This window comes from Podarcis melisellensis (assembly GCF_964234715.1).
Source record: "Podarcis melisellensis genome assembly, chromosome: 4".
Taxonomy (NCBI): Eukaryota; Metazoa; Chordata; class Lepidosauria; order Squamata; family Lacertidae; genus Podarcis; species Podarcis melisellensis.
In genome coordinates this window covers 42305751-42449929 of record NC_138531.1, presented here as the reverse complement: position 1 = coordinate 42449929, position 144179 = coordinate 42305751, and the positions used below count along the sequence as shown (strand labels likewise).

The 144179-nt window shown below is 40.6% G+C and overlaps 5 protein-coding genes and 3 long non-coding RNA genes across 17 annotated transcripts in view; 4 read left to right on the top strand and 4 right to left on the bottom strand.

The window, feature by feature from the left end:
- Window positions 1-2761, bottom strand: part of POLA1 (DNA polymerase alpha 1, catalytic subunit) — a 179730-nt gene extending 176969 nt beyond the window's left edge. The window contains exon 1 of the mRNA XM_081909016.1: window positions 2593-2761. Within this exon, the coding sequence (XP_081765142.1) occupies window positions 2593-2644 (52 nt within the window). The 5' untranslated portion in view covers window positions 2645-2761. The remainder of the gene's footprint in view (window positions 1-2592) is intronic.
- A 112-nt stretch (window positions 2762-2873) lies between these two features.
- PCYT1B (phosphate cytidylyltransferase 1B, choline) lies at window positions 2874-28650 on the top strand. 3 transcript variants are annotated; one of them, XM_081909028.1, is made up of 9 exons: window positions 2874-3034; window positions 5728-5945; window positions 19317-19416; window positions 20397-20513; window positions 21810-21961; window positions 23304-23382; window positions 24051-24193; window positions 25317-25505; window positions 27057-28650. In XM_081909028.1, exons 2-9 carry the CDS (start codon window positions 5877-5879, stop codon window positions 27267-27269), a joined length of 1062 nt encoding a protein of 353 aa, XP_081765154.1. In that variant the 5' UTR covers window positions 2874-3034; window positions 5728-5876; the 3' UTR covers window positions 27270-28650. The 3 variants fall into 3 exon arrangements, with proteins under 3 accessions (XP_081765154.1, XP_081765153.1, XP_081765152.1); XM_081909027.1 differs by having other exon boundaries at window positions 2874-3097; XM_081909026.1 differs by lacking the exons at window positions 2874-3034; window positions 5728-5945 and adding an exon at window positions 7824-11224.
- Window positions 28651-37134: 8484 nt separating this feature from the next.
- Window positions 37135-75333, bottom strand: PDK3 (pyruvate dehydrogenase kinase 3). The gene is made up of 11 exons (XM_081909023.1): window positions 75070-75333; window positions 60603-60744; window positions 59103-59174; window positions 53843-54027; window positions 51141-51230; window positions 49677-49754; window positions 48764-48840; window positions 47487-47588; window positions 45955-46065; window positions 43054-43167; window positions 37135-42118 (listed from the first exon to the last, which is right to left on the bottom strand). The coding sequence occupies exons 1-11, from the start codon at window positions 75173-75175 to the stop codon at window positions 41975-41977; spliced, it is 1221 nt and encodes a 406-aa protein (XP_081765149.1). The 5' UTR covers window positions 75176-75333; the 3' UTR covers window positions 37135-41974.
- Window positions 75334-75645: 312 nt separating this feature from the next.
- Window positions 75646-87733, top strand: LOC309368739. 2 transcript variants are annotated; one of them, XR_014167915.1, is made up of 3 exons: window positions 75646-77918; window positions 80006-80350; window positions 87653-87733. It is a non-coding gene; the product is annotated as an uncharacterized lncRNA (long non-coding RNA). The 2 variants fall into 2 exon arrangements; XR_014167916.1 differs by lacking the exon at window positions 87653-87733 and having other exon boundaries at window positions 80006-80671.
- Window positions 87734-88960: 1227 nt separating this feature from the next.
- On the top strand, window positions 88961-101495 carry LOC309368917. Of its 2 annotated transcripts, XR_014167968.1 has the most exons (4): window positions 88961-89328; window positions 90748-90854; window positions 95728-95900; window positions 101363-101495. It is a non-coding gene; the product is annotated as an uncharacterized lncRNA (long non-coding RNA). The 2 variants fall into 2 exon arrangements; XR_014167969.1 differs by lacking the exon at window positions 88961-89328 and having other exon boundaries at window positions 90243-90854.
- On the bottom strand, window positions 91905-109754 carry LOC309368916 (organic solute transporter subunit alpha-like). 6 transcript variants are annotated; one of them, XM_081909268.1, is made up of 9 exons: window positions 108114-108962; window positions 104679-104830; window positions 103415-103488; window positions 101769-101927; window positions 99618-99729; window positions 98556-98702; window positions 96123-96228; window positions 95673-95841; window positions 91905-93011 (listed from the first exon to the last, which is right to left on the bottom strand). In XM_081909268.1, exons 1-8 carry the CDS (start codon window positions 108193-108195, stop codon window positions 95675-95677), a joined length of 999 nt encoding a protein of 332 aa, XP_081765394.1. In that variant the 5' UTR covers window positions 108196-108962; the 3' UTR covers window positions 91905-93011; window positions 95673-95674. The 6 variants fall into 6 exon arrangements, with proteins under 6 accessions (XP_081765394.1, XP_081765395.1, XP_081765397.1 ...); XM_081909269.1 differs by having other exon boundaries at window positions 91905-93007; XM_081909271.1 differs by having other exon boundaries at window positions 91906-92897.
- An 88-nt stretch (window positions 109755-109842) lies between these two features.
- LOC309368918 lies at window positions 109843-121399 on the top strand. Its single transcript, XR_014167970.1, has 3 exons — window positions 109843-110044; window positions 110907-110969; window positions 120813-121399. It is a non-coding gene; the product is annotated as an uncharacterized lncRNA (long non-coding RNA).
- Window positions 121400-127450: 6051 nt separating this feature from the next.
- ZFX (zinc finger protein X-linked) lies at window positions 127451-142650 on the bottom strand. Its single transcript, XM_081908840.1, is given in 9 exon segments — window positions 127451-130179; window positions 130181-131352; window positions 133755-133895; window positions 134311-134445; window positions 134529-134672; window positions 135076-135225; window positions 137541-138110; window positions 138812-138901; window positions 141860-142650. Coding segments are annotated over 8 exon segments (2412 nt in total). The 5' UTR covers window positions 138873-138901; window positions 141860-142650; the 3' UTR covers window positions 127451-130140.
- Between the last annotated feature and the right edge of the window lie 1529 nt (window positions 142651-144179).

The window sequence follows — 144179 nt, the reverse complement described above, 5'->3', positions numbered from 1 at the left end:
GGAAGGCAACCTTATCTTGGTGCCTTGTCCCGCAGGTGACAGTCCCCCCATACAAAAATCTCCTCACATTCCCAACTGTTCAGGTAATATTTTCAGCCTTTGGCTCAAATTGCTTTTTAACAATAGCCCTATTCAGGCACAGGGGAAGGGCAGAAGGGCTAATCTCTGTTGCCATTTCAGTCACCTTCTGACTTACCTAACTGTCAGAAGCAGGACACCTTTTTACTCATGAAAGCTTCCCACATATTTTAGAACCCTAATTATGTAAAGCTTTAAAATGCACAGGGAAGGCAGCTGAAACAGCAACAGAAGAAGATATTGCTAGCACATTTATCTCTGCTGCTTGCATGCACACACCCCCCCCCCAGAGTTAATTCACACTTTACACTCAGAGAAGGTTACCATCTGCTGTTCAAGCAAGTAGGTTTGACACCCATCTAATCCAAGTTAAGTAACTAGTTAAGTAACTGTACTAGTTTAAGCATCAATGATTACTATCAATATATCCTTGCTGTCATTTATCAAAACAGAAATCTAAATGAAATTCATTTCTGTTTTGCTAATTTTATGGACCAAATTGCACATAAAAGTCTACATAAATGGGAGAATGTTATATTGAACTCTATGAGGCTTCTAAACAGAAAAGCTTAGGATTGTGCAGAAAAACCCCTAAAGATTTGTAGGCATTAAAAGCAGGGTTTTGTTTGGTTTTTTTTTTTTAAAGTGAAGCCATTAAGACAGATGAATACATAAGTATTCATAAGCATAAAAATGAAGGGAAAGCTTTTTTTGCTGTTTGCAGACACAGCAATATCTGCCATCACTAAACAATTACAGTTATAGAACAGTACTAATTAGAAGTAAGAGGAAAGTGTAAAACCTTAACATTAATCTTCTCTCCATGACAGATTACAACTGAAACGTATTTCCATGTATCACCATCATGTTCTCCATAAATGATTCCTTCTAAAAGCATTCAAAAGATCTTTGGGGAGAAAATCAAGGCTCATCTAAGTATTGCTGTCAGCTTTAAAACACAAAAAAGCATTTTCATTTTGAGCAATTATTACACACACTGCTGCAGGCTTGAAAATAGCCTCTTGCTTGATTGCCTGGAGGTGATTCGTGCCACAGACAATCAGGCTAGAAAGCAGTTGTCAACTAAGGGTAGCTGGCCCTCCCACCCCACCCACTTCCAGACCATCAATATGCTTTCCCAATCTGGTGCCCTCCAGATGTTTTGAACTGCAATTCCTATCAGCCAGGACAGATGGTAAGTGTAGTCCAAAACATCTGACGGGCACCAGGCCGGGAAATGTGTGGGCAGCCAGGCAAGTAATATTTGTGAACTACAGTGCAATACTTTGCATGCTGACCTTGACAGAAGCCCCTCTTTGTTTGTGGAGCTCGCTCTCTCTTTCTCTCTCTCTGATGTGAAGGTTACAAGATTACATCCTTTGTAACTTTTATGAGCCCACATTTCAACAAACCAGATACTTTTTCAGGAGAGAAAAGGAATTTTCTACTGCATTTGCTCCATGCCTTATTGGACAGCAATGTTGCCAAGTCACTCCCCTCTCATTTCACCAAACCTTTGTGCTCTTCCCCATGTCCCCCCAATTTACACATATCTCACAAACCTGAATTTAAGACACTACACTTCTTACCCAACTCCTCAGCAAAATAAAAACTCTTTCAAGTCACCAATTCTCTTTTTTTAACTTTAGAGAGGAGAACCTATGTCACCCTGAAGAGAACAGGGAAGCAGCAACAACATTTTTGTTCCATGCTTCCCTCACAACTCCCTTGTGAGGTAGCTAAACCAACTCTTAGATCAGCCTCTGCCTCTGTTCGTTTGCCTTTCACAATTACCCTAACTCTATCCAGCCTGCCAGGTAGCTAGCTGCATCTTAAAAGAGCAATGCTACAGGGGTGCTGTCTCCAGTCACTGGCCATTTGGGGAAACAGCCCAAACTTAACAATACTTTATTATATTATATTATTATTATTATATTATATTTTATATTATATTATATTAGTATAATCTCTCTCACACACACAGACACACAAACACACAATTTCTAGTCCAATGCAAATAAAGACTCAGATAAGAATCTCCAATTCAAAGGTTTGTTAAGAGGAAGTCATCCAATGGGCTCCTGCAAAGGTGTGTTTCTTTTAGATTCCTATTGAACCATGTACACCATTCAAATGAAAAATGTCAAGGTTTGTAAGTGGCGTTTTGGTGGCAAATGAAAGCAAAGGTGTCACAGGAGGACGAAACACTATCCCCACATACATCCCCGAGAGCAAGCACCATAGAAACCAGTGTGACTTACTTCCAGGTAAACATACCAGTTGTCCCGCCTTTCTCTCTCCATGCAGGACGCATGCCCCCAAATCCACCTTCCCCGTTTGCAGTGGTTTAGCCTCAAGTCAAAAGACAAACAACCACGCGCGGCTGCAGCTTCTGCCGCCCGGGACTCCATACTTACCTGGCCCTGCGCTGCCTCCCTCCTTCGCCCCCTCGCTCCCTTCCACCCCCGCCCCGCCGCCCGCCCGCCCGCCCCGACGGCGGCGTCTCCCTCTCACCTCCATGGCAGCCGTCGCCAGCCCCGTCGCGCGGGCTCTCGCTCAAATCCATGGCGGAGAGGGAGCAGACTGCCGCCCGCAGCGCCTCCAAGCCCGGCCCGCAACTCCACGCTCTCGCGCCAAAGCGCCTGAAAGTGGCGCGAGAAAAGAGACCCAAGTGCCCCGGCCAGGCGAGCAGCCAATCAGAAGCCGCGGTGACGACATCCGTCCTTCCTATTCCGCTTCAGGGTCGAAGGGAAAGAGCCATAAGAGTGGCTGAGCGGCACCTCGGCTGGCTGCTTCGGGGAGGCGGCGGGTTGGGGAGGAGGGAAGGGAGGAGGGTGTGAATGCGCGCGCACGGCGACGGTGATGGAAAGCTGTGCATCGTTTCCTTCTTTGTACTTTCGTGCATTCCGAATGTGGTGGGATAAAAAGATACGGACAGGGGCGAATTATGGCTGCAGTATGTTTGCAAACCCTAGGTTACCTTTCTTCATGCCTAAAACAGGCAACTAGATTTGTAAATGTAATTAATGTCATTTCTTGCGCATCTTTGGACTTTTACTTCCCTTGCTTGGAACGGGTTTGAATTCTTAGCTTTAAAGACTAAAATTTTGACTCTTATTTGGTTTATTTTTTTACCTGCCGATGCGTTGCTTGAATTGTGGTGATTTTATTATTTGTTTGTGGCAAGGGTGCCCATGTTTCCTTTAAATAATGTTTGGGTGCTTGCATTACATAATGTAAATAATAAGTATGGTAGAGCCTATTGCAGGGGGGTTATCTATAACTTCTGTTATATGTAGTTGCATAGCAATTCTTGCTGCTAATTATTTCTAGCATAACTTAATGTGAAAATGGTTTTACAGTACAGTATATGGTACTAGTCCAGCTCTACATGCACACGATACCTTTAAAGCACATTCAAAGCACATTCCTTCCCTCAAAGAATAATAGGCACTGTGGTTTATCCCTCACCAGTACAATTCCCAGTAACTCTGAACAAACTACAATACCCATAATTATTTGGGTCTGGGGAATGTGTTTTTAAAATATAGTCAGTGTGTATGCAACCTTATTAGGTCACTGTAAACAAGAAAATGGCTTTCTTTCTAAAGAAAAGTGGCAGGTGCAACAAGGTTATTTCCGACTAAATGGGGTAAACCTCCATTCCTGTGTGACACAGTCTCAATTCTCCCCACACTCCTAAGTGTTTGTATTTTTAATAATAATAATAGACTAAACAAGCACATACATGCACCTGCACATTTAACATTTTGGCTACTTTTTCCTGGTGCTTTCACATTTGCCACCATGGACTCCTTTGGGAGGAAGGGCAGGGTAGAAATTTAATTTTAAAAATACTTATGGAACTGTATCATACTGAGTTGGACAATGGCCAGTGTTGCCTGCTCTTGACTGCAGTGGTCAGAGGTCTTTCCCATCACCTGCTATTTGATCTTTTTAACCAGAGCTGCTAGGAGTTGAACCTCAGACACAGAAACCTGCCATATGAGTCAGATCATTGGTTATCCAGCTCAATACTCCCTACCCTGCCTGGCAGTGGCTCTCCAGGGTCTGACTCAACCCTACCTAGAGATGCTGAGAACTGAACCTGTGACCTTCTGTATGAAAAGCAGGTGCTCTGCCACTGAGCTACAGGCTTCCTTTCTGAAAGCTTCTACATGTACACTTCCACTGTGCTATAGACATTGCCTACTGTAAATAAGGGACATGGGGGCACTGTGGGTTAAACCACTGAGCCTAGGACTTGCCGATCAGAAGGTCGGAGGTTTGAATCCCCGCGAAAGGGTGAGCTCCCGTCGCTTGGTCCCTGTTCCTGCCCACCTAGCAGTTCGAAAACACGTCAAAGTGCAAGTAGATAAATAGGTACCACTCCCGCGGGAAGGTAAACGGTGTTTCCGTGCGCTGCTCTGGTTCGTCAGAAGCGGCTTAGTCATGCTGGCCACATGACCCGGAAGCTGGACGCCGGCTCCCTCGGCCAATAAAACAAGATGAGTGCCGCAACCCCAGAGTCGGTCATGACTGGACCTAATGGTCAGGGGTCCTTACTGTAAATAAGGACATCCATCTCAATTCTGTGCTTGTTGGGGAAGTTGACAGGAAAGCCTTAGACCTCTTGATAATTATTTAGTGCATTTAGATCTGGACATGAATTGCTTTGTCTTTGCTGTTTTAAGGTTGTTTTTTATATACAGTATTATGCTTGTCTGTTTTTAGATGGTTTGGGTGAGGTTTTACACTGGCTCTATGATTTTATGTTATTTGTATTGAGGTTGTCTTATGGATTGCATTGTATTTGCATAATTTATAGATTTCTGTAAACTCCCTTGGGAACTTTGATCAGTGGGTTTTTCTAGAAATGGCACAAATACATAAATGTTCACTCAGAAGCAACTTATGCAACTTATGCCCAAGTAACTGTGCTTAAGCTTGCAGCTTTTGTCACAAATAATACAGTATTAGCTAGACTGGGGGCGCTGTCATGAAGACCCATAACACATATCAATGAAGTAGGCCATTCTTTAATAGAATTCATGACCTCATTTTAATACTGGGGGACTGAGGCAGAGAGACAGTACATTCAAGGCCATGTGATCGCTGCCCACATTTTGCAGGTCAAAGTTTGTTGTTAACAAGCTTAGTAAAAGTCTCATTTAGATCTTGCTCCATAGCCACTCAACCTCCTATGCAAACCTTTTAATTATTTTTGTGTATAAAATATGACATTGGAGTATTGAACCACACTCCTCTGCTCTTGCCAACTAAACTGTTTTTCTCATTCAATCAACACCAGAATGTTAACCAATGACACAGTTAATTTTACAAACTGAAACTGTTGCTATAGCTCCAGTTCAGCTTAAAAGAATAGCCTTTTTATCCTGGTTCTAAAGTTGTTTGTGCAACATACTTAATTATTTCTTTCTTACAACTTTAATTCAAAATAACCATGCTAGTTCCTCTCACTGTATAACTCCAGTTGAATCTCAATGGATTTTGCTTGGGTTTAAGTGCATATAAATGTTCAAAGGCTTGAGAAGGAGAAAAACTGCATGCAGACTTGGGTCGTCATATTGTAAATAGTCTTATCACCAGCAGCTTATGCTGACATGATCTTTAATCCTCATCATACAGAACAGCTTGGCATAACCTTTGTCCACTTCTTTGAGGAGGGGGAAAAACACCCTGACGTTTTATCAGGTGACTCAGAACAACTTTAAACATGCTCAGTTTGTAAGTGAAAACCTCAGAAAGCAAAGTGAAAGAGAAGCACATTAGTAAGAATGGTGGGCCATCAAAAACGCAAAATAGAAGGAGCTGCAGCAATTCATTCCTACAAATGTCAGCGAAAGGTGAGTGATGCTTTTATTTCTCTCTGCTAAAAATAAATCAATCATACATGTAATTATAAAATCAGATAATTACTCATGAACAAGATTTTATTTATTTTAACATTTATAATCTGTACGTTTTGCCAAAAATGACTTGTGAAGTAGCAATGTAAAGATGCACATCTTTATTGATATATATTACAGCAAATACAGCTTTAGGGTCTTAGACCACAATGATTTCCACCACCACCTCTCAAAAGGGTGTACACATTATTTGAGGCTATAGTATATTGCAAGCTAAGGCACTAAAGTAAATAGTGAGACAGTAGTTTAAATGTACAAAACTTAGTAGAAAGGTTATGATTGCATTGTGGTAAACAGTCTGCAGTGGGTGATGTGACATCCCTCATTTCTTCAATATTCTTGTATGCCATTATGACTTAGTAAGCAAATTTTAGCACTTGCATTAAAAATTGGCATGGCTGCCAGGTGCCCAGTGTGTCATGGGCCCCATGGAGACTTCTTGTTAGGGCTGGGCAGAGGGGGAGGAATAATGGGATCAAAGTGTGAAGCTGGATCCTGGGAAGGGACCCAGCTGTCTGGAAGGTTCTGAACTGGGTACTGAAGAGGCGCAGAGTGGATTGTCAGGGAAGATCTCTACTTTGGTCATCAGACATCCAGAGTACAGTGACAGAGCGACTTGACTTGATGCAGCACTGCCTCCTGCCTGCAAACTGCTTCCCACTCCTAGAGGGGCACCTGAGGCTAGACAATGAGCCAATCTTGTCATTTCCACCTCCATTTGCAAGGATGCAGCAAAGGCAGTCCCAGCAAACCCATCCTGTATTCATAACAGTGTCTGCTTGCTTGCCCAGTCCTATGGCTTGGGATGGCAACTGCAGGAATGAATGTGCCCACCCTGCTCTTCAGAAAAGGCATATATGGATGGGGTATCAAGTTTTTGGACACTGCCTTAGCTTATGCCTAACTCCGCTCTGAACTTCTGAACCATGTAGCCTGATACACAGTTAAGCATCGAAGTGAATTTTGCAATAAAGCCTTTGGCAGCGACCAAGCTATGACCATGTGTGGGAGCCAGAACACAATCAAATACTTTTTTTCAGGGGAGAAGCACCTGTTTGTTGTTTTATTGTGGTCATTCCTAGCTAAATACACGATGCTGCTGACTTCCTCACAAGGCTGTTGTTGTAAAGGATACTTAATACGATTTCTGTTTACTTAATGTAAATAGGTTTCCATCTCCTTTTGCTATGCAACTATATTCAAAGTGGCTAGCAATGACTCCAAAAACTAAAACTATAAAATCACAATCTAAAACCACAAGAATGCACGTTCTAAAAATACCATATCAGAGTCACAAAAAAGAAAACACTTGGAAAACAGCACCAGAATAGCCCAGTGAAAAATATGTCATTTCAGCAGTATCTATTAAAACCCAAAAATCTGCATTTCAGCAGGATCTATTAAAACCCCAAAGTCTGCATAAGCTGGTGAGTCTTAAGACCTGAAGGTGGGAAGAGAGAATATGATGGATCTCCCCAAGAATGGCATACCACAATTGTATATAAACTTAAATAAGGTGCTTTGACCATTCCGAAGTATTATATAATTGCTAAATATCATCACCACCAATAATGCATTAGCTACAAGAATATGTTGCAGTTTGTCATATTTTTCCAACAACAAATTTTTGAGTACTGGGGCAGTTTGATTCCCCTGCAACAGAAATGCTTTATATTCATGCAGTGACTGAAAACTCTTGAGTAAAAAGGCTTTTATACAACAGAAAATCATTGAGAATTATTCGTCTTTAGTTTTCAGAAGATTTCAGCCTTAATGATAAGACAAAAATAAGTAAAATATTGGTCCTGATTCCCTCCCCCCCCCCAATATAGTGAATTTTGGTGAAGTTTTGTTACACTGTTTTGATTTGTTTTGTTACTCCTACATCTCACAAACTCTGAACTTCCTCCATAGTCCATTTTATATGCCCTTTTTTGCTTTCTCTTTTGACTTTCCCCCCTTCTCCTCTGCATAAAGCCATCCTCTTTGTCTGAAGTGACATTTAAATAATACAGCTTATCTGTAAAGCTTTAGCTATGAGTCATTCTGCTACAGCTGGTTTAGCTTCCATTTCACTAAGGATGTTGTTTTTAATTATGTTGCTAGAGTCAAAGCAACTTCCACAAGTAAAAGTGCTTTCAGAGATCTGCTTCCACTGGTACCCAGAGCTCCAGACAGGAAGCAAAAGTTCCCCCTAGGAAAATGCCATCTAGTACTGTATATTGACTGTGCCAGCAGTGGTTCATGCAGATCCTGCCAGTACATTTGCACTAGCAACAATAAGCATAATCAGCCCCATATGGATTGTGGGTGTTAGTCACTGCCTGGAAGTGCTTTGAGTTGCCTTTTTACTCTGTTGCAAAAGCTTAACATTTATCATGGCCTGGTATTAAGACTGAAATATCAGCTGCTCAGAGAAGTCAGACCAACTCACCGCGCTTTCCTAAGTAGAGCCCTCCATCTTGGATCCTGCACAACATACACTAAAACCTGGTGAAATACCACTGCCCTCTAAGGAGTGGACCTCAGGCTCTTCCAGTGAACAGAAGAAACCTTTCCCAACTTGGGAAGTGTTATTCAACCAAATCACTACTATTCTAGCCTTCGCCTCCTGGAAGGAGCTAGTGTCTGAAGAGCAGGACACGGGTCCTTAAAGATGTAGACACTTAAGGTCACTTAAGGGGATGGAGCTCCCAGAAAGACACTGCTGGCTAGGCCATAAAACCCCGACCGTTGCTCCAGGCTAGAGCTGAGGTCATTTCTGTAGCCTTAGTTAGGAAATTGCTGGCCATGGTCCTGAACTCACACCAAGAATCTCTGGGCCTATACCTGCAGTTATGTCTAGAGTGCTGGACCTGCCCTGTTTCAGATCAGTGCCAGCTTTGTGTCCTCTTGCTTGTGCTGTTGGATCTCTGGGATGATAGAATATTTCATGGATCAGGAGAATTCCATAGGTGGCTTTGTATTATATCTTGTAAAAAATAAATAAATATGGGTCTTTGAAGGGTATGAGTCCTGTAAGTCATGTGATGTGAAATGGGCACAAAAGATGGTCAAAACAACCATCTACTAGATTGTCCACTTATCAGACACATACCTGGAGCTCTACAAGTGCTACATGAACTGTCATAGATATCTAAGTAGATGTGTGGAAAGAAGGCAAAACCCCAAATACACTTCAGGTGTCTCTTATTTTTGTGATATATCAGTTATCCAGAATGCAGCTTCTATACCTATAAGCTCCATCTGTTAGGACTGGATACCATGACAGAGTTCTTCAGGCCCTAGTTGGTTTAATGTCTGTACTTCACTTGTTGTTCACCAGTTGCAGCCTGATTGGGATTAGCAAGCCTCCAGGAAATGCTAGCTCAGTTTTGCATCCAAAGTTTAGGTAGGCTGCTGGTTTAGATACACAGGCTGCTCTCTTTTTTTGTTTGGCTCTCTCTCTCCATAAAACACACTCTTTCTCTCTGGCCTACCTCAAATTTTCCGCTTGCCTGCCTATCTGTGCTTGAGAACAGGAACTACATCCAACTGACTGTTGACTGGAGTATATAATTACATGAAAGCTTTGGGATTTGCTTGGGACTACCTATGGACATGCCTTAGTTTGATTTCTTGGGCTATCTAGGGCTCATGGTTCTGGATGGATTCTTGCAAACACACCACAATTTCAAACATCTAAAGCAGTCATAATTTATTCAGTGGTATTTGTGAGCATGACAGATTTTAAAAATAAGTGGCACACAGCTACTGTATATTGTTTAGTAAACAATTCAGCTACCGAAATGTGGATGATATTAGGAGTATGAACTGAGGACTGGCTACACAAAACCCTGCCTTATACTGAATCAGATCACTAGTCCATGTAGCTCAATATTGTTCATACAATCTCCAAGGTTACAGATGAGATCTTTTCCAGCTCCTTTACCTGGATATGCTGGAAATTAAGCCTGTGACCTTCTGAATGCAAAACATTTATTGTATTAGTGTAGGCCTTCTATGGAGTTCAGGCTACATGTAAAAATAAAAATAATCATACATAATAATAATCACATGAATACTTTTTATCTGAGGAGCTGTCCTTTCAGTACCTCAACACTGCTGATATTTGTACACACAAATGTAAATTTACCGTGTCAAGACTGCATTATTTTGCCAAGTTTGATCTGGACTGTTGAGTGATCTAGCTCATAATTTTCCAAACACTAAAAGGTCTTTGGGGAGGAAATCATATTAGAATATTGTGCTTGGACATGAAATCATTCATCAGATTAGTTTAACATGTCAGCATTCAAAGGAAAAGTCCACCCATGTTGATTTAACTATGTAAAAATGTGTGAGAGTTGGCCTGATAAGAGGGTTAGCTTACTTACCGAGAGGTGGTTATAAGTAATCTGTTTTACCTCACCATGCTGATTGTTAGTACTGGCCTGGAATGTGCAAAATCCTAAATTAGATGTATGTATATACTGGGCATTTTTGCATCCAAATGTGTATGAGCAATTAGCACATTTAATTCAGGAAAAATAAAGCAGGTCATGCATCCAAACACATACTGAAATAGAATATTAAGTCTTAAACCAATATTCTTCAGATAAATAAAGACTGCTTTTTGTTTTTGCAAAATCAGAAAAGATATAGCCATGTAGATATATATTTTGCAATAAAGCTTTGAAGAAGATTTGTATAATGCATAAATACATCTGTGTTTGTACCAAAAACTACAAAAGCACCATATAAAAAGGGGTGAGGGAGAGAGATGTTCTGCTGGCGTTCATATCAGCCCGCCTCCCAGTATATATCACATAACTCAGTTAAAGTGGTACTATGATGACAGGAACCAACCAGAAAGCACCATGCAAATCAGAATACTGTATCCTGTACCAGCTGCTCTGTTGCTAGCTGGTTGTTATAGTGATAAACTGAGGCCTTGCCTCTTGGCTTCTCCTTGAAAGAAAAACCTTTAATTTCTCAAGGGAAGGAAAAGAAGCGAAGGGGGAGAAGGCGGGGGAGAGAATTACATGAGAAAGGAAAACATTATCTGACTGAGAAGAGAATAGCAGAGAGGGCATCACCGCAAGCAGCATTCACTGGCCATGCCAGTGCTTGCAACTAATGCTGAGTCAGAAACAGGTATCCCAACATCCCTTTCTAATGAGCTTCCTTCAGAAACCATGGAGGAGATAGAACACACATGTCCTCAGCCTCGGCTGGTAAGTAAGAGACAAAAGGATACATTTATTTGTCACCCTTTGAGCTCTTTGTCTTATTAGGATGTAATGAAGGCAGTACTTTATAGCCTGAATAGAAATTAGAAAACAGCTTCATCCATTTTAGCTCTTTGTGTTTATTGTCTATATTGTGAAAATGTGTATTACAAAGTATTAATTATATCTACTGCATTAAGAAAGACAATTTAGGGATTGTTGCATGTTTCTCTCTTTCAACTGAGTGTCTCGAGCTATGCAAAAATAAAATTAAAAAATGGTGCTTTCCCCATCCCTTTGTTAGGTTCAGATTGCAACAGAACTCTTCCTTTACTCCTTGCCTGTTCTTTGCCTTTCTGCTGATTTAAAAAATGAAAGGGCAGGGAAGAAGGGATTTAATCATCAAAAAAGCAAAAACTGCCTTTTAGAGAAACACTGGAAAAGAATGTAACAGATATCACTTTTTGTTTTGGTTTTCAGGGATTCCAGTGTGCACAAAATGGATGATATTACTTTCAAGCAGTTGAGAGCATATGAGTTGGGACAGTAGCATTAGGAAAAAATCTGCATTTCTTCAGTAATTAATCTATAGAAACTGTTTGTAAGGAAGCTAGCTGCATATAGAATTAAGCATCCCTTCCTCACTGCATGGAGGCTGTTCTGAATTAGACCAGCACCCACTTTGAATATTTTCATTACCATTGTTTCACATATACATTTTGTATCAATCAAAATTTTTCTCAGATTTTTTATAGGGGGGGAATAAAGAGTTCAGCTTGGTGATTCTCTGAAGTTGTTCGTTGCATAAGTTATGCTTGTAATACTATAAGAGCTACTATGAAGGGTTTGCATTGTAAGAGATGAGTGCACTAGCAGATTATAATTAGGAAGGGTAAAGAAATGGCCTCTGATGTGTGTGAATAGGATTGGGTTTACTTCCAAAAGTAAGTAAGCTACACTACTAGGCCAACTTACCTGGGAGTCAGTGATGGGTATTCTGTGATGGGTACATGAAAAGGATATCTAGCTTAATCCTAACCATGCCGCAGCAATCTAATACGAAGTACCCTGGGGGCTGCATACTGTTTTCCATAGCGATAAATACTTTTCCCATTTTCGTTTCCTAAAAAGTAATTTAATCACTCCCATCACTGCCTCCTGAGAAAGCAAAACTCAGGCAACCAATTTGCCAAGCTGTCACTGTGACGTAGGCAGTAGTTTAATACTTTCGCATGGAGACTATTTAACACTGAGATGGAATAATAACTTTGATTTTTACCAGTGTTTAAACAATCATTTAATGCTTACATTCAACTTTCTATTTTAGACGCTATTAAAATTCCATAATAATTGATGAACGTGACTTAAATTAACTTTTTAATAGGGATGAGTTGGGTTTTTTAAAAAAAATGTTTTGTTTAAAGCATGGAGATGGTTACAGACATTTTGCATTGAATCGTGCTTATGATAACTGTTAAAGAGTTTCCTGTTGAAACCTCATGCACAACAAAAATATCCTGGAATATATTAGAATCCCATTATCAGACAAGAAGAATGAAAATAATTTATTTATTTATTTGTTTGTTTGTTTATTGTTTCTTTATATCCTGCCTTTCCTGCAAGGAGCTCAAGGTGGCATACATAGTTCTCCCTGTTCCCATTTTATCCTCACAGCAACTCTATGATGTAGATTAGGCCAAGAGAAGTTGACTGGTCCAAAATTACCAAGTGAGCTTCATGGCTGAGTGTGGATTTGAACCGGGTCTAGTGTGAACTTGGTACTTGCATATGCATTTTGCCTATTGTTGTAGCATTCATCTGGGAATATTTATTGCTTCAAGAACTATATTAATATTACCAGAGTTTGTTTTCAATTTCCACAGCGTTTTGAATGAAAGACAGGAGTGACACTGTGTGAATCAAGATTTATGGAACACTTAAACTTCTAAAATAAGCATATGGTGGGACTGTACGTATTCCTATCCATAATCTAAGTCCTGCATGAAATAAATGTGCTGTTAGCAAGGGTCAAGAAAATACAGCTTTCATTTGGTCAGGATTCAGCATAAAACATTTATTGAAGTGGTAGAGAATAAATAGGACAATGCAGGAATTGACTTTGTACATATATTGGAGTTGATTGATTGAAATTACCCCACATGAAAATTGCGGTCTGTGTTTGAAACCTCAAAATATAGACAACATAGAGAACTAGTAGGATTCTGGAAGAGTTCCCATGCCAACTGATTCTGGGCCCCTAAACTCAAAAGGATCAGAAAATTACAAGGCTCCCTCCCTGCTCACTGAAGCAAGGTCTACAGGAGCAGATGGCCTACAATAACCCTAACAGATAAAAAAAGAATTAGAAAACAAATAAGGAATACAGAATTGTATATACTCTTTCCGTCTAATGTTAGATTCAGTTTAAAAACTGCAATCCCCACCATCTATTACAATTGGCCATTCTTCCTGGGGCTTTCACTTCCTGGGAAGTGAAATCTGGCATTTAGTCTTCACACCAGCTCTAGTGGTCCTGGGGATATGTATATAAGAATATTTAGATGGTTGCCAGAGAAACACTAAAGTTGTGAGCTTTATTCAATTATGTTGGTTTTACATGGAAGTGCTTTCACACAAGCAGTTTGCCACACAAAATCTGAGGGGGCATAGTCACAAGAGAAAGCCACACCCCATGACAGAGGTAGCTAATGTGGTGGACAGCAGCTCCCATACAGCCCAACAACATCTGGAGGACACAATGATAGCTATTCCTGCCCTATGAATTTCAGAACATTTGAACTGGCCTCTGGGAGCTTGGAAGTTTATAGGCAATGCCCTAACAAAGTACTTCCTTATCACTCGTGTAGTTAGTTATTTAACAAAATGTATATACCACTTACAAAAGACCAGATCCAGGCACTTTTGGAAGAAACTGATTTTCTGGATCCATTTCAGTCGGGGTTTAGGCCTGGTTTTGGCAGAGAAACTGCTTTGGTCAACCTGTGTGATGACCTCTGTTGAGAAAGATACAAGGGAACATGTCCTTGTTAATTCTTCTCAACCTCTCAGCAGCTTTCGATACCATTGACCATGGTATCCTTCTGGAGTGACTGTCTGAACTAGGGGTGGGCAGCATCGCTTTGTGGTGGTCCCAGTCCTACTGGGATGGTCGTTCCCAGAGGGTGTTGCTTGGGGAGTGTTTTTCAGCCTCATGGAACCTTTACTGTGGTGTTCTGCAGGGCTCAGTCCTACACATTGTTTAACATCTACATGAAACCGCTGGGTGGGGTTATCCTTCATGTGCCTCCTCCTTGAGAGGTCTGGAGGGTGGCAACATGAGAACAGGCCTTCTCTGCAGTGGCTCCCCGTCTGTGGAATGCTCTCCCCAGGGAAATTTGTCTGGTGCCTTCATGATACGCCTTTAGGCGCCAGGCAAAAAACATTCCTTTTTAACCTGACCTTTGGTTGATTTGATTGTCATCCTATGCCCTTTTAAAATGTGTGTTTTGTCGGGGGGGGTGTTATTGGGTAGTTGGTTTTATTTTGATTATATATTTTGTGGTTTTATATTTTGATTTTATTCTGTGAACCGCCCTGAGATCTCCAGGTATAGGGCAGTATATAAATTTAATAATAATAATAATAATAATAATAATAATAATAATAATAATAATAATAATTTATTTGTACCCTGCCCACCCTATACAGAGCTGCCTTCAGATGTCTCCTAAAATATATATAATTACTCATCTCCTTGACAACTGACAGGAGGATATTCCACAGGGTGGGGACAGCTACCAAGAAGGCCCTCTGCCTGGTTCCCTGTAGCTTCACTTATCGCAGTGTGGGAACCGCCAGAAGGCCCTTGGTGCTGGATGACAGTTTCTAATCAGGTGTAGTAGAGCCACACATTCAACCCAAAATGGAAGCAAGAATAAGGTAGATACCAAAAGGGCAGAATATAAGCATGTGTGTGTGTGTGTGTGTGTGTGTGTAGAACATTGTTTTCCATTTTTATTCCTTGAGATAATTCATATACCCTATGTACACCCAGAGATTTTGTGAGTGGAACTCGCGTGTTTTAAGCTTCAATCTATGCAAAGCTACATATGTGGGAGTAAGTCCACTTGAATTCAGTGGGACTTAAATCTGAGTAGACAGGTATAGACTTGCAGTGTTGCTCACTGGAGTGATAAGAGAATGTGTGTCCTGTTACAGACCAGCAGAGGGAGCTTATGGAGCAAGGCAACAGAAATAGCTTAGATCAGAATTGGAAATGAACGAAGGCTTTTGAGCCTCTGCCTCCAGTCCACCTACCTTTGGTGTCATCCCCTTTTGGGGAACTAAAGTCCCTTAAAATGTGAACCCTCTGGCTGAAAATGGGTCCCTTCTGCATTCCATGACCTCCTACTTGGTGCACTCCCAGTGCCACTGAACCTGCAAGGGCAGACCCTCCAAGTGTCCCTATTTAGAAGCCGTCCCGGTTTCTGATTTGATTCCGGAATGTCCCACTTTTCCTTAGGATGTCCCTATCTTCATTAGAGAAATGTTGGAGGGTATGGAGTTATTGGAACCCCAAGCTGTCTGAAGGCAATTCTACATAGTGAAGTTTTTTTTTTAAAAAAATAATGTTTATTTTTTATGTTTTTATATATGTTGGAAGCTGCCTGGAGTGGCTGGGGCAACCCAGTAAAATGTGTGGGATGCGGGTGGCGCTGTGGTCTAAACCACAGAGCCTAGGGCTTGCCAATCATAAGATTGGCGGTTCAAATCCCCGCAACGGGGTGAGCTCCCGTTGTTCAGTTTCAGCTCCTGCCCACCTAGCAGTTCGAAAGGACATCAAGAGCAAGTAGATAAATAAGACCACTCCGCCGGGAAGATAAACGGCATTTCCATGCACTGCTCTGGTTCGCCAGAAGCGGCTTAGTCATGCTGGCCACAGGACCCGGAAGAAAACTTTGAAGCTAAAGGCTTGAAGACTATTCCCTCTGATAAGCTGTAATGCTAGCATAAACTGTTCAGTGTGTGGCAAAGGAAGGCCTTTCAGAACTCTCAAGCATCCATAATCAAAAAGCTTTCCTTATTCTACCAAGCAAGGAGAGAGATGCAAGAGTAGGGGGTGGAGGGGCAGAGAAACGACTAAAAAAAGGTCTATTTTCTTTAGGTTATCTCCCAGGAAACAGCCTTTTACTAGCTAAGTCAAGATTATAATCTTCTAGGCATGGGACCATAGCCATTATTGTTTTAACATCTCTACCTTCCTCTTTATCCCAGCGTGAACCACATTGGACTGGATGTTGTGTAACTTGACCTTACTTAGAAATAAAAAGGCAGTTTAGCACTCAACTATTACAAAGACACAAGGGGGAAAGACAGTGATTAGAAAATATAGGAAAGAGCCCAGACTGTATGATCATGTATAATAAAAAGGAAACACTGTACTACGTGGTCAGTCAGTTTCCACAAAACCCAACCCTTAAAGTTTGCTTTAAGTGTACATTGCACATCAGAAGTAGGAGTACTAGGTATATGTAACAGATTTTACATGCTTAAAAATCCCTTTAATGTTACTTTCCCCACATGTTTATGTAACAGATAGCAGTGGTAATGAACAAGATGTTTTCTTTGCCCTAATTATTCAATTCTCTTTTATGGCTCTCAAGACTTTTAAAGAGCAGTTAAAGGATATGATATGACACCAGTGCTCCGGAATAGACAGAAATATTTTAGTGCACGGAAAGACAGCACTAGCTCTTCTTATCTGGGCCATAGATTTTATTGAGATTAAAAGCTAAACAACACATTTGAGGAAAATCACATAGTACAGTTCTCCTGGTTCGCGTCATCTAAAAATTCAGAATGTCTAGAATGACCCGCCTCATTTTTTATTAGAAAATGATATCCCTTCTTTAGCAGCTATTCAGGCCCAATGGAATGGCTCCCAGAAGTCAATGTAGAGTTGAAATATCAAGTCTAAAATGGGATGTATCTGGTTCTTGTTAAGAAAGCTTTCTGTTCCTAAAGGACTGCTTTGAAAACATAAGCAAGAAAAATTGTGACTTTCTATAGTAAATCACACCCCAAACAGGAAGGATCAAGGGCTATTGTAATCCTTCTCTTGTCTGAAAGGACAGGAGCAATTATTTTCATTTGTGTTGCTGTGAACAGCTCATGGAGGAGAAATATGCCACAAAGTTGGTTACCTTGTCTGGAGCAATCTAGGACAAAATCATATTGAGGAAAAGGGTGTGGACTCTTGAAGAGGATGTGTGTATGGGCAAGCCCAGTTTATTCCCAGTTGGGCAGAACTGTTGGTTTTTCTGGGCAGCAAATTCACCCATCAAAGCATATCTCCAAATTAACAAGAAATAGGGGGAAACATTGATGGTTAAGACACATCCTCTGCTGTTAACCCCCCTGCCTTCTGGTATGGTTTTTTGGTGTTACAAGAAACTCCAGGCACAAGAAGGGGAATAGAAAATATTGGTTGTGCAAGCTGCCTTCTGTTGACACTGCCATTGGACACAACCAGCAGCAGAGCATATGCTCACACTGCCCAGGGCGGGTGCGCTCCTGAGGGGGGCGTGGTGCAGAGGGTGCCCTCCCAGGCGCGGGAAAGTACGTTTCCGAGCACAGTTCAAAGTGTTGGTACTGACCTTTAAAGCCCTAAACAGCCTTGGTCGAGTATACCTGAAGGAGCGTCTCCACCCTCATTGTTCTGCCCAGACACTGAGTTCCAGTGCCGAGGGACTTCTGGCGGTTCCCTCATTGCGAGAAGTGAGGTTACAGGGAACCAGACAGAGGGCCTTCTCAGTAGTGGCACCCGCCCTGTGGAATGCCCTCCCACCAGATGTCAAAGAGAAAAAAAACCACCAGACTTTTAGAAGACATCTGAAGGCAGCCCTGTTTAGGGAAGCTTTTAATGTTTAACAGACTATTGTATTTTAATATTTTGTTGGAAGCCGCCCAGAGTGGCTGGGGAAACCCAGCCAGATGGACGGGGCATAAATAATACATTATCATTATTATCATTATTATCATTATTATTGCCACTCAGGGGCCCGGAGCAGTGTGCTCACCCTGAAGCTGGGGGCGGAGCGAGCTGCCCATGGCGGACATTCGGCGTGCCGCCTGCCCATGACTCCCAAGCCTCCCCCAAGCTGTCAAAACAAAGGGGGAAGGGGGGAATGCCGTCGGCAAAACGACACAGCTCCCCTCCTTACCCCGACGGCTCTGGGTAGTCTTGGGAGTCGAGGACGGGCGGCGAGTCAAATGTCACCCCCCTCATTGAGGGCACTCAAGGCAGTCCTCCCCCACCTCCTCCCTTCCTACGCCCCTGGACACAACCCTTAATATTTGTCTCTAACAAGACCTTAAATTAGAGCTTTCCAAACTGTGTATCACAACACATGATTAGGGTGTCAGCTGCAGTGTGTAGGTGTGTCACATAACCCTGGTTTGCTAGTAAAACTGAATTATTGTACCGCAAAATAATGCATGTCTAAAAAGTGTGTAACTAACATGAAAAGTTTAAAAGCCTCTGCCTTAAATGGTGCCCTCCAGATGCTGTTGGATTACAACTCCCATCCTTCTTGTTCATTGGCCATGCTCTCTGGGGCTGATGGGAATTGTAGTCCAGCAACATCTGAAGGCTACCACCTTGGTTACCCATGCCTTAAAATCTTTGGCTGTTAGTTTTGTTTTGTTCTTTAAAGCTATGTTCAGAAATACTCTGCTGTGTAACTCTGAAAGATGCCAGTCGTACTATATTGACAGCTGTACAGAAGAAGCAAACATGGGAAAAATATCTATTGTAACCAGCATCCTAAGAATGAAGCCTCTCTTGCTCACAGCCTGAAGTCAGTGAGAGAGTGACTTGAAAGCGGCATGCATACTTCCAAAAGCTGGACTAAAAACGAACTCCTTCTAGGATGTTAAAAAATATATATGCAATTCTCTTCACGACTGAAACAACATACTTTGTTCCTATATCAAGTGCTTCTGTGTGATGACAATGAGCAAAAAGGTCATGCACAGAGCAATAATTAACAATATGTTTTGGTCCACCCTACCCCGATCTGCCCTTCCCTGTCTCTAGACTTTGTCTGCACCTGCTCCGTTTGCAGGTGATACAAGCTGCCAGTGCAAAGCTCCCCATGAGAAGCTAACTATTGCTCAGGCCCGCCTTGGAACACCAGGTGAGTCTTCTGGATTTATGAAATATAAATCAATTTCATGGAATACAGCTTCGATACTTGCCCTTGCAGGTTGATTAGGAGTTTTACAGGAAAAACGTAAAATATGTTTATTTAATTGCTTAGTTGTTTATTTAATTGTTTAGTCAATTGCTGCACATGCTTTTTATTGTACCTGTGTTAAAGTAAAAAAAAAAGTGAAAGGAGAGATATCTGTAAGTGCTGACAACCTCAGCTGAATTTTGTGACTGTCTTTAGGTAGAAAAAGAGGTTTGGATCCAATATTTTTCAGTCCATTATATTGTATTTTCAGGAGAGTTAAGTTTAGGGAATGAATCTTCCTGTAAGCACAGTTTTCTTTTCATGGACAAGGAAGAAAGTTTGCTACTTGTAGATCACATATATTAGATGTATTTCCCATGCTTCCAACTTGTACCAGTGAAAACTGACAGTTGCAATATTGGTCTGGAATTGTCAGTGTGTGAATGCTGACATTAATCTAATATGAGATAGTCATTATAATGTATGCATTTGTCTGTTCGTAGATTACAGAGAGTACATTTGTATAGACAGAGCGTATGGACAGTGGGGAATAAAATTTGATCCTATCATAAAATGTTTGGGTGAAAGGGAGCAACTTCTATCTTAGCTAGAAACTCACTAAGCAGCAGTGGCATGCTGATATTAAAGCAAACCACCAAATATCTGAAATCTTCTACAATGAAGTATTATTGTTAGGTGTTTTTTGGTCCAATGATGTACACATAACTTACGTAAATTCTTCAGACTGGTAGCTTATTTCTACATTGCTGCTGTTCTTCTGTCCTAATCTGGACTAATTCACCAAATCTGGGAGTAGGGGTGCTTGAATGTACCCATTTTTTATTTTGAATATATGTAGCCAACAATACCTCACAGTAGTCTGACACAGATTTGAGGTACAGTTCTGCTTTGACCTGGACATTGTTTCCTTGCTCCCACAGTGGACAGACCTGTCAGAGTCTATGCAGATGGAATATTCGACCTCTTCCATGCTGGCCATGCTAGAGCTCTTATGCAAGCCAAAACTCTGTTTCCTAATAGCTACTTGTTGGTAGGAGGTAAGGCTAGCATTTGAACAAATATTATCATTGGGTTGATCATATCTGTGGTGCAGTCTTTACGAGCATGCTCAGGAGGTTGCTAGTTTGAACCCACCCAGAGGCAAAACACTGTGAAACAGCAGGAGGAGGAAGCTACTGCCCACATGTTGCACTTTTGAGCTTCCCTTAGGCATCTGTTTAGCCACTGTGAGAAATGGGATCTTGAACCTTATACCTTTGATCTGATCTCCATATAATGTGTATTTAATTCCACCCCAATGCAAGTACATTATTGGCTGTGGATGTACGGTAGTTAATCTCAGATCTGATGGGAACAAAATCAGGAAGAATTTTAAATTAAGATTTAATCAAGAATCAGTTTCTGATTCTTCTTTCTTAAATCCCATAGAACTATCATGATATAGCATGAGGTGCACTGAAAAGCATCTTATCCAAGCTTCTGTGCTGGGGCAAAATACTACTTTGTTCACCAGTTGCTGGCATTGAAGGATGGCAGTACTTGTAGTGGAAAGGAAGCTAAGAGATCCATAAATATATCTCAAACTGAGCCTCAGATGGCTAAGTGAGTTTTAGAAAAGTCTAATTATGGCAGAAAAGACACATGGAGCTATTGCTGATAGCAAATTACAAGAGACACGCTATTTAAGCAGGGATTACATTCCTGGGAAACCAAAATTGAATATAGTCAAAACACACTTAGTGCAATGGTGGGTGGGTGGGATTGCCAAAGCCCCCCCCCAGATGCCGCCCCCCCTTCTGCCCAAGTTTTTATTTATTTTGCGAAGTGCATAAAGCTCAATGAGCACAAGTTAATTGCAAATAAAATTATTATTATTATTATTATTATTATTATTATTATTATTATTATTACCCCAGCCACTCTGGGCGGCTTCCAACAGAACACTAAAATACAATAACCTATTAAACATTAAAAGCTTCCCTAAACAGGGCTGCCTTCAGATGTCTTATGCCTTAAGCATGCTGGCCTACTATACATGGTGCATGTAATCAGAGAATCTGATTCTTTTCCATTTGTGCTGCCAGATAATTTGAACTGCAGCCCAATCGCCTTTGATTAGCCTGTATCAAGGCACAGAGTTGATGCAACCATTTCTCGTTACAGCTTGTTTGTAACATCTTTTTGTTTTAATTTCACAGTCATGAACAAGTATGATTTAGTTTGACAATTTAACTGAGAAAAGATAGCTTTGAAGAATTTCTAACCAAACAGGTGTACTACGTTTTACAGAGCCTGTGTTGTTCTGTTCTGATTTTTTCATGTGCGTATGTCAGTTTGCAGTGATGATCTAACCCACGAGTTTAAAGGCTTCACTGTAATGAATGAAGCAGAGAGGTATGAGGCCCTCAGACACTGCCGCTACGTTGATGAAGTAATCAGAGATGCTCCGTGGACACTAACACCGGAGTTTCTGGAAAAACATAAGGTGCCTTTCTCTCCTTGTTCAACAGATGAGGAAGGGGGGGGGAAGCTTAATGAGGTTGCTGACTTTTGTTTAGAATATGAATCTGGCATGCATATAAAACATGCCACTCTTCTGAACTGGGCCATTTCCTTCTTTCTCTTAGTTCCTTTCTGGTTCAAACTGTAATCCAAGCTAGAAATTAACTCCCACTCCTCTTTGACCTCCCATACTTGGCTGTGGCAATGGCAGCAGCAGCAAGGGATGTCTTTCCTCCCCTCTACTTTCCTTGAGATGCTACTATGGTGCTGATGCAGGTGCTAAGGTTGGGAGGAATCCTCATTTTCCCAGGGGGCATTTCAAATGCATGTGAAGGGAGCAGGAAATGAGACCTCACTCTCTTTCTGTCACCACCAAACAAAGAAATAAAAAAATGACGAAAGAGAAAGAAGCAGAAGCAGATAGATAAGTGGATTGAGGGCTCATTGGGGGCTGGAAAAGCAACTGAGACCCCATCACACTCCCTTGTTTTACAAGGAGCAGTGTTTGGCACAAATTTAAACATGCATAAGTTAAAACGTCTGATCTATTTAAAGTCATGGGATTATTAAAATTGATTTGCTGTAGGTATTGTAGTACCTAAATTTGGGGTTGCTTCAAACAGTGTAGTCTAATGACTCAAGAGCTTGATGTGCAAAGTTACTCGTGTACACCAAGTGCACCGGCTTAAATGTTTCTCCTACTGTAGCACATCCAAGAAAATTTGGAAAATTTCCAGTACTCAGTTGAATGACAAGACTAACTACCTGGCCTTAACTAATACAGAATGCTTTTGCACTAAAAACACTGCTCAACAATAACAATAGATTGTTATTCGCCGTTCTCTTCGCCTTTTTAAAAGGTTACCTGACGGTGAGGCGAGCCGCGTCCAGTCTCTGCTGGGCCCCTGTACCTCCGGACACCCTCCGGACGTGTATCTGGGGTGCTTGCGCCCCTCTGCACCCCCTTTTGCCTCCCTTGTAGGACAGGGTTCGCGCTCTCAGCCGAATCCCTTCTCGCTCCGAAGACGCGCTCCACCGGAAGTCCCCAGCTTCAGGTTCCTTATTGGTATCACTTACACAAATATAAAGCATTTCTCTAAAAGAAAGGTTCATAATTAAACCATAATCTCATGTGCTACATATTAATCGCAACCACCAATTAACAATAGCCTAAAATGTCTTAGGTTATTACTGCAATGCATATTTCTTTAAGTTCATAGGAAAGCTGGTAAAAGCAAGTAAATAAGTTATGCTTTAAAATTAACAACCAAGCCTTTATCAAGGGTCAACCTAATTTCATTTCTTCATTTTTCCATGTATTCCAGATTGATTTTGTAGCCCATGATGACATTCCATATTCTTCTGCTGGTTCAGATGATGTTTACAAGCATATAAAGGAAGCAGGTGGGTGCCAGTTTATGCTTTCACTACGTGTTTTTAAAGTGGGCAACCTTTTTTAGACTGAGGGCCACATTCCCTTCTGGGCCACATTCCAGGGGCCACAGAGGCTAGAGGATAAAGTGGGCAGAGCAACAAGTGTAAATTTTGCCCTTGAACAGTAGGCTAGTTTCTACACACAATCTTCTGAATTTTATGTGAGACAGTGAACTCACACTACATCCTCTTAAGGAGAATTGGAATCTTTCCACCATCTTTACTGGGGTCAATATTGATCTCAAGAGAACAAATTAAGTTCCTGTGTGATGACAGAAATCTCTTTAATTTAAGTTGTTATCAGCACGATTAACAGTGCCAAAGAGCAAAGTATTTAAAGTTCCATCCCTGAGCTTTGTAGAGGACACTGCTCAGGTTGTTGTACTTACTGGAGAACAGAAGATTAGAAATAAGCAAATTATTACTTGTCCTTTTGATTGCTCAAGAATTCAAGGAAATTCAGTAAACAAACAAATAAATAAATAAATACATGATGTCCTGAATTGGTTAGATAGTTTGGCAAGTATTTAAATAAAATAAAAAATCAAGGGCCAGAATGAGGCCATTCTCAAACAAATGATTCTTATATGAAAGTTGGAGGTTAATCATTGCTCTTTTCCTTTTTCCTTTCTAATCAGGAATGTTTGTACCAACTCAGAGAACTGAGGGCATATCAACTTCAGATATTATTACAAGAATTGTACGTGATTATGATGTTTATGCCCGTCGCAACCTCCAGAGGGGATACACCGCTAAGGAGTTGAATGTCAGCTTTATTAATGTAAGTACATTGGTCTCTTAAGTCATGTTCAATGTCGAAATTGGATTATAACCCACCTTCTGCCCAGAAGAGGGACATGCCAGAACAGGGACAAGGTCTAGGAAGCGCAATGTCAGTCCAATTAGCCCAATGTCTACATTCATTCTAGACTGAGAAAACTGAATGCAAGTACCAAATTCTATCCACTAAACTAAGACACAACACCTTCCATTGGTTCCACCTACCCAAAGCTCCTCACACAGTTCTGCCTTTCCTATCAGCCAAGATAGCTAAATGGAACCTCCATGTTCAGAATCAGTATGCCTCTGAATACCTGATTCTGGCGGGAAACAGCATGCTGTTGCCCTCATGCCCATCATGCAAGCTTCTCAGGCATATTTGCCTGGCCAATGTTGCTTAATAAAAGATGAAATTATTTATAGTGTTTCCAAACAGCTTTGCTATTAAAATACTCAGAAGTATCAAAAAAAACTAAAGCCATGTGTGTTTAATAAGCACAAAGGATTAAAAAGAGCACAGCAGCAGTGAACAGAATGAAAGACCTGACCAGTATCAATGATAAACAGTAGCCTGGTTCACGCATAAAGTTAAGCAATGGTTTGTGTAGCCACAAGTTGTCCCACAAATTAATAAATAAATTGGAGGTTGTTTTTCCAAAGTTCAGTTTGCTTCTCAGCTTCTCTTGCCTTATGCCTTTGGGTGAGCATCTGGAGGAGCAAAAGATGGTAGTCCTCCATTCCATGTAGAGACACCCAACAGACATGCAATTGGAGTGTAGTTCAATACTGCCCATGACAGCATCCTCCACTACACCTAAAGCCAGCAGGTTGGCTCAGGTTGAGATTCTTACTTAAAGTACTAAGTTGCACTAGTCACCCCATCATGCCTCTGCTATACTAGCCATCTACCCAACAGCTGCAGTGCTGGACTCATAAAGAGGACAAAGAGGCCACAATTTCAAAACAGGCTGCATGTAATAAATGGATGCCTACTGGAGACAGATAACAGTTATTCCCTTCTCCACCAATGTGATGGTTTCTGTCTGTACCCTCTATAATCTGGAGCAATATAGTCTTGAACTAGCAGGACCTGGAACAAAATTATTTATTTTCATGTTTACCAGGAGAAGAAATACCGCTTTCAGAACCAGGTGGACAAAATGAAAGAAAAAGTGAAGAATGTGGAAGAAAAGTCGAAAGAGTTTGTGAACCGAGTGGAAGAAAGAAGTCATGATCTCATTCAGAAATGGGAAGAGAAGTCTAGAGAATTTATTGGGAACTTTTTAGAGCTGTTTGGGCCAGACGGAGCTTGGGTACATACTCTAAACTGTGCTTTATATTTACTTCCATCTCTGTTAATATCAGTGGAGGCTACAGCAAGTTGCAGCAGGATTTACAACAGACTGGTTTTGCAAATTCTGTGCACTGTAAATATTAATATTAGGAAAACATACCTGATACACATTAGGAAACGTTTATAGTCTTTTTTCAGAGGCAGTGTGTAGTTAATTTGGACTTGGAAGATTTGAATAATATAGCCATAGATAAGCCACAGTGTTTTAGCCACAGCTTGTAAATCAGTAAAGTGGGACCCATTAAATCGTATGACCATTTGAAGCTATTTTGTGTTGCCAGACCATTGATCAATCTAGTCTGGCTAGGTTGACCAAGTTTCTGACTTTATCAAGGAAAGTCCTCTGCTTGAAGGGGTGCCCACTCCAAGTCCAGTGTAATGATATTGAAACCATAAGAACAGCGGCACTAAAAATGCCCATCATCAGTTAGCACCTGGACAGCAGACCGAGAAGGGGCACAGCTCGCCCAATCAGTCTTCCTCACTATGAAGAGATATATTTAAATTAAGCAATTTATTGTCAATTTGCATTATATAGGCTTTGTGTTGTGCCTTCTTTTTTGGTGTTGTGCAAGAAACCACAAAGTCCAGCATCTATTCTGCTTAGCTATGACTTTTTAAAGTCTTGGGTCTTTTACCCAATATCCTTTTAATGGGATACAAGGAATTAAACCTGGAATCCCACTTTTGCAAAGCATGCCCTTTGCCATCAATTTTTATTTTTTTTTACCACAAGTTAGGATTTAAAAAGCACTATGCACACTAAAAGCTGCTATGTAAAGCACTAAGACTGGTCCTAAGGAGGTGCAGTTGTAGTGTATGACTGCACACTGACTTATAGACGGAAAGTTCAAAGAGGAAACAATTTTTGTTTCTTGTGTGATTGAGAGTGGCAGCAATGACAGAGTAAGGAACTAGAAGCAATTTTACATGAAGGCCTTTGTAGTGCCAAGCCACATAAAATTATCCACTGAAGAGTGAAATCAGAGGTGGCATTGTTCTAAAGAAAAGCTTAATGACAGTAAAGCCCATGTGTCCTGGGGGAGGGGGGAAATTAAGTCCATGTCAGCAACTGCAAAAGGTGAGCTTTTTCATGATAACTTGCTATTACTGTCAAAATTGTTATTAACATTAATTTTCCATATCAGACATTGCTTTCAGTGTTGACATTGCACGTACAGGAATAGTTCCAAGCATGCCAACTTCTCAGACCAGCAATGTGCATCCATTAATATGCTATTATTATAATAACTATTTGCGAAATAATACATTCTGTGCCCACATACAATTTCTAGAAGTTAGGCAAGGAGCGCACAGTCCACTTAAAATAAAAACGCCTGTAAATTGTTCCAGTTCTGTTTTGCTTCTATTTCCCCAAATTAGTTCGTAGTAGTCTCTATAGCAGTAATTCCCAAGCTTTGTGCAAGAACACACCAATCTGCTGCTGAGACTGCTAGTGTGCTGAAAGAAAGAAAGAAAATACTTATTTTCCTCTCTGTTTGCTTTCCAGAAGCAGATGTTTCAAGAGCGGAGTGGGCGCATGCTTCAAGCCTTGTCTCCAAGGCAAAGCCCCACAAGCAGCCCAACACGAGGGCGTTCCCCATCACGGTCTCCATCTCCCCCTTCCCCCTGGCTCTTCAGAAAGGCTTCACCTCCTTCCTCCCCAAAAGCCGCCTCAGCATCCATTAGCAGCATGAGTGAAGGAGATGAAGATGAAAAGTAAAAAAGGAAAGAGCAAGGTAATGAGTAGAAAGAGGAGGGAGGAACCACAATTGGTCCCACTAATTCAGAAGTCAAGTGGAAAGAATAAAGAGGGTAAATGAGGTATGAGATGTTTCTTGAAAAGTATGCAGCACCACACAGATAATGGAGCACAGAAGATCTCAGCTACAGCACAGATATTTGCTGAAGAGGGAACTGCCAGACCAACAGCACACAATGAAAGGATATGCAAACATTTGACTCATTTCTTAACAATTATCAATACTTCATTGTGCGGTTGCAGTTGTTGTTGCTTGAGCACCTTGAAGAGTTGTGGGAAATCCCTGCACTGAAGGCGAACCATGCGTCGTTTCAGACAAACAAAGCTGGTATATGGTATTAAGAGGCATTCCCTTTGGCTACACAAGATGCATCTACATTTGAACTCCACTGCGCATTTGCTAAAAGCTGAACTTTTGAAAATGAAGTACTGTCTGGAAACTGCAAAAGCTCCCACAATGCAAACAAGGGAGAACAATAACCTTCCCAATCAAACCATGTTTATAGAACTTAACCTGTCTTTCACAATGGACATACTTTGAATCTTTTAAGTTTGTTGAATGTTGCTTGTTGAGCAGGCTTTTCTGTAGGGCCAGTTTATTTTAATGTGAACACAAATTGTTTGGTCACCTCTTACTATGTTTTACTAATGCACCCAAAACTAATTTTCTTTTCTTTTTTTGTAAGAGTTTCCTCCCTGATGTTGTTGAGAAAGCTATTTCATATCTGGGGAATTTTATTTATTTTTGATTAATCTATAAAAAGGCCAATGTCCAGGCTAGCCCCCAGTCATCTTGTATCCACAGGGTTAATTTTAAAATTATTTTCTCAACTAAGAATGTGACTAGAAACTGAACAAGTTAACTGTTAAGAGGTCAGCCTCACGGGATTGACTGAAATGCTTTTTCATTCTGGTTAAATGTTTTAATGTGTAAATACCCAAGGGAATCCTATAGGAAAAAAAGATTACATTAGAACTGCCTCTTCATTACAGACCTTTGTAAAATTGGAAGGTTTTAACAGTTCCACAGTGAATTATGCATACAACTACATTTTATTCTATCCAATGCATGAATCTGTTTTTAAAAGAAAATAAAACATGCCCCCTATTTTATGCCCAAGATTTATTCAGCAAATAGGTATTCAGAAGAACATATATATATTCCCTATATAAAGTCAGCCCATACCTTTATAACCTCCCTACAATAACTTCTGAAACATCTGCCACCAGCCTTTCTGAGTTCCTCCCTTGTTAAAAAGTGATATTACAAAGAGAATGACGTTGTTTGTGATCCTACAGCAGGCCTACATAATCTGTGACCCATTAAACTGAATGTAGTCTACCGACCATGTATCAGACCTTCTGTAAACCTCCTGGGTTTGCTTCCTGTCCCTGGAATGCAGGGGAATTGTTAGGCAGTTGACAAATAACAATATGTACCTGGTTACGTTTAAGTTGAGCCCTACAGATAAATGAACTGGCTCACCTTTCCAAGGAAGTTGCTACACATTAACCCTCTCCCTTTTCATTGCTATCTGTCAAACATCCAGATAATGATTATATTAGGTATCAAGCTTTCTAGACTTGAATATATATATATATATATATATATATATATATATATATATATATATATTTTCACACTCTATTGCAAGTTTAAGCTTTCAGTAACTAGAATGAAGAACAACACATTACCAGCTGGTCCAACCCATCATTCTCTCAGGATTTATCTACAGAATAGATCTATAGGACAAGAAGAATAAAATAACAATGCTGCACCAAGGAAAAATATATGTCAGAAAATACACATCAGTTGTGAATAGTTGTAAACTTTCTGTGTAACTATATGCCTGAATATCACATGCTACTGTTGAATCCCATTTCATTTACATTCAGATATTAGTTTGATGTCTCTCTCCCATACAAGATAATGTAGATGTTCAACCACAGACAATGGCATGTATGACAAATAGTTGCAGTTTTTATCTGACTATATGCAACTGTCAACACTGAACATATGAGCTGTGTATGTGCAGTTCACTACAGTGCCCCCCAGTACAACTAGAGCCACAGCTCTTCAGTATACTTGCACTAAGGCCTTATAGCTGTTCCTCAGCCTAGAGTCTCCAGATCTTGTTGGACTACAAATCCTATCATCCCAAAATAGCTTAACCAATGATAGTTGTAATCCAACAACATCCAAGGTTGAAGAACACCTCCAATAGCTATTTGAAGTCATGTAATGAAAAGCCATACTTGTTTGTTGAACTCTCTAAAGCAAAGAATTTCCAGTGTGGATCCAGGACAGAATATAGAAACTAAAAAAGGTCATGATATCAATTTGTTACAAAAGCAACCCATTTGACGCTGGAATGGCTCTTGTAAATCTACTCCCATCATGCCTTTCAACACTTAGCAAAGAGGTGTTTTCACATAGCATAAAACTAGCTTGGAGTACTTTGATATTTAACTAGGGCTGAATTTGTGATCTCTGTCCATCTCTGAAGACCTGCTCCCCACACCTCCAAATTAGCAACCTAGGCATGCCTTTGTGGCTAGCAGGGCTTGTCTCTCTCAGTGTTCGACTCAGAGTTCTGTATAAGAACTCTCCAGGCACCATGAGCTGTTTCTAGATGGTGAGGCTAAAAAACTCAAACACTAAAGCAACTGTAGGTGGTTCGCTTTCTGCCAAAAGAACACAAGGGAAGATTTTTCTGTATATTTATCTTCTAGAGACAAATACAGTCTTCTTCTATTAACAACAAACTAGTTACACAAGTCACCACATGCATTACATTTTCATTATTAGCAATGCCAAAGCCTGTGGGGTAACAGACATCAATGCATGAGAGGGTGGTCTGATAAAAAACCATCATCAGGCTTCCAAGGTGCTTACTCTCATGCCTTGTGGGGGCACTTGTTTCTATTTCATATCTATACAAATTCGAGTTTTTCTATCAGAAATAAATCAAGCTGCAGTCAGTTAGATCCTCACTGGTGTCACTCACCAAGAGCTCTGCTTACGTGAGAAAGGAAAAGTTGAAATGTAAGGATATTTACTTTAGCAGGATGGGGGGTTAGTGGAAGAGATGTGGGAAGAATGTACAGTTGTGGGTCTTAATTCTCAAAGGGAAAAGCTAACCAGAACCACCATTTAATTTATGCTGTACAGTACCTTACAAATGCAATTGATTTGCCCAGCAGCAAAGCCTTATATATGTATATATGTACATAATGTCTTCAGTTGGTAGATGAGCAGGAGTTTCTGTTTCCATGACAAAAACTTCAGTAAGCAATTCCCAGGTACGACAGAGTATACAATCTTATCTTCAGCCACCAAGAAGGGTTTAAAAACTTTTGTGGGGAGCGGCATCATTGGCTTTTTAATTTTTTTAATTTTAACTAATATTGACTTGAATGTGTTCCAGGCTGTTTATGTGCCGAAAGATCCACGTGAAAGTAAATGAAGTACAATGAGAAGTGTATTTACTTTCTTTGTTTTGCTGTTGCTCTGGCTGATCCTTAACTCATGTGCATGCACACACACCAGAATTGGACCAATATGCCAATGGCTAAAGAGGGAGCTGCAAGATCATTAATCTGGAGTCAGCCCATTTTATGCTTGGCAAGCTGTAGCTTCAGTTGACAGAGCCCAAGCACCTGTGTTGCCTAATGTCTTTAGTATCTTTCACTTTTTACCATTTAGGCTGCTTACACACATACATTTAAAGCACATGACTTTCTCCAAATTATCCTGGTAACCATAGTTTAACACACAGAGACCCCATCATATACTGAGCTGCAGGAAAGCTGTCTGCAGACAAGTACCAGCTCCTTTGGCCAGAAAGAGGAGATGAGTGCCGCACCCCAAAGTCTAATTCGGCTAGATGTAACCACCCAGGGGTCCTTTACCTTTGACAGAGCTGCAGTTCCCAGCACCCTTAAACTATAGTTTCCAGGATTTTTTTTTGGGGGGGGAGTCATGTGCTTCACGTGTGCTTTTAATGCATAGTGTATATGGTAAAAAACTGGGGGTGCTAATGGTGTTATATAAAGATGTGCTTTGGCTGCATACACACCATACATTTAAAGGAATTATTTTCCCAGTTCCTTTCATTTCTGTTGGCATTGGAGAGCTGTTTCTTAAAACATGGAGAGTCCAAACTTGTTTATTGGATTACAGCTACAGACAAGGAACACCAAGTATGGTCATGTCCAACAAATCTTTACATTTTATCCTGAAGCTGCTATCTCTTCTAAATCAGAGCGCACATAGTGTTCTCTTCAGCCAGGAAGTTTCCAGAAGGATGGGAATATTTTACTTAGCTGTCAACTCATTTTGCAAGGCTACCGACAACAATCCATCACAAGTAGGTCTTCTCACCCCACACAATTTTCAGTGAAGTAATGGGCTGCAGAGGCTAAATTGCAGCATTATTATTATTATTATTATTATTATTATTATTATTATTATTATTATCATTATTATTTATTTAAACAAAGTTGCATAGTGAGTGATAAATAAAAAGGTAAAGGTACCCCTGACCATTAGGTCCAGTCGTGAATAACTCTGGGGTTGCACGCTCATCGACAGACAGTTTTTCTGGGTCATGTGGCCAGTATGACTAAGCCACTTTTGGTGAACCAGAGCAGCACACGGAAATGCCGTTTACCTTCCCGCCGAGGTAGTACCTATTTATCTACTTGCACTTGATGTGCTTTTGAACTGCTAGGTGGGCAGGAGCTGGGACCAAACAACGGGAGCTCACCCTGTCACCGGGATTCGAATTGGCAAGCCCTAGGCTCTGTGGGTTAGACACCAAAGAATAAGAGAAGAATGGGTGAGCTGGGAAATCTAGCTGCTATTAGCCAACATGGCTGCAGGAATTATTGGGAATCTGATACAAGACAGCAACTACACTACCTAATTAGAGGAGTGTACTTGTCATCACCATGTTCTGTATGTGTATTTATAAATAAAGCAAATTTTACCAAGATCCCTTAAGTCTCCAGACACTTTTTCACTGAAATGGAGACTTGTTATGGAATTGCCCTGGAATACCTCACTGCATGGTAAAGTGAGGAATATGTTTTATTTCACATAAAAGATACCAACAACCACATGATAGAAGAGAGAATATATAGAATCAAAATAATCTAAGAAGCATGTAAAAGGTAGCATGGAGCCAATGTGTCTACCTACCCTTTTTCAAAGCCGAACTATCAAGCAATGTCTCACAGAAACACTCTTAGGCTTCTGGAACCTGTGAATTTCCCAGAGCCAAAGCTCAAGGTGGATGTGAGCTTGACTTTTATACATTGATTCCTAATGTATTAGCCTAGTCTACCTCACTATTTCCTCTTCAAGTGCAAATACAGTTTTCCGAAGAGAAAGACAACCAGATATTTAATTTATAAACGTTGCAAAATGCCGTAGAGCAATTTACAGGGGGAAAACTTTTATCACTGCTATATAAATCTCTGATCACGTTTCTCAAATTCTTTCATTAAAAAGTCAATGTAACAAATTAAATGCTAGTGATAAAAGCTATCATCCACTTATGAAAAGTAGATTCATTATCACATGCTTCCGATCACTAAAATGCTGATGGGCTGGAACACCAACAAGAGAATTTAGTTGAAGAACCTACCGGTATATTGCGTCCTAAGGGGCTTTTTCTCAAATCCCACAGTATGGAAGAAGACAAAGGAGAGGATACCTTTTTAATAATATTCCAGGACTGTAAGAATGTTTGCTGTCCACAAATTTACAAGTCAAGGAGTTTCAGTTTTTGCAGACATTCCAGAAATCGGAGCACTGCAATTTACGATTAAGTAAGTCAAGTGTCAACAAAATCCTATTTATGCAAATCGGCAACAAATGTGATCTGATACTTATTTTAAGATGTAAAGCTATTCATCATTACGGAGGTGATTTATGCTGAGTTGACTTTTCTGATTTGGCTGTCTGAAGGGCCTCAGGTGTGCATAATGTTATTCAGAATAGAACCAATAAGGGGAGGTTTTTTTTAATATTCATACTGTACCACAGATATGAATAAAGAACTGCAAAAAATATTTCTTGCATAAGGATGATCATTAGCTTAATCAGGCTCTTTGTAAGTCAAGCGAATGCTAATCACAGTACAATCTTTGCCCAAGTAGTTAATACGTAGAAATAGTAGCTAGGATTCAAAAGGGACCACTTGTAATAGGAGAGGTCGCAGGACAAGGCACACTTCGTAGCTTACTTACCGTACCTTGGTCTGGCTTCCATGCTGCCCATGACTACCTGAACCAAGAACAGGCTAGCAAAGAAGCAAACAAGAAACCAATTTCATGTGCATTGCTTTCCATGTTATCTAGCTTAAATGTCTAACTATGGTCCATTTGAATACTACTCCTATAAGGAATTGGTAATGAATGCAGCTGAACTATGTTTAAAGTTTGAAAGATTCTTCAGTAGCAGAAATCATCGGCATATATTATAAAATGTTATTAATTCTAGATAAACTGGTGCTAAGGAAATCAAGCCTCAAGTAAGCCATTTTGATAAAAGTCCACAACATGATATTAGGCAGCTTTGTTTGCATCTGTGCTTATAACTAACAGTAATTCCACAAGCACAATCCTATAGATGCTGTCGTTTGACAGTCATGCAGCCACATTTCTCATAGTACGCAGAGTGGCAGCAAATGCACCAGCTTGGGGGAAATTAAAAAACTTGTTTGTTTCTCCAGTTACCATGCATTCCTGTTATGGGTGCTAGGAAAATGGGATATCCCAAGAAACAGAAGTGCTACCTTGAGGAAAGCTGTGAAGATTCACAGCAATAAAAAGGTCTCTACCATTGAGGTGTTGCATTTTAATGGCTTTGATTCCATAGGACCAGCATAGCTAGAAACTTCCTATGGTTTTTATTTATTACTTAGGGCCCCATGGCAAGCAATAAAAGGTAAAACCAATCAGCTAGACTATTTGTAATGGTTTTTCTAAAAAAAATTCAAACTATACATCAATTTCATATGCATTGCAGCTCCTCACCTCAATAAAAACAGAAAACTCCAGGAAGACAAACTGCATCTCTATTCAAATCCAATTATCAAAACAAAAATAATTTAGACATGAAAAACAATCCACTAAACACTCATAGCAATTAAGCTTCCTGAGGTTGAATTATAATTATTTCTTAACAGAATTGCTTAATAAACATTCCATCAGAATATATTACTCTCTGTGAAGTTAAATCTTATTCTGATTTACAGTATCTGGCAAAAGTCTAACTATGTCTAATTAAGGTTGATTAACCTCTTGGAAAATGAATTGCGCATGAAAAGCTTTTTCTAGTTTAGTTTTGCCTCCATAGTCATTGGAACATCCTTGGATGTTTTAAAAAAAATAAACTTACAGTGTAATCCAAGCCATGTCTGCTCAGAAGCATGGCTTATTGAGTTCAACAGGGTTTATTCCCAGATAAGTAGGTATAGGATTGCAGCCTTAAATTCTCCAGGCGTTACATAAATTAAAAACAAACCTAAAAAGATAGATTTATGGCACATATACCGGTAGTTTTTCACTGCAGGTTTTCTACTACTAGAGAAGTGCACTTTTAATGGATTTACTTAGAAGAAAGCCCTATTGAGTTAAATGGGGCTCATCCCAGGTAAGTGGGCTTGGATTGCTGCCTTAGACACACAAGGAAACATTTTCTTTAGATCACAGCTTTGACACTGCTAAGGTGGTGATAATGGCCAATAAACTAACACAAAGACCAAGTTAGACAAGCCAAGGGGCGTGTGTCTATGTGTCTACCCACCCATGAACTAGTATTGGTCTAAACTATCCTAACCAGGGCTGGCTCAAGACATTTGCTGCCTGAGGGAAAGGACATGATGGCACCATTGCCCAAGGCACATACAGAAGTCATTTGGATTGGCAGTTGAATCTTACTCCAATACTGGTGAAAGGAAATATTTCACCGCACTTGAGGACAGCCAGCTAGTATAGGGGATATAGGGCAGGCCACATGGCACTCACAGCTCTGTGCCCTCCCAGTCTCTCAGCACTTGCTGCCTGAGGCAGCTGCCTCACTCTGCCTCATCAGAGGGCCGGCCCTGGTGTTGCACAGGAATTGTGTTCATTTTTAAAAAAACAGAAATGCTATGGGCTCCGGTGCCAGAAAGGAGCACACAACTATCAAATTTCAATAGGAAAAGGGAATTAAACTGTGGGGGTTGCCGGAAAGAGTGTAGATCATTATAGCATGGACCCCAGAAGTTAAGTTTACATGAACATACTTAATGGACTAGATGGTGCTTGTCCCCAGGAGCAATAATAATAATAATAATGAATCCTGCAAAACAGAAAGCCTCAGAATGATGTAGGCCTTTTCAAGATGGGATGAAGAAGTACAGCATCTGTCTCCAGTAATGTCACACACACTTGTGACTCTAGGACTCTCATAGTAAACAACACTGCTTCAGAAAGACACAGGCAGGGCAAACGAGAACAGAAGGAAATAATATTTTAATCCAGCAACAAAATAGTAAAAGTATGGTATAATTATTTGGAAAGGTAAGCTTTCCACAGCCACAGTGCCAATCCAAAACAGTGAATTCTCCATTAACTGTTCTCATATTATTTTATCCAGTCACAGCTGCTGAGTCATACCTTCTGTACAGAAATATTAGCAAGCACTTTATGCTGCCTGCTGCCTAGAGATTGACATCCCTTGTGAGGTAGTGATTCAAAGGACGCCAAACTGTCGGCTACTCTTACAGTCAGCCAGATGTCTTAGTCTGGTATATGGTTCAACCCATGTAGTTAGGAGAACTCTCAGACAATCTCATAATACTTTAAAAAAAAATATCTGAGGCAATTAGCTGAGAAAGTGTTCTTTGAAGAGAGCAGGTATACCTAGCCAGGTTGCAACTCTCTCATTTAAGGATACTGTTTTCGCTCACCTGTGATCGATTGTATGTTGGCTTTTTGTCTGATCTGCCCGCTTCTTCTTCCTGTTTGTGGAACAAAGGAAATTTCTTCGGGAGTTGTCCAGATGGCAGCTCCTTTGCTGCCCGTTAACAAAATGGCTGACAGGAACTGAGGGAGCAGAACACCTAAATTTGCAGCTTCTTTTTGGCATGTATTGAGATAAGGGGCTTTCAAATGTTTTCACAAAAAACCTACTCTTTTAAATATGTGCAGGATTCCAATGTTTGCAGGTCTGAGGGGGGGAAACAACTTAGCAGTACTCTGACTTTGCCTTAGCATCAGAGCACCTTTCATAACAAAGTTCGTTCGCATTGTAACAAACTTACTTCAGGACTGTTTCCAACAACCAAGGTGTTTTATTGTTCTGGGGGTAGATACTGAAGCAGAAAATACTTACAGATTTCATCAGTTATAAAGGATGAAGACATTTATAAATTGCAGCTTTTCAAAGGGTAGCAAGGGACTAGACCCCATTTGTGTTTGAAAGAAGCCAGAATTTATACCCACATGTACCTTTCATAATGTAAGAAGAGTCTGCTCTCATTGTGGTCAATCAGATGCCTATGGGAAGGTTTCAAGTATTTTGTATTTCAGTATTGGTATTTGACTACATGTCTCATTTTATTTAACCAAAATCCCGGGGATCTTGACAGAAAACTCAGATATATAGGGAAAATTTATATAATATGAATAATTTTATATATAGCCAATTTAGTTGTCAATAAGTGTGAGCCATCTCGATCTTAAAATGTTTACTTGGAAGTCCAGTTTTCAGTTGGTTAACTTCAAAGCAAATTTGCTTCCTGTTGCAGCCAAAAAAAGCTATGCATAAAACTGACAAAGAATCTCATTTTATTTTTTTATTGCACAGTGAAAAACAAGGAAGCAACATTTACAATTAAATGATGCATACTGCAGATCTGGAATTCTAACATTAGCTACAGGAAGCATTTCAGAAATCCATCTGCTTAGAACACCTCAAAAAGTGACTTTTTGAGAATTCCCTTCTTTTATACTGTAACCCAATCAAGTTCAAATGAACTTCCGTTACATAGAGTCAGAGCATTGGTCCATTTCAGTTCAGTTTTCTGGCAGTAAATTTCTTAAGGAGAGGTCATTCACATCACTTTTTTCCTGTGACCTTTGTAACTGGAGATTCCAGTGACTGAACCCAGGAAGTTCAGCATGCAGTGCATACATGTTGAGCCATGCTCCTCTTTCTTCCTGTTCAACCATTGCTACGAACTTTTCAACCCATTCTACCTGAATAAATATGCAGCAAATTGTTTTTCTTCTCCAAGTCTGGTTCTAATAAAACTAAAATACCATATAAATGGCTTTTGTAAGCAATCATCCTCAACCAACTTCACTACAAGGTAATTGCATTAAAACAAACGTATCTTTATTTCAGCAGGCCTACTCCAGAGTTAAAGTGGTTTATAAAGCAGATGTAAACTCTGGGTTCTACGGGATAACCTACAAATTGTGCACTTGGGAGACCAGTTTCAGCTGGGAAGGCAATGATGGAAGGAACTTTGTGATACTTCTAAATCCTAGGCTCTCAGACTATTGTGAGGAGGGTTCCAAGACAGGTAACCTCTCCTCCCATACTTGCCAAGGTTTGGCACTGCTATTGCTGCTGCCCATAAGGAAGAAACGTCATAACTCTTGATAAACAGACCATAGATGGGCATGATAATCCTGCAGTATCCTGTTTCTTTGGCAGCTGAAGCTTAGTGTTCCAACCACTGCCAGCTCCATTTCCTATAAAACCTTTCCTATATGGAAAATATTTTCTGCCTCAGACATTCTTCCAGATGTCTTTGCTCCCAACACCCAGTGAGCAGCAGATAACTTTCTCCAATTCTGTTTGGATAGAAAATGCCAGAGTTCAAGGAGATGAGCTATATGGTGCACCCACATCCACCATAAAACTTCCCACAAAAACACATGTAAGGAGGGAAGAGAAGAACAGTAAGAGATTATGATTTATGTGCTGCTTTTTGAGGACTGGGTGAGTTGAACACCCCCAGAGGACCCCAGATTTGGACGGGGTGCAGCTTCACTGACACATTGTCTTAGCCCAATATAGGGAAAATGAAATTCAAGAGGAACTGCTTCCAACATGTCTGTAGTTTTAGAACAGGATTGAAAAGGCTCTGCTATATTCCACTTCTAATGCCAGTAATAAATTAGTGGCCCAATACAGTCTTGCATTTAGAAGCAGGCTGCATACACACAATTTGCTGGATCGTCTTAGCATGTTCACACAAGAGTGAACTAGTGTTGGGTTATAGTGCAGAAGGTATAAAAAAATTAGGGCACGAGTTTGGGGATATTACCCAAAGTAACCTCTACTACCAACTTTTTGTATAATCTGTGAAAATGTATCATCCATCCAGCACCTTTCAGGGCCTTGTATCCAAATGCTTTTAAATAAATTAACAGCAAAAGGCAAACAGTAAAAAAAAAAGGTATCAAAATTTGAGTATTACTAAAAATGCATACTGTATTCTACAAAGAAGCTGGATGAGAGAACCAGTTTTATTGCTTACCTCACTGGTATATTTTGAAGTTTAAGGCAGCCTTATTTATTTGTTAGCAATAAAATGGGCACAATATTTATCTCTCATTTTTTAAAAGTTATTTTGTAGTTTGTAAGCCATTTGCAACTACTGTATATGTTTCAGTGAGTGTCTTTTACACAGCTGTGGCAAAGCTCAATTTTGACATGGCTGCTGGATTAATCTAAATCCTTCAATTAACTGTTCAGTAGAAAAACACACTTGTGTGTTTAAATCTCTTCGAGACAATAGCTCCCTTTTATTCCTCCCCAGAAACCGCTCTGTAAGGTTTCTTTACAGTCAATATATTCCAATATACTTCACAGTGTAGTGAAGTCAGGGAAGAGCAGAAGGTGCCTACTTAAAACTGCTAAAGCCATCAGTATTTCTGTGGCTTCCTAAGGGAATATATATGATAAAGAGTCAAGGGATACATTTCCTGCTTTAAAAGCTTTCAGTGTTAGTGATCTTCTCTGTTTATTTCACTCTAAAGTGACTTTCAAATCGTAATTAGAAAAAAGAAAAAGTTATCAGCAGACTCCATTCTTCAATCCCTTTGAATTCAATGTGGGTTGATTCATTTGTAAGTTTCTACCCCCCCCCTTATTTTCCCCCAAGCATACTTACTTGTAACATTCATGGAATTTGCCCCCCTCTTCTAATCAATGTGCTAGCTTATTATGCAAAGTCAATGTGATTTACAGACCTACTTTATTAGCTGCTGCATCAGCACACAAGAGAATAGAATTAGACACTAGTGTTCACTGCTGGGGGCAACATAGAGTGTCTACAACTGAGCAGTGATAGAGAAGAAAGTCTCCTTAGTCACCAAGGGCCCCAGGCATCATCTCTGATGCACCATTTTGCAAATAAGTATGTAACATTGGGAGGAAGAAGCTGATCTCATTATCTGGGATCCAATAGGTCTTTTTGATCCTGTAATCAAGAAACAGATAATGCACCACTGGATTAGTCACAGGTTTGGTAAGAATGGTCTAGCCAGGGCTTTCAAATAGGCTTGTCTCACTTACCAAGGGTAAGACACAGTGGTAATAAGGACGGTACAACTACTGCTTGAGTTACTAAACTACATGGCCACATTTTACTGAAATCAAGAATGCAAAGCATTGTGAACACTCAAAATGTGCTTAAGTATTATTATTATTGTTGTTGTTGTTGTTGTTGTTGCTTGGTGTTTTGGATTTTTTTGCAATAATTGATTCTAACCTAATTGTACTCATTACTGAATTGACCCCCCCCCCCGAATATACCTTCTAATGACTACACCATTCCTATCTTGCCCAAGTTAAAAGCTAAGAAATAACAAACATCTTATTGATGGCAAATCCTACCCATCTCATTGATAGATTAAGGTAACATGATATGACTTCCAAATAAGAGTGGCAGTCTTTACACACTAATAAACTGGGAGATCTATATGCTGGTCATATTTGTATGCAGTTATTATATTTTGTAATTTTATCAGTTTGACAATCATACTAAAGGTGATTTCCCCTTAATTGAATTTTGAGCCACTGAAAATGTACATAGATCTCATGTATGAGGATATTTTTCAGAGTTTAAAGATTGAACATATTGCTCAGAAAGACATATAAGTGCAAACACTGCAAACAGTCATAAACATGGTTAAAATTCATGCATATAATAGCCACTGATGCAAAGGTATGCAAACCCAGTAAGTTTAAAAGTAATGCTTTTCAGATGTCTCAGTTGGAATTGGGGTACTCAGATTTAATTGCCAATTAAGCATTCTACTGTGTTTGAATAAAGAATAGTATAGAAGCTTTTACAAGCTACTTGAAAATTTAAGTCAACATAACTTTCTCTTTGTCTTCCTTACAGACCAAACTGCATTTAATTAGAAATTCTGTTTCATATTCTGTCAAAACAATTCACATACAAATACAATACACAGACACCGAGGAATGTATGTTGGTGTTCTGATACCCTCACTCCTCACTCTAGGTTTGCTCCTGTGAAAAGGTGTTGCCAGAACCCATGCTTCTCTCTTTAGAGCCTTAGTATCAGATGCAGTAGTTGGGACAATGACTTGTTCAAGCAGGTCGTCAGCTTTCAGCATAATACCCTTTCTTGGAAGAAACATTTTTTTTTTAAAGACAGTTATTTCAGTGTTTCAAATGTTTAGTCTACTAAGGTTTCACGTCATTTTTTAAATCCTTTTACGAATTATTTTAGTTTTACTATTAAATGGGTTTGAAACGACCAATATCTTAAAGCCAACCTCCTTTTAGTATCTAGCTGGATCCCCAAATGTTTACTGGCTTGATTCTTTATGTGCTTCCCTACAACAAAGTATATTTGTTGTGCTGAATCTCACATTCCAAATTAATTCTCTCTTCCTGGTCAGTAGGAATTGTTTCAGGTACCCAAAACTGATGAGCATGCTACTGTTCTTTATGGTATTTAAAAAAGAAAGCACCTCAGGACAGCTATTGCAAAGTTTCAGTGCTTTACAAGAAAGTTTGGTGAACACTAAAGAAATGAACTTTTAGAATTGTGGAAAGAATCACTTTGAAGTACAATAACTTTTGAAAGAACTAAGCATGTATACTGGTTTTGGTGACAAGACCAGAAGAGCTCCCATAGTTGTTTTCTAAATGTAGGATTACACAGTACCATATAAAAATGCAGCAATGTGAGTTTAAGCACACATTCAACTACAGTAGAATATGCGTGTTACATTATATTGCTGTGTAAGACACTACTGTCAAATAGGGAGTCAAAACAATTTTGCCAATTCTTACAAAGGACTAGAAACCGACCTTTAAAAAATAGTACCCTTTTAACTATACAATTGTATAATCTAACTGCAATCACAGTGCAATCTATTTTGTCACTTGTGACTCAACTAACCAAGCATGTTTTGGCAAAGTATTTATAATAATTCACACCAAAAATGCATGATGTCAGTCTTTGAAAATCTCCTCTGTTCTTGCTATTTCAGTCCCATAACAGGTCTTTCTAGGGAAATATTGACTACTGTGGATTAGAGGATTTTGGGATTTGGAACAAAGCAGAGACTCATTTCCGAACGTAAGTGTTGCCATCCAGGTAGAAAACACTGGTGAGTTATCGATTCGCTTTATATTTGGAAGCATCCCTGGGTTCACTGCTAGGGTTGCTCCAGTCATCAGCTTCTGGGGTGGTCTTGTAATGTCGCCAGGCTGACTTATTGAAAACTGGAAGTCTTTCAAATGATTCACTGGAAAGAGCCTAAAGAAAGGGTAAAAAGTAACACGATCAAGTTTCGGGAACAGACTTATAAGGAGGACAAACCTGGAGTTTACATCCAGGATATAATATCCCAATATGTGTTAATTGGTGATGCTGTTTCATTTGGAAACATTTTGCTACCTGCCTTGGAGTTACTGTAAAGAAGAGTTTAATTAAATAAAGGATGAGTGAACTTTGATATGAAAAGGATATTGCATATCTAGTTTCAAGGGTCAAGAATTGTGAAGAAATGTTTAGTTTTATGACATCAAAGGCAACATACAGCTTTACCTACAGCAGCTGAGTTCCTAGTTAGCCAGGGGCAGACTTTGGTAACATGGCACCCTGAGCGAAGACTAATTTTGCCCCAACACCAAATATTTCTTATTTTCACAATAATTCCTTTTGGACAGTTGTTACTGATTACTGAATACTGCTTTCTGAATTGCGACTTGCAACACACTGTCCCAAGACTCGCCTATCAAAGCACCATCTACAATCAGCTGGTGGCAGAATCACAAACTACTTCCTCACAAGAGCTTGCTGATCACCTCTCCTCTCCTTCCCTTCCCTTAACTTTTCATAAAGTTAGTGCACTTGAGAGCAGGTACAGAACAGAAGGCAGGGAGGGGGGCTCTCACTTTCTGTGCATGCTCTGAAGTGTACTATGGCATAGTTGATGCAACTCAATTGCCCTCCTGACTGGGGCCTAACTTTGAGTAAGTACCCATATATAGGGTTGGCTTTATTGATGATGATGATGATGATGATGATGATGAAGATGATTAGTGCCCCCTTGGCTCAGCACCCTGTATTGGAGAACCACCCACACCGTCCTAAATCCGGCACTGTGTTAGCCATGAAGCTTTTATGGTCAGCAGAAGAAAATACAGCTTTGCCAATAACACTCCCTTTAATGGAGTCATTGTATTTACCTTCAAATAAATTACAGCATCAGTACCCACACCTTCCATTGAGTAAAGTTTGAGATCTCCTTGAAAGTATCTAGCATAAAGACGAGAGATTGGTAGACCATAACCATAGCCAGCCTAAAGAAAAAATGGATTATGTAAGATTTAAAAATGAAACAATTATACTTACAGAATGCCTTTGCTAAAATACTTCTCTCTGGTCTCTAATAACTGAGAATGACACCCCGCTCTGAATGCTGTCAACAAAGTAGCACAAGGGACAAAAGATTTGCCTCCTGTTCTACAGAATAGCATTTAAAGGGCAGCTTTCTTTGTCATTCATTATGTTTCACTGGAGGGTGAAGACTTTTCTTCGATTTCTGAACACATTTCCAGGTTGTTATACTTTTAATGTGTATTGGCTTTAAATATGAGTATTTTACTGCATGTTTGATTTCTCATTTTCTTTAGATTCTATTCTACAGAAAGTGAACCAAAAATATAGTAAATAAATATATACTATAATGCCATTTTTTTCCTTTCAAAGTTTAGATTGCTTGAACATCAGTAAGCTTTCAGGTCATAGAAAAAATTTTTGAATTTGAGAAACAGTGAAAAATCACAATAGTACAAAGCCATTTTGACAACATGCACTAATGAACAGCAAATCTGACTGCAGAGACTTTAGGAGGATGTGAATTTTGTCTTGCTCCCAAGGATGCAGTTACATTAGCGGAACTGACAGTGATCTATAAGCCACCCAGGCAAGTTGATAGTCTTTCATGAATCTCTACAGTGGCGGTTAGTGCTGCAATATCCCAGTCACTGCTCAGTGGTACTGAGATTCTGATGGTAGTTTATTACTTGAGATTGTTATTCACAGCAGTCTCTACACATAGGAGATGCGAAAAAAGCGAGAGTTGGAACCGCATTCTTTGGTCAGTCTACTCTACTAGATCAATTATTGTTGATAGCATGAAGCAATGAAAGAAAGAAGAAAGTTGTAGAGAAAATAAGACTTGCAATTTTGTCAACAGAAAAAGTATTTCTAGATATATAACATCCTAACTGTGCTCCAAGTATGTTTGATAGAACACAATGCCTTTCAAATCAACAAAAAATAGCTACCATATAGACTACTTGCAAAGGAACTGAAGCAATTATTTTCAAAGGATTCTTTTCTCATAGTATGGTCCACAAGGCAACTGGGACATGGCCACCTCATGACCTAAAAGTGTGCAGTATATCACAGAGATTCTCCCTCACACCCTCAGCTCATTCATTATAGCCATCTTCCATCTCTATGCTTCAAGTCAGAGCTGATGAATAAAACTTTTTTGATATGACCCCCAATCCATGCCATGTAATTGCACACAAAACTGACCGGCATCAATCCTTTAATATGGCTCTGTCTTCATTCCAGTACCCAAGAGTGAAACCCTATCAATTTAGGTTTCCAACATAATACTACAATTGTTTAAATATTGTAATTTAAAAAGCTTCATTTTATTTACCTTTATTACATTGTATTAGTATTCAACTAAATTTAGTTACAGATAGGTAGCCGTGTTGGTCTGCCATAGTCAAAACAAAAAAAATTCCTTCCAGTAGCACCTTAAAGACCAACTAAGTTAGTTCTTGGTATGAGCTTTCGTGTGCATGCACACGAAAGCTCATACCAAGAACTAACTTAGTTGGTCTTTAAGGTGCTACTGGAAGGAATTTTTTTTTGTTTCAACTAAATTTAACTCAGTATAAGTATAAAATTTCAGTATAAAAACTGAAATTAATGAACATGACTACGTTAGGTCTACTCTGACTAAAACTTAGCTGAATACCACCTACCACCACCCTTCTGTTCTCTAAGGAGTTCAGGTGCCATGTAAGATTCTCTCTCCCTCTGCCCCCACCCATTTTATTCTTGAAACAATTCTGAGAGATTTGCTTCACTACAAAAGAGTGGCTGGCCCAAAGTCATCGTAAAGCTTCATGGGATTTTGTTTTTCTAAAAAAGTTAGGTTGCCTTTAAGGCTAGGACTTTATCAAATATGTAACTCAATAAAAGAAAGATATGAACACAACAACAAGTAATTAATAAAAGTCATTCAATCAATAAATATTAAAATACAATACAAAAATACAGCAAAAAGGCATGCCTCATCCATAAGAACTTTAATTTATTAAGCCAAATATTGAAACAAAATCCTGAGAAGTCTTTCTAACCTTTTGATATCGTAAAACAAGCAGCTAAATAAATAATCCTGAAGCATTCTGGAAAGATTTGACTCTCTTAGCTTTTCTTTTTTACCAATCCCATCATGTCTGAGAATATTTCTCTTCCAACCAGGCCACAAGAAGTAAACCACAGGACAAGCTTTGATTACAGTTCATGGTTTGTCTGGGCAGTGTCAGGACAACAAACAACAGGAGTAAAGTGGCTGTGATTTTCCTTCTGGGAGCCTGCACATTTCTTCATTTGTGCTAAGCTGTTCCACCCTAATGATGTTTCATATCAGAATTTAAACTAACAGAGGACACCAAGTTAAATATCAACTTTCTGTTGTTTAAAAATATGCAGAATCTGTAAATAACAAAGTTTGAGAGAAAGCCATCCCACTATAAATGTATTCAGCTATCATAGGAAACACCTAGTATACAGTGTACATAACCACATAATGCATCAAAAGAAATCATAAATATTCAGCACCTTATAGATGGAACTGTTTTTAGTTGACCATCATTATTATTTCATCTAGGATCTACTACAGATATACTGCATCAGTTGACAATCAAACAATAGCTTGTGTTGACTCCTATGTTTTTCAGACAAAGTTTGTGTCAGGAAAAGGCAAAAATAACATAAAGCTATGAGAAGTATTTTCTGGGAATAGTTAGCCTATCATTAGCCTACAGGACAGAACTTACCAAAGGTACAGCTCTTGATGGCTCCAAACTAGGCCTGGGGGCAGTTGAATACATATAGTTAAATAGGCGATCTATTTTTCTCAGTGGCACACCACCACCTTTATCACTTATCTATAGAAGAAAACCAAAGTTTCATTAAGACAAAATGCCCTCCAATGACACTGTTTATACTATTAATAATAGAGAGGTAGTTACTTAACACTTGCATAAATACCAAAGGAAGTACTGTATTTTTCGCTCCATAGGGTGCACCGGACAATAGGGCGCACCTAGTTTATAGGGGCGTAAATAAATAAAAAAAATTATCCCCCCCCGGCTGTCTTGGATTCCTCTTTAGCCACACACCACCTCTCCAGCCGGGAGAGGCTGCGCACGGCTTCGTTTTTAGCCCAAGCTTCCCCCGACCCCAGAACAGGTCCGGGAGCAGAGGCAAGGTTGCGCTGCCTTGCAACCTCTCCCGGAGCTTGCAGGCTGGGGGAGCGCTCCGAAGGTTTGTGGATAGCTGCCTGAAGCCCAGGAAGCGCAGTGGGAGTTGGCACTTCAGGCTGCAATCTGCAAGCCTTTGGAGCCCGGCAGGCACTCCCGCGGCACTCCGAAGGCTTGCGGATAGCTTCCTGAAACCTGGAGAGCGAGAGGGGTCGGTGCGCACACACTTTCCCCCTTCATTTTTGGAGGGGGAAAAGTGCGTCCTAAAGAGCGAAAAATACGGTATCTGTCTGTCCACAAGCAGCATTCACCATGTAAGCTATGGGCTGACATCAGATGTACAGAATAGAGCCCTAGGGCTCAAAGTGAATTCAGGATCAGCTGTTCCAAATCTAAAAGGTTAGCTCCTCCTTGCTTTAAACTACACCAAAACTAAGTTTCCTTAGATTAGTAAACATTCTCCTGACTACAGAGTTGAAAGCACAGAGTAGGAATGAATGATATGGCCCATGCAAGAGGTGCCTGCTCAATTCAAAGAGTAGCTAAGCACTATAAGGAAATGTGAAAGTTACTCTGAACTTCTAGTTCAGATCTATCTGCTATCTGAAGAAGTGTGCATGCACACGAAAGCTCATACCAAGAACTAACTTAGTTGGTCTTTAAGGTGCTACTGGAAGGAATTTTCTTTTGTCTGAACTTCTAGTCAGAAGGACTGGAGTGGAGAGGATGGATTCCTTCCCAAGAGGAAAAAAAAACCACACCACCTCTCTGTAGCCTACTTAATAATCTGCAACAAGAGTCATAATAATCTTTGAAGTTCTCTCCCTCTTTGTAAACTAGGCCTCTGACAAAGTAGTTGTCAAACAAACACACAGCTCTTATCCCATTACCACATAAAACCAGTGCTTTTTTTCCTGGGGGGACACAGGAATACACACACCCTTAAACATTTTGTGAATCTAAGTTGGGCCTCATTGAGGAGCAGTATTTCAGTATGAGTAGGAAAATGAGAGTACCCCTAAACATATTTTTTTAAGAAAAAAAGCAGTGTATAAATCTGCTTTTCCCCAAGTTGTTACAGCAAAAATTGTTTAGCAAATTTGTACCTTTATTGATAGATCTTCTTTACCCAAAGTGACTAAGGTTTTAACTGGTGGATAGCCTTCGCTTTTACCCTCATATAACTCCACTGTAGCTCGCATTGAGTTCTGAAAAAGAAAAAGAAGTGTTAACCAGGCAGAAAAAGAAGTGTTAACCAGGCAGAGGGCCTTCTCAGCAGTGGCACCCTCCCATCAGATGTCAGGGAAATAAAGAATTGCACAACTTTTAGAAAACATCTGAAGGGAACTTTTTTATGTCTGACATTTTGTTATTTTTTGTATTTTGCTGGAAGCTGCCCTGAGTGGCTGGGGAAACCCAGCCAGATGGGCAGGGTATAAACAATAGAATTATTATTAAAATTTCTGAAGCTTTTAATAAGCATTAAGCAACAATATTAGAAGATGTACAAACCTATGAGACCACTTTTAAATTTATTTATTTAAAAATATACTAAATTCACATAAAATTTACACATAGGATTAATAAAAAATAACATCTAACAAAGAAGTTGAGAAATGGTTTTATAGTAAAGCTTCTTGTGGGTAATGGATCACCAGCATACAAAGCAAGCTGCCCCAACACTGTACAGAATGGCAAAACCTACGCTGTGTATCAGTGGACTCGCAGAGCCCTGCAATGGCTTCAAAGTGTGTTCTTTTATTGGATATGTTCATTTGAGCTCAGTTGATTAATGTAAAATATAGATAGTAACAATCTGTATTAAGTGGCAGTAACGACAATGTTTGCTAGTATCAGTAACTGTTAAAACAGCCTCATCCCAGCAGACCCTTCCTAAAATCACACATGGTAACAGTGTACAATAACGACTATCCTTCCCTATGAACAGATATGCAGTAGGTTTCATATGTAGCCACAGTTGCCACATAAAAATCGACTACTTGGGAGAATAAAACACTTGCCACCAAAGAACTGTGTCAGTCTTCTATCACTAATTTTACCTGTTTACACCTTCACTTTCTAAAACTTCACCTTCTTTATGAAAGGAGAAGAGACCCATAATGTATTACACAAATTTCCTTTTTTCAATTACAGATTTCGCCTAACACATGAACACTCTGTGGAAGAATACAAGGAAGAATGACATGTTATTCTTCTAAATCAAGGCCATTTGTGCACACAAGGATCACAGGTAACATTTTACACAAAAATGGGCAGATGCATCAATCTTTAAGACTATGCTTAGTCTCAGTATTTTTTCCAGTTCACTCAAAAGAGGAAGCAAGCAAAATTAGCCTCCTTCCCATGAGACAATTCTACTTACCTTGAACAATTCAAAAAGCATGTGAAACAGATGTGAGGGTACATAGACTACTTGAATAGGCTTGCCCGGTGCTTTAGCTAGAAAACAGAAACCATTTATATAACTGAAAATTCAATTTATGATGTCTTTAAATTGCCATTTTCTAGCATAAGATATCATACTTTTTAATTTTTCTGATTTTTTCTTTTTTTACCTTTCTGATTCCTAGAAATATGAAACACCAAATATGTCAAGCCAGTGCAGAGTTGGTAGTCAAGACAGAGCACCTGTATGAACAAACCGAGAATGCTGCCCTATGCAATAACCTTCACTCGCACACTTAGCTCAGATTTTCCATGTTTAAAATAACTGTGGTGTCATCATATTTAGTTAATTACATTTTGTGATTTAAGAAGATCATGTGTCTCCATGACTGTAGACTCAATTACCAGAATATAAAGCGAAATCCACAAATGCAAGAGAGCTTTACACTTGTGTTTCCTGAACTGAAGCTTCCATGTGGCATGGTAAACCATATTTTAATAGGAGGGAAAGCTTGAAAAGCAGTTTGTAATATGGTAGAGGGATTTGTCACCAAAAAGCAAAACATTCATTTGGGCATGTTCAATCCTCTAACTGTCTAAAACCTCTTTGGATCTTAAACTCTAAGATGTATTTTTAAAAATCCACCTGCTGCAGTCTTACTAGCTACTTAAAAAAAAAAATGTGGCCAAAAAAAAGTTGGAAAACAGAATGCAGTGTTTCATTCCAACTTTCCCTTGCTTTGGCTATACCCATAACTTTGGCACAGCTCTTAAGTCAAAATGAATGTTGTGATTAAATTTTATAAAATAAAATAAAATAAAAGATCCTTAGAACACGCAAAGCCCAGATAGTTATAAGAATGCTAAAAAGCAATGAACTTCAGTGTTACCATTGAATTCTTCAATTTCCAACTCGGGTGATACCAGATAATACTGTTCACACAACATCTTAGCTGTTGCAAAGGCATCTGTGAGTGAAGAAAACAAAAACTTATAGAATTATGCAGTAATGGCAATATACGTATATTCTGTACCTCAAGAGGCTATAATTTTTTCTTATTTTTTTTTAGATTTCTTATTTTGGTCCTGTGAGGACCAAACTACATATAAGTAATCAGATCCTCTGAGGTAAAAACAGGCTTCTAACTTAAATGGAGAAGCAGGAATGAAGAATGGGGAGTTATGCATCCTCCCTCTGTGTTATTTCTCAGATCAAAATTCTGCCCCCAAAGCTACTATTGGCTTCATGAGAGGAAAAATACATGCCCCATTCACCTTAACCACACATTTTTTAAAAAACACATTCATTCCATTTTATTTACCCAAGGATAAATGAACAGCAACATAACTAATCCCTGCCAGAAGTGAGGCTCTACTTTTGCTCTGTAGCTTTAAGTCTTTGTTTTAAAACTACAATAAATTTTATTTTCATGTTTTGCCAGTTCTACATAGAAGGCATGTACAAAGCAAAGCATGTAATGTATTCCCTAGATTTAAGGAAGTATTTTCAAATTCAGTTCTTTCACCCATTCCCAAAAAGTAATTGTTAACCATGCCATCTATTTTTTTAAAAACCTACTCCAGCAATTATTAACAATTTTAGAGACTGTGCACAAAAATGTAATTGGCATCTTTCACTATCTGGAAGTAGAATTTAGGGAGATGATTCGAGAAAGAGAGTTGTATGATATTAAGCATTTAAAGTACAGCTTCATAGTTGACAAACCTATTTGAGCAAGCAAATGCATACCCAGCTTGTTTCCAGCGCACAGTGAATGATAATAATAAAACTGCAAATAATTGGGTTTCTTGGCTCCCATAAATATATCACATTGGAACAAAATATAAATAGAAAATTGAAGTAACTTCAGAAATGTCTTGAAGATATATTTTCTGTAACTTAACTATGCTATACCTCCATCTAGTGACAAGAAATATCAATACACTACAGAGCAAGCTCTCTTCAATACCAATGGGTCTGTGCTATTTATTTGATTTATGTTTTTTAACATAAATAAATAACACGTCTCCTTCTGGAATTTCATGCTCCCTCCCTTTCTGGAACCAATTCTTTCCCTTCGCTTGTTAGTTTTAACCATGATTTAGTGTTACACCTGCATCACCACTGAATGGGACCCCCAAATTAACCAGAATTTTAAGTGAGTTTGCATATCCTGCTTTGGGAGAAGCCGACTACCTTTAACCATGGGTGGCATCAGTGCATATATAAAGCTTACAAGGAAAAGGAGAGGCTACTGACTGTTAGATGAGGGATTTACCATGAGAAATGGTTCAAGGCATTACACATACACCTTGCAATCAAAGTTCCAAAAACAACTTGTGTTTACTCTTACCATCCACTACGTCAGCTACATTACACGTAGGATCAATACTTCCAATATGTTTGGGATGAGCAGGATTAGTGACCCCACCAAAAAGTAGTGCTAAAATGAGAGGAAAGGCAGATATTAATTGAAATAACATTTTGTCAACAATTAAAGGGTAATGGAATCTAATGGTGAGTAACACATCTTAAAGCTTTTAAAAGGCAAAAAATACTACTGCTGTGCTGCATTTTGATCACAAAACTTTGCTTTTGATGGGTGTGAGATGGATATAAAAAACCCATCACCACCTAACATAGATAGGCAAGATGTGCATATGGCCATGTTTCCTGGTTTCTTTTTCTTTCATACTGATAAGCAGTAATTACCGTATTTTTCGCCCCATAGGGTGCACCGGCCCATAGGACGCACCTAGTTTTTTGGGGGTGAGATAAAGAAAAAATATTATTTCCCCCCCATGGCTAGCGGAGAGCTGCGCGAAGCCGGAAGCCTGGGACGTGCTGAGCTCAGCGTGGCCCAAGCTTCTGGGTGCAGGCAAGCTCTCCGCTAGCCGTGGGAGAGCTGTGCGACTTCGCGCAGCTCTCCCACGGTTAGCAGATAGCTTCCTGAAGCCTGGAGAGCGAGAGGGGTCGGTGCGCACCGACCCCCCTCACTCTCCAGGCTTCAGCGAAAGCCTGCATTCGCCCCATAGGACGCACACACATTTCCCCTTCATTTTTGGAGGGGGGAAAGTGCATCCTATAGGGCGAAAAATACGGTATATTTAATTATTTAATTATATTTAACTTAATTTAAAATAAATGTGTAACTTACTTATTTTATTTTATTACTGCCACACAGTGTAGCATAACATAACAAATTGAACTGGTTTCTGGGTCAACAGAGATTATCACCTTGTCCCCACTGCATGAACAAAAAGGGAAGAAGGGTGTAAAAGCATTCACTTGGCTCAACTCTAGAAAATATTGACTGACAGCTGCTGCAATCCCAGTCTGGGAAGCGGAGAAAGTACTAGCAATAATTATTTGGGAACATCTTGCTCAACATTGCTAGCAGCCAATGGCTGCAGTCCTATATCCACTTATCTGAGAATAACCCCCACGGGACTCATGTATAGCCTTGTGCTATAAGCTATACATAGCCAAAGAGAGACAAAGGGTAAAGGAATTATCTGAACATTATTCAGTAAACTGAATGTGAACTGCAGTGTATTCAAGAATACAACAAAATATACAATCTGGAATGACAACATGTGCTTTAAAGTTTTCTTGTATATTATTACAAGAAAATTACCACTCTCTATGTGATGGTCTGCCTCCATCAGACTCATAGTTATTTTGGTATTTGGAAGCAGGGTTAGCTTTGCGCAATTCAGCATTTATGGAAGGTTGTAAAAATTATTAATCTAGCCCCCAAATGCACAACTGTTACCAGGCCTGCTGCAATAGGACCTGTCACTCTTCACTAGCCCTATGTCTCACTAATTTCTGGCTGCCATTTGCTGCCACATGGCTCTAGGGCCTGTTCTAGCTAGCTATATTGTATTTCAGATTAAGGCTAGTCATAATTTTCTGTGAGTCCTTCCTCTGCATTTAACCTTCTTGCTTTCCACTTGAAAGCAAAGGAACAGGCTCAGCACTAAGTGGGATAGTGCTGGCTGGTGCTGATGGGAGCTGCAGTCCAAAACAGCAGGAGGGTGCCAGGTTGGCGAAAGCAGGGTCAATTGATTGGAAACATTTACAGCTGTTCAAACATCAGCAAACAAAAGCTATTTGCAATCACCGCAGCAATACTGATAAGGGGAATGATTTGCACAGAATAACTTCAGCAGTTGAGGTCAAGTCCATAATGCATTTGAACAGACTGATATTAAGCAAATGCTACTTTTATAGCTGCAAAAAAATTGTTCCTTCTGTGCATTTGCTAACTAGACTGTGGGTGGGAGTTAGCATAGTCACACTGACAAAACAATGAAGGCTAGATTTCCTTAACTGATAGGCGGTCAGATGCAACTCATAGTTTGTTTTTTTCACAGCCTGCTGAGAACTGACTTGGCACTCAGCTCTTGGAGACACCCTGCATGGCACTGCTCTCTGACTGATGCACAGGCTACAATACTATTTCATGCCAAAGCAAGCACAGACATCCATTTAGTGTCCCTTTCTGACTTCGCCAGATAACAGATGCAGAAACCTGCCTTGTATCATTTTTTTTTAATCCATAACCTCAGTTATTTTCTGAGGAAACCGTTTTCCAGACTCCCTCACCCCACCCCAGTGTCAAGAAGCTAATAACAAAATATTCAGGAAAAGCCTGCTTGAGACAGGATGTTTCTTTTTCCCTTGCTCCAACACTGTCTAAACGACTAAACAACAACAACAACGTTTGCCTTACAGTAGACAGAGTGGCGTAGTAGTTAGAGAAAGAGGAACTAACATTGGCCCTCCAGATGTTGTTGGTCTCCCATTAGCTTTAACCAGAATATCCAATGGTTAAGGGTGATGGGAGTTAGCTGCCCTTGAGTTAAGAGAGATGAGCTCGGACCTCGGAGATCTAGGTTCAAATCCTCACAGTCACAAAGCTCATTGGTTGGGTTGAGTTTGCCCCAGTCCCATTCTCTCAACCTAAACTACTTCACAGAACTATTGTGAGGATAAAGGAAGGGGTGAGAGGAAGACCATCTTTTGATTAAATGGACAGCAGATACTTACTGTGCTGGTTAATCAGCATGCGGAACGAGATGCGGTTGGTGTAGAACCTATCTAGGAAATACTGGATGTTACTGCTGACAAAAGGGTCAAAGCCATATTTTTCTTTGTATTCAATCACTCCTTGGGCCATGGTAGGAACAACGTCATTGTGTCTGTTCCTGACTTTAATTAAGACATCTAAAAAGCTGGAGAGAGAGAGAAATCAGAAACAAGATGTGACAGTTAACTACAAAATCTGCATCTCAGATGACACCATTAAAATTCATTCAGAATACAAAACTTTCAGTACCATCACATTGTACTAAAATATTTGGCTGCAGGTGAATATTAGATTGGGTATTTCATATCATCATTTGAACATCTGCCTTCCTCACCTCTGCAACTCATGGCCTCAATCTCCTGTCCACTTTCCTTCCAATCTGCCCTGTTTAAAGATCACTTCTTGCATTCATATTCTTTTGAACTATTCCCTGTTCCAATCTGCATTAGGCCCCTATGCTTTTCTGGGTTTTAAGGCCTTTTCATTCCCCTTTACCTACTTCTTTTTTAAGCCCTTCTGCAGACTGACTTTTCATCTGCCCCGCCCCTCTATAGCATTAGAACAGTTCATCCAATCACTACCCAGAGCCTTTACCACAATTTACCTTAGTACATCACATTGCATATAGCATGCCAGAAAGTTTTATGTATTCCAAGAAAGCCAATCCTGTTCATCAAGACCTGTTTAGAGCCACATGTGCATATTTTAAATTGTGCCGCTGCTAAATGTTTTGCTCATGCAAGTCAAAACAAAATAAAATAGCTATTCATGCCTCATAGTTGCACCACCAACATTCTTCACTTTGTGTAAGGAGCTGGAAAAATGGGAGAGAGATGCTTCAAAACATATAATCTGATTAAACCTCCCAGATCCAGAAGGACTCCAAAAGAGCAGCTGCTGAAGTTTGACTGTTTCCAAATTTGGCAGCATCAATTACAATAAAGTTATGATGGTTATGTTTAAGACCAAGGGACAAATGAAGCACAAATTTCTCTTAATATCATTATAGTTGGGGGGCCCTCTTCATTTTCTTGAAACTATTGGAGGCCATCAAGTTTGGGTTTGTTGCAGAAGTAATTCTGCCTGATCTTCTATACCAACTAATCTTACACTAGTAGGCTGGGCCCCACAAGTGCATCACACTCTGCAGTGCTGTGCAGTGGGTATGGAACTAGAGTGATCCAGGTCAGGGTGGATTCAAATCCCTGGTTGGTCATAAATGCTACTTAGTGGCTTGGAATAGTCATACACTCTCAGTCTACTTACATTGCTGATCTCTCACACCTCATAAATCTACCTTTCATTTTCAGAGCTAACCATGGCTAGCAATCTTTCTGCCCCAGTAATGCTTGCAAATCACCATTAGCTCAAACCATCTACTTCTAAACACGACAACAAACTGTGGTTTGGCTTTAACCATGACTAGCGAAAATACTAGTGCAGACATTATAGTTAGCTTTGAAAATCGAAGGCGGTATACAAATAACATGTAAAAATGAGAGGCCTGCAGTAAGGGATACTGTCAAATAAATAATACTTATTTGTGCCATAAAAGCGAACGAAAGACTAAATATACTGGATAAACATTAACTACTGTTTATCTACAAGCAATTGTTTGAGCTGTAACTAACTGAGCATAAACAGCTGAAAACAAAACACCAGTTGATATTTGAAGTATCAGAAATTCACGTTTTCTTCCACTTTTATAATTTACAACACAACTATTTACTTAACATGATAAATGCATGAGAAAAAAAGAATAACAAAAGGAGAGAGTTGTGTTCAATTCCATCTATAATACTAAGCCAACCTTTTTATGGGTAACATAAAGAACAGAAGGACACTATTTTACATATTAAATTGATCACAGTAGAACACACATAGCTCATTTAGGGAGGAAATACATAGAACATTAGGCCATCTATATAAAGATAGCAGGTGATCAATTAGTAAAAACTAGCATGGAACTCTTTCAAGAAGAAGAGATCTGAAAACAGAAACATGCTGTTTCCAAGTACCATAAAAATGTTCAATTTTTTTTACGTTAAAGTGCATACAAGCATATTTAACTGCTATTACTACTTAGGGTTCCATACAAATATACCTGTAAACAGCAGCAGGTGCAAGTTTTATTTATTTCTTCCTCCCACCAGCACCTTAAAGGTCAAACACATAGCTTGTGAATCCAGTGCTGATTGCCTTTTCGACTTCATAACCCCCCATCCCCCCCCCCCGTTGAATCAGGTGGCCTGTCTGCTTTAGTTTCTTTCTTAAGTGCTTTCCATGTTTATGGAGTCAAAACTTTTGTTTCCCACTTTTTGCAATTATAAAGTGTAAAATTCACACTGTTCAAACAGCTGTTTTACATTGCAAAATAATACTCAGGTGACAAGGGTTGGATCCATGAGCCAGCCAACCAGCACTGTGCATAGCCCTGCTCCAAGAACATTGGAAAATGTCTTCTCGCCTGAAAGAAGTGTTAATTAGCATTGCACAAATCCAACTTCTGTTACAAACTAGAAAACAAGTTTCATCCAAAACTGATCCAGGGGAGAAGACTAAACATCTAGCCAACATGTGGTACACACACTACCAGAGTGGACTCACATCTAAAATTATCTATGGCTGTACACACCCCAACATTCATTTAGTACTGGTACTGTTAAAAGTTGTACGACACAGATTATAAAACTACTGAAGGTTTGGCTGTTCATCTAATCCATAATTATGGTGAGGGGGACAAGAGGGATTAATGAGTACATAATGATAAAAAAGTAGGGAGTATTAAATAGGAACCACATTTTACTATACTCTCAAATACCCAAGACAGTAATAATAAACACAAGATTCATTGCTTGTGCCACACAATCCAGTCCTTGGCTAAGCAATCAGCATTAGAATCTCAGCCTTTTTCTTTTCAACAGGAACCACACTTGAAAGTGGGGCAGATTGTGTGCTATGTATTTCTTTCCTCTTCCTGTTACCAAGGAAAAACAGGAAGATGCAAAAAATCGAAATCTGTACAAATCTGCTTAAATTCATAGGTCTTCTCAGCAAGAATAGCTGAAATCTAGCCTCCCAAGTGAAGCAGCATGGTTTCCTTTTGCAGGTCCAACTTGGCAGTGCTACCCTCATTTCCAGTAATTACAAGTTTGAATATTCTAGTGACAATACTAAATATTTGCAAGGGGAGTTGGAATATGCTTGAGTCTATTATCTAAGTTACTTCCATTAACTATGCAAATTCCCACCCACATTTTTACCGGTTTTTCCATTTTTCTTGTATCGGGAAGTTTTGCTAGTCTAGAGAGCTGCCATGATGTAAATATAACCTTTCCTATCAAGTAATAAAATCATGTCCATTTTCCTTGCAGGTACTTTTCTAACATACATTTCTGATTGTGAAAGAGTGCTCCTTTTTAAAAGGTATCTTACTTGCCATTTTCGTGTCTAATCAGCAATGCTTAAGTACCTCCGCAAATTCCTCATGCAGTTTTCAAATGATCCATTACTCTAAAAATAATAACTGAGAAATCTGAACAGTAACAACCTAATCCCAAACCTCAAAACCTTCAAATTGCACAAGGAGGGTTTTAACCTACTCACCTGGCTTGCTGATTGGACAAGCACTCCTTCTTGAAAATTATTTAATGCTTAAAAGCTTCAGCTAGATTAGATCCTGCTGATTCTATGAGGATCTGAGAGTTAAGGCCAGGAGAAGTCCATTTCTCTACTTCGCTGCTTCAAATGAAAAAAGAATTCCCTTTTTTTGTTCATGAGATCTAAGTATTAAAGGGCATCCTACTCCTCTAACATAGAGAAGTGGCAAATAAAGATACAATATAAAGAAATAAAGTTTGCTTTCCTGATTTTTGCTCTGTATTATATAGACTACCTTCTAAGAAAGGCTATGAAAAACACTCTCTTTTAGTAGAGGAAAAAATGGATTTATTTACAGGACTCCATTTCAACTTCAAGTATCATCAATGTGAATTTGTGCCATTTTATACCTACATGTCCGCATATGATCTGCCTGGGTGTCACACTGTCTCTAAACATAACCTTATTGTTTACCTTGACCTTTTGGTTATTTTGTGAACCATACCTGTCCAAATAAATGACAGGGCATGGCTTTGAAGTTCATCATATCTGATGTTAGATGACACAGAAGTAAAATATTATAAATAAATAAAATATTATTTGTGAACTATATATACTCCAGATTTATGTATAAGCTAAACAACCTATAGCCTAGTGCCCCACTCTCTTGGGGGGCCCCAAAAAATTTAAAGAAAAAAAATCTGGATGTACATTTCCAAAATGTAAGATAAAAAACAAATAAAATAAAACCTACATACAGCAACAGTGGTTTTGTGTTGTGTAGTCTCCTATGATGTAAGCAATGGGCCCCGTCTGCTAGCCTGCTTCCTGAAATATCACTGGTTTGCTCATTTCTATATAAAGTGTGCCTATATTCTGCATGGACTGGTTGCATGGCAACATGTGCAAATGGCTTTAGGTACCTATTAGGTCCATAAATCACCATATAGCATATATTCAACACAAAAAACAGTGACAAATTATTGTAGACAAAGGACAGCTGGACATATAAAGGGCCCCATTACCTTCAGTAGCTTAGGGCCTCATCAAACCTAAATCCAGCCCAGATTCTGCACTTGTTCAGAGCCCCAAAGCTAATACTCTCATCATCTCCACAAAATAAAACCAGTATTTTCCACTGCTTTTCAAAGACACAAATCCATTTCTTATGGGACTCCTGGTGTAATCTCATTTATCACAGGAAATACGCACTCTCTCTTAAAGTTACTTTGCCAATTTAGCTGTACAAGCAATTGCAGAAGATGACTTCCACGATGCATCCAGCTGAGTATACAGTGCATTTCCTTTAGAAACAATGGCAGCATTTTTCTCTTTTTTTTATTAAGGGGAGGTTACAACTTAACATTTTGCCTTCACCTTAAACTACAGCAGGCTGGAAATAACAAACAGATACATGATCAGTTCATTAGTATATACAATACAGCATTATTAAGAAACTAAAAGTCTTTTTCAATATAGTTATTTGTTCTAATAAAAAAAAAGTTTTCATGAAACAACAGCAAACTTTGTGAACTAAAATTCTGATTTCATCTACATTACGGCAGAAGTTCATTATACTGCTTCCACAGAGTTGATTTGTTTGAAACAGCAGTCACTTACTTATCTAAAACATGTGGATCTTCAGGACTTTTATTTTCATATTCTAAAAGTTCAAGAAAGCTCTGCATATACCTGAAACACATAGGAAGAGCAAAATTAATGTAAAACCACCTAGTGAAAAAGCAAGAGATAAGCTAGAATCTTAACTAATAATGACTTGAAACACTGGAAGGCATTAGAACCTACAAAAATTGTCAAGTAAAGAATGTTAGGTTAAAATATCTTTGAAATATGATGCAGATATTGTAAATTTTGTCCAGCAAAAATTAAGTACCGGTAAATTAAAGGATTACTATTTAAATACTTGAACCAACTGATTCAGATTTCAATTTATTCACTTTTACTTAAAAGTATTTTAGACATAGACCTGACACCAGAAACCATTTGAAAGTGGAAAGCTGTAGAGTTATTTATAACATATGCACTGTGTAGAAAACAATGTAGATATTGTTTCATATAACAGGAAATTCTACAGTTAATGCAAATCTTCTAAACCTGGAACGGTCCTCCAAGTCCCATCTCTCCTCTTTTATCAGAGCTTTGAAACTTACTGTTCTGCAGGACTTTTTATAATTGACTTTTGCTGTTTTTATCCTAGATTCTTTGGGTTTCCAAGACATATTTTATCTTATTTTTAAGATTTGATTTTGTAAGCCACTATTGCTACAAAACAAAAAATCTATTAAAGCAATAAAAATAAGCTTATAATTTCCCACTCTTCTCAGTACAGTAAAGGGAAAACATTTTACATATTTTTATAGCATCTCTGCAAGAGAACATATCCCATTTAAGAAACAGACCAGGTCTAGCATCAAACTAGCCTCAAACGCACTAGGTTTTCAGCGCATGACTTTTAATACCATCTCTAACCAAAAAGAAGCATTGGTATAATCCTATCTATACATGTCTAATTAGAAGAAAGTTCCATCAAGTTTAGTGAAACTTACTTTCAGTTAAATGTGCATAAGACTGGTGCCTAAGTAGGTGAAACCACACTTGTTCATATAATCCCCATTAACGTCTCACCCATTTCTCCCTTCTCTCCCTAGAGTCTTTAAGATGTAGCTTATTAACAACACTTCCCCCTGCCACCATAGGTCTTCTTCATGGCCCAAAGAACTTCATGTACTGCAAAAACAACTTACTCAAAAATATTCTTATACACGCACACACCAAATTTAAATTTATTCTTAATGATGTCATTTTTGCTATCCCAGAACTCGTGAAAGCGGAGGTGGAACATGTGAATTGAGAGAAAGGAAGAGAATTTGGAGAATGCAGATGGAGGGAAGAGAAATTAGAGCTTGTGGGTAAGGATGAAGTGGAATGTACAAGGTAGAGGAAGAGCCCAGGTATGTAGAATATGGAGCAGAAACCCAACCATTGAATTCTTATATGTAAGCTTGCTACAGTTGCTTGAGCTGGACAGCTAGATTATTTTGCTTGTAAAATTCACCATGTTTGGTTCATATAGCTTTGTTGCCTGTTATTTATACCTACCAGCTTTGGACTAGCTTAACTGAAGGTCTATTCAGCAAGTTGTCCGGCAGCAAGTTGACTTCTCTCATAGTGTTAGCAAGCCGCACAGGAAGTTCTTTCCGCAGGAACATATATGATGTTTTCTCACATGCATTATCACGTCCTATGGTTGAAAAGACAAACAGAATTTAGTTCCCCCACTCCCTCATTCTTCAAACATTCTTAGAAAATGTAAACATGATGTAAAGAAAAAAAATCCTCTATTTAGCCAGACGTTAGGTTTTTTTTTTATAATATTTTTATTAATTTTCCAACACATATTAAGCACAATACAGTGCACTATACGAAGACAAACATACACATAAACACACACAGATATAATTTCACAACCTTCTTTTCATAAATATTACTTCTCCGACTTCCCCATACCTCTCCTTTCTGCATCCCTATTTCCAAATTTCTTTCAGCAAATCCTCACTTAATTTATCATTTACAGCTGTAATCCTCTTTTTTTTCTTAACCTCGACATTTTAGCACTCATTAATTTTATAATCATTCTTAAGATAAACTTTAAACTTCTTCCAATCTTCCTCCACCGTCTCTTTTCCTTGGTCACGGATTCTGCCAGTCATCTCAGCCAGTCCCATGTAGTCAATCACCTTCGTCTGCCATTCTTCCAGAGTGGGCAGTTCTTGTGTCTTCCAGTACTTTGCTGTAAGTACCCTTGCTGCTGTAGTAGCATACATAAAAAAAGTCCTATCTCTCTTTGACACCAATTGGCCGACCATGCCCAGGAGAAAAGCCTCTGGTTTCTTATGAAAGGTACATTTAAGTACCTTCTTCATTTCATTATAGATCATTTCCCAGAAGGCCTTAATCCTCGGGCATGTCCACCAGAGGTGATAGAAAGTACCTTCAGTTTCATTACATTTCCAACATTTGTTATTTTTGCAAGCTTAACTGGGGTCATGATATTCTTAAGGCATTACATGCCGTAAACTTTATACCGGTGGTCCATAACTGTTCCCAGTCAGCAAACATAATATTATGACCAATGTCTTGTGCCCACTTGATCATAGCTGATTTAACTGTTTCATCTAGCCAGACGTTAGGTTTTGAGTGCAAGTTTCCTTCATGTTTATTAAATCTGAATTCAATACACAAACTACTTAACACCCACAGTAACCGCCAACACCAGCCTGATTGCACTAATCGAAGTGCATACTTGTATCTATCTGCTTATTATTTACCTAACTGTAAGCTAAACCGTGTCAAAAGACCTAAAGATGGAAGCACATTTGGCAATCATATATACATCTTTTCAAAATACTTTTGCATATAGCACATAAGTAAACTGAGTAACGAGATTGAATCCAATACTTTGGATTAATGTTCTTTTTTAAAAAATGGGGGGGGGGTTTGGTGGTTCTAAATGATGCATTAGTATTTTTATTATTCTTAAACATTTATTTGATTCAATTCTCTTTGGTATTTGGAGCATTTTAGGAAGAGGCAGACCTATCTTTTTCCACTCAACTTTCTAACACAGTGGTGGGCTAGTGTCACAACATATGTGTTTGTATATGTATCTCTGCATGCTCTGCTAGAGAATAGATGTTTTGTGCTGAGTTCGAGGGTGAACATGGCAGAGAAAAGAAACACTGGGCACTGTCCTGGTATGCTTAGGCATATTGGTCCAATTAAAATGTATGAAACTAATGGGCTTAACTGTGACCTTCATGCTCAGTGTTTTTAATGGGACTTTGGTGTGCTTGGCTTTGACCTCATTGCACCCTTACAGTACACTCCTATACAGACCTACGGTACTCATAAGTGGGGCTTATGCGCCGATAGGTGAGTCAGGATTGCAACCTTCAATCTATACACATTCAAATTAGCAGAAAGTTGGTAAAGGTTTATTCGTTGTTACTTAGTAGAGCAACTTGGATGTTCTAGACAGTAGCCAACAGCCAGACATCAAGGCTTCAGACTAGAGACTATACATATTTTCATTCCTCTCACCCCCTCCCTAAGAGTAGACAACTCCACAGTAATATTCAAAAAGGCCAGGTAAACTCACAGACCTGTGTTTTACCTGTAATGAGCTGTCAGTATTCCACTTTAGGCAAGAGAAAGATTGCAAATGTGTTAGTCATGGTCACAAAAGACAACCGCCTGCAAAATGAACAAGTGCTGCAAGGTACTGATTAAGTTATGTTCATGCAGCCCAGGAAATAATGTTAAAAGCATTGCTATGCATATAATAACTAAGATTTGCAATTTGAAAAATCCTTAAGTGTAGTGCAACTGGCACAATCAAGGTCATACTTTTTAAGGCAGTCCCATTATAATCAGTTCAACAGCACATCATTCAGCATCTATTCGCAGATAATGTACATTGGCAGGATACAGCCCAATCAGATTCCACCCCCCTTTAAGTACTTAGTTTTTCTCACTCCTTTAAGGCACGCCTGACAATGGCTTGTTATAGCTTAGTAATTTTTTGTTTTAGATATGATCCTGCAAGTATTTATCGATGTATGTCTTTGCCTGTTCATTTGCATGCATGTACTTCTTTTTGGTAGATGTATTTTTGTCAAGAATTGGAAAATGACAGCCATTATCTGTCACATAATTAATCTGTAAAAACTGTTTAGGACCACTAGAACAATCTGCAATCATTTATTTTTGCTTTACTAGCACAACTGACTTGGGACTCAACCAGCTATTCATCTGGTTAGACTGACCATTTCTGGCTACCACAAAGTGTCAAATTTTCATTCTATTTATTATTACAAGGCATAGGTCAGAAGATGCTGATTCTTCTCTACCAGAATTTCAAGTTTTCCAAACTTCAAGAAGTAATCTACCACCACCAAGGCAAAATCACTGTTGAGGACACAAGAGACATTGGCACTGAATCATCAAGGTTGGCTCAGACTGTGTGCGCATCACAAACAGTATCCATTAATATCTGCTGGCAACCACTACTCTCTATAATAGTCAGGAAAGGTCTCATGGAATCACTTGCAAAAGTGAATCTCCCCTTGCTTCCTTAACTGTCTAAAAGCATCACACCAGTACCAATGTTAAGGGCAGTTAATGCTAACCTGCCTTCCCTCTTAACAAGGATTCGAACGCATGGATTAAAACTGGTTACCAAACCCTTGTTAAGAGGGAACTAGCTAATACTAATGTAATGCTCTGCTGTTGTTAGGATCCATGGGGAAATATAGGGAGACTTTGCTCCTGAAGGAGCTATATGACCCCTTCCACTTCTACTTAATTTCACCATGGTTAAGGGATCCAAGCTGATAAGCCTGCACTAGTCCAAAGTGATTAAGACAACACTAAAAAATTGGTATAAAAAAGGAAGATTGTTGAGCAAATTATTCTAGTTACAGTTGTAGTTACATAAGCCTTACTTTTATTTATTTTGTTCACCTTTTCTATTTAGTCTGTGCTATAGAGTTCTGCACAACTTTAAATGGAACTGCTCTCAAGAACATATGAGAACATAACAGTGAGTGACTTATAGGTAGACTCCTAACTGAAATAAACAGAGTCAAAAATAGCCCCTAGCTGAACTCTATTAAACAGCCAGTTTACACCCTTCAATGTGAGAACTTATGCCCTGTAGTTACAGATTCAGTTAACCAGTTGCAGGTGGTTCGTTTTTTTAAGCTGTTCAAAAAGAAACCAAGTAAAAATATAACCTAAAGTAACCTGGAGCAAGAAGTGAGATGGCACAACATTTCTGTCCCATCTGCCTTCTCACTAAGCAGTACACAACTGGATGGAAAGTTATCTACCATCCTGCATGTACTTGAGGCTTAACTACATGTTATCAATGAGATCATGACTGGATCTTCCAATACAGGTACTGTTATTTTTACTCTGAAGGAGCCATGGAGGGAAGCCTTGATGAGGGACATAGCAACTTCAGAGGAGGGAGCAACATTTTAAATCAGGAAAACTGTGTATGGGAAAGAAAAAAATCACCCCCTTACCTCTCTGATCGAACTCTGCCCCAGATAAAAGTAAAAATAAAGAAGTTCAGCGATCCAGTCACAGAGATCCTTCTTAATGTGTAATTTTATTCCTAACAATAAATTGTCTCACATGCTTCTTTATGAAGAGTCTGCATAATTTTTCCACCTTTGGCCCTCCAGATGTTGCTGGCCTACAACTTCCATCATGCTTGCTGTGGCTGAGGGGAGTTGTGGTTCAGAAACATCTAGGGCCAAAGGCTCTCCATACCTGCTTTGTAGGTCACCCTATGTGCCCCTCTTGCCCAGTAATGCTGTCTGCTCCAGCGATGGCTGTCCTCCAGATGTTTTAGAACTGCATGCAACTGTACTAGCAGGGGCTGAGATGGTAAACCATGGTTTGTTCATATTAACTTTTGCTTGTTTTCATATCTAGTTCAAACCTGCCCCAGCCAACTAAGCATGGTTTCTTTAAGGCCAACACAGTTACTTATAAAGATGTAAAATTCTGCCATACAACGAATGTGTGCATATGTAAAACACACATTCTTTACTCTGTAGCCAACGCTAATGTCATCAGAAATAAATAAAAAGGAAGGAAAGCATTTTTACTCACACATACATGTTTATTGCTTGACAACTAAACGCAAAACATGCCTACAATCGTGAATATTTTTCACAAAGAATTCATTCATGTGACAAGGTTTCCAAGAGATTACTGTCATATAAAACAAGCAAGTCACAGTAACAGGACAATATAAACTGTCAGTTTTATACTTAAATCCATTTTATAATTTTTGATTAAAAAACATATGTAAAGCAATTTGATGTTCTTGTGAGAACTGATCTTCCATAATTAATGTGTTTAATTCAAAGCTACTAACCACATCAAGACAAGTATAGACAGTGCATTCTTCAACGTCTCTTAGATAAAATGTTCACATTTTCAGTTTCACTTATGGTTTATCTGTTTTTCAAACTCACAGTAGATCCACTAAAATCAATGGATTTGCTCTAATTAATATTGGTTATCTCACCATACATTTTAAGTAAAGCTAAACAGGCCAATTAAAAATATTATAAATCAAGCAGCCAATTATGTTTGTTAATTTGCAAAGCTTTCTTAATTTATGATCCATAATAAATAATATTGTTAGGAGAACAGTTATGAGCATTGGACAAAGATTGTTCAGTTACGATACTTGTCAAGGACACATGAAAATATCAATAAAAATACTTCTATTATCTTTCAAAAGTACATGTGAAACTATACAACAGTAGTTATGTGGAGTGTTTGCTTTTGATCAGTCAGGGTAGTTTCATTTGAGTAGTACTGTATGCCAAACATTACAATACTGCACGTGCGTGACAAGACAAATGAAACATGTTAATTCCTTTATCTTAACACATCTTGAAGAAGGTAAATAGCAAAGAGGATTAAGACACCAATAAAATGATCCAGCCCAGTTTTAAGCGTGCTAAAGCCCATTGATTTAAATGGACTAAGACTGACCTATCTCTGGACTGTTTGTTTTCAGCATCAATAGGTGAAAAAGTAGCATATGCATTTAAAGACTTTTCTGCTTCTATGTATCCAGTGATCTGCTGCATTAACCAGCCAGTGAATAAAAACCACTTCACAAACATTACATTTTAAAGAGATAGTTAAAACACTGAATGTATGCACATAACTAATGTATCTTTAAAAATTCATTAATTATATAGAATGTTTGCCTATTCAAGTTCTCATGACAGCACTTAATGATTGAATGACCCACTAGCTGAGGGAGAGAAATCCTTGCACTGATGGAACAATCTGCTTATCACTACACTGAAAACAACTCAATGATATCATTAGCAATGAAGTATTCACATATGTTGTTAAACGTGCAAGCAAAATATTTTTTTCAGTTTTTTCAGATGTCCTGCACAAATTGGTTATCTCAGGAGAACTCTGGACTGATTTTCTCCCATAGCTTTAGAAGAAAACTAACAGAACTAAAATCATCTAAGACTAGTTTGAGGGTAACAGCTGAAATTGACAGAACAGAACAAGTCGCAGTATAGGGTGAAGGTATATGTGATGATAAATGTGTCTTGGCATTTAACATGCACTTTACCAAAAGTGCAAATATAAGTTCCAGGGGGGAGTGGCTTATAATTATTGGAACCTCAGAGGGTGGGGGGATATAACCCTTCTCCTGCTGTGATGATGACAAAAAAACCTCTCCTCTGAAACTGCAATTTGCATAGGGCTGTGGTTTTCAACCAGTGTGCCATAGTACCCTGGGATGCCTTGAATGATGGTCAGCGGTGACATGGGCAACACTGGCCTCTTTCCTTTCCTCCCTCCTCTGATGTTCTCTCACATCTCTGCCTCCCAAAGGCTTCACAGCTGTTTATTGCAGTAGCCCTGACTACAAACTCTGTAGGCAAATGATGCCTCTGGGGCTGGCCAGGGGGTGCTGGTTGCCAGGAGTTGAGGTGGCCTTGGAGTAAGCAAGCAAGTGAGTGAGGGGCCCCAGCCAGCCAGTCCACTAGACCTTGCTTCTGGGAATGGACGGACAAGTCCCATGCCCCTGTGGGGCAGTGTGAGGAGTCACCTCTTTTTTGGGGGGCAACTCCTCTGAGGGATGGCAGCAGCGGCTGTCCAGAGGATTCCCAAGGTGAAGGGAGAGGAGAGGAGGCTGAGGGAACACTCCACAAGGGAGGGTGTCCAAAAAGGGTGCGAGGCTGCCAGCTCTACAGGCAATGGGCAACATAAATGAGATCCTGAGCCCCACAGTGGTGCTACAGAAAGAATGTACAGTGGTACCTCAGATTAAGTACTGAATTCGTTCCAGAGGTCCGTACTTAACCTGAAACTGTTCTTAACCTGAAGCACCACTTTAGCTAATGGGGCCTCCTGCTGCCGCTGTGTCACCGCTGCACGATTTCTGTTCTCATTCTAAAGCAAAGTTCTTAACCTGAAGCACTATTTCTGGGTTAGCGGAGTCTGTAACCTGAAGCATATGTAACCCAAGGTACCATTGTAGTTGGTCAAGGGAGCCGTGGATTCAAAAAGGTTGAAAACCTCTGGCACAGGAAGAAAATTGCTACTGGCTTCTGCAGTCTAACAGGTAGTATTTTGGTGTCTCACTTAATCATTTAATCTGAATTTGTGAGAGGAAATGTATGCGAGCCCTACTGAAATTAACGTATACTATATTGTGAAGTAGGTAAATTATACCAAATGCAATTCATTAACACTGTCATGCTGAAATCCCATTGACTTCCAAGGGGGAAGTGATTACTGTCAAAGCATTCTGAAAACTACTGGGCATCATCTCATGAGACTATTACTAAGGCAGAAAACAGATTGGCACAGTTGCTGGCAAAATCCAAAGAAAAATGGTTACATAAGAGACCTCTACTCTGGCTGCCAATTTGTTACAAAGCAGATTTTAAAGGGAAGGAAAACAACTACTTAGCTCAGTTTATCTCTGCTGAAAACAAGAAACTGCATGAGAGCATGCACCTAATCTTACATGTATAACCTCTGCTCAGTGATCTTGAAAAAGGACAAATCCCAGGCAATAATCCAGGGAAGAAATTCCTTCCAATACTCAAGAGGGGACTAAATCTAACTGCATCAATAATAATCGCCTGATACAAAAATTGCTATTATCCAATAAACCTTTTTAAAATATTAAGTTATGTGAATATATAATTAAGCCTGCTAAAAATTGTGAATGAGCATTAATATATTTTGAAACAAATAAACAAGATACAATGTATCTTCTTCATCCACACCCCATTTGCTAGAAATAGGCCTTCCAGTGCAATGTTTATCTGTGCTATTTTTCAGTCTTAGGCTGGGATCCAAAGACCCACGTGGGAAGCTTCCAGTTGTGCTACAAGGTCACCAAGTACTACCTTTCTAAGCAATGCCTTTCTATCCCAGAAGCTTGGGCAAACTTCAAGAGTGAATTTCAGTGCAGTTTGAGGAGCAGCAAGTAAGAAAATCCAAACAGGGAAGCCTTGACAATACATCTATCTAAGAGGCTCCTTGAATTCTAAACCTTTCATTTAAAATTCCAACTTCCCTGTTAATATGGCATTAATAATTAAAATGAGTTAAAATAGTAACAGCAAAGCCCTGCAATGAGAAGCAGCAAGATATATTTAGAAAATGTTTTTGCAGTCACCTTTCTTATCTCTAATAAATGTTTAACTGAACACTTAATAAAACTGGAGAAGGAAGTCCAAGCCCTAAGTGACATGACTTCAATATTTTCCCAGAAGTTTAAAAAAATAATTTGGAAAAGTTGGCTTGCTGATTTTTTATGGCAACTTAGATGATGTAATATTATTTAACATAATTTTCAACTTAGTATGCTCTTGTGACATTTTATGAGTGTTTTAAACGTAATCTGCCCAAAGGATGAAATATTCAAGTTCTTTGTTTTGGTTTGGAAAAAATATAGTGCGTATATTTTCTCTTTTTTGTATTTTAATCTGAGTGGGGAGCATTTTTCCAGTCCAAGGGCTGCCATTTCCCCTTGGACAATGATTCAGGGACCATATGCCAACAGCAAGTGTGGCCAAAGTGGACAAACACACTTGCTGTCACACACACCAATAGAAGCTTTTGTTTTGTTTGCAAGTGTGGAGGTGATACTGAGGGCTAGGCAGGAAGGTCCAACCAGCTGCATCTGGCCCATTAGCAACCAGTCTGCCACATCTAATTTAATGGTTAATTAAGTAAACAGAAGCTCAGTGGTTAAATTCTGCAGAACTACAGGCCACAGGTGTCGCTGCATCAATGTTAAACCATTAATTTTATCTCAATTTTTTAATCAAAAATTTTCAGTATACAAGGGGCTTAAGTGCTACTGACACTGATTTGAGGAATTATTTAAAATTACATTACAGAATGATCCTGAATAACAATTTTTTCTAGTTACTAACTTGCCTCCTTCCCATGCTTTCAGAGTTTAGGAACTCAAAAAGGGCATATGACAAGTTAATGTTCAAATAACCTAATCTAATCTTTAAACTGTGTTAGCACTAGAATGTTAGAACTTGAAGCCTTTACAAACAGTTTTCACTATCTTTTTGCCATAATTGCACCCAATTTAGATAATGAAAACAGACCACACTTGGATTTCAAATTTTAAAGGATTTCAAAGGAACGGACCACTATGACGATCAACATTAATGTAATGTTTTAGGTCATAAAATATGTATTTTAGATGGTTTTGTCCTTTACTTAAATGCATTTACACTAAACATAAAATTAAAATATACTTGATGTCCCCACCATTTATTATTTTCATCAACACGCACATAAAAATGCCTAATAAATACAGACACAATTCAGCATTCCTTATAGACCATACAAATCTAAGTCATTGCAAACTATATGAATACAGATAAGCATCTTGTTTCATATGTGATTAATAAATTTCTTAGTGAGAATTGCACACTGCTTTCATCGCAAACATTTTAAAAAGCAATTATCATTCCATGAATTGATTCTCAACTGCAGTTCCTGATCAAAAACATACAGAATACCTAAGTCGGGTTCTAGATCATATGAAATCACTGTGTCAATATGCCTACAAGTGGCCCCATTTTCCTCCAAAAATCAAAACCAGAACAAGACATCTTTGCTAACTCCAAATATTCTATGCACATGACTCAAAACTGATTACCCAGAATTTGGTATCCTGTTATTTATTTATCTTCAAATTACATTCTGCACTGGGAAATATGCATGTAACCCACATGGAGGGATATATAACACCAACAGTAAGTTTTTAAGTGATAAATATATGTTTCTTTTTTAGATATAATGACATTAGTCTTAGACATTTGTAGGGAAGTATTCCACATTGAACAAAATGCATCTTCAGGGATTAATATTTCCAAATCTCTTTTCCTCACACCATTACTTCTCTGGACCTGAAGTATTAGTTTTTTCAATTTTGTGATGTCTGTCTTGGCCACAAACCATCACTATTGATTGATTACATGACTAATTTCAATAATAATAATAATAATTTTGCACCCCGCCCATCTGACTGGGTTGCCCAGCCATTCTGGGCAACAAAAACCAATTTTTTGTCTTGGTTTATTATTCTTGTTACCTGATCATATAAAATTTCTGAGCCATTTAATGCCCTCTAAATTCAGAGAGGACCTTTTGCCCCTAAATGAACAATATACATAAATAGCTGGTATTGATCTATTAATCACAATAGAATTACATAAATGGAGGGGGGGATCCTGAACATAGGAATGCTTTGTCGTCGTCGTCCCCCAAACTCTGAAAAATGGCTTTTACTCAGTGGTTATAGCAAAACTCTCGTTTCAATCAATCATTTCAATACAGCTTCCCGCAATGCTTTCTATTTCATTTTATTAAGATTCAAATCCTTATACCATTCTTTAAACATTTATAATTTAGCTCTGTGCTAATATTTAACACTCCTGAGAACTTCATGTCTCCTGCATTCAGTGGTTTACATAATGTGGAAAGCACTATTCTAGCATTATCTCCTATTCCAAACAAACTTACCACAAAGCTTTTATCAAACTTGCCAAGTCAGCTTTTTCACTTATAAAGGAACACTTAGAAGTAGAAATAAGATTTCTTTTGGCTGAATGTTCCATTTATCAGCTGCTGTTGTGCTTCAGTTTAATTTACATCAGTGTTCTCTAGACTAAATTTCACTGACCAAAACATTATTACGATTAATACTTTTTCAAGGGAGAAAGGGAGAGATAAAGAAAGAAAAAGAAATCCATGTCCCTAAATATCTCACATATGGTAGATTTTCAAAAGTATTTTACAAATCTAGGGGAGCCAGTGCCTTGAAGTTTGATCCTAACCATACTGAATCATTTACAAAAATCTGATGCAGGTATATAATGAAAATGTTGTAGAGTATCAGACACTTAAAGTTATATCTAGTTGTCTGCAAAAACTTTAAATGTAAAGGTAAAGGGACCACTGACCATTAAGTCCACGTCCCGCAAAAACTTTATACTTTATATAAAAAGGCAACACAACATATGAAACAATTTAACGCATTAAAGATAAAACAGGACCACAGGAATTCATAAGAAAACTACCTCTCTTAGGGAAAAAAAGCAATGACAAGAAAATCAACATCTCATTCAGCCTACAAAAGCAAGTCCAAACAAAACCTTACTATATCCCCTCAAAAAAAATCTAGTCAGGCAAGGGCTCAAGGTGGCTTCCCATAGTAGAGAGGATATAGAAAACAACAATGCTTGGCACAAATCATAGGTGTGGAACCTGTGGCCCTCCAGATGTTGCTCAACGACAACTCCCATCGCTCCTGACCACTGGCCATGCTGGTTGGGGTTTATAGGAATTTGTCTACATCACCTGCAGAGTCACAGGTTCCCCACCTCTGATGATATGCTGTCCAGTTGCTATGGCCAGCCTTCAACAGTTCCACTCACCATAGCTGATACAGGTCTGCACTCTAGCAAGCATGACAAATGGCTAGTATCGTCCACAACTTTGAAGATGCAGAGGGAGGCACAGATTGCCTCAGTAGTTGAGCAGCAACATATTTGCAGCTGTGCAGTAGGTTGGGGTCTGTTTGGCAACTTCATGGACAAGACATCTGGACAATTTTTGCCATGCTAAACTGACAACCCCAAATAAGACTTTCTTTCTCCGGGAAAGGCTGTGAGGCTGGGTCTTAGGTGCTGCTCCTTGCAGTTGATCAAGCAGCAGCACATATCCACTTCCCTCTGCCTGAGTAGATTAAGGTAAAGGACCCCTAGATGGTTAAGTCCAGACAAAGGCGACTATGGGATGTGGCGCTCATCTCGCTTCAGGCTGAGGGAACCAGTGTTTGTCCACAGACAGCTTTCTGGGTCATGTGACCAGCATGACTCAATTGCTTCTGGCAGAACAGAACACTGTGACGGAAACCAGAGTGCACGGAAACGCTTTTTACCTTCCTGCCACAGTGGTACCTATTTACCCTCTTGCACTGGTGTGCTTTCGAACTGCGAGGTTGGCAGGAGCTGGGACAGAGCAATGGGAGTTCACCACCGCTGAGCAGATTGGAACCACCGACCTTCCAATCAGCAAGCCCAAGAGGCTCTGTGGTTTAGACCTCAGCAGCACCCACATCTGCCACCCATGCCTGAGTACCTACCTACTAAGTAGTAGGAAAAAGCTGTACTGTAATTGTTTTAACATGCTAAGGTGAAGTGTTTGGAGTTCCACACCAGGAAGTGAAAACCATTTAGTTGCAAGCCCTTGCTTTTCAAAAAAGCTCAGTATTCCCAAGACACAAACCACAGCAATACAAAAACACAAAGTGCACACATGGCCAAGAAGAGGGATATAAGATCCCAGAGTTTTCACATTACTATTGCTTTCTGGGAAGAATTTGCTTAACCTTCAAAACCCTTAGTGACTGACGCCTGCTGCGTGTCTCCCTGAGATGCTGATCTGTCAGCCAAGCATAATGTTTTGGTGAGGCTCTGAACAAAAGAGTGAATAATAAAATGAGAAAACAAAAAAAAAATGAACTAGGCAAGGACACAAAATGCATTTGGAATTAGATTTGGGGAAAGGTTTAACAAAAAATGCCTTTGCCCACACTGGATAGTGCCTTGCAAAACGCAGGCTCACATTTTGCATACTAAGACAAAGTCACACAGAACTTGCTGTTGATGGGACTGCCCACTATTATCACTGCAGCAAGAACTAAAAAACAACAAACCTGCCCCACTGTAGTTTTCTGTGGAGCCCAATAGAACACTTCCTTCCTCTCAGAATATATTCCCTTTCAGAATACTCCCAATAAGGCACTGGTGGGGAACGTCCAGCTCATGGGCCTAATTATGACTGCTAGGCTGTTCAGGGCAAAGCATGCACATGTTTCATCATATACAATGTCAGACATGAGGAAGTTCAAGCTGCAGCTAATAAGAAGAAGTATTAGATTTGTAAGTGTACTGCAACAGAGAAATGTGCCAAACTAAAGATGTGCCAACTTTTTTTAAAATAAAAATTAATAACTGCAAGAACACTTAAGAGTGTGCTCTTAATTTTTCCTTTGCAGCCACATCCTGAATTCAAGCCATGCCTGCAAAGAAGCATTTTTCATATTCTTTTGCAGGTGTGATTTAAGTTCAGGCTGCATCAACAAAAGAATTCAAGCCACAGCTACCAAGGAAAAAAGTTCATTTGCAGGCCTAGCCTGGATGTAAACCACACCAGCAAAGGAAGAATAGGAAATGCACTTAGAATACACTTCCAGTTCTTCCTTTTTTAAGAGAATCATGGTGACATCAGGTGACTGACACCTGTCAGTCTTACCGACATGCCAAAGTGACCCACTACCAGTGTAGAATTACAGAACTGCAGAGTTGGAAGGGACCACAAGAGTCACCACCTCACTGAAGTTAAGGAGGTCTGGGTTCAGTCAGTGCCTGAACAGATGACAGCCCTCAAAACATTATACCTCGCCTTTGGGTCCATGATAGAAAAAAGGCAGGATATACAGGTAAGCATATAGATAAATAAATTGCTAATCATGAAACCTTGTTTTGAAGTGAGCATTATTGTTCCAAAGTTAGCATTAAGTTGTCTAGATAGGATGGCACGGCAAATTGTGATTAGACAAAACCTGGAAATTTCAGTGGGCTTGAGCATGAGCCTTTGGGCCTGCTCCCAATAAGCCATGGTTTGGCAAATCAATTCAGAAGATCTGAATTGGCCCAAGGAATGTTCTGAAGACAGGCGATGCGGTTGCTGTTCAGTACCTGGGCAGGAAATCATCCACATACTTTATGTATGCCACCTTGAGCTGCTGGGAGAATATAATGAATGCTTAAATAGACTGAGGCACTGACACTGGTCAACTTTTCCCTGGATCCTCCTCTTGTTTTCCTGGTAGAGAACTTGCTTGCAACAGCTGCACCACACACAGAAATGAAGAGGTGGTGTTTCCTCCTCACATCCCTGTGTGTGGAGCTCCATCTGTTGAGCTTCTGCCTGCCCAGCAGCTGAACACTAACTTTCCTAACCATATTTACCAACTCAATACACCCCTAAAACACACACACACCCCTCCTACTGAAATGCAGTCGACTAATAAGTTTTATATACCAATCCTTCTTCATTGACACTTGACCCTATGGGAAAGCTCCTCAGAAGCCCCTCTACACCCCGGCCACTCTCAGGTCCTCAGTTACCCGGATTCTTCCGCTTGTCCACAACAACCCCCCCCCCGCCCCACCTCCGGCCTTGCGAAAGGCAATTCAGTGACGTCACACAAACACACCGGGGCGGCGCAGCGGGCTTCCTTCTCCTGCCCCCCCAGCCCCCCTCCCACCCCGCGTTCCTCACGGCTAGGAGCGAAAGAGCAGCAGCGGGAGGAGGAGGAAGCGGGGCCCGCCCTCCCGCGCTTGTTGTTTGGTTTGGCGCGGCGTGCAGGTGCCTCTCCGTCGTCACTCACCGAAGTCCAGGAACTGCTTGATGGAGAGCGGCGACGGGGAGAAGCGGGAGTAGTACTCGATCTGTTTGGGGATGGGGCTCTTCAGGAGCGCCCCGCACAGCCGCATGGCGCTGCTGGGTCGGTCGGCCGGCCGGCGGGTGAGGGAGACGGAGAGGAGCAGGAAGGAGAGGGGAAGGCGCGTGCGCGCGCACAGCAGCAGCGCCTGCGGGGCCCCTGGACGAACCGGCCGAGCAACTGCCTGGCGGCGCGTGCGGAGACTCACGCACGCAAAAGACCGCGGGCGCGCGGGAGGGGGCGGGGAGGCGAAGGCGCTCGCAACTGTCACTGCGGCCCAGCGGCCCCTCGCTGCCGGCCTAGCGGGAGGCGGCGGTATCGGCGTCCTTGCCCTCCACACGGACGCCCCCTCGTGTATCAAGGGGCCGGGCGCACCGCGCCTTCTTCCCGCTGCAGCCCGACCCGGCCGGTGTCTGCCGGCCGCTTAGTATCCCCCGGCCTTCTGACTGGGCGACGAACAGCCAGCATTGCCGCTGCCGCCTTCCTTTGCCTTTCTCGGTCGCCCGAGTAAGCGCCGCCTGCCATCACCATGACGCCCAAAGGCATGCGCACGCGCCGATGGGCGCCGGTTGGTTTCCGGGCCTACAGCTCGATTTGAAAGTGAGGAGACCGGGGCACGTGTGGTTTCAGACACATAACACGGATCGCTGCCTGAGGGCAAGATGCCCTTCTGCTTTTCTTTATTCTCCAAGAGCTTGTCCTGCTTCTTCACCCCCTTACCCCCCCACACACAATGCTTAAGAGCAGGGATGAAGGATTTGTTGCCTTCCAGATCAGTTTTTCTCAACCTGGTGATGGGGTGTCCCACATGTTGTTGAACTACAACTCCCATCATCCATTGCCAGCAGGGGCAGCAGTCAGGGATGATGGTAGTCCAAACCTATGACCAGAACTGAAATCATCATGTACCCTACGGAAACCATGATCTACGTCATATCACACACCTTCAGCTATCTTAAATATTACTGTCCATTTCTGGACTGTCTTAAAATTTCCTTCCCTTGAGCCAAAGTTTCGTAACAACCAACCCCTGATACGATTTTTTAAAAAGGAACAATTTCCCCTCTAGGGATACACTAGCCTGTGCTTTCTACAAGGATACTGACTGGCCCAAGATAAAATAACAAACATTATAGGCATGGAAACAGGCAGAGAAGGAAAGCAAAAGGAATCTAGCTAAGTCACAAGATGATTCCACTCTTGTACACATCCACCTGGTGTAAAGCAGGCTTAAAGAAGAGAGGTGATGCATGGAACAATCTTGTGGGAGAAAGACTTAACAATTTGGGCATCTACAAGATGCACAGTTATAAGAAAGGAGCTTCCTAGATCCATCCACCTTAAGGACGGCATGGACAGAAGGGACATGAAGTGCAAATTAACTCAAGTTCTGTAGGAAGGTGTATCAATAAAACTTTCCCTCCTCAGAATGGCAGGGTGGTCATGATGGGTCCCTGGCCAGTGAAAACTGACAACCTGCTGACTAAGGTATCCATTGTGGAGAAAGGCAGTGGCACTTTCCTAGCAAACTCAGTCTAATTACTGATGAAAGATGCTTGCTGGAGGAAACCTTCAGGGGAAATTAATGGCTGAATAAGGATATACACCAAGGTTCTGGGGACTAATTGGGTATCTGCCTATTCACCTTGCTCTTGCTGCTGCTGTGGGAGGTCATTCAGCTGAAAACAAGGTTGCCTCCTCTGTTGTTTCCAAGTACACAGTGAAGAATCGTTAAAAGGTTCTGAGGCATGTGTAGAATTCCAGTGAAAATGAGCTTCTTGGTAATACATGAAATCCATAGCTCATACAATCCCCAGAAGAAGCATTTGAGTCCTGCTGTGGGACCAATTACCCCACTCAGCACACAGCTTGAGTCATATGTTTTCTTGCAGAAAGTTAGGCAGATAAATGGACAAGATCCATTTCCAAATCTTTCAGTTCAGAAGAGTGATAAATACAAGCTTCGGATCTCCATGGTGGGACTGATTGGGCTGCTGTTGCTGAGGACTTGATCTGTAACAATGGATCTGACCTTGGATGAAGCTTGGAGCCAATCTACATTCTAAAGAATACTCCCCAGAGGAAGAGGAACACCGGAGAATTGTGTGGGAGAACAACTGGGAAATGGTTGAGCAACACAACCGTAAGACTGCGCAAGGGAAACACACCTACACAATGGGAATGAACCAATTTGCCGATTTGATTGATGAAGAGTTTAATAAAAAGATAGTTAATAATAATAATTAATAAAGTTATTACTTATACCCCACCCATCCGACTGGGTTTCCCAAGCCACTTTGGGCTTAGGTTCAGTCCTGAGTCATATTCAGTAATCAATGAATAATGTTTCTGGCAAACTCGAGGTCACTGGATGAAGTATGTTTTTAAGTGTATTTTTTTTAAGAATGCTTTGATCTGTTTCTACTTTGTTTTTGTTTTTAAATTGTATATCCGTTTGCTGCCCTGGGCTCCTTGAGGAGGAAGGGTAGGATATAAATTCAATTAATAATAATAATATGATGATGATGATGGACAAAGAAGACTATAAACTCCAACAGCAATCTCACAAGACCGCACACAGTGAGATGCCTGGTAGTTCTAGGAGAGCCCAGTGTGCAGTAGGAAGCAGGTAATTTGAATGCAAATCCCACAACTGGGAGATGGTGAGATTACCTCCACAAGCAGAGCACAGCTTCTGGATGTCATGCCACCAATGATAAATTTGAGTGGAAAAATAAGAATTGGCAGGACAAGAACCTACGTCTCCTTCTTCAAAGAACTACACCCTGAACAATGTGGTAATGGATGAGATACCAATAGAGAAAGGTACACGACAGGGATGCCCTATATCCCCTTTACTGTTTATATCGGTCCTGGAGGTTTTATTAAACATGATTAGGAAGGACCAGCTGGTAAAAGGAATACAGGTCGGATCCAAACAATATAAGTTAAGGGCATTTGCAGATGATTTAGTGCTAACTTTGCAACAGCCAGAAGCTAGTACCAAAAGAGTTTTAGAATTAATGGAGATATTCGGCCAGGTCGCAGGATTTAAATTGAACAAACAGAAAACAAAGGTGCTGGAAAAAAATCTAACAAAAGAGGAGAAAGATAGGTTTCAAAGTGAAACTGGGTTGGAAATAGAAAAAAAGGTTAAGTACCTGGGGGTAAATCTGACATCAAAAAATGTGAACCTATTTAAAGACAATTATGAAAAATGTTGGACAGAAGTTAAGAAAGATTTAGACATATGGTCTAGGCTGAAACTTTCCTTGTTAGGCCGAATTGCTGTTATCAAGATGAATGTATTGCCAAGAATGTTGTTTTTATTTCAGACGCTACAGATTCTAGACAAAATGGACTGTTTCAAGAGGTGGCAGAAAGATATATCTAAATTTGTCTGGCAGGGCAAAAAGCCCAGAATAAAATTTAAGATCTTAACCGATGCAAAAGATAGAGGGGGCTTTGCCCTGCCAGACTTAAGACTTTATTATGAATCAGCAGCCTTTTGCTGGTTGAAGCAATGGCTACTTCTTGAAGATACAGACATTCTTGATCTGGAAGGATATGACAATAATTTTGGTTGGCATGCATATTTGTGGTATGACAAGGCAAAGGTGTATAAAAGTTTTAAGAACCATATTGTCAGGAAAGCATTGTATAATGTTTGGAATAGATATAAGGATTTACTGGAAAGTAAAACCCCTAGGTGGTTGTCACCAATGGAAGCGAAAGCAGTGAAAAAAATTAACATGGACTCTAATTGGCCTAAGTATTGTGAAATTCTAGAATATGATGGCGAAAGATTGAAGCTACAAAGTTTTGAGAAGCTAAAGCATAAAGTTCGAGATTGGTTACACTACCGTCAGATAAATGAGACGTTTAAGCAGGACAGGAAACTTGGTTTTCAGAAGGAGAGGTCAAAGTTAGAAACAGAACTGTTAGAATCCAATACTAAAAACTTATCTAAAATGTATAATTTGCTGCTGAAATGGAATACACAGGATGAAACAGTGAAATCAGCTATGATTAAATGGGCACAGGATATTGGTCATGACATTATGTTTGACGACTGGGAACAGTTATGGACCACCGGTGTTAAATTTACGGCATGTAATGCCCTGAAAGAGAATATAATGAAAATGATCTATAGGTGGTACATGACCCCAGTCAAACTTGCAAAGATTTACCATCTGCCCAATAACAAATGTTGGAAATGTAATGAGGCTGAAGGTACCTTTTACCATCTTTGGTGGACCTGCCCAAAGATTAAGGCCTACTGGGAAATGATCTATAATGAAATTAAGAAAGTCCTTAAGTGGACATTTGTAAAGAAACCGGAGGCTTTTCTCTTGGGCATGGTTGGCCAATTGGTATCAAAGAAGGATAAGACATTCTTTATGTATGCAACCACGGCAGCAAGAATCCTGTTGGCAAAGTATTGGGAGATGCAAGAATTACCTACTCTGGAAGAATGGCAATCGAAGGTGATGGAATATATGGGACTGGCAGAGATGACCGGCAGAATCCGTGACCAGAGGAAAGAGACAGTGGAAGAGGACTGGGGGAAATTTAAAACATATCTAAAAAATTACTGTAAAATTGTGGACTGATAAGATGTTAAGGGGTAGGAAACAAAGAACTACAGCTGTAAATCTTAAAATTCAAGGAAATTTAAAAGGGACTTAACTAAAGACTGATTGTTGAGTTGCTCGAAAAATGGTAAAACAAGGATGTGGCGAAGGGAAGGCACGGGGAAGTCAATTTTTGTTGTTTGTTTTTGATGTTTGTGTTTGTCTTGTATTGTCATTAATATGTGTAAAAACTAATAAAAATATTTAAAAAACAACAACAAAGAACTACACCCTCATCCTGCCAACAGATGGGAGGGAGACACATAATGGAGCCCATCTAGTCTTCCTAGACCCAGCCTATGATATGCTTCACCTTAAAAATCTGAAGAGGCTCTCTGCAGAGCTATCGCTCACTGATGCTTCTGTGGGTCTTGTTGAACTGTTGCTAAGAACATGCTTAAACTACACTGGTATTTACTCTTGCACAAGAGCACTCTGGCATAATGGAATCACAGAATGGATTTATTTAAAAAGAAAAATTAGAAGAAAAATCCAGTTTCAAATGGTTACTCATAAGTGCATCTCACTGATTTCAGTGAGGGTTATTTTCAAGTCAGTTTTCATAGGATTGCAGTCCCTAGTTCATGTTATTGGTGAGTTAAAATTATTGTGTGATACAGATTTTCCAGCATATATTTATTCTTGTGCTATTCCTGCCCCCAAACATAGCATTTCATAACTATGATAATTTATATACAAATGTATGCTAGGTAGGCACAAAGTTTCTTGACATGCTTTTTTTGTAGTTAAATAATCAGGATTATTTAATTATTTTCTGAACCAAACATTCAGGATGTCAGCTTGCCATCTATAAGCTCTTAAGAAAACATTTTCTTCTTTCTAATAAAGCACTTGGTGGCCTTGCAAGCCGACAGTGGGCATTTGATGTAATAAACTTTGAGTAATAAATTTTAGGGTGATGTCAAAGCGGTTGAATTGTAGGTTAGATCAGAAAACAAGGAGCAAGTGCTGAACATTTTACTCCAGCTCTTGTCAAAACATTTAGTTCATAACATCTTGACAAAAAGGTTGTTCTTAGAATTATTGTCATTCCCCTTGAGAATCATCAAGTTCAGACTCTCAAATATTGAGAACAGAAAATACATTTGAAAAGTTAACAATACTGACCAGTAACCTGGGGGTGGGGGTGGAGCGTGTAAGGAGTAGAGTCAGAGCAAGAAGAAAGAATTACAGTCTGAAACTGCATTTTACAAAATTACAGAAAAAGAGATAGAGAAACAAGATACCAGGGAATTATACAGTTGCCCATCTGGAGCATCTGTCTCTTACAAATTATATTTTCACAGTGTTCATTTTTCTCAACAATATTCTAAGAAAAACTGCTAGGAAAAGTACAGTTCTTTTCAGCTGGATTATAGCAATAGATGGTCAAAAGGTATAAGAGCCACCAGGAGATCACTTCTTGCCCATTTTCTGAAGAGAGGAGACAATGCCAACATTCACGCTCCCCCAACTTAAAAACCCATCACTGTTTTCAATCACTTATCCTTTTGCCTATGGTGCTTGAAAGATAGGAAGGATGCTGCTGAGAAGAAACTTCAGCTAAAATAATAATAAATACACAGGAAAAAACCTTTCTCATTTCAGGCCTACCTGTAAGTCTGTACTTTATACATAAACTAACACACCTCATCCCAGGTTATGTGTTGAATTTTGTTTTGTTGATTTTGGACCAATTTTCCATTTTATCAACATCATTTCAAAGTTTATTCTCATCCCTCCCTCTTTTTGTGTCATCTGCAAAGTTGACAAGGATCTCCTCTAGCCCTTCGTGTAAATTACAAAAATTAAGATAAATTACATCCACATCATTCCCACAGAAAGAGATATGATTAGTCTGGCAGGTTTTATTATTGAGTGCTGCTCTGGTTTCGCCAGAAGCGGCTTAGTCATGCTGGCCACATGACCCGGAAAAACTGTCTGCAGAAGCGGACAAACACCAGCTCCCTCAGCATTTAAAGCAAAATGAACGCCACAACCCCAGAGTTGTTCACAACTGGACTTAATTGTCAGGGGTCCCTCTACCTTTACTTTTATGCTGGCTTCTACTAATCACTGCATTGTTATCAATATGCTTACAAACTGAAGCCTTGCTCTAGTATCTCCCCTGGTATTGAAGTCAGACTGAGTGATCTGTTGTTTCCTGGATCTTTCTGTGCCTCTTTTGTAACTGAAATCTTCACTGGAAGACTTCCTCTACTCTCTGATGTGAGGCAAGTACCTATGAGAAGCTATTAGAAAGCCTTTTGGGTAGTGGCGTCCCAGTTACAGAACACTTTCCCCAAAAAGATCGGACCCAATACAGTTTGCTGACTCAGGAAAGATTCTACATAGAAAAGATGATTGGCAATGGAATCTTATTTAAACACTGGTGACAGGACAGTAGCCTTCATCATCACAGAGAGAGCTGACCTCTAACATCCCACCACCGCTTTCCACCCTCCACCCAATGCCCTAAGTGTTCACTCTGTTCTAATGGTAGGATCCTATTGATCTTTTGGTGCCAGACCTATCTATATTTCTGGCCTTTTTAGATGCAATTGTAATCTTATGACCTATTTTATGCTGTTTGTGTGACTTCATGGCTTTAGCTTATGTAATGAGCAGACACTCTTGCCTTCCTTGCAAGGTGTAGGACTGCTGAGAGGTACAGGTTGTGCAATTTATGGACAAGTAACACTGCCACCATCCTCACTGTGTTACTAAAGACTGTGTACACAGTGCAGTTTAGTGTGCATTCAGTGCACTCCATATGCTGGTTGTTTCTGTGTTGTACAAATAACCACAACCCCAATCTAAATGTGTGCTATTTCTTTCTATGATTTAATGCCTTTTATCCCAAACCAATTTTTATGCTAAAGGAGATTTTCAAAGTGAATGAATTTTCACTTCAGTCCACTCGTGCATGAACAAGAGAGCATGCAAACAGTAATTTTCTTGTGTGGGAGGGAGGGAGTTTAGTTACCCACAAGTGAGGTGATGTGAATATCCAATCAGATATGATCCTGGGATTTTCCAGATCCAGCACGTATGAAGGATGACCTTTCTTAATAGGGAAATAGCTCTTAAGATGAGTAAACACGATGATAAATCTCTCTTCACTTCCTGACAACTCCTTCTGTGTATTCAGCATGGTTTCAGCTTATTTACTTTTCTGGCTTCTCTCTGATGGAGAGGTGATTCTTAAAGGGCAGGGGTGTATCCAAGAGTTGACCAGGTTGACCCCCACAAAGGGCACAGGCCCAAGAGGGTGCAAAAAAGCATGTCTCTCCACTCTGGCTCGGGGAGTCCTGTCTGCCTGGCTCTTGCTCCCCAGGGCAGGCTGCTCCTCTGCTGCTCTGGGTGGCTAGACATGCCATTCTGCCTACTGTGGGCGCCTTTGCAGAGGAGCACAAGAAACACGGGAAAGGGGCACCTATACAGCTCCTTGCTAAGGGCACAAGGGAGCCTAGATTCACCTCTGTGAAAGACACAGAGAGTTAGCTTTGCTTTGCACAGAAATATATAGATATAAAATTTACATTTCAACTGTTCTGTTCTTTTTTGCAAACTACCTCGGGAATGTAATTGAAGGGTGATATAAAATATTTACAATGCATGAATGATTAAGGAGGGGAGGAAGTTGGAATACCATTCTCTGATGGAGCTTCTCGAGCTACTAAATCCATATTTAGGTATGACTTTCACTCATTTGGCTTGCTTAACACCCAGTGACCTTTCCCCTCCAAATGCTTGCATCTAAAATCTGTTTTATCGCCAACTAAATATCTATCCAGTTACCCAATCGGGGTGGATTTTTATTCTTGTCTAATTTCTACATTCTGTATTACAAAACACATTGAAACATACAGAAACTTGCAATGTAAAGCAGATTAGCATGTTATCTTTAACCTTTTTTCTGATAGCTGTGACCTTTAAAAACACACACTATTTGCTGATACTCTGCCATGGATCTGGGGCTTCCTGCCAAACTAGTAAAGTCAGGAGCATGTAGCTCCTCGGGGACATGCAACAAAATGCAAATATTTATTAAAAGTGTGTGAGGTTCCTTAATTTTGCTCTTTTCTGGACAGACACACACACAGTGCAAATACTAGTACATTTATTCGTCTTGAAGCAGGAGGAGTACAGAGTACCAAAGGTGAAAGTTCACATCCAGTTTCCTTTTTCTTGCTCTGAACGAGTTTGATATAATTGAGACCATCACACTGTGTCTGCCCTAAATGAAAACGATGAATATTTTTGTTCTTTATCTAACTATCCTGTGGAAGCTCAATCCCCCAAAGTCCCCTTTATTTAAGTCATATATGCCCTACTATTTGCCGGAAGTTCTGCTGGCTGTGTGCCACCTGTAGATTTCACCCTCAGTTGCTGAAGACAGCTTCACTGTTCAGTCTGCCACATTAAAGCATCCTCTGTCCACTCCCTTTTGTTTCCTATTTCACTTTCTTAACTAAAAAGCATAATTTGTCTAAGTGATTTGCATTATTTCTATCTAAGAACTGAATTGCTAGAAAAGGGAAAAGTCATCAGGAATATAAATATTAGCATTGTGGAGAGGCAGAAGAGCCGCAGAGCCTTTAAGCAGTATAATTTAAATGCACCTCCTGCCATCTTTTCAATGGCTACACAACATGGAAGTGTTTTTTAATCACCGTGCTCCAGACTCCGAGCTGAAACATCCAGCTGACATACAACTTCAAACCGTTTTGCCTCTTCGGCTAAGGAAAGCTTAGAAGTCTCTTTATTCCAAACAAAACAGGATTAAAGGTGGGAAGATGTGGTGTTTGCTTTGAAAATGAGCAAATCTAAAGTAGCGCAAATGGCTGATAGCCTGTGTTTATTTATAGCTTTTCCACTGTCACAGTAAAGACCAAATTTAGTACAACACTAAGGAGAGGGAAAATGATGCTCACAACCATGTTGATGTACTCCTTGCAAGGAAACATGAAAAATATAGTGAAAATACAGTAAACTTCTCCTTATTCTGCATGTGTGCTAGGAGGAGGGTGGCCACTGCCAGACACCTCTCATTTTCTGCCTACTGTTTTTGTGTCTGGATAAGTGGTACTCAAAGTCTGGAAAGATGAAGGACTAGAATATAGCTATACCTTTTCCCACACCAGCAAGGATGCAAACGGTGCTTCCAGACTATTCCTGTTTTCAGGTGGGGCTCAGTCCAATACTGGCACATTCAGGTTGTACAATTAAAGTTGATTTGACACTCTTGTGCAGCAAACCCACTTCATTTTTGTGATAAGAAAAGTGTTAAGAAAATGTGCTGGGAAGTGTGACACAACGATGGCCTGACACATCGTCATATACTTCCCTGCAAATAAATCGGAATGAATGCTCACTAAACAGGTGATGTCTGAAGTGACCATATACATCTGACTTTGTACCTGGTGGAGGCTGCTTCATTAGGGCAAATGGGGCACTACCCCCACCAACCTCTTTGTGCTCTCAGCCAACCCCACTTTCTTTCAGTCGGGGGCGCGGGTCACTGTATGTCAGCATACTCCTAATTCCTCATATGATTCTATGATTCTATTGTGGTGGAGTCTCCTTCTTTGGAGGTCTTTAAGCAGAGGCTTGACAACCATATGTCAGGAGTGCTCTGATGGTGTTTCCTGCTTGGCAGGGGGTTGGACTCGATGGCCCTTGTGGTCTCTTCCAACTCTATGATTCCTTGGTCTCAGTGTTGCCTCTGGTAAAACTCAACAGGGAGAATGATAAGGACAAAATTAGAAATAGCTGGCTCTACCTGTCATTGACTCTGCCTACATCCATTGTTGATCTCCCTGCCTTCCAACCTACCAGTCCCAATGGCACCAGCCACCACTGATGTTACCCATGTCTCTCTCACTGGCATTGACATTGCCTCTTTTTCTGTCTCATGAGAGATACCAATTTCTTTGTAAAATTGGTCATTTCTTGTCTACAAGTGGAGCCAAGCTGATGCAGGATGCTAACTTGGGGTTCCACCAAAGATTATACTAGCGCACAGACTTGAAGAAGCTGTGGCAGTGCTGGGCAAGCTGACTTCCAGCTTTTTTTAATTACTGAGGAACCCCTTAAAGGTTACAGGTTCTTCTACAATCAGTAGGAAGATTAACATCCCTGATAATTGGCCATGATGACAGTAACAGAAGGGAATTGGAGTCCAACATCTGGAGGGCCACAGATGAGCCACCCTTTATTAAATAGTCCCATTATATTATTGCCAAAATAAGCCTCTCCCTCACCAAGCTATTTGCTTTTGAATGGTCAGCCATTTTGAATTGCTTGGAGGAAGGCAGAGGCAAGTCTGGGGATAAAAACTAAAGGGACAGGAGACAGACATGGTAAAAAGAGACATCGAGTGGAAATTCTGTTAAGGACAACTGGTCAAGAAGTCCAGAGGCAACCCAGAACTTCTAAAAATAGAAAGAGCTATGCCGAAAGTTCTATGATGAAACAGACATTTAGTTATTTGTGTATATGAGAGGCTAGAGGTCCACCAGATGAAATTGAGATGGAAAAACCTTACTGGGTCTCCGAGAACCTCATTTAGGAAACTGATAAGAAGAAGGAAAGTTTGGATTTGATATCCTGCTTTATCACTATCCAAAGGAGTCTCAAAGTGGCTAACGTTCTCCTTTCCCTTTCTTCCCCACAACAAACACTCTGTGAGGTGAGTGGGGCTGAGAGACTTCAAAGAAGTGTGACTGGCCCAAGGTCACCCAGCAGCTACATGTGGAGGAGCGGAGACGCGAACCCGGTTCCCCAGATTACGAGACTATTGCTCTTAACCACTACACCACACTGGCTCATAAATAAAACACTGTGTTTTATTTCCCTTAAGGGAGAATGTAGATATATTTTCCTGTTATCTATTTTGTGGAAAGGTGAGTGCATTGCCAGTATTTCTTCAATGAAATGGGTATTTTGCGGTTCCCACAACACTTTCTTAGATTTCCAAGTGTGCTCCCAGTCTCAAAAGATTAGGGATCTCTGCTCTGTGTTCTGCTGTCTTCCCACATTTCCTCCAAAGGGGTGATGATTTTGTCCCGATGTGGATTTAAATGGTACATTATGTTGCTTCGGGCCACAAAACAGATGTGAAGACCATGTCCTACAAAAACATCATGCAATATTAGCATTGCAACAAATTTATTCACATACATACAGTGCTTTTTCTGGGGATACTCAAAGGTATGCAGTATTGGCACCTTAAAAAAAAAAGCACTGCATATGCCTTGTATGTTAAATATCTTACCAGAGGCAATTGCCTGCCTCAAACAAATTTAGGCTACAATCCTATACTCAGTTACCTGTAACTAAGTCAAATTTATCTTGATGGGACATTCCTTTGAGTAGACATGTGTAGGATTGCATTGTCAAGCTACATGATAGACATGCTTTCATATTTAAGTTAACTGTGAATACGTCTTTAAAGCTTGTAGCTTTACATATTTCTTTTTGTAACTGAAAAGAAGAGTTGACGGGGGAAATGTTCACAGTCATGTTGTAATAATAGCTGTCTACTGTTTTAAAATGCACATTTTGTAATATAAATTTGAAGGGGCTTTGTCACCTTAAATCTGCCAAGATTCTTTACTGTTACTATTTTTTAAGGCATAAAGAAGAAAGTTAATTAAGCAGCTGTGGGTTTGGAAGGGGGTTGTTTAATTCTTTTTATTGAGTTATAATATTATATCAGGTCCATAATACACAGAGTGCTAAAAGCGAACTGAAAAATATTAACATGATAAAAGAAAAACAATTGCAGTGCAGATTTAAAGTAAGAATTTATCTTTTGGAGATCATTTCAGATGTATGATAATTAAAATGTCTCTAACAAAATTAAATAATCTTTCTGTTTCATATTACAGTTCCAGGATGTAGAGGCACACAAGGAGGAGAAACGACCAAAGGAAAACAAGAATTTAAGAAACTCACATCAACTAGATCCACATCCAATAAATGTGTGTTTTTTCACATTGGCCTCTGAGTACTCTTAATTTAAATGCCAATTTTCCCAATAGTGTGATGTCCTATACTATTGTGTCCCAAGCATCTACGGTTTTAATATTAACATTTTTGAGGTTGACACAAATTTTTATAAGATGTTGATTATAAGTTGTATGTGCTGTATTTTCATATTTGGCATGTATTAATTTGATTTGAAATAAGTTAGTATTGTGAACTTCTGAAGTCTAAGATTATTATGTCTTCTCTGCAAAAATTTGTTATTAGATAGAAAATCATTTAATGTGACATATTTGAAACAAACTTTTTATGGGGGAAAACAACTTCACTAATATTTTTCTTCTGGAATCTTTATGAGTGTGTGCGTGTCTTTTCCTCATTCTACAAAACTTTTGTTAGATTTTGTTTTGATTTTTGCTCAAAACTTACATCCCACCCCATAAAGGGGTGGGGTTTTCATGCTATATCCTATTCTGTAATCCAAGTGAGTCAAACGGATTCTATAGTACCAAGTGGGAAGATTTGGACCTGTCACTGATTCAGAGAGTCCTTAAGCCACAGTTACAAACTGCCCTACAATATAAAAATCAACAAAGGTTGCAATCCTATACATGCTTAGTTGGGAGGGAACCCTGTTGTAAAGAATGAGGCTTTCTTCTGAGCCAGACAGCACTGAAAACGAATTGTTGAAAAATCTTAAACAGGGGTAGCAGTTTGATTTCCCACATCCAGGATTAATAAAACTGTGTATTGATCAGAAACCATCAAACGATTAGTTAAAGCAAAACGAAGTCTGTTCACTTCCTTCCCCTTTCTGCCTTTAAACCTTATTAACAGATGAAACACTGAGCAGGTAGGAAATCCATAACAGTGAATTTAGTGTGCCATCTAGTGACCATTTATTTTGTCGCAGGAACCACATACATCTCTCCTGTAGTTAAGAAAAGCTGTTGGTCTTAGACCAGAGAGCAGGGCCAGCTCACCCATGAGGCAAGGTGAGGTGACCACCTCAGGCAGCAGGGTCCACTGGGTCAGCAGATCCTGATTTCAATCTTTCTTTCCCTGCTTGTTCCTAGTGTAGACCTTAGGGTCTGCCTTAGGTACCAAAAACTATTGGAACGGGTCTGCCAGAGATACAGCACAGAAATGATTGGGCATCTAGTTGGCCACTGTGAGCATGGTTTGCAGAGCTAGACGGGCCTTTTATCTGACCCAAAGGGTTCTTCTTCTTATGTTCTTGCATCTCCAGACTAAACTTCAGAATGCCCTGCACGGTCAAGAAGAAGACCTGAAATCAACCTTCTGTCTCCATTGTCACAAACTGCAGTTCTTATCGGCTCTGAGAAGACAGAACTGCAGCGCAGACTGCTGTTACAATGACACAGCAGGACTTATTTCTGAGTAGACATCCATAGGATTGAACTGTATATTCAATATGCACCTCTACAATATGAATATGCATTCTACAGGAAATGGGCTAGGCTCATTCATCACAGAATTCTGAATTGTCTCTTGAGGATAATTGCCATTGGTTCTCCTCACCTGTTGCGCCCAAATCTTCCCCTCTGGATGAAAAGGAGTAAGAAGCCCTCCTTGCCCCCGGAATTGTATTGCAGCTCATTCGTCTGTGAAGCTTATATTTGTAATCTGTATCTATATAGCCGGTGCAGGGGGTTTGCTGAAGCTGGATTGTCCATATAAAGCCACGGAGAGAATGTTTACTCTTCTCAAAAAAATAGGAAAGGGAAAAGGTTGCAAAGAAGCACTTTAATTTATTGCTCTAAAGGACCCAGCACACAGCAAACTGCCTGTATCCAGAGCAACCAAATCACATATGAAAGATTTCTATTGTACATAGTACAGGGGTAGTGGCTGCTAGTGCCATTGACAACAGCAGGTAGGCTCATGGTAACAGGGCAATAGACAAAAGATAATGGAACTGGAATGCTGAATCCAAGGAGAAACAAACAATCCAGAGATAATGAGTGAGGAAAACTGAGGGTCGGAGGAAATTGCAAGAGAAATCTCCATGACTATATAGGCTAGCTCAGAGTTGCTGCTCGTACAGCACTATTGCTGCTTGACAGGCCTGCATGTGTACGATTGGTAATTGTGTTCCCTATGATATTGATATTCCATTTACAATCAGCACGACAAAATTATCAAGGCTCAGCTTCACAGGCGTCTCATCTCTTTGTTTGGTACAAAGCATAGCTGTGATCGGCCGCGTTCTATAGAACAAAGATCGCCCATTGGTCTGGAGCCAAAGGTTCCTTTCCTTTGAGAGAAGGAATCTTCCTCCATCCAACGAAGGAGAACTTCCACGGAAGGAAGCTGCTTCTATCAGAAGATCTTTGGATCCAAACTACTGTATTTTATAATGTGGTTAAAAAACAAACAAGCCTAACTTCATTTGGTTTATAGGATTTATTACAAATCACAAAAAAGGAGATAGTAAACATCAGATATTATCTTTAACACCTCAGCCCACCTGTGTATCATGTCTTATTTTAAAATAACAGATTGATAATTAATTTAAATATAATAAAAATATTACATCTGATGTTTTCCTATATACCAAGTAATTGTCTGCCACTTACGATAAGGGGCAAGACTAGAGAAGGAGATGAACTTTTAGGAAATGTGTTCCTTTTTCTGAAGTTCAAACACTGGGCACACCGGTAGGTTTGCAAAAATACGTCCCGGCTTTTCTGTGGCAATTGCACAATCACAGTGCCATGTTGAGTAGAACAAACTCTTTTAATGAAACCACAACACTTTTTCTGTCAGCCTGACTTGTGTTGTCCATCTGGTACAACACAAATTTGCTAGGTTTTAAATTCCCTGAAAATTCTGATATGAGGTCAGTAATGATAATGCTCCCAACCCTGTTAAAGGCTGTTTTTTTCATATGCCATGGTATAAATAATAATAATACTGCCAGCTTTTAGTTATGCCAAAATTAATTTACTGCTCCCCTGCCCTCTTTTATCTCTAGATGAATCCTTGGGCATGGTACCATCAGGAGGAGAACTTTGGGATCAACATCCTGGGCCACACTCAGCAGAATGAGCAAGAGGACCTCCAAACACAGCATATTTTGAAGTAAGTGAGTCAAAATACATTATCGAAACAGCCCCCCACCCCAGGTAATTAAGTCGAGAGTAATTATCTAACTGCACTGCTGATGTTTGGATCTTGGTATGACATCGGGAGACAGATTGCTGGTGTTGGTCTTCATTCAGTGGGTACTAGCTTTGCAACAGGAAAGAAACTGCCCAAGCCTAGCTTCTGTTTTAGAAAGGAGTTTCAGGAAATGGTAGCTTTTCCCCTCAGCAATAAGTTTGTTACCTTGAATCGCTGTATAACGGTCACAATGTTTCACTGCATTTATTTATGTTACACTCTGTGAACTCAAGAAGAGTCTTGAAGCTGGACCAGACCAAAGGTCCACCCAGTCCAGCAGCCTCTTTGTCCACAGTGACACAGCCACGTGTTTCCCGGAAGTCGATAAGCTGGGGGCAAGCTTATGAGCCCTTCCCACACCAGCTCAGCAGTACATCACTATGCCGTGGTGGAGAATTTGGGCGGCTGGGGGTGTGGGGAGCCAAACCTGCACCTTGGGGGGGGGGCGTTTCTCTACACAGCTCCTTGGAAGACTGAAAATTACCAGTAATGCTATTAAGCAGGGTTGTCAACGTGAATAAAATGGGGTGGGGGGGCAGCTAAGCTCGACCCCACATAATCACATGATGTGGCATTTGCACACCATTTGAATGGCAGTGCCCATCAACTTTGGGGAGAGCCTTGCAGGGAGCCTGAGAGGCAACTAAGTGAAGTAATACACATCGCCATGTAAGAGTGACCTCCCCCTACGACACCATAAAGTCCAGAGTCTAAAATTACCTAAAAGGTAAAGGTAAAGGGACCCCTGACCATTAGGTCCAGTCGTGGCCGACTCTGGGGTTGCGGCGCTCATCTCGCTTTATTGGCCGAGGGAGCCGGTGTACAGCTTCTGCGTCATGTGGCCAGCATGACTAAGCCGCTTCTGGTAAACCAGAGCAGCGCTCCGGAAATGCCGTTTACCTCCCCGCCGGAGCGGTACCTATTTATCTACTTGCACTTGCTTTTGAACGGCTAGGTTGGCAGGAGCAGGGAGGGAATTACGGGAGCTCACCCTGTCACGGGGATTCAAACCGCCGACCTTCTGATCGGCAAGTCCTAGGCCCTGTGGTTTAACCCACAGTGCCAGCAGCACTGGTACCATCAACCTATTACCATGCTGTGGCTTGGGTTTCATATATACAGTGCCCTGGTTTGCACTCATAAAAATCTGTGATTGAAACTAAGAGCATAACAAATGTTTGTTTCCTGTAAAGGAAGTGCATGCAGTCTCATTTGCATTATAGGTATAATACAAATGAGCATCTGCATATTTGGAATCACAATGACGCAAACCAGATAGAGCATCTAAAACAGGCCTGAACATCTTGAATGCTTTTTAACATTTTAGCACCTTCTTGAAATCAGTCGTTTTAGTATGGGAACAGAGCTAAATACAGAATCACGGTAAGTTGAAGCAATCACTGGGACAGTCTCTGAAAGTTCTTGAGCATACGAGAGGCTCACATGTGTATTTCATGAAAGAAGCTATACAGCAACCTAAATCACTTCAGCTCTTTTTCTAATCCCAAAGAAATGAATCCCTCTCTCATTAGGCTCCACATAGGTTCAGATGTTATACATTGTGGTAATTATTTCCAAATCACAAGTGCAAACACTCACCCTGATTGGAAAATTAGCAGATTTCAAACTCGGGTAATTTGTTCTTAATGAGGAACTTGTTGAACTGAATTTAACAATTAGCTCACTCCCTTTGCTGGCTGAATGTGATAGGGTTATGTGGAAGAGATCAAATATTCATCTAAGTGATTTCAGCCAAAAAGCGAGGGGAAGCGATCAAGGTTGTAATCTTACGAACACTTACTTGGGAGTAAGTGCCACTGAATTTAATGGGACCTGTTTCTGAGTATACATACTTAGGATCCGGCTGCAGAAAAACTCAATACTTCTATTCCTCCAGTGCTATTATGAAGCAGCTGAGACTGTGATTCTAAAAGGAGGTGTATAGTTGATCATTCTTCAGACCTGAAGATGATAGAACAGAATAAGGATGGATGGATCTGCCAGTCTCACTTTTTCTCTCTTTCTTATTTTCACAGTCTGAAATTCAGTTCACCACATTTTTGTATCAGTTTCTGTCTTAAAAATATTAAAAAGTCATCACCAAAAATTACCAGCATTTTAAGGTGTATTTCCCTTAATATACACATTTGGATGCAATTTTCCCAACTAGAAGCACTTTCAATGCTTTCCCCCCCCCACTAATACATACATTGTTATGCACACCTTCCCCTAATATACACATTTTTTGGCTGGAGATCTGCATTGCGTAATTTGGAAAGTATGGATTTTGAAAACTAACTGTGTGTAGGTAGATTTGCATTAAAATGCAAACTGACCCAAGTTTCTCTCCCTTCCCTGTAATAGAAGTACAGTTGACTGTGGGTGCAGATATTCTTTTTGGGGGGAGAAGTGAGTCCCACTAACAGTAGCTGGTCACACAGGCTTTACAGCCATTTCAAGTACTACCAAAAAAAAAAGAGAAGAAAAAGCTTGTGTGGGACAAAAAAAAATGTGTTTCAACCCACCAGTCAACATGTTCTGTCCTAACACCAATATCTCCAGAAAACTATAGTGTGTACCTAGCAAGAGGAAAAAAAGGAAGGGACTCCTGCACTTTGAAGAGTTGTGTGAAGAAGTGAATTTCAGGAAGTGTAACTTGCATGGCAAACTAAACCTGCTGGCATTCGGATTTCTACACAACCGTTAAATCTGTAGGATATGTTTTCTCTCACACATCTGGCCCCCCTACGTGATTTTTTAACAGTTCGATTTTATGCATGTTTATGCAGAAGAAAGTCCCAAAAGGGCCCGCTACCAAATAAATGTGCATAGGATTTCTTTGTAAGTCTAATTTAAGAGAGCAGCCAGTGCTGTGTGTAAGATTCTTGAAAATAAGTAGCAAGCTTCGGCCTAGTGTGGGCACAGTCCAATAAACCATATTTGTTAGATGAAGAATAGGGATGGTTCTACTTCGTCTTTATTCATTCTCCCTCATCAGGAGTGGGAACCTTGTGCACCTCCCACCCAGGTGTTGCTAGAATACAACTTCCATCTGTTCTAACCAGCATGACCAATGGTTAGGGATTAAAGGAGCAGGATGTAAAAGTCTTTTCTACTTGTTTTATGAATGACATTTTATGCTGTTCACTGCCATGACATGTTGGAGGTATATAGAAATTTGCCAATAAATAAAATAGAATAATCTCATAAACCAATGAATCTAATGAAGCATTTATAGGGTTTATTAAGACACAGTTTAATCACAGTTCTTGGTTTCGACCCATGAGATTAAACCTGGATCAGATATAATGGGAAACTATGATTTAACAAGGTCTGGAAGGCTTGCCAGAACGATGCAATGACCTTTTTCACACAGGTCCCTTGCATGAGAGGTTGCATTTTCAAGTAGCTACCTGGTCAGTGATTGTATGTATAAATCAGATCTTGCCTCTTGAGCCCAGGAGTTAAATTACAAGTAGGCATTCAGAATAGCACTTAAAGCAACATGTGTGGGGTGGTGCGGCTGCATAAGCACACGGGCTCTGCCCTCCATCATCAGCACCTGTCTCCAGCAGGAAAACCACCTCTATATGTGGAAGAAAACCAGGATTTCATAACCCTGATTTCCCAGGGTGTTAAAATGCACAGAAACCACCCCAGCACAGTCAGTCACCCTGGATGATACAGAGTACAACATGGAAATGGGGGAACCAGAACTAGCACACTCATGCACACTCTCTGCTCCTTGCATGTTCCTTGAAGCCATAGGATCTGTGAGACCTTTGGTTTTCCCATGTTATTGGCTGGCAAAACGGAACCAGGAGCAAAGGAACTTAAACTATGGTGCATGTGTTTTTCTTTTACTGTATTGTTATACACTCAAGGATATAGATACTAAGCACAGTTCAATAAACTTATATTTGTCCTAGGGCAACTCTGCCTGTTCTCAGCTCTTTGGCTTACTCTCCTGCTTCTTCTCGTAGCATTGGTGGCACCTCAGAAGGGGATGCTGACCTCCTGGTCCCTTCTTTTTTCTTGCCTATTCTCTGCCACATCCTAGTGCTGCTTCGGCATCCAATATTAGTCACATGCCATTCTGTGCGCCACCACAGCAATGCACAACTACAGGATCAGTGTGTAGTAAAACTTGGATGACAGTTGTTGAGATAGTCTGAATCATTACTTCTACCCATCATAAAGGCAACAGAAAATACGTTTTTGTTTTTTCTAATGCAACAGCTTGGAATTTGGAACAAGGCTCCATAAAATGCACAATTTTCCAGCAGATTAAGCTACATTGTTCTATGACACCTGTGTAAAAATTAAACCATGCTACTGGGAGATAAGTTGTTCTCCAGTCCAATTTTTGTTTTACTTTTCTACATTTAAGGCTCAGTTAGCTTTAACCATCATGAGTAATAGCTACACTTATCACAACTTTTTTTTTTTTACAATATCAGATGATTATGAGAAAGTTAGCTAAAGTTGGCACTTGTGAGCTTTCCTTATAATAGTCCTCATTATGTCAAAGCATAACATGGCATCACTGGATGATTCCTTTAGCTAATGTGCAATGCACCAGTTTAGTTCTGGACACCCACTTCCCAGCCCTGAATGCCCAGCTCATGTGGATTTATTCCACTAGTGCCAATATTACATTGCCATGGAAAATATATTGGTCAGAATCTTGGATGTCCCAGTTAGTATCTGATCAGTCCTTAAATTACTGGTGCTTACTTTTAAAAAATGTTGCCCTCCACACTGATCCTGCTGTTCTGTTTGTTTCCCTTAGTTTCCTGCTCTGAAACCACTGGAAGCTCCAGGTCATCGTTTCCTTTCCTGTAGACAACTCGTGAGATCAGAGTGATGAGAAACATTTCCATAATGAGTAGCTGTTGGTCCATATCTGGCAAATCGAAAGGGAACAACAGAGCAAGAGGTTTAAGGACCAGGAATGAAAATAAGGTGGGCTCAAACTTGCTTTCATTAAACTCTTGCAGTGGACAACTGTTGGAATGGGTAATGCTACTTGGAGCATCAGATGTCATGATCTCAATAACAGTTGGACTTTTACAGTGGCCCTGCAGAGGTGGAATACATAATTTACAGAGGTGGAATACATTATAAGTGAATGTAGAAATGAACCCACTTTAGCCTGTCATAGAAACTGAAATCCAAGCAACTTACATGCTCCTCTTGCTGAAGAAGAAAGTGGAGGCACACAAGCAATTACCCCTTCCATAGCCAATATGTTGATGATGGTTGCCTGGAGCTGACTCAAAATGAGGGCAAACTACATAAACACAGAGAAAAAGAAAATTGTCATGCTAAAAAAAATCCCATTTTAGTGCAGAGTGAACGTGATTCAGTGAAAACTATATACATTTTCCATCTTAAATTAAAATAAAGAGGTAAATCCCCAAGAGGGGGATGACACTACAGAAGGTTCTCTGTTTGGAAGTACCATGAGGGGGAGGGTGCCATGCATTTAGGCTGATATTGAAAGATGAATACTCATAGTGCATGTTTTCTCTTGGTGAAAGATCATGGTGCCCATGGAGAAGAATCCTGAAGGGTGAACTAGAGAATAGATGGCCCAAGAGAGGGGCAAGTTGCACATTCCTATATGTCATGTTTTGTTGTTTCTCCAGCCTTCCCCAATAGGGTGTCTTCCAGATGTGTTAGACCAAAACATCTGGAGGCTACGTAGTTGTAGAAAGCTGCATTGTGCCCTCAGCGTAGACTTCTTCCACCTTGGTGGGAAGAACGTACTTGCACTTATCAAATTTTATGGACTTGATTCAAACTGTGAAGATTTGTCTTGAGAGACAGAAAGGCAGCCCAGAAACTGCCATCTCCTGTGTCCACCATGTTATTGGGTGGGGCACTGGAGGAGGAGGCATGGCTGATTGCCATGGCTACACCTTGCAGTGGAACAGGGTAGGCTAGAAGGAAAACTAAAGTCCCTTATAAGAGCACACTCAGGAATGGACTGCCCAGGCTTAAAAGCCAGCTCAAGGCAGCATGCATGGCTTTTCCACTGCTTGTTTTATCATTCCAACATTCTTAGGAAGTAAGATACTGATTGCCTTAAAACCAGGTCACCCAGAAAGTATTATTTGTTGTTTAGTAATTTAGTCGTGTCTGACTCTTCGTGACCCCATGGACCAGAGCACGCCAGGCACTCCTGTCTTCCACTGCCTCCCACAGTTTGGTCAAACTCATGCTGGTAGCTTTGAGAACACTGTCCAACCATCTCGTCCTCTGTCGTCCCTTTCTCCTTGTGCCCTCAATCTTTCCCAACATCAGGGTCTTTTCCAGGAAGTCTTCTCTTCTCATGAGGTGGCCAAAGTATTGGAGCCTCAGCTTCAGGATCTGTCCTTCCAGTGAGCACTCAGGGCTGATTTCCTTAAGAATGGATAGGTTTGTTCTTCTTGCAGTCCATGGGACTCTCAAGAGTCTCCTCCAGCACCAGAATTCAAAAGCATCAATTCTTCGGCAATCAGCCTTCTTTATGGTCCAGCTCTCACTTCCGTACATCACTCCTGGGAAAACCGGACCTTTGTTGGGAAGGTGATGTCTCTGCTTTTTAAGATGCTGTCTAGGTTTGTCATTGCTTTTCTCCCAAGAAGCAGGCGTCTTTTAATTTTGTGGCTGCTGTCACCATCTGCAGTGATCATGGAGCCCAAGAAAGTAAAATCTCTCACTGCCTCCATTTCTTCACCTTCTATTTGCTAGGAGGTGATGGGACCAGTGGCCATGATCTTAGTTTTTTTTTATGATGAGCTTCAGAGCATATTTTACGCTCTCCTCTTTCACCCTCATTAAAAGGTTCTTTAATTCCTCCTCACTTTCTGCCATCAAAGTTGTGTCATCTGCATATCTGAGGTTGTTGACATTTCTTCCAGCAATCTTAATTCCGGCTTGGGATTCATCCAGCCTAGCCTTTCGCATGATGAAAGTATTATAGTACAGTAGGAATCTGAACTCCTTCTCCCCAGTCCCCCCCTTTACACCAGCTCTCTCCTTTGCATATTGGGGCAATTAAAAATAAATTGTGGGTTGGGTCCAACTAAGTTGAATTTAGGTTCCATCAATGGGACAAATTAGCATCCCTACACACTCTGACATGGGAGTAGATCCCATATAACTCAATTGAATTTACTCTGTTTGAAGTTGACATATATAGGAGAAACAGCACAAAATAAACTGTGGTGCTCTGAAAACATTTAAACAATCACATTTTTACCAGTACTACCGTAGTCTTTAGAAGTACGCCTTGGGCTTTAGTCTTGTATCGCAGGATATGTCTTTGTTCTACACCACTTCCTTCCATGCAGGGAAAAGGAACTCAGTGTACGCTGCATTTTTACCACCCAAAACTTTAGGAAGACTGAAAACTCTAAATATTGCTCAGTTCTCCATTGTCACCCAAAAATGTTGAAAGAAACTATCAGAAAATAGGAGTTAGCTACAAAGAAGAGCTTTCATACTTCAAAGGCTTTAAGTAATAAAGTCTTTGATCTTGAATTCCTATTTTAGGTTTGCAGAGCTGACTATAGAGCTGTCTTCCAGAAGCATTTCAAATGAAGGCCTGCAATGTAGTCTTAACTATCTCACCTGATAAAGTGCAAATTTAGGGATAATCTTCTTGCAGTTAAGGAGAGCGCGGACTCGCTGGAACATGATTCCGATTGGCCACAGGGCAATGATAGTAAGGACACCTATGAAGCAGTTAATCCAAATGGCAGCTCCGTTGGGAGATAACTGAAAAGGTACATTGAACAGATACACAGATTATATTCCACAGCAGGTCCTTTTCTGCTTCCAGAACAAACTTATTTGTATAACTCATATACACACTCAGCAGCACCAAAAGCATCCACACCACCCTCAGAGCAGACCTATTGAAATCAATACATTCAAGTTGGTGGGGAAGATTAAAAAACCTCTCATTTCCACGTCTTTCCCCAACACCAATTCCCTCCTCCCTGCTGCTATTTCTGGAGTAGGGAACCTTTTCCAGCAACCTTCTGGGGCTCACATATGAGTGGTGGGTATGGCTGGGGAGCAAAGGTGCTTATGGCAACAAATACAAATTTTACCTTTGTAAAGTAGTTTTTACACATGCACCACTCTCTGTGCTCTGTTCAGACAAGCAAGAGGCTTTATCAGAGTTCAATTGCAGCCAAAACACAAACAAGGCCAGTGAGGGGTGTGGCTTGAGAGAGGGGGTGTGACTTAGGAGAGTTCCAAGGGCCAGAGAGAGAAGCTAGGAGGGCCACATTTGCCTCCCGGAGGTTTCCCCCTATTAAATGCCACCACACATGTAACATTGCCTACAGTAGTTTGGCTCTGTTCCATGCGTCTGCCAGTAACTAAGCAGGTCAGCTAAAGACATGTTTGTTTCAATTAGCTTTTCCAGTGGAATGGAAAGGTCTCTGCCCTAGGTATTTATTTTGAATTATTTAAAAACCTATATTTAGTTGGTTTTCTACTGTTATTACAGCTTTTTAGTTCTTTTTATTCTATGTTTGTATTCTGTGTCATAGCATAGCAAGACCATGGTGATTTATGCCTACATTCTGACTGGTACTTTTTAGTTCAAAACAGTTTTAGGTGTACAGATATTTCTTATCATTCTTTGTTAACTTTCAATAAATTCTTCAAACCTTTGCTTACATCAGAGGGACTGTAGTTTCCATTGGTCCAAAGTACTATTGATAGAAACATTAGCACAGGGCGGAGGAATGCAAACTGGAAAGTCCCCAGCTTCAGTAAAAATAGTGTTTGTCTGCCAAATAAAAAAAAGGGGGAAGGACAAATTCATAATCTCAAAGGAGACTGAGGTAGTAATCTTGATCCACTGACACGTATTGGGCTTTTGCCTTGGACAGTAAATATCCCTACCCGACGCCAACCCCCCCCCCCCATTACATCTTTCCTTCCTCTCTTTATTCAGATATCCAACCTCCTTCTCTTTCCACCTCAGACACTCTCATTAATGAAGGTAAGCTGCTATTTAATGTACTCTGTGCTATATTAATGAACTTTGGCTTAATATAATTGCTCAATTAATACAGCCATAATTGCATAATAATGATATAATTATAGTGGCAATTTTACTCCTGCAAATAATTACAGAATTATAAACAGTACAAACGAGTGTACAAATGAGCTGGCAGATCACCTCTTTTTGCTTTCTTGAAGAAGCGAAGGAAGTGTTTGAGAACATGCAAGCTTCAGTGACATCTCTACCCTCTGTCAATCTAAGGACCAAATAATAAATAGAATCATAGAATCATAGAATTGTAGAGTTGGAAGGGACCCCGAATCTCATCTAGTCCTATCCCTGCAATGCAGGAATCTCAACTAGATCATGCATGACAGCTGGCCACCCAACTTCTGCTTAAAAACCTCTAAGGAAGGAGAGTCCACCACCTCTTGTGGGAGTCTGTTCCATTGTCAAACAGCTCATACATTCTTACAATCAGAATGTTTAGTCTGAATCTCCTTTTTTGTAAGTTGAAGCCATTGATTCTCATCCTACCCTCTGGAGCAGGAGAAAACAAGCTTGCTCCATTTGACAGCTGTTTAGCTATTTGAAGATGGCTATCATATCTCTTCTCAGTCTCCTCTAGGCTAAACATACCCAGCTACCTCAGGGATGGTTTTAGGGTAGTGTAAGCAGTTTGGCCACCCTGGGTGCCGCACTGCAAGGAGTGCCACAACAATACTGTAGAGCGGAGCACCGAATTTTAGCGTTACACATGGTTTCTGTCATCAGATCTCCCATGGATTATTCATATTTTAATAATCCTGTGGCTCAAAGATGGTGAATCAGAGTAAGGAAGTGGTTTTAAAAGAGGGATGTGGAACCTCAGGCCTTGGGGCCTAAATGTGGTCCTCCAGTTCTTTCTACCTAGTGCTAGGAACTCTTCCCTAGCCACCCCACTCACTGGCCCCGCATCACACCCTGGGTGTTTCTGCCTCACTGAAATGTGTTCTTGAACTCTGATGGTGCCTCTCGTTGGTCTGGGTGGAGGATAGAGAGGGGTGTGTGGGTGTGTGCAGAAACTAGCCTGCTGTACAAAGGTACAATTTACATTAATTGCCATGCCCACATTTGACTCTGGCTCCACCCACCGCTGGCATGTGGCCCAGAAGGGAATGCCGCCCTTTCACTGAAGCTGACTTTCCACCTACTTCCCACATCTTTTTTCACAGTCTAGATCCTCCATTCTAGGCAAGGGTTTTGCGTGTGGCCCATATGGAGCCAATAAGTTAGCACGGTCACGTTAACTCATGCTAACTAAAAACAAGGAGAGGAAACAGAAGTAATCAGTGAGAGAAGGATAGGTTGCCTTTCTGTCTATTGCCCCCCACTGGTTCAACTAACTTATTGCAAATGTCTGTTCTTGATTTAGGACCAACAGAGTGGATCTTGCAGTCCATCTACTCCAAACCCATGCTCAGTGCAGAGAATCCAGAGCCAGAGCATCTGCAAAAGATGGCAGTCCAATCTCTGCATCCTAGAAGAATTCCAAGGCAGCACTCGGTCCAGATTCAAATATATTTGGCTTTGAGCTTCCTTTAAGTATATGATCGAAACTAAAACACTGCTCAGTGGGGTATGCTACCTTGGGTTCCAGAATGGTAGGAAGGTGGTATGTCAGTGTAAGAAAACTGAGGTGAATGTGCTGACTTTAAACCACACCCTTTCCCTTTAATAATAACAACACTCTGATTATACCAAAACCTTTCCAACTCAAATGTTTTGCAGATTTCCCTCCCTTCACCTTCAGAACTGGTTGGTTTTATAGAGAAACTCACCTATTGATGCGTATATGTGGGAGGCAGAGGCAACAGCAGCAGCAGGGGCCTGTGCTTATCTTGAAGCGGTCGTTCTCAAAGTGCCTGAGGAATAGTTTTTGACCCCCACATTCTTTAATCATCATGAGCAGGAACTTGTGGATGACAATAGCAAAAAATCTATGGGAAGGAGGGAAAGGCACCTACATGTTAATATTTACACGGCTGCTCTCCTGTCTATGCATTTGTCACACATGACTGTCATGGCCGCAGGCTTGAGCTCAGAAGAGGAAGAGCTGGCTGAGGCCAGGTCTGCTGTTCTGCTAGCTGAGGAATTGGAGAAGGCTGCTGATGCTGGTGGATTGGAGCCTGAGCCTGAGCAGGGACCCTCACAGGGGCTGTCCCCCAGTTTTTACTTGCCTGGGGAATTGAGTGCTTCTCACAGTAGCATAGCTGCTCAACAGGGCACCACTCAGGAGGTTACAAACAGAGAGAGCTGGCCCTTTAAGAGCCACAGTCTTCAGGCCTAAAAGGATGGAGCCTGGAAGAAGTGGACTCATAAGACCTCAGTTCACCTTCAGCCTTTGTTGGCGCAAGTTGTTGTTGTTCACTTGGAGCTATCCATGGTGCAGTAACTACTGGGATGCCTTGAGTTGCCATTCCCTGAAAAACCTACCGTATTTTTTGCTCTATAAGACTCACTTTTTCCCTCCTCAAAAGTAAGGGGAAATGTGTGTGTGTCTTATGGAGCGAATGCAGGCTGCGCATCTATCCCAGAAGCCAGAACAGCAAGAGGGATTGCTGCTTTCACTGCACAGCAATCCCTCTTGCTGTTCTGGCTTCTGAGATTCAGAATATATTTTTTTATTGTTTTCCTCCTCCCAAAACTAGGTGCATCTTATGCTCTGGTGCGTCTTATAGAGCGAAAAATATGGTACCTTGTATTTGAAAGAGTGAGACAACTTTGTTTTAGGAGAAATAGCGGGGGGGGGGATTTAAATATTCCCTTCCTCAGGGCCACTTCATCAGTCTAATTTGCATCACCCACAGCTGCTTTTGGGTTGTTGTTGTTTTATTTTTTAAAAAAAGAACAAAAAGCTAAAGGATGCAAACTATTTTCTCTTCCTTTACAGTATGTGTTACAGCTGACAAGCCTCATCACACAGATCTCCAACTTGGGTTATTTTCCTATATTGGTGTACTTCTTTTCAGCAGTTTTTTTGTTTTTAAAAAATAAACTGCAATGTGCCATTTAGAAAAGACTGATGAAATGCCACTCACAGGTCAGAATCTTGCTCTAAAGAATACGTTTGAGAAATCAAAGGGGCTCTGCTGTTTCAATCCAGCTGCCAATCAAAGGAGTCTGTGGACTTTTAAAGTGCACAAACTAAAGAATACATCCCCCCCCCCGCACACATTTAACATTCCATTCTTTTATCTAGTCGGTGCCATTATTAGTTTCTACACTATCATCAAAGTCTGAGTTAACAGTATATTTCCCTCACGCAAAACCCCCCCACAAAAAACTGATAAAGGATTCTATTTTAACAAAAGGGCTGTTCCTACAAATACAAGATAACTATTTGTTTCCTTAATGCTGGAAACATTTTGCCTAAAAATGGAAACAGACGGGTAAATGCATATCTAAAAAGAGAGAGAAAACATACACTGCTGCAGTGAAATCTGTAAACATTGTTGAGCGAGGAATCCACATCCCAATACATGACGTAGTGGCAATCACCTGGAAAGATAGAGGAACATTAGGGCAAAACCTATTTATTAACTAAGTAGATTTGGGGGTGGGGGAATCTATTATCTTCTAAGTGAATATCCCTTCAATATTATCTAGTCTTGAGTTAGGCATCAGATCAGAACATCAGATTAGAGCTCTTTCTAAAGAACTTTTCCTTCAGAAAACATCAGATGGAGAAGCCCTACCTGGGGAAGTTCAGTATCCAAGTGGAATCATAGGAAGTGGCATTGTAAGTTATCGTACTATTTGTCCAAGTAGGCCAATATTGTCTATTTTGATTGGCAGCAGTAATCCAGAGTCATTGGCTATTCATTATTTTAACTCAGGGGTGGGAAGCCTATTTCAGCCTGAGGGCCACCTTCCCATGTGCGCAAGCTTCTGAGTGCTGCATGCCAGTGTTGGTTGTGGTAAAAGTGGATGTGGCCAGACACACCATTCTCTGTTTTCCATCCATCCAGGCATGCAAGCAAGCAAGCAAGAGATATTAACACACTTCAAGAGCACTTTTCAGGCACATGAAATCACTGAAAGAGAGCTGAGAGCAACGCCAGCGAGAGATATTGCCTGGGTGTGTGTCACTTGGGCAGAGTCTTATCGGCTGGGTAGAGAGGGCTGGAGGGCCACATTTGGCCCCTGGGTCTGATGGTTCCCCACTCCAGTTTTAGCTGAAGATGCCAGGGATTGTACCTGAGAATTTCTGCATGCAAATAATGTATGCTACTGCCTGCCCCTAAGAGGAAGGCATTGCCAGAGACCCAGTAATAGGGTCGTCTCTGAATGCCCTTACGTGAGTACTAAGAGGGTTTTCCATGCTTAGTGTAATTTAATAATCATAATCATAATAATTTATATCCTGCCCATCTGACCGGGTTTCCCCAGCCACTCAGGGTAGCTTATAACATATATAAAAACACAACAGAACACTAAATATTAAAAAAACAAAATATCCTATACAAGCAACAAACAAACCAATAAATCAATAGAAGAAAACCACAACAACATAACAACAAACAGCTTGCTGTTATACTCAAATTAAAATAACCACCAACCCCAACTAAACATATAACCCACACCAACCCGACAAAAACAAAATAGAGGAACCAAAATTAGAACTCTAAAACATTTAAAAACATTTTAGCCAGTTGCCCCAACCCAACTAATTTATTTATTCAACTTACTGGAGCAGCTGCATTTATCCAAATAAAAATGGATCTTTTGGAGGGTGGGATTTTGCGATAAATATAGAAAACTTCCTCCACAAACACCAGGTCAGCAGTCAGTGTCATTAAAGTCAGGATAGCAAAGAGCAATATTCCTGTCAAATCAAGGCCTGAAAGGATAAAGAGTTGTGGCAAATTTAAACAACAAGCTACAGCACATAAAGAAATGGAATACTTCAGCCTAGTAAAAGCAAGCAAGCATGCAAGCAAGTAAGCATATCCTTAATTCACAATCCAGGGCCTTCGAATCCATATTGGTATGGCTACAAAGTCAGTTTCATCACTGGGATTTAAGCTTGAGCAGAAAAAAATAGTTTGGGATTTTGAAATTGAGAGACAGTGGCAGTGTGTGTGTGTGTGTGTGTGTGTGTGTGAGAGAGAGAGAGAGAGAGAGAGAGAGAGAGAGAGAGAGAGAGAGAGAGAGAGAGAGAGAGAGAGGAATGTTTCTAGCTGGTCTTAGCTGGGGATAACTGGGGATAAAGGCTTGTTTGGCTTCCAAACTTCTGAACAGTCATATCTTGTATCCTGAATGCCTTGGTACTCAAATGTTTTGACTCCTGAGCGCCGCAAACCCGGAAGTGAGTGTTCTGGTTTGCAAACGTTCTTTGGAAAAAACGAGTGTCCGACGGGGCTTCCGGGACTTCCGATTGGCTGCAGGGGCCTCCTGCAGCCAATTAGAAGCTGCACTTTGGTTTCCAAACGTTTTGGAAGTCGAATGGCCTTCTGGAACGGATTCCATTGGACTTCCTAGGTACAGATGTATTAGGTATTTTTTTCTCCTGGTAGGGCTCATTTCCAGTTTCAGAGCCCCACCTCTAGGGGAAAAAACAGTTGAGGCATTGCTGTTACAGGCTGGAAAGGATTTAGAAACCCATATTACATACCCCATTATCAGTATGTATTAATAGAAGAATGTGGGAAGAGGCTAAACAATCAAATTCCATAAAGGAAGAACAAGGAAGTATTGGTAGTGGTAAAACACTGCAGCAGTGCAGCAACGCATTGTGGAACTTAGGTAGAACTTAGGTCTTCACTCTATGGCTACAGAATGAGTACATAACTAGCGGTAGAACCACACAGCAATTACAGAACACTACAAAAGCAGCCACGGCCATCTTAGGCCCACATTTAATAAACAAGCGCAGTTCCTCCACATTTATCACATGGTACATTGGCTGCCTGAATTCACTCCCCCTTTCTTTTACTTGGAGCTTTTCTGGCCAAAAATGTTCACATTAATGAAGCACCACGCCTATTTGTTTTTGTTTTTTAAGTGCTTAAAATCACAAACACAGTTTTTTAATTTTAACAAGTAATTTAAAAAAAAATTAAGGAATAAAATTTGGTATAATCAGGAATAGTAGACTATGTACCTGTTTGGGTGCATGTGCAAAATAATTCAGTAACAAGTAGATAGATAGATAGATAGATAGATAGATAGATAGATAGATAGATAGACAGACATACAGACAGATGTACACTCTCCTCCCCACACCTTAAGCAATAAACTGCTGTCAAAGAGAGTCATAGTTCTCTTGTATTGCTAGTTAGCTGTGTCAATTACATCTAGAATCAGGAACAATTGTTCTACACAGTCATAATTATATCTGGGATTTGCTGTATGATATCTGTAAATTCATTGATGCAAATTCTTATCCATGATAAGCTTTTGTATCAGTCAAATCATACCTTCTTCCTTCATTGCTAGGGGCTTTATATTTTTCCATTTCGCTGCAGTTTGGAACTTTGCCACCACTAAAATATGAGCTATTGGCTCTCTCCTAATCTGTGATATTTCTTCCTAGTCAGTAACACCCATCAAGATTGTTATGGAACCAAAGGGCAATCCCACATCTTTTTAACACGATGCTTTGTGAATGACCTTTTTTTTTTTTAAAAAAAAAAGAATGCGTTGACACTGATTAATTGGCAGTAAACTGTGACTGTGATTCCAGATAAACAGACCCAGTGCTAACTATGGGGACTGATTCCAGGAAAAATGCAGCCCTCCCAGACACCACCCCAGTGTTGCTCACAGCATTGCAGAACCTAATAAGTTCAGCTCATAAATAAATAAATAAATAAATAAATAGGCGGGCGAGTCTAAGGGCAGGTGTCCCGCACTGAGGCTAGTTGTGCCTTTAGTGTCTATACACAACTACACATTATTTCTGTACTACTGTCATATCGTAGTTCAATAAGTTTTAAACTTTTGCTTTCCCTTGCCATTCTCTGTGTCCACATGACCCCATACTTGAGAACAGCAGGAAAGCTTTGACACCTAATTTCTAGCAGGTGGAACTGCTCATACAATGCAAAGGCAGAGGAACTGTGGGAAGTGCCTGTTTTGATCCACACACCTAAAGTTCCCCATTTCTGATCAGTGGGTATTGTGTCAGTTGCTCATTCCCATGAGAACAGTGACTAATAAACAGCATTATCATACATATTGCCCATTCCGCATTTGTTTTGTATGGCAGCACCTGCACTCCGGAACTCCTTGCCTATTGAAATCAATCAGGCACCTCCACTGTACTCTTTTTTGTGCCTGCTAAAAATATTCCTGTTTAGAGAGCCAGCGTGGTGTAGTGGTTAACAGCGGTAGTCTTGTAATCTGGGGAACCGGGTTCGCTTCCCCGCTCCTCCACATGCAGCTGCTGGGTGACCTTGGGCCAGTCACACTTCTCTGAAGTCTCTCAGCCTCACTCACCTCATAGAGAGTTTGTTGTGGGGGAGGAAGGGAGAGGAGAATGTTAGCCGCTTTGAGACTCCTTAAAGGGAGTGAAAGGCGGGATATCAAATCCAAACTCTTCTTAAACTAGCTTACCCAGATGCTTAGAAAGTTGAGGTGATTTTAATCTCTTTTAGTATTTTAACTTTTGTTTTATGTTTTAAAGTATGGTTGTAATTTTTATTTTATTTTATCATTTTGTAAATCACTGTGAGTGGGGGTTTTTTTTACAATCAAGCAGTATATACATTTTATGAAATAAATAAAATAATATTATCATAATCATCAACAATCATACAATCATATATCTGTTTGGAATTCTTCCTGCACGAGCCCTGCTAGAAAGAAGCATCTTTGTGTTTTTGTGGTTGAAACTCTTTTTAATTTTAAAGTTACAGGTGAATAAATTTGCCATTCAAAGTCATTATGCATTCATCAAGACTAGATTAAGTTTGCCTTTAAGCCTTTCTGATGAACATTAATGTGTCCTCCTCATTTCAAATGCCATTTAAAAAGTAGGTCAGTCCAGAACAACAGTGAAAGAAAAAGCTTCTCATTAACACACTCACACACACACCAGTTTGATTAATCTGGTAAAAAAAAAACCCAAAAAGGATTTATTCACACAGACTTACGTTGTTCTCAACAGTGAATAAACTTACTTTCTAATATTACTTGTGAGTATGGACGTTCATTTGCAGAACAGACAGGATCCAATGTCCCATTATTTCCCGCTTCTTCCATTTTAGGAACTTTCTTCAGGGACGCTTTCCCTTCTTTTCTCTCTAGCCCTCCCTGTTCAGATTCTTTTCTTTCTCTGAGTGCTGCAGCTGTAAGGAAGACTGAGATCAGCTTTCTGCTAGTTCCCTTTTGTTCTTCCAGTCAAGCTCCGCTGGCTGAGGTGACAGGCACGTCTGAAATCAGTGAAACACTGACTGTCCAAATGCTCTGCTACTTTCTTTCTACAGTTCCACAAGATAAGAAGCGGCAAAACAATAGTCAGGTGAGACACAGAGATCTGGCACTAGCAGCCAGGTCCTAAGAGGTCAAATAGAGAAAGAGACAGGGCGATGTGAGACTGAAAGGGCTGTCTCTTCTGGCCAGGATGTTTGGTATGCCACACCTTTTCCACCAACTGTTACCAGCTTCATTGCCCTCAGCAGGGTGCAATGTTGTAAACCGCAACCTGTTCTCATGGTACACAGTAACATGTGAAATGGTTCTGTATAAAAGATGACATTGTGCTTTGAACATTTCCTTTTGCTGAGCCTTAACAATTGAACAATATACTGTACCACGCAGAAGGGTGTTGCTGGTTTTTTTTTTTTTGCAAATGATACTATTTCAGTATTTGTTGTTGTACATGGGAAAGACTGAGCAATAAATCAAAGGTGTACTACGTGGTTTTCAGATAATCTCGGCCCAGGAAACCCACTTTTTCACATCAACCCGTCTGAACGTCTGCCATCCCTGCGCATCTACAATATAATCCCAATGCTTTGCAGAGGACCCTAATCTTAGAATATGTTCCATATTCCATTCTTACTGGAATGCACCTAAGCATTTCTACAGCTATGCAGTGCCAGGGGACAAATGGCTAATGTCAGACAAGTTGCCTTTTCGGGAAAGTTGCTCACCATTATAGCTCTTTTCACTGATAAACTGACAATAAGGGACCACACTGGTTTCCCCAGAACACAGTTTGAAAAGCACTGTTTTAGCTACTATAGATTTAATGTTCAAATTCTTGCTAAAGGAAATGGATAAACTGATTTGGCTGCTGTACACCTGATGTGCAAGGGAGCCTGTTTATTTGTGGAGAAGCTTTCCTGCTACAGCAAGCTATTCATAATAGGGCCACTTGCTAAATCAAAATGTTTGCATACAAGCCACTCTACCTCTTCGCAGCCACTGCATGTGAGCCCAGGCAACTTCCAATTTATACGATGGAGGGGGTTACGTTCCAAGGCTCCACATGTTTAAGTGAAATCTTATATATTATGAAGGGGAAAGCCTTGATTAATAAGTGTTTGTGTGTGTACAGGCATACCTGAGCATAAGATGTTCCATGAGAATCATGGCCTTATCATGTAAAACCTAAACACAAAAAAGAAGGCTTATATGGTGAAATTTCTGTATAGAAGAGCAATAACAGAAAAACGTTCCACTTCAATGCATGATCACATAGGCCTGAATAAGATGATTCATTTCAGCTAGCACCCAGCATCGAATTTCATATATGCTTAGAATATTACTTAGAAAGTTGAGGTAATTTGAATCTATTTTAGTATTTTAACTTTGTATGTTTAAAGTAGGGTTGTGAATTTTTCTTGTTCTCACTGTTTTATCTTTCGTTAAACACTTTGAGGTTTTCTACAATCAAGTGGAGTTCATTTTTTATGAGATAAAGAACAAAATAAATAAATACAGGAGGCAAATAAGCCTAAATAAGGCTGCAATGGTATACACACAAACCTGGCTCGGAGTATGTCCCTTTGGACTCAATGCGACTTACTTTGAGGAGACAGCATAGAATTGCCCTGTTAAATATTCTGAAGCATGCTCCATTGTGTTCAATGGGACTTCCAACCAGGTGAGTATAAGATTTCCACATTAGAATTCATTTAGATTTATGAAATAATTAAACATGCGTTAAAAAAAATTCCCTCTAGAATCAAAGAGACTTCTTCTGACTTGAGATATGTTCTTTAGTTACTATATATACAGACACCCACCCACCCACCCACCCACCCACCCACACCTGTTAGCAGATAAGCTATTCTGGTGTGTGGCGATTGACCTTTTCAACTACGCAGCCTTTCCTGATTGGGTTTAGGTGCTTAGCAGCATTAGGTATTTATATGGTCCTCATATCTGATGTAGCAAAGTACATTCTCTAGATAGTAAACCTTGATAACATCTCAGACTTTAGATAAGTTCAAAATTTTTCTTTCTGCATCGAAGATTTCCGGGTGCCTCTAGGTCCTTGTGGAATTGGAGAAGCTGAGTCTGTAACATGTATCTTTTTATGTTGTCTGTTTTGCACCCTGATTAGATCAGAGTTATTGTTAGATTTAAGGAAATCCTCACATAAGTTAATTGGAAGATGTCAGATTGGGTTTGGTTTTGCTCTGTGCCTTCCTTGAGGGCTTCTGGAGGGATGTAAGTTTGAATTGTTCTAGTGTATCTCATTTGCCTGGGTGAGGAGGTGATGGAGATTTTTGCCTGGCTGGAATGAAGCCTTTTGTACAAAGATGCACATCTATTGCTGCGCAAAGTTTTGCCAATGGCTTTTCGCACTGCTGGTATGGGGCCCCTGGAAGGGGATATGGTCCTCATGCTAAAAAAACAAAGTTCCCTGCCCCTGATTTAAATTATGGTAGCTATTTCTACATATCTATAGTAATCATTCTAAAATTTGTCCTCCTTTGTCCTCTTTCTTGACCACCCTAAAGACAAATCAGCTAAGAGTGAGAGTGGGGAACAGACATGGAATGCAGAAGGAGAGAGACTTGAAGGTTAGTATTATTATTATTATCATCCTCCTCTTCATTATTATTAAATTTGTATACCACCCTCTATCTGCAGGTCTCAGGGTGGTTCAAAACGTAAAAACACAATATAATAACACAAAATACATAATAAAAATAAAAACAAGAAAAAACCCAGTAATCTCCCCCCTCCCCAACACACTGCCTGGATCCTAAAGGTATATAATGAAGGAGCCAGCCAAACCTCCCTGGGCAGAGCATTCCACAAATGAGAAGCCACTGCAGAGAAGGCCCATTCTTGTGATGCCACCCTCCAGACCTCTTGTGGAAGAGGCACACAAAGAAGGACCTCAGAAGATGATCTCCAGTAGGTTAACATAGAGAAAGGAAGTTATTGAGGTAGACCTGTATGGAAATGGCCTCTTGACATTTGCAGGCAGAGAAATTGTGGGTCCCATTTCACCCTGTTTCTTCAGGGGATAGTTCCTCAGGGGTGGCATTCACCATTAGCAGTGACAATGGCACAGTTTCTTTTGCTCTCCCTAAGATTTTATTTTGTTATTGTTCTTTTAATGCTGCTACAAGTGGTATTGGCAGCCTGGCCACCATTTTGTATTCCCCACAATGCCATGGGCCTAGCATTATTCTGGGGCATTGTGGAGGAGAAAATGCCACTCAGAATATTGGTGCCCTTCTTGGGGCTGGGAGAAGTAAGAAAAAGTAAATATCCAAAATGTTCTTTAGGGAATGACTTGTGACAAATTTTGGGTCAGCTCTAATCAGAGCAGAGACAGCCTTGGAGAAGGCACACACTCCAGGCTGGGAAATATATGCCATGGAGAGAATATTTTGGCTGCTTAAAGGGCCTTTGAAGAGGCGAATCAGAGTTCCATCACTGCAAGAAGTAGTGATGGATAATTATGGTGGCATCATCAGGTAGGCAGCTGCAGGACTGAATTTTCCAAATGCTTTTATTCAAACTGAATTAGTCAAAATGAGGGAAGTATTGTTTACACCATAGCAAAGAGACTGATTCCTCAGCTGATTGGAACTCTGTTTTGACATTATTTGGATGGTAGTCAACCAAGTATTACTCACAGCAGACTTAGTGAAATTTATGGGCCGACTTAGTCATGTTCATTATTTCAGTGGGTTTATTCTGAGTAAAACTTAGGTGAATACCACCCTTTGGTTCCTAATTTTTACCTACTGGATAATGTATTTTCCCCTTCTATCTGGAAATTGCCACAAATGCCTATCAGATATTCAGTCCCTTAACTCATTTTAAAGGGTATGCATTAATGTCAAATGGAATGTTTTTAATCAACATATCAAACCCTAGGAATCTGGATTCTACAGGAGACGTCTGTATTTTAGCATGAAATAATGAGAATTAATATAGGAGTTCCAGGACCAAGAAATAAAAAAATAATACCCGATAAGCAACTTCAATTTTTTTTTTTTTACTGCACAAAATACAACATCTGTAGTTGTGCATTTCTTATGTGTCTGGTTATGCACACAACCCTGTAATAGGACTCTTAATAGCAGTGGTTTCAAATGCATAAGTTCTACCTTATCCTAATGTAAATCTTAGAACACTGCCATTATGCTGCCAGCAGCGTTAATGTACAAGGTCCCTCCAAAGTGATGCATTAAGTAAACTGGGTGGAAATCCACAAAGTAAGTAATGGAAAATCATTTGAATTGGAAAAAGCATTGACCTTCATATCAGCCTTTGCGATTCCATTGTGTCTCAAAGCAGCTGTTTTCTTCTACATGCAGCTATTCTGTTTGTTGCCATTCAAAATATTTCATCTTCTTGAAATGCTCATTGTCAAAAATATTGTGTAGAAATGCATTAAGCATGGAACTTGGCTCCTCAAACTGGAGGCAAAACAGACTTTTAGCATGAGACCAGTGCCTGCTGCAAGATACACAAAGGCATGTGAGCACATGCATAGCATTTCTATACATGTGAAGGGAATTTTCAAATTTTATTATCTGCTGGAAATTGTCATGTGCTGTTTTGGAAGATCACACCATGCAATTGGAATGGGAAGACTGAAAAACCGTCATGCACAGAGTTGCAAGCAATTGTTCTTCAGCAATAATGGAAGGGAAAGAAGTATGAAACCAATAGGTTAGGTGCGCAGAGCCTTTGGACTTCCAGATGTTGAACCACAGCTCCCATCATTCCTGGACATTGGCCAGGCTCGCCAGGGCTCATGGGAGATGCAGTTCAGCAGCACCCACAGGTTCCCTACATCTGCAATTGGTAATCAAAGGTCCCCAAAACTTTTCAAACAAGACGTTGTCGCATGGGAATGATTTTAAAAGCTATCAATTTAGGACATCTTATAAAATGTTTATAGCCATCTTCTGAACTGATAAGCATTCCAAACAACTCATAAAGAAACAGATATATTTCATCAATAGGAGAATAAACAAAGAAGGCAAATGCAGAATATTAGAATCACAATTCTTCGTATAACAAATAGTATATTTTAGGAAGTGTCCAACTGGACCATATGTCAACAAAAATGAACATACCGGTAAGAAGAGCTTGCTGGATCAGGCCAATGACCCATCTAGTCTAGCATGCTGTTCTCATAATAGCCAACCAGATGCCTGTAAGAAACCTGCAAACAGAACCTGAACACAAGAGCATTCTACCCTGCCCTGTGGTTCCCAGCAACTGGTATTCATAAGCATTTACTGGCTCCAATCGTGGAGGCAAAACATAGCCATAATGGCTAGTAGCTGTTGATAGTTTATCCTCCCTGAGTGAGCCATCCAGGTTAGTGGTCATCACTGCTGGTGTGGGAACAAGTTCCATAGTTTAACTATGGGCTGCATGAAGCAGGTTGTGCTGTGGTCTAAACCACCAATCCTCTTGGGCTTTCTGATCATAAAGTTGGCAGTAAGCCCTCATTGTTTTGTCCTAGCTCCTGCCAACCTAGCAGTCTGAAAGCATGCCAGCATGAGTATATAAATAGCTACTGCTGCAGCGGGAAGGTAAAAGACGTTTCTGTGCTCTCTGGCACTTGTCATGGTGTCCTGTTGCTGTTGGTTTCTGCTTTCTTCTCTGTGCAGCGAAGTGCTTGTCACGAGACAGGTGTTTACATTCCACAGAGTCTGTACTGTTGGAGGTTTTCCCACGGGAAAGGAGACTGGATGTGACGTACACTGGTTTCCTGTTTTTCACTGCTCTTTGCAGTTTCAGTTAGTGATTCTCTCCGTGCCTTAGAGGAGAGATGACGCTTTCTCTGCTCTGGCAGAGGGAAGATGTTTTTCTGTAACTTACCAGCTTTGAACTGTAAATAAAGTAGTATAGAGCATGTTGGCTCATACTTCTCATCATTCCGCTGTGCACTGGACACTGCTTATCAACAACATTTGGTTATGGGCCCAGAAAAATGCAGTGTTTTGAGATTGGGCTTCAGAAGTCGGGCTCCTGGCAAAGGAACAAAGGAGCTAGAGACGAAGTGCCGGCAAAGCATCGGAACAGCGGCAGAGAGACGGAACGCAAGGTATCTGCTCTGCGCGTCAAAATGATTGATGAAGGTATGTGCTACTGCTCCGGGCAGCCTGCCAGCTTCTAATTAATGGCTTTATGGCTGGACTTTGAACTTTTAATAGCCGGTTTTGCCGCGGCACAGGCAAATGGCTCAAAGGGACGCTATGCTGGGGGAAAACGAAAGTAAAGTGCAGCTGCAGCTCTATGACGCAGCAAGAATTTAGCACAGCATAGAGAAAGCACTTGGGGATTTTCACTTTTGAGCTTGCTTTTGGAATGCAGTTTGAAACAGCTGCAGATAAGCAACGTAGCATACAGAAAGCAGCACAGGCAAGGCAGAGGCTGTTTTGAGATTGCCTTTGGATTGAAGCAGCTGTACACAGAAGCAGCATGTATACAGCAGCTTGATTTAAAGCAGCATAGATGATGCAGGAGGCAAATGCCAGAGTCATGATGGCTAGCTGCAGAAGGCTGGATGAGGCAAGTGGGGAATTTGATACCACTGATCAGCCAAATGCTCAACTCACAGTAGCTTGTGATACTGCCATGATTCAGAATGGAGCAGATCGGCGGGGTGCTGGCTGCATGGGAAATGGGGAGACTTCACAGTCATCATCCCATAGTGCAGTGGAACCACCAGATGGCGCCAAAGCTTTGAAGGCAGTGAAATGCTACTCGTGTGGACGTCTAGACCATATGAAGAGGGAATGCAAATATCCCAGGGCCAAGACAGAGCAGCGCAGCGGAAGCTCATCGCGTGGAAAAGGCCAGAGCAAAGGCAAAGGTCCGATGTCCAGGACAACGCAGCACAAGGCGATGGTCTCACGCTACGCTCCAAAGGTTGCAGAGGTTGCGGAGGTTGCAGAGGTCCAGAAGACGTCTAGATCTTTCTTCATTGTTGATTCAGCTGCAACGCATCACATGTGCAACGATAAGCGACTGTTCGTGTCTTTTACACCGCAGGAAGGTGCGATTCACCAGGCAGATGACCACACCATTCCCAGTAAAGGCTATGGAACTGTTGTTCTTCACAGTTTGGACTTGTCGATACAGGACGTGCTTTATGTGCCGGACGCGAAACATAATCTGCTTAGCGTTGGACAGCTGATGGAGCGGAAAATAGACGTTTCCTTTACGAACAAAAAGTGCATCATCACAAAGAAAAATGATTATCAATTGTATGCTGAATTTGTTGATCGTTTGTTTCTTTTGTATTATGATGATGTTGTGCAGGATGACACTTGTTGCATTGCAGGTTCTAACAAAAGTTTGCATGCAGATTGTATTCATGCTTTTCACAGGAAATTTGGACATTTGCATTTTGAGGCAGTATCTAAAATGCCTGCCTTGGTTGAAGGTATGACTATTAAACCCTGCAGGTACCACATGAAGTGCAAGGCATGCGCAGCAAACAAGGTGAAAATGGCTGCGAAAGGTAAGGTGTCTAGTAGGCAAGCTACAGAACCATACCAAATTATTCATGCTGATTTGGTTGGACCACTAGCGCCCTCTTTGGGTGGAAATAGGTACTTCATGGTTCTTGTTGATGCATTTTCCAGGTATATTTTTGTGTATAATCTCAAGCAGAAATCAGAGGCTTTTCCTAGGTTCAAGGAATTCTGTGCTTGGTTGGGTAATGTGCATGGTAAGAAAATAAAAATTCTTTTTACTGACCGGGGGGGAGAGTTCACTTCTCAGCAGTTTGAAGCTTTTCTGGCTGAGAAAGGAATTCAACACGATTTGTCTAGTCCTCGCTCGCCATGGCAGAATGGACTTGCGGAACGAGCAAATCAGACATTGCTTCAAGGGTTAAAAACCTTGCTGCATGATGCAAATCTTCCAGAGAGTTATTGGGCCGAATCTCTCTCGTGTTTTGTTTACAGTTACAATCGCAGGTTATCTTCAGCGATTGGTTGTACCCCCTATGAGAAGATGTTTGGCAAGAAGCCATACATCAAACACATGAAAATTTTTGGTTCGGACATGTGGGTTCACTCACCACAAAATTCCAAGTTAGACAAGCGTGGTTCGCATGGTATCTTTCTAGGTTATCAGAAAGGGTCTTACAGAATAATGATGACTGACTCTAAGGAAATTAAGCTCACAAGAAGTGTTGAGTACAATGCCAAGTGGGGGGGAATGTGGGAATTTTCCAATGTTATCCTGATGACAGTGATGAGACTGAGGATAGTCAAAAGCAACCGCAACAACCCACACCCACTGATGAAGGTTCTGATTCTGAGTCTGAAACTGAATCAGATGATTCAGAGGATTTCAAGAGTGCGAAAGCCTCTATGCGACCCTCTGAAAGCTCTGATCAAGAATTGGAGGAACCATTGTTCACAATAGGTCGCCTTTCTCCCAAGAAGGAAGAGGAGAGTGTTGAAGACTTAAGGCTAATTCGCAGGTCACAGAGAGCCACAAAAGGCAGACCTCCAAAGAGATTTGCTGATGAGTTTGCTAAGATAGCAGTAACAGCTGTTAAAAGCTCCAAGAAGGTTTTTGAACCTTCAAGTTTCCAAGAAATCCAGGATTTGGATTCAAAGGAAGCTGAGCCATGGTTAAATGCCATGAAGGCTGAGCTTGATTCCTTGGAAAGGAACAAAACATGGGACCTAGTTCCAGTAGTTCCAGGAATGAAATTGCTTGGAAGCAAATGGGTCTTCAAAGCGAAGACTGATCAAAATGGCAAGATAGTCAGACACAAAGCCAGATTGGTAGCCAGAGGATTTGCACAGGTACCAGGTGAAGACTATCACGAGACCTACTCACCCACAGTGAGGTATGAGAGCATTAGGCTTATGCTCAAGCTAGCTGCAGAGGAAAATCTACACATTAGTCACCATGATGTGAATACAGCTTTTCTGTACGGATCTCTAGCTGAATCACTTTATATGCTTCCACCTGATGGCGTACAGGTAAAACAGGGATTTGTTTGTGCTCTGAAAAAGTCGATTTATGGTCTCAAACAAAGTGCACGGTGTTGGCACACAAAACTCACTGAAGTATTGTTTTCTCTAGGTTTTCAGCAAGGGAAAGCTGATCCATGTGTATTTGTCAAAGAGGAGGGGCAAAAGAAACTGTATTGTTTGTTTTATGTTGATGATCTTTTATTCTTTTGGAAAGATGTCACAATGTACAATAACACCCTAGCTCAACTGAAAGAGCACTTTGACATGAAAGATCTTGGTGAGGTAAACAACTACCTATCTCTGGAAATAGAGAGAGATCAAGATGGTAACATTCTAGTACACCAGTCACGGAAAATTGCTGATGTGTTAAGCAAGCTAAACCTGATGGATGCTAACCCTGTGGACACACCGATGACAACAGGTTATCAGGTAGATGACACTGAAGAAGCATTTTCTGACACTACACTGTACAGAAGTGTGCTAGGCAAGCTAAACTTCATTGCCAGATGTTCAAGACCAGACATTGCTGTTAGCTGTAATTTGCTAAGCAGACAAGTCAACAATCCTACTGTTAAGGATTGGAAAGCTCTGAAACGCATAGCGCGGTATTTGAAAGGCACTATGCATTACAGACTGAGATTTAACAATCAGAAGTCTGGTGGTCTTGAGATATTTGCAGATGCAAGTTTTGGAAGTGACACTACAGACAGGAAAAGTACGTCTGGAGTTTGCTATAAGTACAATCAGGGTCTATTTGATTGGTCATGCAAGAAGCAAACAACAGTTAGCTTAAGTACTTGTGAAGCTGAACTGAATGCACTGTCTTATTCACTTAAAGATTGTGAATGGTTGTTACAATTGTGCAAAGACATGAAAATTCCTGTCAAATGTCCAATCCAGGTTTACCAGGACAACAAAGCATGTTTGGCTTTGCTGAATTCTGAAGGTTGTAAGCAAAGCACGAAGCACTTGCAATTGAAGGTGCAACATGCTAGGGAACGTATTCAGAAGGGACTCGTAACGGTGTCCTATATGCCAGGTAATGAAATTCCTGCTGATGTATTGTCCAAGATTGTATCAAGGGATCAACACTGTACCTATGTGCAGAAGTTGGGTTTGTACTGATATTGTACGAACACGCTGCCCAGAGATGTTCACAGAAAGGGGGAGGATGTTGGTTTCTGCTTTCTTCTCTGTGCAGCGAAGTGCTTGTCACGAGACAGGTGTTTACATTCCACAGAGTCTGTACTGTTGGAGGTTTTCCCACGGGAAAGGAGACTGGATGTGACGTACACTGGTTTCCTGTTTTTCACTGCTCTTTGCAGTTTCAGTTAGTGATTCTCTCCGTGCCTTAGAGGAGAGATGACGCTTTCTCTGCTCTGGCAGAGGGAAGATGTTTTTCTGTAACTTACCAGCTTTGAACTGTAAATAAAGTAGTATAGAGCATGTTGGCTCATACTTCTCATCATTCCGCTGTGCACTGGACACTGCTTATCAACAACAGTTGCACCAGAAGCGGTTTAGCCATGCTGGCCACATGACCCAGAAAAGCTGTCTGCGGACAAATGCTGGCTCCCTTGTCATGAAAATGGAGATGAAATCTGCACCCCATAGTCAAATTCAACTGGACTTAAACATCCAGGGGTCCTTTACTTTTACCTCTTGCATGAAGAAGTAGTTCCTTTTGTCTGTCCTGAATCTTCCAACTTTATTCTCCAGGACAGATTCTAGAGACGTTTCGCCGCAAACCACAAAAATGAAAGCCCACCCCCCATCTTTGGTACTGTGTGATTGCTTTGGACCATCTAGTTGGCTTCATTTAGACATCTGGCCATGCAAAAAGGAGGCCGCTTGCCATTGCCATTCTGTCTTGGCCTTACTTCTGGAGTGCCTTGCTACAGTAGACTCCTCAGGCACGCCAGAAAACAACAGAGATGCCAGTGGAGGTTGACTCTGTGGCAGAAATGAGTGCCTTTTACTCTGCCAGAGTGTCAGAACATTTGAAATCCCAAAAATGTCAACGGGATATCTGTGCTAAAGGGCAGTTTAGCAACTGAACGAGCAGATAAATAAATGGCTTTGTTGCCTGATCATTTTGCCCCTTAGGGTGACTTGCTCCATGCTGTTATCATGGCCATAAAACACTGTTGTGAATGCAAATATCCCATTGATTTAAACACCTTGCAGATTCCCAATGACCCTTGGTTTCTGCTTGTGTATATGTCCCTTGTTCCCTCTCTCATAATGTGTCTGGGATGAAAGCCCTGTTCTGTCTGTCTTCCATTGCCTTTTCTTTCCAGTGGCACCTATAATAACCTCTTTGCTTTATCTGTACCCTCTCAGTCATAATGTTGTCCTTCTCCTGCTTACTTGTTCCCCGATTACCACTGAATTCACATGCTATCTGATAAGTGCAGGTATCTTCTTTTCTCCCTTGTAAAAAAAAAATTGGAAGCAGAAAGTGTTCCTAATTCTGTCAAGAAAATGACTTTCGATCCCCCTCCCTTGCATATTATTCTCGTGAGGGTCAGATGTGAATCGATTTCTGACGTGGGTTTTTTTCATGGCTGTAAAGTGGTAAAATGTGGAGTGCTTTGAAGTTAGAAATGTAATTGTGGAGACATAAAAATTGTATCTATAGCCATCACAGAGATATTTATCTCAAGATGACTGTCTCAGTGTCCTTCAGAGCAATAACTGCAACAGCCGAGAACATAACAGAGGGAGCTGAAATGTTATGACTCATTTACTTCTAACAAGTCTAATACACTTCAGTGAAAACGTATTGCACATGACATAAGGGACTCTCTGATATACTGGAACAAGCTTCAAAGGCCATTGAAATAAAATACCAGCCATTACTACTGCTCAAATATTCTTCAGTGTCTAAATTAGGCCACCAATACCAAAGATTGTAATTGCGTTATTCTCTCTGATTCCTTGTCGCTCAGAGAAATATCTATGTTTTGCACACTCTTTTGTCCAGGAGGAGTGAGGTAGATAAACCAGGCTCATAAAACATGTTATTTTTTATTGTCACGTGCAACATTACTATTGCAATGTCATTTAAGATGTTAAAATGTTCACACTTTAAATGCATAAAAATATCTGTAATGGCTTCCTCTGACTATGACAGAGAATTCAGAGGAAGGCGTTCAGGATGCTATGCAGAATGTCTTTGTGAATGGGGAAGCGGCGAACAATTAATGCTATGTAAACATTGCTGGCATAGGTTGTCTTTTTCTCAATTTGAATCAAAGCTGGTTTTGGGGGAAAACACATCAAAAATGCAGGATCGATAGATATGGATTGGGACTAATGTCATATGTACTCCGCTTCATTAACCAGTTGAGGGAGTGCACTGGATGAAGAGTAAACAGAAGAGGGTACACAGCTTAATTAACCTAAATTTGGGGGTCTCTCTCTTTGTCACTACAGTATGTACTTGGAAATAGGTGCAATACTCCCAGGTGTGCCATCCACGGGCCATTACTCTGGACACGACCAAACAGCAGCAATGGACACAGGAAGCAGCCTTAATTGAGATGAAGTGATTTGCCCTTCTACTCCAGTATTGTTTGGCTACCCGCAGTGGCTCTCCCCAGAGTCTTGGGCAAAAAGCCTTCCTATCACTTCCTTTTTGGTCCTTCTACCTGGAGATGTCATGGATCGAACCTGGGGGCTTCTGCATGCAAAATGTAGGTGCTCTACCACTGAGCTATGGTGCCTTCTCTGGCAACGTAAGCTGACTCCGCTTGGCAAGGTAAGCCACCTTCATATCGAAGCCATTAATTCAGCTCTCAGTCATCTGATCGTGCTTGCATCTTGAACCTCCAGCTCAGGTTAATGGTTTTAAATTCACAGGATTCCAAGGATGCTCTGTTGCTCAGCCCCTCACCATCTTCACAGGACTGATTCTCCCTGGTCCCTGTGGAAAAGCCCAAAAAGTTGTCCTGCTTTTCAATTTGTAGTGCAAACAAAACCTTTGGTTTAGTCACCTGTTTCAGTTAGTCCTGCCACACCCAAACTCTCAGTGTCTCTCCCTTTTGTAGCCTTTTGTGCTTGTCCTCCCCTTAATTTGTCAAACATATTGTATGTGTGTGCGTGCATGCGTTTGTATACATACACATACACTCTACAATTAATAAAAGATCATTAAATACAGACCATAATCACAAGATTATTTAAAGAAATGTTTCTTTTAAAATGCAATTCTCTTTTATGGCGAAAGTCCTAGAGATGCTGTATCACATTCAAACACACACACACACACACACACAATCGGGTTTAAATGTGTTAAGAGTAATCACGGAAACTGTCACAGAGCTTAAGGGGAGGTGTTTGCCCAAATCTGGGTTCTATTCTTTGGCAGAAAGCAATACTGTAGTTTAAATTAGTGTGGTGCAGCTGAACCCTTATTTAAAATGTGTTCCACTGACATTGCAAGAAGAGGGTGTCTTTGTTTAATAGCGCTGGCAGAACAGCACATTTTCCGCGGAAACCCGTTGGAGTTTAGACCTTTTAATAGAAAGTGACAATTTAAATTGCCATGACGGTGGCCTAATGGTGCTTAAAACTATTACTAGCTGATGCTACAGTTGGCTCCAGACCAGTTTGTTAACGCTCAAGAAAAAGGTAGATGGGAGTGGGCAATTAAGCGATGAATAATTAGTCATTCCTTTGTTCTCGACTATAATACCATTAGTCAAAGATGAACTCATTTGCCTGTACTGTTAATTCCATTGTAGCTCTGGGCTAGTTAACTCTCAGGGCAAGGAAACCTGACCATTGGTCAGCACTTCCCCACCCCCACCCCATGCTTTCCCTTTCAGTGGACTGCCTTCAGTCTCTTTCACCTCTCCCCTTTTCTTGGCACATAAAATAGTATCAGTTTGTGCCATTTATTTGCTCGAGGTCTGGCCCAGCTACTGTTAAAAGACTTGTTGGTACTCCTGCTATTTCCCATTCAGGACGGCAGGAAATATAGGATGGGGGCACAAGGCAGTTTATATTTTAAGAAAAAGTCTTACAGTACAGTGGTACCTCTGGTTGCAAACAGGATCCATTCCGGAGCCCCGTTCCCAACCTGAAAGGAACGCAACCTGCATCTGCACGTTTGCTCACGCGCGGGTTGCAATTCGCCGCTTCTGTGCATGCGCGTGATGTCATTTTGTGCGTCTGCGCATGCGCATGCGCGAGCGGCGAAACCCGGAAGTAACCCTTTCCAGTACTTCCAGGTCGCCGCGGGATGCAACCTGAAAATGCGCAAGGACTGTAGTAGGGTGCGCAAGGAAACATTGTCTTCTTGGAGAAGCAGTCAGTGCAAGCACATCAGAATTTTTGCTGCTGGCTGCCAAAGCAATCAGAAATGCTTATATGAAGTATGAAGTCCTTTAGAGCCGTTCTTCACTGTATGCATAATGAAGCTATGCTACTCTGCCGTAACGGATTCATTTCGTTTATACCTTGTACCATTCCACACTTATTGGTGAGTTTCTCAACAAGTGCCAATTTCCAGACCTTATTATACCAATTCGTCAAAGAGGCTCCTTCCATATATATTTCCGGTGCCTAGTTACAACGGTCTTTGCTGTGAAAAATAGTCAGTGGTTTAAAGCTTACACCTGCATTTTCCCCACCGAAAAGATTTAACAAAGCCAGTTCTGGGAATTTAGCCACCTTTTGTCCAGCAATTTTGTGGATTTCATTAAACATTCATCCCAAAATTTACCTAGCTTCCTACACGTCAACCACATTGTTGGAATGAGCTCCACTGCAGAACTTTTAGCCCTTAAGAAAAACAGAGTCTATCACCTCAAGTTTGAGATTTTGCTCTGGTATCAAGCTTGGATATATTTCAGTAGTTATATATATTACAGGAACTACACACACACACACACACACACACATTATATATATGGTACAACTGCAGCCTTTATGAGCCTTTAACGGCACAAACACCTTGCTAACTACCATGCTTGTGCCAGGCAGCACAGTCTACTTCATGCGCATCTGGAATGAGCTGAAAGTTAGGCATCCAATAGTTTTTTTAGGCATACGGGTAATGTGCCTGAATCCTATGAACAGGGTCAGGAAAATTAACATATAACGGGCCATAAAAGGCACAGGATAGGCATAGAGAAAACTGTTCTTTAAATCCAATTTGCACATCTATTTTATTTAATTAATGCTAAACAATAAGTGTTCAGAATCAATTATGCATATTAAATATTTGATTATATGTGGTTTGATCAATTTAATATGCTAATAGAATACAGGCTTTAAACAAAACTGGAATTTACATCAGATATTTGAGTAGCAGGAACAAAGGGGGTAGTAGAGGGAACAAAGGGGAATGGTTACTGTGGTTAGATTATCATGCAGAACGGTCAACAAATCCCCACTTCTTCTATCTTTGATGTCCTGCCCAACTCTGCTCAGATCTCTTTAGACCATGTCCAAATTTTATCTGTAGCCATGGAAGATTAATATACTGTATGCTTTAAAAAAAAAAAAAGCTGGCTACTTTTGCCTCCGTTTTCAAATCTGGACTTCCATGCCCGAAACTGGGCACATAATTCACAGGGCACAATTTCTGACTCAAGTAAGATACCGTACTTTTCCATGTATAAGACTAGGTTTAAGACTAGGTCTGCGTCAATGGCTGGTGTAGATCGGCTGATGCTGTGGTAATTGGGCTGGCAATTGACAGCTTCTGCTGGCGAGGGGACAGACGTGAGATGGTTTTTTTGACACGTGCAGATGAGCGGTTTTCGGCAATCCCCCCCAAAGCTAACCCCCCCCCAAAGCTCAACAACTCTGAGCCATCTTCCCCCATTTTCTTAAATTTGAGTTCCCCAAAATAGGGGGCATCTTCTACGTGGGGGTGTCTAATACACGGAAAAGTATGGTAATTACATTTTTAAATACTGCCACACTCATGAAAATAGTCAAACTTCAGTAGAGTCAGAATCACCTAGGAGCTATTTAATGTGAGACTGTCATCTTTCTGGCTGTTTGTTACAGTGGTACCTCGGGTTACAGACGCTTCAGGTTACAGACTCCACTAACCCAGAAAAAGTACCTTGGGTTAAGAACTTTGCTTCAGGGTGACAACAGAAATCGCATGGCGGCAGCGGGAGGCCCCATTAGCTAAAGTGGTACCTCAGGTTAAGAACAGTTTCAAGTTAAGAACGGACCTCCAGAACGATTTAAGTTCTTAACCCGAGGTACCACTGTATTGCAATGCATGTGGTTGTGTTTCCCTCATTATCCACCGCGAGCCTCTGACATGGCTCCCACAGGTCCACACTCTAACCATTACGCCACACTTGCTCATTAAAAATAAACCCAGTGCATCTCACCATCGTAGGGGAAATGGTCCTGTGTGCCTCCTCAGTCTGTGGTGCTGTGTCAATGGGCAAATTCAGTGCCCCTCTTTTTCTCCCTTCTTACGGTTCTTTAGCTTTAAACTAGACCTTGGACTGACAGGCCTACAAACAGAAGATTCCTTCACTGAAGAACATGCTCACTAGGGCATGGCCACCCTACTACCTACAGCAAGTCCCACTGAAGTCAATGGGATTTATTTCTACAGGGTTCTGCTGCATGCCCTATCGTTAAATGGAAATCTCTCCTAGGTTTTATATAATAAAATGCCATTATCCTAACAGTTATTTGGGAGCATGTTTCAAATACAGTGGTACCTCGGGTTACATACGCTTCAGGTTACATACACTTTAGGTTACAGACTCTGCTAACCCAGAAATAGTGCTTCAGGTTAAGAACTTTGCTTCAGGATGAGAACAGAAATCGTGCTCTGGCGGCGCGCCAGCAGCAGGAGGCCTCATTAGCTAAAGTGGTGCTTCAGGTTAAGAACAGTTTCAGGTTAAGAACGGACCTCCGGACCGAATTAAGTACTTAACCCGAGGTACCACTGTAAATGGCATCAGGGAAGGCCAAATGAGTCTTCTTCACACAAACAGCAGCTGAAATGGGAAGCTTTTGATAGGGGCAGGCTAAAATGTCCACAATGACTTAAAACTAAATAAAGGAAGCTGGCACAAGAGCAAAGGGCCCTTGGTGCGCATTTCTGTGCTGATACACACTGCATTGTGCTCAGAGACATGTGAAAATGCTATGAAGTAGAAAGTTCTTTAAACAGCATTATGACAATATCTGCTTTTCCAAACAAAAACAAGTGATGAATAGCAGCTCCTATAGTACAGAGATTATATTGTCTGTGTCTCATGTTTTTGTCTAGGATTAGTTGGAAAACTTCTTTCTTTTTAAGAGTGGTGTGGGGGAGATGTTACTTCAGTTTTTATCCTTTATTGCCACCTATTGGTGAAGGTTTCAGTCCACAATGATGAAACCTACTGTACAGATGAGCTGGACAGTTATTTTTTTACGTTTTCTCGATTACTCATATTCTGCAACATTCAACACTGCATTATATAGCCCAGTTCAATGCACTTGAAGATTAAAACTAGGTAATTAAAGCATCAACAAAGCTGTAAGAGCCAAGCCAATTATTTGAGAACATCGTCTGAAGGCCTCAGGTTGGTCAAGGCTCCTATAGCTCTGCTGCAGAAATGGCCAGTGTGCTCAGCACTTGAGGGTCGCTTCCAATGCATGTTATTAACTTCCCAATTTTCCATATCATTCTGAAGCAGTCCCCTTCAGTTGTAACTAGAACTTTGCCCCTGAGAAATATTTGCAGATGCTGTGCTAGTTTTTTCCTTGTACTGTATGAGAACTGACAACCAATACTTTAAAGGTGAAGTAAAAAGCAAAATCCTGTATTTTTCTGTTTTGTTGTCTCATAGTATTTATTTATAATCTGTTATTTATTTGGCAAAATTGTTTGCTTGTTTGCTATGCATTAGGACACCTCTTAGGTATCATCACCAAAATTTGAGATCAAGGAGCAGGTTTTTGTGTATGTTTGCATGCAATTGGGACACCGTTTTAAATCAAGAGAGTAGACTTTCAAAACTTCACCAATTATTTGGTTTTTTAGAATTTCTGAGCAACACTGGGTAGAAGGCTGCTGGTTTCTAATGTTTCATGGCTATATAATTATGTTTTTATTTGATTTTGCAAGCTCTTCCGGGCTTTGCAGTACTGTAGCAATTAAATAATGACCCATTCTGTAGACAATGGAATCTTAATTTTGCCAATCCTGCGACTTTGGAGGCAGTCCCTAGGCATTTTTAAGCTCATCTTTACATCAAGAGCTTTAGAAAAATAGTTTAAAAAAGGAATACAGTGGTACCTCTGGTTAAGAACTTAATTCGTTCCGGAGGTCCGTTCTTAACCTGAAACTGTTCTTAACCTGAGGTACCACTTTAGCTAATGGGGCCTCCCGCTGCCGGAGCACGATTTCTGTTCTCATCCAGAAGCAAAGTTCTTAACCCGAGGTACTATTTCTGGGTTAGCGGAGTCTGTAACCTGAAGCGTCTGTAACACATTTGTGTACAGAAACAAAATTCACTATTTAGAGAAAGGAACTGGTCGAATCCTAGTGTCAACATCAGTTTCATCACATAGTACGCAGTACCCTTTATGTACTGGGACGCGGGTAGCGCTGTGGGTTAAACCACAGAGCCTAGGACTTGCTGATCAGAAGGTTGGCAGCTTGAATCGCCACGATGGGGTGAGCTCCCGTGGCTCGGTCCCTGCTCCTGCCAACCTAGCAGTTCAAAAGCACATCAAAGTGCAAGTAGATAAATAGGTACCGCAGGAAGGTAAACGGCGTTTCCGTGCACTGCTCTGGTTTGCCAGAATCGGCTTAGTCATGCTGGCCACATGACCCGGAAGCTGTACACCAGCTCCCTTGGCCAATAAAGCGAGCTGAGCGCCGCAACCCCAGATTCGGCCATGACTGGACCTAATGGTCAGGGGTCCCTTTACCTTTACCTTACCCTTGAAGAATGTCCCAGATTTAGTTCCTGACATCTCTGAATGTTCCAGGGAAATAATATTCTGCTCAGCTACCAAGTTTATTGTAAGAGGAAACAGCATGAATTTTAGTGGCAATATGTGAAAGAGTTAGCTTATCAAATGAATATTCATTAACAGGAAAATAGTCTGATTTTTATTTTTTTCACATTATCATCAAGTACACAATACAACGTTACACATCCCTATATAGGACTCTATTTCTTTTCTTTTTTCTCTTTTTACAAAGTGTACACAGGGAGGGACATATAGTATTTAACAAGCATTTTTACAGAACAATTATTTATATTATGTTCTCAGTTGGTTTTTTTTTTAATGTACCATTTAAAACATGGAACTGAAACATCAATTTTATAGCATTCGCTAATCAAATAAAACTAGCCTGTAACTATTATTACATTAACAATAACTAGTTTTGATTTGCTCTTTTTACAGATACATTGTACAAAATCCACTTCACTAAACTCTTAATTGCGTACGTTTCCAAAATTATGCTTCAAAACAAGTATTTACGATTCCAGATGATGTTAAAAAAATAGGAAGTGGGTCACTTTTTTGTTCTCAAGTTGAGTAACTGTCCAAGAAAATAGGTTTTCAATATGGATAATACTTTTCAGCAGCAGACTGAGAATTTGAGGTTTACTAACTTTTTAACAGGTTTGAAAATAACTTTTGTAAATTATTTGGATATCTGGGCAGGACTTCAATGAAATTTGAGGCACCTAAGTTTCCACTGAATCAATGAGTACAAGTGCTTTTAGGACCAGGCTTTCAGGCCATTATCCCACAGTAAAGAAACCACCTAGAACCTTTTACAGGATTCTACACAAGCGCTGCTTAAATCTACTAAAAGATAAAGATAAATGGCCATGTGCATCTTGGAGCAGAAGTCATGAGTGCATTTGATTACTAGAGGTCCCCACTATCTATTCCAGGAGTTTGGTGAACATGCAACAGTCCAAACACAAAAGGTCAGAAACAAACATAGCTGCACATAAATCCGACACACTTAGGTTTGTATAAAACAAAATGTTTTATGTTAGCACATCAAGTGTTTATGTTTACATATGGCTGTCTCAAGTAATTCTTGTTTCCGTTAAGCAAAACCAATCAACCCAGGAATACTGAGGTATTTATTTGAAGAAATGTACATTGTATTTTCTGGCCACATACCATAGGGATATTGTGTTTCTGATGAGAGGCGAAGGAAGCATAGAGCAAAAACTATTCATTTGGAACTTGCGTCTCATCTCATTATATTTGACCAGTGTGCTTTTGGGACCAAAACAGAAGGGAAGGGGTTGAAGAAGCCAACAAGCCAAACACACCAGACTATGTACGTTCACTAAGATGTCATCACTTACAGCATGCTTTGGAGTCCCCGCCCCACCCTGTTTTACTGCACTTTGCAAATTCGTAAGAGTACATTGTTTGCCGTGAAGCAGATTGTGGCAGCCTTAGCTTTCAGAGCACAGGTGATCATTGCAACATCTATCCAGAAGGGTATAAACAGATAAGGAAGAACTGGACAAACTCTAGATAATTACTACTTAATAAACTGATTGGAAGGACCACTACACGCTTGTTACTGAAACAACTCTAAGAAAAGCTGTGACATCTAATGTTTCACAGGGGGAAGGAGACAATTACTCCTCCTCGTAGCTCTCTGTGCTCCATCAAAATCTGCTCTGGAAGTTTGAGGACTCTCCACAGTAGATTTCGGAGGGGCTGCACTGGGGAGGAGGAATCAATGAAAACTGCCTTGTTTGCCTACTGACATCGACTCCTTCCATCAGCTGAGGGAGAAACATTGGATATCACCCTGTGTTCCTAAGAGAGTAATAGAGAAAATATACAAAAAGTTGCTGGAAAACAAGTTCTTCATGAAGATAGCATCTGTTTCTATTCTTTATTGCTCCATCTAATGTGCTCCCTTTATACAGTTTATACTCTTTGAAAAGCTGTCCAAGGCTGCTGGTGGATAGTTAAAAATATGATTGGACCAAATATTTCATGGAGTCTTGTAACAAAAATGATTTTTAATTTGGGGTAACCTTAACAACTGTCAATTGATCCTGCCAACAACTGAAACAAATGTATCCATATGCACTATGAATCAGCAATAAGTTTCAAAACACAAATGCATTTGTAATACAGAACCAAAAGAGAAGCACATAGTTAATATGTATGAATAAATGCCTGAAGTTTTAAATTCACACTTCCTGAAAATAAATGCTCCCAGCAACCAACTATTACTTATCATGGAAGAATTAAACATTATGTAAAAAGAACTCCAATTGATGGAGAATAGTAATGAGTAACTACTCAAATGAAGATTGTGTCACAAATTTTTAAATATCAGATGAAACAATAAGTGGGTCCTATGGTACAATGTTATCTTCTTACATTAATTTCCTCCAGTTTATTTTATACAATCTCTTTCTGATGGCTTTATTAAGAGCAAATTAAAAATATATCTTTAACTCATGACAAAACTGTTAATATGGTCACTGAATATGAACCATGTCAGTAAGGTAAATATTTCAGAGAACAAATGTGGTTGAAAAATTCATTTTGAGACAGGGTTTACTTTATTAAATGCAACTTTATTGTTGCTATCCTTCCTCATTTATTAAACGGAAGAGAATTCAGAACACACTAATGAACAAAATGTATAAAAGTCAACTAGAAGCAATAATCCTATCTGTATACAGCACTAAATCAAATGCACGCTAGTTTGTTTGTGTGATCTGCTTTATAATACAATTACTGCCTAGAAAGCGAATCTTTTACACACACCCTTCTAAATTCCATAGAATAAGGAGTCCTCACGGCAGCCCAATGTCTTTATGATGCCGCATAATGTGCTGGTTCTTCTCTGAAGGTCTTCTGAAGCCTTTTTTGCAGAACTCACAACGGTGAGGGTAGTCTTTTGTATGAATGGAAATAACATGCCGTTTGAAACCTGAGGCATCTGTAGTGCTGTACTCACAGAACTCACACTGATAAACTTTTCTACCACTGTGTGTTTTCATGTGTTTTTTGAGTTCCATTTGCAGCTTGAAGCCCTTCTTACATCTCTTGCACCTGAACGGAAGATCCTTTGTGTGAACTGAGAGAATATGGCGACTTAGAACAAACGGATCTGCAATCTTAAAGTCACAATGTCTACACTGGTGCAATTTTTTGCCTTTGTGCACTGCAACATGTTTTTTCAGTTCTGAGGGCCTGTGAAAGCCTTTGTCACACATGTCACACTTATGGGGGTAATCCTTTGTGTGAACGGAAATTATGTGTCGCTTTAAATCACTCGAGTTTGAACTTTTGTGGTCACAGTGCAGACACTGATGTGTTTTGCTTTCTTGATGCATAATGATGTGCTGTTGCAGCTCTTTGGTATCTGAAAATATCTGAAAACAAATGTCACATTTGAAGGGCATTTCCTTACTGTGTCTAGTCTTTACGTGAGTTTTCAGGTTGGAAGAGTCAGCTGATCTATACTCACAATATTGGCACTGGTAGGGCTTTTCACCGGTGTGGATTCGCATGTGTTTCTTGAGCTCTGACGGATGCCGAAATCCTTTGCCACATTCCACACAAATGTGTGGAAAGTTCTTGCTGTGCACAGCCAGAAGGTGACGATTCAGTAATCCCTGCTCTGCTGTCTCATACTCGCAGAATTTGCACTTGTGCATTTTGTTTGCTGCCTTGTCCCTGTGCACCATCTTGTGTGTAAACAAAGCCCCTGCATGAGAGAAACTTTTCCCACATTCGTCACATTCAATTAGCTTCTCGGTCTTGGTAGTAAGCTTGTGGCTCTCTAGATGGTTATGCAAACTTAACTTTTTATTTGTAGTGTAATCGCAATCAGTACATCGATATTTTTTCTTAGCAAGAAGGTGCTCAGGGTGGTTTTTCATGTGCCTTTTCAGGAAGCCTCTAGATTTAAACTTCTTCCCACAAATCATACAGGGGTAGACTGTCAAAGGATGGCCATCGGGCCCAATTATTATTGCTGTAAAATAAAAGCAAAACCCAAATCATGAAAATGGCACTCCTTAAACAGAAAAGAAATATGCTGATATGTGTATTAACAGCTATGTAAGTTGAAGTTATGCACTTCAAAATCTTGTTCATTTCAGTGACACAGTCAAGCACATACTTATTAGTGCAATCCTATATATGTCTGACTGAGTTAACAAGGCATATTCCCAGATAAGTAGGTAAAGGATTGCCGTCCCACTCACTGAAATCCATAGGATTTAAATATTGGCTGGCAATATTACCTCTGTTAAATTAGCCACAATAATGTGTCAGAACTAAAGCAAAATCATTCAACACAAATGGGGGAAGACTTGCAGCACTTCAGTATTTGGTAGCAATGTCAAGTGCTAACACATCCTTTAATTAAGCAAATTAAACCTGCATAAAGGAATACCTTGACATGTCAGTAACTGCAGAACCCAAGATCTCTTAAAGGTGCCTTGTAATAATAGGAGTCTTTGCGGTGGATGAATCAGGTTTGTCAGGTTTGAGGACAACTGTTTCCAAAAGCGTCCACCAGTACAGGAATTTCTAATTTTAAAACTGAGGATAACTATTTGTTCTCTGTTGCTTTGTACGGCTCTCAGATAAGTGAGTAAGCTACTAGAAATGTTAATATTAACTATAATCCAAAATAACAGTTGCAAACAGGTAGCATGAGATAAGAATTGTGCAATCAAAACAAATATGAGAAGCAAGTCAATCCAGACATAGAATACATGGAGCTTGATGAAATGTTTTATTATGTATTTTCATTTTGTATTCTTATGTTGTGAACCATCCTGTGATCTTTGAATGGTGGCATACAACAACAACAAAAACAACAAACATGCTTCCACCACCGGAGCTATGCCAAAAGGGCAGAACTGTTATAGTAATCCCTCCCCTCCTTATGAACCATGCATGCGTATTACGTAACTGTTGGGGCTGCCAGGAAGGCAGTGCTCATAGCTGCTATAATAGGCCTATGCTTCCAATAGGAGCACAACAGATGCGTATATCCTCTCACATTTTATGCATCAGTCATTGAAAGTAGTTGCAAGAGAATAATGTATCTAACAACTTCTTTTCTCCCTAAAAATGCTGGGGGTATGTTTGCATCAGTACGACTTCATAGGAGGTGTTGGGTAGGGTTTACTTTAACTGCTGCCTTCCTCAGCGAGTCCATGTGTTCTATCTTAGTGCAATTTCATTTTCTTTGCATTTTGGTTACTAGGGACTTGTGCATTCTTAAAGACAAAAACACTTGTGTTAACCCATCTTTACAATGAAGTGAGTCACATTTTGAGGATTTATAAGTAATTTATAAGTTGATGTAATTCATTACACTGAGTCCATTAGAGATGTTTCTAAAAATTACAAGCTTTTTGTCTAACCCTCATCCCACCCCAAAACAAAATGCCAGAAACTGATCCATCTTTTGGTAATATGTACTCTGTATTGAAGTAATGTACACAGCATAGCCACGTATGCAATCTACATAATCTCCCACTATAATTAAGTGAGTGCAGGTTACTCTCCTTTGAGGTTCCAACCAACCAAGTTGTCTTCCAGGATACTCCAGTTCACCCTGCACTCCACCACCAAAAATTAGTTAGCATTCCAGTTCAGTTCTCACTGAAATGTTTTTGGCTCTGGCCCACTCAAGCTTTTTCCCCATTAAAGGTTTGGTTTTGGGTGTGTGTGTATAGTTTTACAAACTTCAGGGTTCCCAAAACCTACTGGTATCTCCCTTTTGTGTGTGAATAGTGCTGTTTAGGCTATAGGTGGCACTGTGGGTTAAACCACAGAGCCTAGGGCTTGCTGATCGGAAGGTCGTGGTTCGATTCCCCGCGATGGGGTGAGCTCCCGTTGCTCGGTCCCAGCTTCTGTCAAGCTAGCAGTTTGAAAGCACGTCAAATTGCAAGTAGATAAATAGGTACGGCTCAGGCGGGAAGGTAAACGGCGTTTCCGTGTGCTGCTCTGGTTCGCCAAAAGCGGCTTAGTCATGCTGGCCACATGACCCGGAAGCTGTATGCCAGCTCCCTCGGCCAGTAAAGCGAAATGAGCGCCGCGATCCCAGAGTCGTCAGTGACTGGACCTAACAATTGGGGTCCCTCTACCTTTACTTGGTGATTTACATTAATAGGTGTACACGGTGTGTCTAGGAATAATTTTCTGCCGAAACCTGACTTTTCAAGTAATTTATTTGTTCTTCCTGTTAACAGTTCTAAATTTGTGTGCTTGTTATATAGTTAAAATACAAAACCACAAAAAGCATGCATCTACATGGTAGTGCTTTTAAAACCTTTAAAATGCTCAAAGAAAATGCATTTCTATTCTCTTTCTCTTGACAGGCAATCATCATAGTCACTAGAGTCGCTGTGTACTTACCTGTTTGATATTGTCTGGATTCCAACCTCCTCCTTTTCTTTGGTTTTTGTTTTGCTAGCCTTCCAAGACCAGCAGACTCATCTATGTGCAAGAGAGCACTAGCTGTTCCATTTCGGTTTTCAACTGCATCTGTGTTATTACCTAATGGAGGATTGAAGGTTACATATCATCAGCACTCTAAGGAATATTCAAAATAGAGAATCTATACATGGTAATAAAATATTAAGTTAGTAAATGGTTGTTCTGTGCCTTTTTGCAGTCAACCTGGGCACTGAATGAAGTCAGATTCACATTCAAATAGAAACCTTTGAATGCTGCTCCACACAGTGAGCCTCTTGCTACACTTGTTCGTGACTCAGACTATGGATTTCATCACCCTATCACAAACCAACATTGTTGGATAATAAAAAGATGCCAAAAGCAAACATTACCCATAAACTGCTCACGACCCAGCAGCCACCATGTGGCTGCTTGTTTGCACAAAATAGGAGTGGGAGCCAATTTCATTTGGCATGAGCTAACACTACAGGGAAGTGTCTTTTGATTTACAACATACCATAAGCTGCTGCCCAAGCTATCGGCATAAAGCTTTTAATATCATTCTCATCAATTTGCTGTTCGTGAACAGCTGCTGCGTCTTCCTCTCCTACAATTACCTCCATATATACCTCATCAGCAATTTCTGCAACATCTAAGAGAAGAAAAAACAATATAATACAAATTTTGTGTCATTTTAAACAAATTCTTAACCCTAAATAAAGGTCAAATACTTACTTAAATCTTCATCTTCATGCTGGGAATCATTTACTGTCATATAAACCATTTTTTCCCTTGGAATGCGAACACCGCTATTTTGATTCATTAATGTGTCTCCATTGTCATTTTCAGATTCACTTTCCACAATATCTACTGTGCCTCCTGGGTGGGGGGGAAAAAGTTGGTCAAAGTATTTTGTAAAAGCATGTTTCTACTAAATTATGGTTTAAATACAAGCATTAGAAAATAATCTACACTTTTCCCACACAATATCTGAAAGAAGCCAGAGTCAAATAAAAGGAGATTACTACTCAGCAACTAATTTCCTGAAGATACGTTGAGAAGAACAAAGGATAGTGGGCCTAAACCTTAACTTCCACTTTCTATTGCTACCAGCCAACATGTCAGAAAGGCCAGATTCTCCACCATTTTTATTTCTAGTTTGGCAACTAGAGGGAAAGGAGGAGTCTTATGATAGTTCTCAAGAGCACAGCTTTTGTCCTTCGACCTCCAATTACTGATGTTTAGATTAAGTTTAAAAATAAAATAAAATAGAATGCTGTACCTAAGTCATCTTCCCCTGGATCAGCTTTGAAAATATACACCTTGATGACTTCTGGGCAAATGCCATCCATTTTACAAGGATCATTTTCTGACACAGTTTTTCTTGTCAGGTCAACAGAATCATCAGTTTCTGCCTTGACAGCATCATCCACTACAGAGAAAAACAATAAAATGATCAATCCAACACAAACTGATTGCAGTAAGACAAAAATTTATCATTTCAATTGTAGAAATATTTTAAAATGCAGTAAAACTATAAATGAAAGTAAAAGAAATGTTTATATGATTTATTATTCTAGTTACATGAAAACTAGTGAGATATGTTAAGAAGATAAATTCAAAATGCTCTCCTGCACTGCCTATTTCTCTTAATTAGCTAATAACCGTGACCAAACTTGAAAAATGTTAATAAATCAGGGAAGCAACATGGGGTGGGGAACTGGAACAGGCTGGTGGGCTGGATCATTATCTCTTCCACCCCTGGTGAACCAAGCATCTCATGAAAGTTCTCACCCTGGAGTTGGATCCTTAGCTGGCTCAGTCATGTACATTGGGCTTCACAAGACCTGACAACCAGCTGACTGACTGCAATTTATGGACTAGACCCACCGACCAGCTCACTGTGGGAATTCTGCAGACTTCTGTGCTCAGTACTCACAAGCCCCAACAACCTGATTGCCAGAACTTTGTGAGCACTATACACTGGGCTTCGCAAGACCCACCAATCAGCTGACTGTGGGTGCTTGCAAACCCCTCTTTACACATCAGCTGATCAATGGTGCAGGCAAAGCCCTTTTGGCTTGTGCCTTCATCTGCCCCACACCTGATAAAATCAGGAGGACAGGTGACTGTGGCTTGTCCAAACCGGTCTTGCAAGTCAAATGGAGAAGCCTGGTGAGCCTAATTAGGCCTGGGGGCTAGAGGATCCCACATGCCAAAGTCACAGAATAGCCGTGTTAAAAGTAAAATGTGAGTTTCTTTGTAGTGTGCCTTGGTAATAGTCAATTGCGAAACAATTAATCTGTAATTCCCTTGAGGAAAGCGGGGTGATTATAAATAGAAAAAACTGATTTGAGGTTTTTGCTACAATCAAGCAGTATATAATTTTCATGAAATAAAACGAATAACTAAATTGTGCTCTCATGATCTATCAACAGACATTGAAAATGCTGATGATGATGCAGCACAGCAGAATTCTACCTAGAAGTATATATGAGGTGGTGCACACCTCTATTTGTGCCACAACAGCTGAAATGGAATTCTATGCAAGGCAAGCTCATACAGCCTGTCTCATCAATTTCCATTCCACCCTGCTTGCTACATCTTTTGTTTTTGCCAATACTAGGTTGCAACTTTACTGGGAATAGGATGGAGACACTGTGAGTTTGAGAACCACTGCCAAAGCCTCAGAACACTCCTTCTACAGTTTGCCACATGGCACATTAAACAGATACATGAATTATGTAAAAAGTGGAGATTTGAATTTAGAAGCATGTTTTCATTTTGCTTGATAAACTGCTACAGACTGGCCAAGGCAACACCAAATTAGGCATCAAACTCATGACTTAAAAACTGGTAGAGCTTGTTTGGGAGGCTGAAAGCAAAGAATGAGGTAATAGGGAAACTTTCACTCGGCATAATTATTGTATAAGCATTCTCGTCAAATTATAAAGGGTGTGGATTTATATTTTGTCTGAAGAGAAGAACAAATATATATAGTTTTAGAACAGACTAAGAATTTAGAACATTGATATATGAGAATACAGACGTGGGATCTATTATCTTTATAAGAGGTAATAGCTGAGTAACATAAGGTTGCATCTTATATGCATAGCTATGCTAGTGCACTTTATTGATATCCTGTGCCTAGGCTATAAACAAACTCACCCATCCTACTATGCTTCTAGAAAGTTCTAAAAATTCTACTATGCATCATGCAGCATTACAATGGTGGAATCATGCTAGCTAAATAGCCTGACAATTATGAGAGTTCTCCCCAAACAATTCCCACCACCTGCTTTCTCTGCCTAGTGCTATGCCTTCAAATGACTTTGTGCATTGCTGCTATGTTGCATTTGACAAATGAATGCCATTTGTCAGCACAGTATTACCAAGGTATAGTGCTGTGCTGACATAACATAACATACAGGGTCAGTTCATGTTACAGCAACCATCCTAAACCCTGCATCCCCTTTCTCGTCCAGCTCATTCTCGGTTCTTCTTGACAAAGTGGTGGTGGAGATCAATCAAATCAAGACTCACAACCACTGAGTAATATGATGGTTGCCATCTTCTCTCCACCCCTCCCCAACTCACCAGCAGCTACTTAAATTACTACAAGTGTACTTAGCATAGATTAACACCACAGAAGTCCAAGGGATTAAAAGTGAAGCAATAGAAGTTCTCTGGATTAAGGAATTTGTAAATAAATTCGTGGCTTTTAAAATACTTCACCCAGACACTTACAGGAAATCATAAGGTAGTCTTCACAGTTGCCCTTGTCATTATCATGTTCCACAGGTATTCCACTGGCATCAATTACAGCTTCAGAGGCACAATCTGCTACCAAAACTTCAGAAACTACATCTTCTCCCAGAGAACCTGTGGCAATTTCTGCTTCTACAACATTGCTATGATCATGAACAACATGTTCCAATTGTCCAACATCAGGTACGTGCATTGACGCACTTGTGAGCACATGCTCAGGTATCGACATTGCTGAAGCTGTGATCTCAGAGGATAAAACATCTTCTGGAACAGTGCAGTGTGCTAAAGACACTTCCTCAGTGACATCAGTGTCCAGCACTGGTTCAGGCATAATAACAGTTTGAGATACATCAGTATCTTCCATGATATCTGGACACTCAACATCTTCTATAACAACGTCCTCAATTACATCCTGGATTACTACAGAATCAGGATCCTCTGGGACAAAGTTATGAACTGTTATGTCAGAATCCTCCACATCTGAGACATAGACTGTTTCCTGTATTTCAACAACAATCTCATTTCCATTCAAATGTGTTCCATCAGTTCCTGAAATACATAAAAATAATCAAAGTTACTGTGACAGTATAGTTTCAGGTTTCATGAAAATGAGATCTATTTATGACTTCTTTCCCCACACATCATATGCAAGTTCTTGGATTATTCCCTATGTGACATATTCCATATTGTTATAAAGTTTACAAGCTTCTTTTTAGCTCCTGCTGGTCTTATTGTGCCTTCAAAATCACAGAGGGTTAGAAGGACCTAGAATTCACTGAGAAAAAGTGTCAGGTGGATATGACTGTGGAAAGTATAGGAAGATGTTAAAACTGATAAAAAGAACAGAGAATTGAAAATGTATGTAAAGGTTAGGAAGCGCTAACCCAGTTGTCAACTATCTCGGTCTTCCCATTCTGTAACAACCTCCTACGCAGCCCGCATTATACTTGGTATCCAAAGAAAATAATCATTATTATTGTCTTATTCTAGAGAAATGGTAAACAACAATATTAGTACAGAAATACTTAAAAGATTATATAGTGCATTTTAGTGGTGGTTGGTAGTTCTTTTAGCATCAAGGTACTTCTCAAAACATGTTAACTATGGAACAGAATGAATTTAGACTTTCAGGCAGGAGAGTAGAGAAATTTAAAAACAACAAACCCCCCCCCCCCCAGTATGGTGTCATTCAGCAAAGACCAAATAGGCTACATCATGCATTTAGAGAAATCCATTTTAGACTGTCATACCTGTAGGATCAAAAAACGCATGTGGGTCATGTGGCTGTAGCTCAAGCCCATCTTCATCCATGGCCTTTAACTCTCATCAGTCAGAAATGTCTATAAAATAAAAATGAAGAAGCTCCAATATTTATGTGGCATGCATATTGAACTCAGTTCATGGATGAAAAAATCCCAAGAGGGAAAAATATTCTCAAGAAAAGAGTCAATTCCTCAGGACCTGCCCCCTAGACTACAAAGTGATATGCACACACTGCTTGCTATATCCAGTGGGGGCAGGAAAATACAGCTTTCAGGGCAAAACACTCTTACCTCACTGTATGTATTTGTTCATTCAAAATATCTTTTTAGCTCTCAGAAACAACATATATGAAAATGAATGATACAAAGCTGTATGAGATATATTAGAGAGGTTTGTATTAGCATTAGAAAGCTGCTCATTTAGTCTTAAGAAATGGCAGTGTTGAGGTTTTCTTCAAAACTATTAAAAAAAAAATATTGAAGAGGTCAGTTACAGTGGTACCTCTGGTTGGGGATGGGATCTGTTCCGGAGGGCCGGCCGGATCCCGAGGTTTTCACAACCGGAGGACTGCTTCTGCGCATGTATGTGTGGCAAAAACCTGTTAAAATACTTCTGAGTTTGCCACTTACGCATCATGAAGTTTACGTAATGATAGCTTTACATAAGCGGAGGTACTACTGTACACTAAAACTGTGGGGCCATCACCAAGAAGGTCTTGTTTCTTGTGCTCCACAGCCTAGTTTATCTTATTGACAGATATACAAACAGGACCTCCGAAAAAGATCTTGGGACAAGGGTGGGGAACCTGCAGCCCTTCTGATGCCTCAGAACTACAATGCCTATTGGCCCCAAGGCAAGCATGGTGAATAATCAGGGATAATGGGTGCTGTAATCCAGCAACATTTGGAGAGCCAAAGTTTTCCCAATCCTGTTTTAGGGCACAAGCTGGGCTGTACAGATAAAGGCAATCCTTAAGCAAACCTGAAAGATAAACACAGCACTTTGAATTGGGCCCAGAACCATACTGGTAATTATTGCAGCTGGTGTAGAAACAGTGTTAGATGAGAAGACTTTCTGGCCTCTATCTGTATGTATATACCACATTTTGCACCAACTAAATTTTCTGACCCATCATCAAAGGCAGCCCCCGTGGAAACAATATTACAGTAGTCCACTTTGGAGGACGCAAGTGCATGGGTAACTGAGGCCAGGTTTGACTCATCCTGAGCTGGTAGAGGCACTTCCAGCCACTGCCACTATATATGCATCTCTGGACAGGAATGAATCCAAGAGCACCCCCAAGCTGCACAACTGCTCTTTCAACAAAAGTGCAGCCCCATTTGGAACAGGTCTCACACCTCTATTTAGATCAGCCAACTTCTCAACCCACAGAACCTCTTATCTGAATTAGGTTTCTGCCTTCCTCCCCACCATCTCATCCCTTCCAATATGCATCCCGATATCTGGTCAGCCTTCTTGGGATGCATAGGTGGAAAAGAGAGACTGAGCTGAATGTCATCTGCATATCGATGTCAAGACAGGAGTTGGGAGCAGGTCAGCAATAACTCACAAGGTGTTAGTGAAGTTAACTCTTTATTGAAATAAACAAAAACAGCTCAGGCCCGGTGAGCACAGTAACTCTTCCCAGTAGGTCTTGGCCCAAAGAGGCAGCTGGTGTCTTCCCAAAACTCCCTAAGTCTCTTCTCCCCCAAGGTCCTTCCCAAGCAACCTAAGACTTCTTTGCCTTGCCTGTTTTTATTCCTTCCTCTTAACACCTCTTTGGGAGGGGGGGGGGGAGACAGAACTTGCCACAGGAGGGGGAAACTCCTTGTCTTCTTCAGCAGCCTGACTCATCTCTGCCTCTTGGCCCCCCTCCTCTCCAGCCTCCTCTTCTGCCTCTGGTTCTGGACTCTGCCACAGACACTTCCTGCTCACCAAACCCTCTTACCTGTTCAGCTTCCGACACCTCATCCTCCCAGCCTTCTCCCTCTGACCACCCATTGTTATCCCACCACCAATTCCCTGGCTCTGATCCTTCTTTCCCTGGGTGGTTTTCCAGCTGGTGCCTCCCACCACTCCTCTGCATCCAGCCAGATCATGACAACTGTTAATATTGCAACTCAGACCTCCCAATGACTTCTCCCAACTGTCTCCCATTGCTTCTAAATACTGAAGATAATACTGAGATAAAATAGAACCCTGAGGCATTTTGAATGTCATGAAGCAGAGCAGAAACCACCTTCTTGGACCATTCAGGAAGAAGTGGAGCCACTGTAACATGGTGTCTCCAACTCAGACAGGAGGGGGAGAAGTATGTCATAGTAATGGTACGAAAAGCAGCTGAGTGGCAGCATTAGCAAAAGTTTATTGCTAATCATGAGCAGTAAGTTGCTTTTTTAAGTAAATCCATGATTTATTCATAATGGAAATTTGAAATATTGAGATGCTAATGTGCAAGGAATAAACAGAAACTGTGTTTTTCAAACTGCATCCTTAGTCGCAAGCAAAACTACTCTACATGCATTTAAACACCCACAGAAGTTCGGGACAGTTAAAAGCTTTTGATTTGTTCATTGCACAAATGCTGTTGCGTCCAAAATAAGCTGAAATTTATTACCAAAGCATCCAGGGAAATTACCACACACATTATTTTCTGCTTCTACTCACTCTGCAGAAAGTGGATACACACACACACACAAATATATATATATATTTACTCCAGAAAATCATTTTTCAATCTCATCTCCCTGCCTGATTGTCATATACACTTCATAGGATACTTTAGTAAATAATGTTTTTTTCCTCCCCAAAGCAAGTTGTACAATATTACTAGCCCTTTCCCACTGTCCCCAAAACTGAAAGATGTTCTCTATGAAATCCCCATTAGCTTTTCAGATGTTCATTTGAAAATTGCTTTTTATTGTTTCAGACACAGCAGATATATTGACTTTCAGTGGCCTTCCCGATTCACAGTAACCCGACCTCTCTACTTCACGTATTACAGTTAAGAAACACAAAAATCACTAATCCCACACCTTGAGGCACTTTGTCTGACATCCTAACACGGGAGTGAAACTTCCAGAGGCTGCACTGTGGGTTACCCAGAGAAAACTGCTTTTCCTTTTTAATTGGGTGAGCTTGAGCTGAAGACTGCAAAACTGTACTAAGCCTGCCTAGTGTGGCATTTTTAATTTGGTTTCTAGCGTTGCGCCACCTCTACCCCGCGAAAGTGTTAACACCCCATGGAAGATGTCAAGCGACCCCGCATCCCCTTCACAATGAAGCCAGTTGGTCTTCCCCAGCATGGAGAGGCAGGCATCTATATTCCCTGGCATGAAGTATTATGTATACTGTATATGGTTTCCCCCACACTCCCTCAAAAAAAGAGAGTCCCTTGAATAAACTCTGGCGCCAACTGGCACATGGCCCCCTTTGCAGAGGAGCCTGGGGGCGGTTGTGTGCGCTGCTCGTGCCCCGTGGAAATGGGACATCGTTTAACCGCATTGTTGGCAGCGGAATCGCCTGGAAAAGCCGCCCAGCCCGTCAAAAGCTACGGCGGTGGGGCGGGAGGCTGCGGGGCTGAAGCTGGCCCACGAGCAGCCGAGCAGGACAACTGGGCACAACACGGGGAAGGAGGGGAGGGGCGAGCCTCCCCCACTGGCGCCGTCTCCGCCCTGCCCTGCCCGTAATGGGGACTGTCTGGGGCCAGGAGCGATGAATTCAAGATGGCGGCCGGCACTCTCCCTCAGCCTCCCTTGCCGCCGCCATCTTGTCTCCTCCTTGCAGACAGTCTCCCTCCGACTCGGCCCCGGCCCCGCTCGCTCCCTCAGCCCCGCGCCTCAGACCTGTTCCCCGCGCGCCTCGCGCCACCCCGCCGCCTCTTCCCTTCCTGGAAGCCGAGCTGCGGCCGCCTAGGCCCCGGAGCAGGGCCTCACGGCCCACTCCTGCAGGACGGAGCCCGGGCCCGCGGCCTAGCTGCGGCCTTCTCGGGGCCTGCACGTCGGCGGGCGCCGAGGCCTGGTCCCGCGCGGGGTAAGGGCCTAGCTGGGGCCTGTCCCGTGCTGCTTACCGGGCGGGGCGGCGGCGGCGGCCTCTGCGCGGCCTTTCTGCGCGTAGCTGGGCCGATCTCGGTGGTAGAGCCGCAGCGGCGGGGCGGGCGGGAGCGGAGGGGAGGGAGGGGCCGAGCTCGGAGCTGAGTGGAAGCGGCCAAGCTCCCCGGGCCGGGCCGCCGTCAGCACGTCACGTCACTGCCCGAGAGAGACCCAGGGAAATGCGGAAGGGAGAAGCCGGCGCTGCTGCCGCCTGAGCCGCCTGCTCTTCAGGCCAGGAGCCGGGCCGGGCCGAGCGGGCGGGCGGAGGAGAAGGAACCGGGCCAGGGACGGGAAGATGAAGTGCAAGGGCGGCGGGTCTCTGCCAGCCCCTCCCGCTGCAGCTGCCGCTCCTGCCGCCGCCGCCGCCTCCTCCGTTCCAGCTCGGCGGTAAAATTCCGCTCCGGGCTCAGACTTGCTCAACTCGGCGCCGGGGAGCGGAGGGTGGTTTAGGCCTGGAAAATCCCCAACTTTTCGGGGTGGCTTCCCCGCAGGCACTGCCGGGGGCACCCCCGCCTCCCGGATTTCTCTTTTACCCCCCTCGATCGCCGAAGTTTATTCTGCTCACCGCATTGTTAAAAAGGAAGCGTTTATTGCATGCCGACATTTTTGGATTAAAATCTTTACTTATTCAGGCCCCGTTTCCCCCCCCCCTCCCCACCTCGAGAACAATACATGTTTTTTGGGATGAAAGATTGAACAGGGAAATGCAGGAATCTTCTCAAGAATCGGTTTGTTAAAGGTCATAATCTTCCAAAAAAACCCCCAACAAACTCAAAAAACCGTGGTGCCGTTTTTCTTTAAAGATGTTGATTTTAAAAATTCAAATAAATACGAGTTTAGCCAGCCAGTATAATTCATGTGATAATTGGGCATTTCAGGTATCGCCATAGCTTGCGTTCTGTTGTATCAGTTGGAAAAATTAGGTTATAAATTTTAATTTTTCCACTTGCAGTTTTAAGTTGTGAATCACCTCTACATTTTTAAAGTGTTATGATTATTTAATATTTAAAAGAAGATATGTTACACAAGCTTTCCAATGTGTGTATCTTTTCCGACACAAGAAAGGATGATAATGATATGGAGGGTTGCTGGTCTGTCACAATTAGGGCCAGCTCCCCAGCCATAGTGTACCACATGGTAAACACAGTGATGCCATATGTGCTTCTTAGAAACAACATTTTCTGTCGTAGTTTTAATTCTTCCCTTTAAACGCTGTCATTCTACTTGTGCAACACACATCTTCTTGTAGAACAGAACTTCCTCT

Bases quoted from the DNA above. Each gene is read 5' to 3' on its own strand.
- PCYT1B (XM_081909026.1), top strand. From the start codon at position 11,108: ATGCCAGTGCTTGCAACTAATGCTGAGTCAGAAACAGGTATCCCAACA. The intron at 19,417-20,396 runs GTGAGTCTTCTG...TTGCTCCCACAG, and splicing joins GGCCCGCCTTGGAACACCAG to TGGACAGACCTGTCAGAGTC. The intron at 20,514-21,809 runs GTAAGGCTAGCA...TGCGTATGTCAG, and splicing joins TAGCTACTTGTTGGTAGGAG to TTTGCAGTGATGATCTAACC.
- PDK3 (XM_081909023.1), bottom strand. From the start codon at position 75,175: ATGCGGCTGTGCGGGGCGCTCCTGAAGAGCCCCATCCCCAAACAGATC. The intron at 47,589-48,763 runs GTAAGTAGAATT...TTTCTTTTTCAG, and splicing joins TGCTTTTTGAATTGTTCAAG to AACTCAATGCGAGCTACAGT. The intron at 46,066-47,486 runs GTACAAATTTGC...TTTCTTCTATAG, and splicing joins AAGAAGATCTATCAATAAAG to ATAAGTGATAAAGGTGGTGG.
- LOC309368916 (XM_081909272.1), bottom strand. From the start codon at position 108,195: ATGGAAGAAGCGGGAAATAATGGGACATTGGATCCTGTCTGTTCTGCA. The intron at 103,489-104,678 runs GTAAGTTGAATA...CTATCTTTCCAG, and splicing joins GGATAAATGCAGCTGCTCCA to GTGATTGCCACTACGTCATG. The intron at 96,229-98,555 runs GTGAGATAGTTA...GTGTTTATGTAG, and splicing joins CTAAATTTGCACTTTATCAG to TTTGCCCTCATTTTGAGTCA.